At 47.8% G+C, this 144179-nt stretch overlaps 1 protein-coding gene across 1 annotated transcript; it reads right to left on the bottom strand.

Moving 5' to 3' along the window:
• Nucleotides 1-41166: 41166 nt before the first annotated feature.
• LOC147111163 (uncharacterized) lies at nt 41167-104129 on the bottom strand. Its single transcript, XM_086001781.1, has 5 exons — nt 103860-104129; nt 74501-74567; nt 57972-58087; nt 49738-49935; nt 41167-43651 (listed from the first exon to the last, which is right to left on the bottom strand). Exons 1-5 carry the CDS (start codon nt 103921-103923, stop codon nt 43548-43550), a joined length of 549 nt encoding a protein of 182 aa, XP_085857907.1. The 5' UTR covers nt 103924-104129; the 3' UTR covers nt 41167-43547.
• Between the last annotated feature and the right edge of the window lie 40050 nt (nt 104130-144179).

Here is a 144179-nt window from a genome sequence, read left to right as displayed (position 1 = left end):
AGAGACCAGGAGCTGGGGAGGAGTGAAGGGATTTAGGTGTCCATGTACACAAATCACTAAAGGCTAGTGCACAAGTACAAATAGTCTAATGCAGTGTTGGCCTTAATCTCAAGGGGTTGAAATATAAAAGTGAGGAAGTGATGCTTCAGTTGTACAGAACCGTGGTCCTTTCCAATCTGGAGTACTACATTCATCTTTGGGCACCGTACCTCAGGAAAGATATATTGGCCTTGCAGGGGGTACAGCACAGATTCATCAGAATGATACCAGGGCTGAAAGGGTTAAATTATGAGGACTAATTTCATAAACTTGGTTTGAATTCCCTGGAGTTCAGAAGGTTGAGGGGCAATCTAATTAAGGTGTTTAAAATAATAAAGGGATTTAATAGGGTAGATATAGATTGAGGTTAGTTATTTCCTCTGGTTGGAGAATCCAGAACCAGGGGGCATAATCTTAAAATTAGAGCTAGCTCAGTTAGGAGTAAAATCAGGAAGCATTTTTCACAGAACTGGTAGTGGAAATCTTGAACTCTCCCCCCACCCCTTGACCCCTCACCCCCGACCCCCTAAAAGACTGGATGCTGGGTTCATTGAAATGTTCAAAACTGAGATTGATAGATTTTTGTTAGGTAAGGGTATCAAGGGATATGGAACAAAAGTGAAAAAATGGAGTTAAAATACGGATCAGCCATGATCTAGTTGAATGGTGGAACTCGTTCGAGTGACTGAATGGCCTGCTCCTGTTCCCATGTTCCCTATGAAAGTGGCTTTCGGACACAGGTGGAAAGGATAGTATGGTGTAGAAGGATAGCATGGGCTGGGAGAAGGGATGGGATGTGATGGTAACAGAGAGAATAGAGGGGAGGAGTTCAGGGTCTGGAGTAGGGGAACTGAGGGAAGGAGAAAGGTGAAGAGGGGGACAGGGCAGGAAAGGTGGTGGAGAGGCAGGTGGCAGGGGAAGGCAGAGGCTGGAAAGCAGATTGTGGGCGAAGGGAAGGAAGGGACAGGGATGAGGGACAGGGCAGGGGATTTGGAGCAGGTAGCGGATGAAAGAAGGTCAGGGGATGGGGGTGAGGGGGAGGGGATGTGGAGTCAGTGGTGAGAAAATGGTGAGCAAAGGAAGAAGAGACGGAGAGGTAACTGGAACCGGGGGCAGAGGACAATGCAGAGTATGAGGAGGTAGTGAAGAGGGGAAGGGGGTGCAGGCACAGTGCAAGTGAGGAGTAGTGAGAAGGGGAGTTCATCATGCGGAAGGGATAGTGGAGGAAGCAAGACAGATATGGTGAGGGGAGAGGGGCTGGGAAGAGAGGCAGTAAGGCCTGCAAGCCTCATTTTCCCCACACCAGTGACGAGAAAATAAGTCCTGAAAACTAGCAACCCCCTTCTCTTCCCACCCAAAAGGATAGAAGAAAGGAAAAAGAGGGAAAGAAGCAGAAAAGCACCAAGCTAGAAGCAACAAATGAGAGAAGTACAGAGATGAACAGAAGAGAAGAAAAAGAGGAAACAGATAGAGAAACAGCACAGACAGGTAAAAGAAAGACTGCACTCCGACATACTGTAAGCAACACCACAGCAGATTCACTACTATGTGTGTGTGTGTATTAATCATATCCCTGCTGCCTTCCATTTTAAGCCTCTCCAACTGTGGCCTAAAAATAAAACTTGGGAACTGCAATAGTTTATTTTATTTATGATGTACTTCCTGTAAGTGGCTGTCCTGCTCAGTAGAATTTTGCCAGTCACAACTTGCATTATCTCACAAATCCATTTTTGCTTGGGGGTAATTTTAACCTAATTCGCCAGGTGGGAAACCCACGGAAACAGGTGGAACGACTATTTTCCACCCCGCTCCGTGTGACTTCAATGGAGCGTAAAACCAGCGTTGCACCTGATCCCGTCAGATTCCTGACTGACGGGTTAGGGCAAAATTGCCCCCGTTCTGCCTTCAATTAATTAGTGAGTGGCTAAGAAATTGAACTAAAATCTAGTGACTTCAACTGTAGAAAAGTGTGTGCATTAGAAGTGGAGGGGGGAGGTAAAAAAAAACATTAAATGGAACAAAGTACTGTAATTAGAATCAAAGATAACTTCAGGAAAGTAGTCATAGTGAGAAAGAGGTACTGAAAAATGGAAAGTTAAAAATAATCCAGATACTTGCAAGTGTCTTTACAGCAACATAAACAAATATATACCAACTTCATGGTTAACCACAAGAGGAATATTACTGATCATAAAACTTGTTACCGAGCTTGCGTAACTGCCGACAGACCCGACTGCGAACAATGTGGCCAGTCATTTTCTTTTCTCTGTGATTGAGTTCAGCAACAAACTAAAGCCAGAGCCTGCTAGCCACTCCTCCTGTTAGGCAACTGTAAGGGGAGGCAGGGTGATGTGCCTCAATAATTCCGAGACTCGAAGTTAGCAGAACAAAAACAAGGCTTTTATTAACTTAGAACATAACACGTAAGAGAGAGAGATGTCTTCCTTCTGGAGACTGAGGCCAGACTGAGCTAGCTTACAAACGGGGCCAGGTATGGGCGGAGCCCTACACACAGCACATTCCAGTATACAATACAGCACATTCCAGTACACAATACAATGAGGTCTGGGGGAAGGGAAATGACACTGAAACCGATCTCAGTCACAGGCAGTGATGAATGGAATATTTCATCACATTCACCCCTTCTATAGATTTAGTCTGTTCAGGGGTTTGATAGTCCTCTGCGACCGACGTGGCTGTTGCGGTGCCGCGGGTGTCAGCTGGGTGTCCCCGGTAGCCTCCTGGGTCTCTGCCGGGGGTGCCGCCAGGGTTGTTGAAGGGGTAGTTGGTGGGGGTGCCGTTGGTCGGTGTTCTTCCGGGGGTGATGAAAGAGTAGTGGGTGGGTAAGAGTTGCTGTGATCGTCGTTGCCGCTATTGCCGTGGTTGTTGTCGATGCCGGCTGGGGCGACGTCTTTTATGGACACGGTGTCCTCCCTTCCGTCGGCGTGCCGGACATATGCGTATTGGGGGTTGGCGTGGAGTAGGTGTACTGGCTCCACGAGAGGGTCCGTCTTGTGGCCCCTCACATGCCTTCGCACGAGTACCGGACCTGGGGTGGAGAGCCATGACAGCATGGATACGCCTGAGGTGGATTTCCGGGGAAAGACAAACATTCGTTCATGAGGCGTGGTATTAGTGGCCGTACACAATAGCGACCGTATCGAATGGAGCACATCCGAGAGGACTTCCTGCCAGCGGGAGATAGGGAGGCCCTTGGTCCTTAGAGCTAGAGTGACTGCTTTCCATACTGTCCCGTTCTCTCGCTCCACTTGGCCGTTACCCCGGGGGTTGTAGCTGGTGGTACGGCTCGTGGCGATCCCCTTGGACAGCATGTACTGGCGTAGCTCTTCATAAGAACATAAGAACATAAGAAATAGGAGCAGGAGTAGGCCAATCGGCCCCTCGAGCCTGCTCCACCATTCAATAAGATCATGGCTGATCTGATCCTAACCTCAAATCTTCTATCACTCTGCATCCACCCGAACCCATGTGATCTCCCGGGAGAGGCGAAAAACCAGATAAAGACCCAATGGCCAATTTGGGAGAAAAAAATCTGGGAAATTCCTCTCCGACCCATCTAGGCGATCGAAATTCTTCCAGGAGATCACTCTGTCCCTATATTTTCTACAGTACTTACCTTCTGTAAAGGCGATCTCCACCCCAGCCAGGAACAGGAATAAAACCATCTCCTGAAATCTAACAGAATTAGAACACAGTAGGAGCAGAACAAGGCTACACGGCCCCTGGGCCCGCTCCACTACCCACAGGGCCATGACCATTCCGAACCCAGACTCATGTCCAATTTCCTGCCCGCTCCCCGTAACCCTTAATTCCCTTTACTTCTAGGAAACTATCTATTTCTGTTTTAAATTTATTTAATGATGTAGCTTCCACAGCTTTCTGGGGCAGCAAATTCCACAAACCTACCACCCTCTGAGTGAAGAAGTTTCTCCTCATCTCAGTTTTGAATGAGCAGCCCCTTATTTTAAGATTATGCCCCCTAGTTCTAGTTTCACCCATCATTGGGAACATCCTCACCGCATCCACCCGATCAAGCCCCTTCACAATCTTATATGTTTCAATAAGATCGCCTCTCATTCTTCTGAACTCCAATGAGTAGAGTCCCAATCTACTCAACCTCTCCTCATATGACCACCCCCTCATCCCCGGGATTAACCGAGTGAACCTTCTTTGTACTGACTCGAGAGCAAGTATGTCTTTTCTTAAGTATGGACACCAAAACTGTATGCAGTATTCCAGGTGCGGCCTCACCAATACCTTGTACAACTGCAGCACTAGCTCCCTGTTTTTATATTCCAACCCCCTAGCAATAAAAGCCAACATTCCATTGGCCTTCTTAATCACTTGCTGCACCTGCATACTAACTTTTTGAGTTTCGTGCACCAAGACCCCCAGATCCCTTTGTACTACAGTACTTTCCAGTTTCTTGCCATTAAGATAATAACTTGCTCTATGATTTTTCCTGCCAAAGTGCATAACCTCACACTTTCCAGTATTGTATTCCATCTGCCAAATCTCTGCCCACTTACTTAGCCTGTCTATGTCCCTTTGCAGGTTTTTTATGTCCTCCTCACTCACTACTTTCCATCCCATCTTTGTATCATCTGCAAACTTTGATATGTTACACTCGGTCCCCTCCTCCAAATCGTTAATATAGATTGTAAAGAGTTGGGGACCCAGCACTGACCCCTGCGGAACACCACTAGTTACTGGTTGCCAATCTGAGAACGAACCATTTATCCCAACTCTCTGCTTTCTGTTAGAGAGCCAATCCTCCACCCACGCCAGAATATTACCCCCAATCCCGTGATTTTTTATCTTGAGCAATAATCTTTTGTGTAGCTCGGCATACCGAACAGGCAGAACAGGCTGTTAAGGCATTTAATGACCGTGGCGCTGGTCGTGTCTGGGCAGGGGAAGGCGAATGGGAACTGGGAGTATTCGTCCACAATGTTCAGGAAGTAAACATTGCGGTCGACGGACGGGAGGGGGCCCTTGAAATCTAAGCTGAGCCGCTCAAAGGGCCGTGTAGCTTTGATTAAGTGGGCTCTATCTGGGCGGTAGAACCGAGGCTTGCACTCAGCGCAAGTGCGGCAGTTCCTGGTCAGGGACCGAACTTCCTCAATCGAGTAGGGTAAGTTACGGGACTTTATGAAGTGGAACAGCCGCGTGACCCCTGGGTGGCAGAGGTCGTTGTGGAGGGTCTGTAGCCGATCCCCGGTGGCGCTGGCACACATCCCTCGTGAGAGGGCGTCAGGGGATTCGTTAAGGGCCCCTGGCCGGTAAATGATGTCGTACTCGAAGGTGGAGAGCTCGATCCGCCACCTAAGAATCTTATCATTTTTAATCTTCCCCCTCTGTTTATTATTGAACATAAACGCTACTGACCGCTGGTTGGTAAGTAGGGTGAAGCGTTTGCCGGCTAGGTAGTGGCGCCAGTGGCGCACTGCCTCCACAATGACTTGGGCCTCCTTTTCCACGGAGGAGTGTCTGATCTCGGGCCCTTGGAGGGTCCTCGAGAAGAAAGCTACGGGCCGCCCCGCCTGGTTGAGGGTGGCCGCCAAGGCGAAGTCAGACGCATCACTTTCCACTTGAAATGGAGTGTTCTCGTCCACTGCCTGTAGCGTGGCCCGCTCAATATCCTGCTTAATGCTTTTGAAGGCGGCGTGGGCCTCAGCAGAGAGCGGGAAAGAGGATGCTTTCAAGAGGGGGCGGGCTTTGTCGGAGTAGTTGGGGACCCATTGGGAATAATAAGAAAATAACCCCAGGCACCTTTTCAGGGCTTTGGGAGTGTTGGGCAGGGGCAGCTCCCGTAGGGGGCGCAATCGGTCGGGGTCTGGTCCGATTTCCCCATTCTCCACCACGCTGCCTAGTATGCAGAGGCGCGTGGTGTTGTAAACGCACTTGTCCTCGTTGTAGGTGAGGTTGAGTTTTTGTGCGGTTTTCAGGAACCTCTCGAGGTTCGAGTCGTGATCCTGCTGGTTGTGACCGCAGATGGTGACGTTGTCGAGGTAGGGGAAGGTTGCCTGCAAGTGGTGGTCATCGACCATGCGGTCCATCTCCCTCTGGAAGACCGAGACCCCATTCGTCACCCCAAAGGGGACTCTGAGGAATTGGTAGAGGCGTCCGTTCGCCTCGAAGGCGGTGTACGGGCGGTCCTCTGGTCTGATAGGGAGCTGGTGGTACGCTGACTTGAGGTCGATGGTGGAGAACACCCGGTATTGGGCGATTTGGTTCACCATTTCTGATATGCGGGGTAGCGGGTAGGCGTCTAGTAGGGTGTACCTGTTGATCGTTTGACTATAGCCGATCACCATCCGTTTCTTCTCGCTACCCCTTACCACTACCACTTGGGTGCGCCACGGGCTGTTGCTGCGTTCAATAATGCGCTCTTTCAGGAGCCTGTCTACCTTGGTCGCGATAAACCGCCTGTCCTCCCAGCTGTACCTCCTGCTTTTGGTCGCTATTGGCCGGCAGTTAGGGGTAAGATTCGCGAATAGCGAAGGCGGCTTTACCTTCAGGGTAGCCAGACCGCACACTGTGAGGGGCGGCTGGGACCCACCGTACTTGAGCGTGATGCTTTGGTGGTTGCACTGGAAATCCAGGCCCAAGATCACGCTCGCACATAGGTTCTTCATGATTAATACTTTAAAATTATCATATACAGTTCCGTTAACGCACAATTGCACCGTGCAGTAACCCAGAATGGTCGATGTCTGGGTTTTGTCAGCCATAGAGATGGTACCCTGAGTAGGGACCACCTTTAGGGAGAGTTGTTGTGCCAGTTCTGGGTGGATAAAGCTCTCCGTGCTTCCACTGTCAATTAAGCATTTAACCCGGCACCCGTTTACCTCGATGTCCACCATTGATCTGGATAGCGGGTGCGGCCTGGTCTGGTCCACTGTGACCGATGCCACTGTAGGGCCCTGATCGATACAAGATGGCGTCCACGCTGTCTGCTCACAAGATGGCGGACCCCACGAGGTCGGGCAAGATGGCGTCCAAGATGGCCGCTCCCACGGCGCACACGCGGCGGTGGCGGGTTTTCCGGCGGTTGGTTTTCCGGCGGGGTTCCCTCTGCACACCTTCCCGAAGTGCCCCTTCTTACCGCACTTAAAGCAGGTGGTGCCTTTCGCCAGGCACAGGTTTCTGGTGTGCTTTGGCTGCCCGCAGAAGTAGCAGTTGGGTCCCTGACGCGTCGCGGCTGTCGTAGGGCTTCTGGGGGGAGAGCGGGGCCCAGCTGGTGTCGGGCTGTCGGGCGGGGAAGATGCCTTCCAAGATGGCGGCGCCCTCGGTGCACACGTGGCGGCGTGGACGGCGCGGGCTGAAGAGTAGGCGTCCGAGTTTCTCTGGGCCACATCCAGGGATCGCGCGGTGTCCGCAGCCTGTTTCAGGTCCAACCCCGTTTTTTCCAGCAGTCTTTGCCGGATGTAAGTGGAGCTGAGGCCTGTGATGAAGGCATCGCGAACAAGCTCGTCAGTGTACACTGCGGCTTTTACATCTCGGCACTTGCAGTCTTTGCCAAGCATTTTCAGGGTGCTTAGGAACTCCTCCACCGATTCCCCAGGTCGCTGTGCGCGGGTAGCGAGCAGGTGCCTAGCATACACCTCATTCGTAGGCTGCTGGTAATGCGCCTTTAAGATGTCGCAGGCGGCCAGGTACGTCTCGGCGTCTTGGATGAGGGGGTAAACCCGGTGGCTTACCCAATTCCGCAGAATTCCGAGTCTCATCCTCGCAGCGTCCGTAGCGTCTTTGACGGCTGCGGAATTGTCCAGGAAGAATTCCATACACTCAAACCAGTGTCCGAAGCGTGCTGATGCGTCCGGAGCATGTTGATCCAAATCCAAACGTTCGGGTTTCAGGAGTTGATCCATAGTGTTGAAAAATAAGTTAATAAAATTGATGTGCCTCAATAATTCCGAGACTCGAAGTTAGCAGAACAAAAACAAGGCTTTTATTAACTTAGAACGTAACACATAAGAGAGAGAGATGTCTTCCTTCTGGAGACTGAGGCCAGACTGAGCTAGCTTACAAACGGGGCCAGGTATGGGCGGAGCCCTACACACAGCACATTCCAGCACATTCCAGTATACAATACAGCACATTCCAGTACACAATACAATGAGGTCTGGGGGAAGGGAAATGACACTGAAACCGATCTCAGTCACAGGCAGTGATGAATGGAATATTTCATCACATTCACCCCTTCTATAGATTTAGTCTGTTCAGGGGTTTGATAGTCCTCTGCGACCGACGTGGCTGTTGCGGTGCCGCGGGTGTCAGCTGGGTGTCCCCGGTAGCCTCCTGGGTCTCTGCCGGGGGTGCCGCCAGGGTTGTTGAAGGGGTAGTTGGTGGGGGTGCCGTTGGTCGGTGTTCTTCCGGGGGTGATGAAAGAGTAGTGGGTGGGTAAGAGTTGCTGTGATCGTCGTTGCCGCTATTGCCGTGGTTGTTGTCGATGCCGGCTGGGGCGACGTCTTTTATGGACACGGTGTCCTCCCTTCCGTCGGCGTGCCGGACATATGCGTATTGGGGGTTGGCGTGGAGTAGGTGTACTGGCTCCACGAGAGGGTCCGTCTTGTGGCCCCTCACATGCCTTCGCACGAGTACCGGACCTGGGGTGGAGAGCCATGACAGCATGGATACGCCTGAGGTGGATTTCCGGGGAAAGACAAACATTCGTTCATGAGGCGTGGTATTAGTGGCCGTACACAATAGCGACCGTATCGAATGGAGCACATCCGAGAGGACTTCCTGCCAGCGGGAGATAGGGAGGCCCTTGGTCCTTAGAGCTAGAGTGACTGCTTTCCATACTGTCCCGTTCTCTCGCTCCACTTGGCCGTTACCCCGGGGGTTGTAGCTGGTGGTACGGCTCGTGGCGATCCCCTTGGACAGCATGTACTGGCGTAGCTCTTCATAAGAACATAAGAACATAAGAAATAGGAGCAGGAGTAGGCCAATCGGCCCCTCGAGCCTGCTCCACCATTCAATAAGATCATGGCTGATCTGATCCTAACCTCAAATCTTCTATCACTCTGCATCCACCCGAACCCATGTGATCTCCCGGGAGAGGCGAAAAACCAGATAAAGACCCAATGGCCAATTTGGGAGAAAAAAATCTGGGAAATTCCTCTCCGACCCATCTAGGCGATCGAAATTCTTCCAGGAGATCACTCTGTCCCTATATTTTCTACAGTACTTACCTTCTGTAAAGGCGATCTCCACCCCAGCCAGGAACAGGAATAAAACCATCTCCTGAAATCTAACAGAATTAGAACACAGTAGGAGCAGAACAAGGCTACACGGCCCCTGGGCCCGCTCCACTACCCACAGGGCCATGACCATTCCGAACCCAGACTCATGTCCAATTTCCTGCCCGCTCCCCGTAACCCTTAATTCCCTTTACTTCTAGGAAACTATCTATTTCTGTTTTAAATTTATTTAATGATGTAGCTTCCACAGCTTTCTGGGGCAGCAAATTCCACAAACCTACCACCCTCTGAGTGAAGAAGTTTCTCCTCATCTCAGTTTTGAATGAGCAGCCCCTTATTTTAAGATTATGCCCCCTAGTTCTAGTTTCACCCATCATTGGGAACATCCTCACCGCATCCACCCGATCAAGCCCCTTCACAATCTTATATGTTTCAATAAGATCGCCTCTCATTCTTCTGAACTCCAATGAGTAGAGTCCCAATCTACTCAACCTCTCCTCATATGACCACCCCCTCATCCCCGGGATTAACCGAGTGAACCTTCTTTGTACTGACTCGAGAGCAAGTATGTCTTTTCTTAAGTATGGACACCAAAACTGTATGCAGTATTCCAGGTGCGGCCTCACCAATACCTTGTACAACTGCAGCACTACCTCCCTGTTTTTATATTCCAACCCCCTAGCAATAAAAGCCAACATTCCATTGGCCTTCTTAATCACTTGCTGCACCTGCATACTAACTTTTTGAGTTTCGTGCACCAAGACCCCCAGATCCCTTTGTACTACAGTACTTTCCAGTTTCTTGCCATTAAGATAATAACTTGCTCTATGATTTTTCCTGCCAAAGTGCATAACCTCACACTTTCCAGTATTGTATTCCATCTGCCAAATCTCTGCCCACTTACTTAGCCTGTCTATGTCCCTTTGCAGGTTTTTTATGTCCTCCTCACTCACTACTTTCCATCCCATCTTTGTATCATCTGCAAACTTTGATATGTTACACTCGGTCCCCTCCTCCAAATCGTTAATATAGATTGTAAAGAGTTGGGGACCCAGCACTGACCCCTGCGGAACACCACTAGTTACTGGTTGCCAATCTGAGAATGAACCATTTATCCCAACTCTCTGCTTTCTGTTAGAGAGCCAATCCTCCACCCACGCCAGAATATTACCCCCAATCCCGTGATTTTTTATCTTGAGCAATAATCTTTTGTGTAGCTCGGCATACCGAACAGGCAGAACAGGCTGTTGAGGCATTTAATGACCGTGGCGCTGGTCGTGTCTGGGCAGGGGAAGGCGAATGGGAACTGGGAGTATTCGTCCACAATGTTCAGGAAGTAAACATTGCGGTCGACGGACGGGAGGGGGCCCTTGAAATCTAAGCTGAGCCGCTCAAAGGGCCGTGTAGCTTTGATTAAGTGGGCTCTATCTGGGCGGTAGAACCGAGGCTTGCACTCAGCGCAAGTGCGGCAGTTCCTGGTCAGGGACCGAACTTCCTCAATCGAGTAGGGTAAGTTACGGGACTTTATGAAGTGGAACAGCCGCGTGACCCCTGGGTGGCAGAGGTCGTTGTGGAGGGTCTGTAGCCGATCCCCGGTGGCGCTGGCACACATCCCTCGTGAGAGGGCGTCAGGGGATTCGTTAAGGGCCCCTGGCCGGTAAATGATGTCGTACTCGAAGGTGGAGAGCTCGATCCGCCACCTAAGAATCTTATCATTTTTAATCTTCCCCCTCTGTTTATTATTGAACATAAACGCTACTGACCGCTGGTTGGTAAGTAGGGTGAAGCGTTTGCCGGCTAGGTAGTGGCGCCAGTGGCGCACTGCCTCCACAATGACTTGGGCCTCCTTTTCCACGGAGGAGTGTCTGATCTCGGGCCCTTGGAGGGTCCTCGAGAAGAAAGCTACGGGCCGCCCCGCCTGGTTGAGGGTGGCCGCCAAGGCGAAGTCAGACGCATCACTTTCCACTTGAAATGGAGTGTTCTCGTCCACTGCCTGTAGCGTGGCCCGCTCAATATCCTGCTTAATGCTTTTGAAGGCGGCGTGGGCCTCAGCAGAGAGCGGGAAAGAGGATGCTTTCAAGAGGGGGCGGGCTTTGTCGGAGTAGTTGGGGACCCATTGGGAATAATAAGAAAATAACCCCAGGCACCTTTTCAGGGCTTTGGGAGTGTTGGGCAGGGGCAGCTCCCGTAGGGGGCGCAATCGGTCGGGGTCTGGTCCGATTTCCCCATTCTCCACCACGCTGCCTAGTATGCAGAGGCGCGTGGTGTTGTAAACGCACTTGTCCTCGTTGTAGGTGAGGTTGAGTTTTTGTGCGGTTTTCAGGAACCTCTCGAGGTTCGAGTCGTGATCCTGCTGGTTGTGACCGCAGATGGTGACGTTGTCGAGGTAGGGGAAGGTTGCCTGCAAGTGGTGGTCATCGACCATGCGGTCCATCTCCCTCTGGAAGACCGAGACCCCATTCGTCACCCCAAAGGGGACTCTGAGGAATTGGTAGAGGCGTCCGTTCGCCTCGAAGGCGGTGTACGGGTGGTCCTCTGGTCTGATAGGGAGCTGGTGGTACGCTGACTTGAGGTCGATGGTGGAGAACACCCGGTATTGGGCGATTTGGTTCACCATTTCTGATATGCGGGGTAGCGGGTAGGCGTCTAGTAGGGTGTACCTGTTGATCGTTTGACTATAGCCGATCACCATCCGTTTCTTCTCGCTACCCCTTACCACTACCACTTGGGTGCGCCACGGGCTGTTGCTGCGTTCAATAATGCGCTCTTTCAGGAGCCTGTCTACCTTGGTCGCGATAAACCGCCTGTCCTCCCAGCTGTACCTCCTGCTTTTGGTCGCTATTGGCCGGCAGTTAGGGGTAAGATTCGCGAATAGCGAAGGCGGCTTTACCTTCAGGGTAGCCAGACCGCACACTGTGAGGGGCGGCTGGGACCCACCGTACTTGAGCGTGATGCTTTGGTGGTTGCACTGGAAATCCAGGCCCAAGATCACGCTCGCACATAGGTTCTTCATGATTAATACTTTAAAATTATCATATACAGTTCCGTTAACGCACAATTGCACCGTGCAGTAACCCAGAATGGTCGATGTCTGGGTTTTGTCAGCCATAGAGATGGTACCCTGAGTAGGGACCACCTTTAGGGAGAGTTGTTGTGCCAGTTCTGGGTGGATAAAGCTCTCCGTGCTTCCACTGTCAATTAAGCATTTAACCCGGCACCCGTTTACCTCGATGTCCACCATTGATCTGGATAGCGGGTGCGGCCTGGTCTGGTCCACTGTGACCGATGCCACTGTAGGGCCCTGATCGATACAAGATGGCGTCCACGCTGTCTGCTCACAAGATGGCGGACCCCACGAGGTCGGGCAAGATGGCGTCCAAGATGGCCGCTCCCACGGCGCACACGCGGCGGTGGCGGGTTTTCCGGCGGTTGGTTTTCCGGCGGGGTTCCCTCTGCACACCTTCCCGAAGTGCCCCTTCTTACCGCACTTAAAGCAGGTGGTGCCTTTCGCCAGGCACAGGTTTCTGGTGTGCTTTGGCTGCCCGCAGAAGTAGCAGTTGGGTCCCTGACGCGTCGCGGCTGTCGTAGGGCTTCTGGGGGGAGAGCGGGGCCCAGCTGGTGTCGGGCTGTCGGGCGGGGAAGATGCCTTCCAAGATGGCGGCGCCCTCGGTGCACACGTGGCGGCGTGGACGGCGCGGGCTGAAGAGTAGGCGTCCGAGTTTCTCTGGGCCACATCCAGGGATCGCGCGGTGTCCGCAGCCTGTTTCAGGTCCAACCCCGTTTTTTCCAGCAGTCTTTGCCGGATGTAAGTGGAGCTGAGGCCTGTGATGAAGGCATCGCGAACAAGCTCGTCAGTGTACACTGCGGCTTTTACATCTCGGCACTTGCAGTCTTTGCCAAGCATTTTCAGGGTGCTTAGGAACTCCTCCACCGATTCCCCAGGTCGCTGTGCGCGGGTAGCGAGCAGGTGCCTAGCATACACCTCATTCGTAGGCTGCTGGTAATGCGCCTTTAAGATGTCGCAGGCGGCCAGGTACGTCTCGGCGTCTTGGATGAGGGGGTAAACCCGGTGGCTTACCCAATTCCGCAGAATTCCGAGTCTCATCCTCGCAGCGTCCGTAGCGTCTTTGACGGCTGCGGAATTGTCCAGGAAGAATTCCATACACTCAAACCAGTGTCCGAAGCGTGCTGATGCGTCCGGAGCATGTTGATCCAAATCCAAACGTTCGGGTTTCAGGAGTTGATCCATAGTGTTGAAAAATAAGTTAATAAAATTGATGTGCCTCAATAATTCCGAGACTCGAAGTTAGCAGAACAAAAACAAGGCTTTTATTAACTTAGAACGTAACACATAAGAGAGAGAGATGTCTTCCTTCTGGAGACTGAGGCCAGACTGAGCTAGCTTACAAACGGGGCCAGGTATGGGCGGAGCCCTACACACAGCACATTCCAGCACATTCCAGTATACAATACAGCACATTCCAGTACACAATACAATGAGGTCTGGGGGAAGGGAAATAACACTGAAACCGATCTCAGTCACAGGCAGTGATGAATGGAATATTTCATCACACAGGGCTGCACGGTAAAAGCAGAGGCCTTCGAGCAGTATTCAAAGCTTGTCTGGAGTAACCAAGAACTGCAGCAAAGGTTGATGACGATGAACTGAACTGTGCAGCAAAGACAGTCATTAAGGAGATGAAGTGGAATTAATGGTGTTATATTTATTTGCAAAGGGCAGGCAGTTACATTAAAATGGTCATAAATCGTTCTTCCTTTGCCTGAGGCCTGTCATCAATCATGGTCTATAGGGTTCCTTTGATTACTTCCAACGACTGATAGGTCTGCTGTCTGTCAACGACTCCATGAGGGGATCCTCAGGTCATGGAGTGAGCAATATACAGGCATCTGACCCTACAGCTGAAGGAAGAACCCACCTGCATGACTGTCGGAAAAGTCAGCGAATTGTGCTTCACAAAAACTGAGGCCTTAATGAACTGGTTCTCTGGGAGGAAGTGGCCCCCACATTGTGTTTCCTGGCAGGGTGGCAGGTGTGGACAGTTTTTTTTTTTAATTCTGAAAGTTGCTTGGGGGAAGGAAGAGGATCCAGTAATGGTGTTGTAGACCAGTATAAGGAACCACCAACTCTGCCTGGTACTACATATCCGAGGCTGGAGAATAGAATTCTGTTTGATGGATCTTCCGTTTACACTCTTTCTCCAAGGTTTTAGCTGATCTGCCATTTAAATCACGGCGGCAGATTAGGAGAATCTCGTGGAAATTCTCCTCCTAAAAATGTAGTCACATCACATCGCAACATTTCCCAGAATGTTTAGATATAAGAAAGATATCCTGATATTAAACTATATAAAGCATTGATGTGCCACCATTTGAGGCATTTTGTTCATTTTTGTCACTGCACTTATGAAAAATAATAGCCGCATTGTAAAATGTTCAAAGAAAACCACAAAGAATATTTTGGGTGTCAAATCAACCAGCTATGAAGGATAAGAGAGCTAAGTTTGTTTTTAAAAGGAAAGCATGGTACCTAAATTAATTGAATATGAAAACTAATAAGGGCTTCAGCGGGGGGGTGGGACTGAGCCCGACTGCTCTTTCAAAGAGCCAGCACAGGCACGACGGGCCGAATGGCTTCCTGCTGTGCTGTAAGTTTTGATATGATAGCTGTCTGTACTGTACATTTCTTATTACCCTAGGATGTGAATTAACGAAACTGTTTCCGTTCCCAATGTAAACAACTAATGAACTTGGAAGCTACTGGTTTGCCTCCAAATTCATCAAATTATCAGTGACTCACAGGCACTATAAATTTTAGCCAGTTTCCTTGTTTCTGAGAATTGTCGATAAAGTCTGCTTGTGTGTCACTCCACTTAAGTTCTGCATCCTGTGAAGTGACTTAACAGCAATACCCATTTATGTAGCACCCCAAAAATTATGAAAGCTTAGCCAGAAGCTGCTAAATTATTGGCTTGGATTATGCATTATTATTATTCTGTGCTTTTACTTAGCACACACTGGGTAATACTGTGATTTTCATTTATATTATAACAGAGTATGTTTGAAAGAGTCCAAGTAAGTGCATTACTCAGAAAGTAACTCTCCTATACTTGGCCACGGTCTCCTTGGATTCTCTTAATGTTAATTAAAGACAGTGTTCTGTGCAGAAAGCTATAATTTGACAGAGGGGTCAGAACAGCAGTACTAGATTCTGGCAACAAAATCCCAACTAATTCCAGTAGATATAATCCAATACTGTGGTTCAGACTTTTAGAAAATTACCAATTAACGTGCAGTGTAAAAGGGTTTCTGCACATCTGTGTGCCAACAGTGACGTCGACTCCCCGCTCGCGTGTGTGCACAAAATTCTAGGCGAGGCTGTGCCGCACCTGACGAGCCGCCTCTTTTCAAGCTGCTGACACTACAGACCTTGGATTTCGGATTTATCCACCAGTAAGGGAACAGCACTAAGAACTAATACCTTTCCAAACCTTCAGGTCCATGAAGTTTAAACAGGACAAACCAGTGAGTAAGCAGCACAAGCACAAATGGAACTGAGGTACTGCGGCTTTTTAGGCCGATTGTCCGGGCTGAAGGGTCAGAAATGACCATTAGACATAGGATGGACTTTCTATTCCCGTCACTCTCCTGTGGGTTCCAGGAGTAAAATTACATTGGTAGGGCACACTTTCCCAAAACAGGATATTGACCTCCTGAAATGCAGTCCTACTAGGAATTCAGTCAAATTTTACACTTTTGAGTTTTGCTAGAGTATATTCCTAAACAGTGAGTCATAAAGAAAATTCAAGATGTAGCAATACATAAATAGTAATCATGTTTTAATTCCTGGAATCGGATCAGTTGCAGAAAGCCTGGAGAAGGTGAATGAGTAAAGTGGACAGTGAAAGACAAGACTCACATTCAAACACTTTTGCAAAAAGTGCACAAGTATGGGGGTGGCCTTAGATTTAATGGAAGTGTTATGGGAACACACACACACTGCCTGCCATCAGAAGTTTCTTCATCCTTCAGTCTAAATGAGAGACCACAAGCTGGAAGTTGAGGCTGACTTGTTAGATTTGTCATAGTCATCGTAAATATTGCTGGAGTTTGGCAGCTTTGTAGTTCAGTCCCTGGTATATCCGGACATCTTCCATTAGATGAAAGGTAATTCTACTCTATTCCCATAAATGGCATGGGTTAACCTTAACTATTAGACAGCATCTGAAGAGCTGCTACTTGGAACAATACACAGAACTTGAAAAATCAAAAACTTTACACTTATTGCCTGAGGATGATTTACCTTTTGGCAGGTACCTGATAAATGCGTGCCAACCATCAGCATTTGAAACTGTTATTGTTTCATCCCATGTTCCAGCTTGTTTGTGTTTCGCAAGAAAACTCTATTTTTCTTCATTGGCCTTGGAGTGCCCATATGAATCATCATTTTAGATAAGTTAGGAGGCTAGACTGGAGACTCTCAGAACCAGTCAGAACTTTTGGAGGGTGCAAGTTGAGCCTAATTAGATTGTTTGGAGGCGGAGATTGGGGGCTGTTCCATCAAATAATCAATAAGATGTTACTTTCTTCCTAGGTTAGTTGCATATAAAACGTGAGGCAGAAAAGATTTAAGATGAGCTGATGGTTTATGAGGGTTGTAGTCGCAAATGCAAAATGAGGAGCGATATCAATAAGAGTACCATCAGCTGCAAACCCCAGGCTGGAAGCAGCCAGGTTCACCTGAGAGCTGAAAATGCAGCTTCCCCATGCCTGTGCCTGCAAGTCCATAATTTTCTGCACTAAAGTTTCTTTTTAATAATTGCAGTGCGAAATAATTTTTGTTTCCGTAAAATAAAATAAACCTTTTTTTAAAAATAAGGTTAAAAGAGTGATATAGGCTCGAAATTACTGTTGGTGATAATAGCAGGCAAATGATTAATGAGCTTCCACTGTTTGCTATTTTATGGAGGCGCTAACCTATTTTACTTAAGTGGGTTAACATCTCTGTCAACACACGAATGCATTAAGCATCTGTCTGTTATTATCAATGGTCATTTCTGGCCTTACATTTTAAGGTTTTGAAAACTGAAGATGTTTGAGCTGTGTAGCATGTTGATCAAAAGAAGAAAAGACAGGTTGATGTTTTGGTGCGAGTCTTCATCAGGATTTAGTGCTGAGATTTTGTGTCAATGATATTTGATCTCACCTTTAATTACTTAAAAATTCCAATTGTTATATCATCTTACCCCTCAACGCATTTAATCCCTTGGAGTCTGGGACAGCGACCGGTTTAACAGTGAATCAGTGAATGTAGAATGCACTGCCAGTTGGGATTATTATAGATGTGCATTGTAAAAGATTTCAGTTCAAAAATTAACATGGATACGTGGTTAGATTTCCAATAAAGGTAACCTAACTCTTGTTAGGTTGTATTGAAGTTCCTATGACTACTTTTATTTTCAAACTTAAAACACCTTTAAGCCTTCTGTGAGTTGGAAGGCAGAATTACAGTAGACGCCAAGTAAAGTGTCAAAAATGTACATTTTATGGAGGGGAGGGGGTTGCCATTCCTCCTCGACCCTCCTGAAAAACAAATCTCAAGCCTTCTTCACTCTCAAACTCCTACAGTCATTTCTAAACCTACTTTCACCCTGAGTCAAAAAATTGGGGGTTCAAACCCCATTCCAGAACTTGAGCGTGCAATCAGGGCTGATGTTCAAATGTAGTACAGGTACTGAATTGTGGGAGATGTTAGCGTTTATGAAATGTTAAACCGAGGCCCCAGAGCTGGGGGAGGGAGATCAGAGAAAAAGAAACAATGCTGCACTTTAAAGCGTTGGAACTGTGACAAAAGTATTGATTGAGGTCAAGTTAGCCTCAACTGTTGTTTATTTTTTGACTGGCTTAATGGCTTAATGTTGTCTTACTGTTACGAACTTCTAACTTTGTTGATAGATGACCCTTCTCTGCTATGAGAATTCTTTTGATAAAGATTGTTAACTGTTGCAGCAGACATCACGATGATATTGGAGCACTGAGAATAATGTCCAGTTTATGCTGTAGCCCTCATTATAGATCACGTTCAATTGGAATTTGGGTTTAAACTTCCAGCTTCTTAAGTACAGCTCTTATACTTGGGAATATTACATAGAATTACATAGAAATTACAAAACAGAAACAGGCCATTTGGCCCAATCAGTCCATGTTAGTGTTTTATCCTCCACTGAGCAGTAGTCCTTATCCCATATGCCCACCCTGTTTCCATATTATAGAATCATAGAATGATACAGCACAGAACGAGGCCATTCAGCCCATCATGCTAGTGTCAGCTCTTTGAAGGAGCTATCCAATTAGTTCTACTCCCCTACCCTTTCCCCATAGCCCTATAAATGTTTTCCCTTCATGTATTTATCCAATTCCCTTTTGGAAGTTATTATTGAATCTGCTTCCACCACCCTTTCAGGCAGTGCATTCCAGACCACAACAACTCACTGCATTAAAAAAAAAACTCCTCATGTCGTCTCTGGTTCTTTTGCCAATCACCTTTTTAATCTGTGTCTTTCTGCCACTGGAAACAGTTTCTCTATATTTACTCTATCAAAGCCGTTCATGATTTTGAACACCTCTATCAAATCTCCTCTTAACCTTCTCTGCTCTAAGGAGAAAAACCCTAGCTATCCTGTCTCCCCACATAACAGAAGTCCCTCATCCCTGGTACCATTCTAATAAATCTCTTCTGCACCCTCTCTAAGGCCTTGAAGTGTGGTGCCCCGAATTGAACGCAATATTCCAGCTGAGGCCTAACTAGTGTTTTATTAAGGTTTAGCATAACTTTGTTGCATTTGTACTCCATGCCTTTTTAATAAAGCCAAGGATCCATATGCTTTTTTTTTAACGGCCTTCTCAAGTTGTCCTGCCATCTTCAAAGATTTGTGTACATACAGGTCTTTCTGTTCCTGTACCCAGTTTAAAATTGTACCATTTAGTTTATATTTATTCTTCCTACCAAAATATATCACTTCACACTTCACTGCATTAAATTTCATCTGCCATGTGTCTGCCCATTTCACCAGTCTGTCCCTGTCCTCCTGAATTCTGTTACTATCCTCCTCATTGTTTATTACATTTCCGAGTTTCATGTCATCTGGAAACTTTGAAATTATGCCCTGTATACCCAAGTCCAGGTCATTATTTATATCAAAAAAGCAGTGGTCCGACCCCTGGGGAACACCACTGCACACTTCCCTCTAGTCTGAGAAACAACCGTTCACCACTACTCTCTGTTTTCTATCCCTTAGCCAATTGTCTATCCACACTGTCACTGTCCCTTTAATCCCATGGGCCTTAATTTTGCTTACATGCCTATTATGTGGTACTTTATCAAACGCCTTTTGAAAATCCATATACACAACATCAACCGCACTACACTCATCAACCCTTTCCATTACTTCATCAAAGAACTCAACAAGTTAATCAAAGACAATTTGCCTTTAACAAATCCATGTTGGCTTTCATTTATTAGGCCATAATTTTACAAGTGCCAATTGATTTTATCCCGGATTATTGTCTCTAAAAGTTTCCCATCACCGACGTCAGACTGACTAGCCTGTAATTGCTGGGTTTGTCCCTCGCCCCTTTTTAAAACAGGGGTGTAACATTTGCAATCCTCCAGTCTTCTGGCACCACCCCCAGATCTAAGGAGGGTTGGAAGATTGTGGCCAGAGCCTCTGCAATTTCTACCCTTACTTCCCTCAGCAACCTAGGATGTATTCCATCTGGACGGATTACTTTGAGTCCTGCCAACCTTTTAAGTATTTCCTCTTTATCTATTTTTATTCTATCCCATATCGCTACAACCTCTTCCTTTAATGCTGCATTGGTAGCATTCTCTTCTCTAGTGAAGACAGATGCAAGGTACTCAATTAGTGCCTTAGCCATGCCCTCTGCCTCCATAAGAAGATCTCCTTTTTGGTTTGTAATTGGCCCCACCCTTCCTTTGACTACCTTTTTAATATTTATAAGTTTATAAAAGATTTTTCGGTTCCCTTTATGTTAGCCGCTAATCTATTCTCGTATCTTCTCTTTGCCCTTCCTATTCCCTTTTTTAGATCTCCTCTGTACTTTCTGTATTCAGCTTGGTTCTCTACTGTATTCTGAATCTTACATTTGTCATAAGCCTTCTTTTTTAGTTTCATTTTAACTTCTATGGGGGAAAAATTCGGTTGGGTAACGCCGCCCGCTAGCGCCTCCGAGGGGCACTAACAACTTACTGCCCATGTGCGGCGATTTTAGCGCCACCCGTGAAATTGAACTGGCGGTTTGCGGTGGCGCTAAACACTACCGCCGCGATCCCCTGCGCCCAGAGATCGTGACATCATCCAAGTATGCATCGCCCCAGTAGCACCCCGGACCACAAATTGATTCTCGCCCCTGCCTCAGTGCCTGCCGCTAGGAACGACAGGTAGAGGGGGACGGTTTTCAGTCGGCTGGGAGCTGGGGGAGTGCTATTTAAAGATGTGCGCTTCTTGTTTTTTCCTGTCGGCAATCAATTCTACATACGCAGGTTGAGAGAGAGAGAGAGAGAGAGAGAGGCGTCTGGAGACATTTAACGGTTTCCTACTTGAAGGAGTTTTGTTCATCAGCAAGGCTTATCAGGTTCCCATTTCTGTACCCTTTAGTACTACCACATTTAAAAGAGCTAATGGTGCGGGGCCTCGCCTATGTCATTGGTTTTTACATGACTTCTGGCAGTTCTCCTTTCTCCTCCAAATATTCTGCACCCTCTCACTGATGTCCTTTACCAGTGTCCTGCAAATCCATTGGCAGGATAGGCACACCAAAGTCAGTGTTCTTGCTCAGGCCAACATCCCCAGCATCGAAGCTTTGACCACGCTCGATCAGCTCCGATGGACGGGTCACATTGTCCGCATGCCCAATATGAGACTCCCAAAACAAGCGCTCTACTCTGAGCTCCGGCACGGCAAGAGAGCCCCAGGTGGGCAGAGGAAACGCTTCAAGGACACCCTCAAAGCCTCCTTGAAAAAGTGTAACATCCTCACCGACATCTGGGAATCCCTGGCCCAAGACCGCACAAAGTGGAGGAGAAGCATCCGGGAAGGTGCCGAACACCTCGAGTCTCTTCGCCGGGAGCAAGCGGAAGCCAAGCGCAGGCAGCGCAAGGAGCGCACGTCAACCCAAGCACCCCACCCACCCGCCCCTTCAACCACCGTCTGCCCCACCTGTGACAGAGACTGTAGGTCCCGCATTGGACTCATCAGTCACCTGCGAACTCATTTTTAATGTGGAAGCAAGTCATCCTCGATCCCGAGGGACTGCCTAAAAAGAAGGAGGGTACCAGTGGCAACACACCATGCGGGACTCACGTTGGTAGTTGCAGAAATGCCTGCCTATCCCCCTGACTATTGAATCCCCTATAACCATTGCGTTCTTACACTTTGCTGTGCCCCCCTGTGTAGTCCTTTACCTCACGGTGCCGTGCTGCACTCCACCTTCACTGGAATACTGAAAACTGCTTAGTGAACGCCACACTCCTGGAGGATTCCTGCACTGCCTGTCTCTTCCTACCCTGCCAGATGGCATCCCACTTACTGTCCTGGTGGCTGTGGGGTGACCACCTCCTGGAACATAAAATCCATGACATTTTCAGCCTCCAGTATATCCCTTTATTCTCTTTTCCTTTAACCACCTTCAAACTTATTTTAAATATTGACACGGACTCTGCTTCAATCACTAATTCTGGTAGTGCATTCCACAACCCTCTGTGTAAAAATAGTTTCTCCTGCTGTGCTGCCTTCTGTTGTGTATGTACCTTTAAGAGAAGAACTGATTCTATACTGCAGTACTGGCAGTGACCACCCCTGTCTATAAAGCCATAGCAGGTTCTGTACGTCAGTCTTGAATTACTCTCTGTTCAGTAAATACCTGTTTTATTGTTCTCCTGCAGTCTGAGTATTATTGATCCTCGGACACTACACTGGCGACGGGCAGGTTTGAACTCACCTGCAGTACTGCATCACCTCACGGGGATCTTTTCCCTGAAGAGAAGCTTCTTGGAGGTCGAAGTCAGAATGGCGGGCGTCGACCGCGGGCAACCGCCCAGGGATCCATCGGAGAGTTGCAGGTGAGGCTGTGGAGAGCTGGGCCTGGCTCCCCAGTCGAGGTGTTCCAGCAAGTCGTGCTGGTAGCAGGTAGTGCGCTGACCCTTCCGGACTTCGGCGGGCTCGGGCTCGATCGAGCGGCTCTGAAAAGGGGCCGTGCAGCGTCGTCGGGAGGAAGAGAGAGAGAGAGAGAGGGTGGAGCGCACAAGGCGCGGTCGGTGCTCAAGAACAGGGCAGCGTGGAGAGGATAGAACGCGGGGAAGGAAAAGTGAGACGCGCCGAAGCCGCGGGTCGCCGCCATTACCCTGTAGAATGCTAGGAGCAGCGTGGCAGCAAGGGGAAGAAGGAAAAGCGCGGGAGGCGCCATTTTATTCCATTGGGGAAGAAGGAAAAGCGCGGGAGGCGCCATTTTATTACATTGGGGAAGAAGAAAAAGCGCGGGAGGCGCCATTTTAAATCACCCAAGATGCCGAAGAGTGGCAGTATCACTGCTTTCGACAACGAGGTAGAAGACTGGACCACGTATGTGGAAAGAATTGAAGTGTACTGCAATGCCAATGAGGTGGCCAATGGAAAGAAGGCGTCGGTATTATTAAATTTGATGGGCGCGAGAACGTACGGCCTATTGCGGAATTTAACTACCCCAGCTAAACCAATGGAGAAAAGTTTTGAAGAGATTGTTAATATCTTACAGGAACACCTAAACCCTACACCGCTGCTGATAGCAAAAAGATTCAAGTTCCATAAAAGAAACCAGCACAAAGATGAGAAAAATGCTGACTACCTTACGGAACTACGCAAGTTATCGAAGCACTGCCAGTTCGGAGCAGGACTGGCAGACACCTTACGGGATAAGTTTGTCTGCGGGCTCCAGAGTGAAGGAACCCAGAAACGACTACTTTCGGAAAAGGACCTGATGCTAGAACAGGCTTTCAGCGTGGCAGTATCCTACGAAGCAGCAGCACGGGGAGCTGCGGAAATACAACAGAAACCACAAGAATACAGCGCTAACGAAATGGCGTATGGAGCAGAAAAGTGCAATCGCTGCGGCAGAACAACCCATGATCAGAAGGACTGCTGGTTTAAGGACAAAGTATGCAGGCAATGCGGGAAAATGGGACATATCAAGAGTCTGCAGGTCGGAAAAGAAAACCAACACTACAAGAACTACTAAGGAAAAGTACAAGAAAGTAAAAAAAATGACAGACAGTAGTTCGGAAGATCAGGAGAGTGATAATGACTCCGGGAGCAGCAGACTAAGTTGTCTAAAGTTACACAACGTGATCGCAAAGGAGGATCACCGAACCATTTGGGTCACCCTCATGATAGCAGGGTCCCAAGTAAAGATGGAATTGGACACAGGATCAGCCCTAACTGTCATGAATCGACGAGACTATGAGCGGCTATTCTCACACATACCCTTGAAGGACACGTCCATTGTATTGAAGACATACACGGGGCAAAAAGTCTACCCCAGAGGAAAAATAAGGGTGCCAGTTGAATACAACGGCAAGGAAACACAGAAACTGTATCTATATATACTACCGGATGGAGGACCACTACTATTGGGACGTGAATGGATCCGAAAAATACAATTGGATTGGCATTCCATTCAGGCGCTAACTGTGACTGATAAAAAGGATGATGACGTCACACCTGGACGACTGTCAAAAATTCTAACTGACGCGAAAGAGGTGTTCCAACAAGGACTTGGGACTCTAAAAGGAGTAACGGCAATGATAAAAATCGAAGATAACGCAAACCCAAAATTTTTTAAGGCCAGACCGGTACCTTACGCGATCCGCCCAGCCGTTGAAGCAGAGCTGGAGAGTCTGGAGCATTTGGGTGTGCTGTCCAAGGTGGGCTGGAGCGAGTGGGCCACACCCATCATTCCTGTAATGAAGAAATCATTGAGCAGCACGCCTGGAGAACCGTAGAAGGTTCACATCTGTGGGGACTTCAAGGTAACTGTGAACCCAGTCCTGCACACAGTACAATATCCACTTCCACAGATAGAAGATATTTTCGCCTCACTCTCTGGAGGGAAACGCTTTACAAAGATTGATCTGGCCCAAGCGTATCTACAAATGGAGGTGGAAGAAGCGTCCAGGAACTACCTCACGATAAACACTCACAAAGGCCTTTACCAGTACAATCGACTGGTATTCAGGGTAGCATCAGCCCCGGCTATTTGGCAGAGGGCGATGGAACAAGTCCTGCAAGGGATCCCGGGGACCCAGTGTTATTTGGACGACATCCTGGTTACGGGCGAAAATGACAGTGAACACCTTGCCAACCTGGAGCAGGTGCTCACGAGATTACAGGAATATGGGCTACGAGCCAACCGCCCCAAATGCGAGTTCTTCAGGAGACAAATCTCGTATTGTGGCCACATGATTGATGAGGAAGGGTTGCATAAGTCGCAGGGCAAGGTTGAGGCTGTAGTCCAGGCTCCAGCACCGGAAAATGTGTCACAACTGAGGTCGTTCCTCGGGTTGGTGAACTACTACCATAAGTTCTTGCTGAATTTATCTACAATTCTGCACCCACTGAATGCCCTACTGCAAACTGGAGTAACATGGAAATGGAGTGATGAGTGTAAGCGTGCCTTTCAGAAATGTAAATGCCTAATCACTTCAAAAGAAGTATTGGCCCACTACAATCCAACGCTACCGATTCGGTTAGCATGTGATGCGTCTCCCTACGGCATCGGAGCGGTGCTGTCACACAAATTCCCTGACGGTTCAGAGAGGCCAACAGCCTTTGCGTCGCGCTCGTTAACCTCAGCCGAGCGTAACTACGCCCAGATTAACAGGGAGGCCCTCAGCCTGGTGTGGGCGGTGAAGAAGTTCAATCACTATCTGCATGGGCAGAAATTCACCCTACTGACTGATCATCAGCCCCTGGTCTCCATTTTTAACCCAAAGAAGGGCGTTCCAGTGATGACGGCGCAATGGCTGCAAAGATGGTCACTTTTTCTAGCGGCACATCAGTACGACATAGAGTACAAGGGTACGAAACAGCATGGAAACGCTGATGGGCTGTCGCGCCTACCGTTGCCTACGGTAGTGGAAGCACCTGCAGTGGACCCTGTTGAGATATTCCATGTGACCATAGTCGAATGTCTGCCTGTTACAAACTCAAGTATAGAGAAGGAAACCCGAAATGACCCGACACTCTCTCGGGTCTATGATTTGAGGGTGAAGGGAGGGCCAGCACATGGTGACTCACTGTTGCCAGCATTCTCGCCAAGGAGAGAACAGCTGTCAGTGTGCCGGGGGACCTTGATGTGTGGATCCCGAGTGGTAATTCCACCCAAGTTGAGAGATGGAGTGCTCAATGAGCTTCATGAGGGTCATCTGGGAGGGGTAAAAATGAAGAACCTAGCCAGGGCGTTTGTGTGGTGGCCGGGAATTGATAAAGAAATCGAGGATATGACCAAGAGATGCACAGGATGCCAGAAGGTCCAAAACGCTCCACCACAGGCCCCGCTACATCCATGGGAGTGGCCCTCATCTCCATGGCAACGGGTACACATTGATTTTGCTGGTCCATTTATGGACTCAATGTTCCTAATCGCTGTGGACGCCCATTCGAAATGGCCAGAGGTCATCAAAATGTCCTCCACCACCACGGAGAAAACTATTGCAGTCCTACGGACCATCTTCGCCAGGAATGGCTTGCCAGAACAGATTTGCTCCAACAATGGGCCACAGTTTGTGTCAGAGGATTTCCGGAGGTTTCTGAGGAATAATGGGGTGAAGCATTACACATCTGCCCCATATCATCCAGCCACAAATGAATTGGCTGAGAGGTTTGTTCAGACCTTTAAAAAGGCCATAAAGGCAATGCATAATGACGACATACCACTACAACACAAGGTGGATAATTTCTTGTTTGCTTACCGGAATGCGACACATGCAGTCACCAACCAAGCTCCAGCCATAATGTTCTTCAACCGAAGGCTAAGATGTCGCCTGGATTTGCTCAAACCAAACATAAGACGAGATGTTGAGGATAAGCAATTCCAGCACATAAATGAGAAGCCAACCAGGAGCTTCAAGATAGGGCAACCAGTCTTGGCCCGCGACTACCGAACAGAAAAATGGCAGCCAGGAGCGATATGCACACAGCAGGGACCACTAATGTACACAGTGGACGTTGGAGAGAGCATCGTGAGACGCCATGCTGACCAGATTCTAGAGTCACAGGAACAAGCCAAACCCATACCATGAGCAGGTGCACCTGGTAATCAACCCGAAGTACAGATTGCGTCTACCTCAGAAGCAGTGTTATTGGAAGCTGACGAACCAACCAATGACAATGAGCCAGAATCAACTCCGCCGCAAGAACAGGATACTCGAGAAAGGCGTTATCCAGTCAGGATCAGGAAGCCTCCTCAAAGACTGAACTTATAAATGATTATTTCAGTTGATGTATATAGTACAGAGAAAATTGTAATTGTAATTAGTTATTATTTAGTTGTTAAATGAATGTTATGTACTGTTTATCTAAAAGGGGAGGAATTGTTGTGTATGTACCTTTAAGAGAAGAACTGATTCTATACTGCAGTACCAGCAGTGACCACCCCTGTATATAAAGCCATAGCAGGCTTCTGTACGTCAGTCTTGAATTACTCTCTGTTCAGTAAATACCTGTTTTATTGTTCTCCTGCAGTCTGAGTATTATTGATCCTCAGACACTACACCTTCCTTTTGGAATTTATGTTAGTTTTCCAGTTAATTCAGGGGTTTGAGTAATTTGGGTCGATTTCCATTGTGTGCCGCCACCTAGTGGATATTTGGTACCTAGCAAGTGCAGTAAAGCGCAGTAAAGTGCAGTAAAGCGCAGTAAAGTGCAGTAAAGCACAGTAAAGTGCAGTAAAGTAAGCTACTGTATATCACAGACCTGCAGCCACACATGGTCTGGGAAGTTATATTGTTGTCACGCTCCAGCCTTGGACACTATTTGTCTGTAAGTACTTGAGAATGTCATAGATGATTAGTGTACACTATATTTTGCAGAAAATGTTTAGTTTGTAACTTTTCTCTATAAGCAAACTTACACAGCTAGCCGCGAAGTGCTCGCTCTCTGTCTAGCTGGTTAACTTGTAGCTGTATTTTGATGCACTATGTACAGGGCTAATTTAAAGTGAATGTAAGAGAATGCCTTTCAGTTTGCTAAATGTATATTCACAGTAAGCTGTGTTTCCACGTGTTTTGGTAAGTTACATGCCAAATGTACTGTGTTGCTCAGGCGTACCTAAATTTGTGTATGCATATCAGTTATGTGCTTGTGTGCTTCCATTTCTGTATTGTATTTCAGTTTCACAATAAGAATCTTTCAGTAAAGTTTACAAGAAAAGTCAAGCCTTGTGATTTTTATGGGAAGATATCAAGTTGTTAGCTACCTGTCTAGCTCTGCATAGGAACGCGCTGCAAGGGCAGAATACCTGCTCTCCTAAATCTCTTACATTTAGTCTTATATATATTTTTTACATTCATGCTTGGGATATAGGCATCGTTGGCAAAGCTGGCATTTATTGTCCATCATTAGTTGCCCTTGAGAAGGTGATGGTGGGCCTTCTTTGTCAACCGTTTAAGACCTTATGGGGAAGGTAGTGCATGCTACATGTTCACAGACACACGCTGCTGAACTGAGCTCTTGGATGATGCACGTGTTCCCTTTCCGTCACCTTGCAGAAGCAATCCGCACGTAACCAGCACATGCAGACAGAAAGTCATCAAAGCTGCAACCCTTGACTCTTTGGAAGGAGAGGACCCTGGCCATGAAGGGGTTTCTGCCAAAGTTACAGTGGTGGAATGACAGTAGCTCCAAGGAAATTCCAAGGAAATTCCTGGTCATTGTATCCACATGCAAGTTTCTTCAGACATGTCCAGATAGGCTTTTGCCCACAAACATGGGTGGCATTGTAAGCATAGATCATAAGTAACGCCTTAAGGTGCCCAAATCACTTGCCTGAAATGCCTCTTCTGATCCTCCTCCTCTTTGGCAAACTTTAAGTACGAAAGGTTGCCCAGAAGTCCAGTCGCGAAGCGAGAAATGCACAGATTAAGGCTTCTGTGGTGGAAAGGAAAAGTAAAGGCAAAGGCAGGTGATGTTGTGGAAGTGAAAGAAAATGGTCTTAGTGACAGATCAAATGTGAGAAAAGAAGCTGAGCTTGGAGGTGAATAGGGCTCTGCATCACTGGGCTGAGCTTGAGGTGACAGACGAGGAAGGAAATGTTGTTGAGGCTGGAGGCACATAGGTGAATAGCTTTAGCTTTGCCTAGATTAAGCTGGAGGAGGTATTGGCTGGCACCAGCTCTCAGTGTTCGATAAGCAGTTGGAGATGGTGGCAACAACCATGGAGTTAATGCAGGAGTGGGTGTTATTAGCATACGTGTGAAAGCTGAACCCATGCTTCTGGATATCATTGCCAGAGGGAATGACATTAATTGTGAGGGGCGTAAATGCTGTGGAATGGAACCCTTCTCATTTCCGACAATGAGGCGGGGTGGGGGTGGGGTAGATGGGGTGGGTGGGTGGGGGGGGGCTGGTGGGGTCAATGGTGCTTGGGGGGCTGGTGGGGTTGGGTGGGGTGGGTGGGGGGGTGGATGGGGTCGATGGTGGGGTGGTGGGGTTGGGTGGGATGGGTGGGGGGTGATGGGGGTGGGTGGGGGGGTGGATGGGGTCGATGGTGGGTGGGGTCTGGTGGGTGGTGGGGTTGGGTGGGGTGGATGGGGGCTGGTGGGTGGGGTGGGTGGATCAGGTCGATGGTGGGTGGGTGGGTGGGGTGGGTGGATGGGGTCGATGGTGGGGGGTGGATGGGGTCGATGGTGGGTGGGTGGGGCTGGGGGGGCTGGTGGGGTGGGGGCGGGGCGGGTGGGGGGGCTGTGGGGCTGGGTGGGGGGGCTAGGGGGTGGTGGGGCTGGGTGGGGTGGGTGGGGGGGCAGTGGGGTGGGTGGGCTAGGGGGTGGTGGGGCTGGGTGGGTGGGGGGGCTAGGGGGTGTGGTGGGTGGGGGGGCTAGGGGTGGTGGGGTTGGGTGGGGTGAGTGGGGGGGCTGGGGGGGGTGGGTGGGGGCTAGGGGGTGAGGTGGGTGGGGGGGCTGGGGGGTGGGTGGGGGGGCTGGGGGGGGAGGGGTCAGCGGTGGGTGGCAGATTCTCTACTGAGTTGCGGGGTAAAAAGAACAGAATGAAGTTTTGGAGGCAACTGCCTCAAATCTGCCCCAAAAAATTGCACCAGCATTCGCCTCCCAAAAATTTGCCAGTAGCCTTAAGACCTCCCCCAGAATTGCTTAGCGCCCTTTGTAAAAATATCAAGGGGGCATGGCAGTCGCTCTAACCCTTTCTCCTCAACTGGCACCAAAAACATGGCCCAAATAATTAAGACCACTATAAATGTGGTGGTAGAGACTGCAGCAGGTATCCCCGAGGTGGACACAGCTTGGAAGTGACTATTTTGATTGCTCATACTGAAGTTGGTATTTGTTTACCTTCATAGCGTTCTTTAAAGTAATGTGGGAGTTGAGTCAAGACTTTTGCTGCTACTTTTACTCGGCACTGCTCAAAATACTGCTTGGCACTCTAGACAGGGATTTCTCCAGCGGGATAGATTTATTTTTATGTTGTAAATAGGAAGAGGATGAGGTCATTCAAGAGACTCAGATTAGAGGCTCTTGGAGTCAGGCAGCATAAAAAAGCATCTCTTCCCTATATGTTGACACTCAATCACCAAGGTCTACAGACCAAGCAGGTCTTAGGTAAGTTCTCCTGAACATCTGTGCCTCAGAAAGCTACACTTACCCACGGGGAAATATGTCAACTGCTGGCTGAAAACCTGCAGCCCATTTCCACAAGGAGAACAGCGTTGTCTGTACCAGTTCAGGTCATCTCTGCCTTGAACATCTTTTATTTGTAACCTTCCAGGCAACATCAGTGGACCTGTGCCACATTAGCCAGTTAGCAGCTCAACTCTACATCAAGAATGTCACTAATGCTCTCTTCAAGAGGGCTGCATTATCCATTTCCTTCCCAGTGGAACCATAGAAACAAAGCAATTCTATAGGCTGGTGAGCTTCATACAGGTGCTGGGAGTAACTGATGGAACTCATTGTTGGACATCCTGGAGAGTTGTATATTGGACACCTTGGAGAGTTCAGGATTAATAATCAAACTTCCTTGTATCTCGGAACAACAAGCTTTCCAATATAAACAGGATGGCTTTGAAGTGTCATGAGAAGAAAGCATAGCTTGTCTTCTGCTTTTAGTGTTGAGTGTCATACAGGAGCCGAGCTTGTGCAAAGAAGTACAGGAGCAAGGATGTCTTGCTGCAATTGTACAGGGCCTTGGTGAGACCACACCTTGAGTATTGTGTGAAGTTTTGGTCGCCTTATCTGAGGAAGGATGTTCTTGCCATGGAAGGAGTTCAGCGAAGATTCACCAGGCTGATACCTGGGATGGCAGGAATGACGTATGAGGAGAGATTGGGTCAATTGGGCTTATATTCACTGAAGTTTAGAAGAATGAGAGGGGATCTCACTGAAACTTATAAAATTCTAACAGGACTAGACAGACTAGATGCAGGAAGGATGTTCCCGATGGCGAGGGAGTCCAGAACCAAGGGTCACAGTCTAAGGATAAGGGGTAAGCCATTTAGAACTGAGATGAGGAGGAATTTCTTCACCCAGAGAGTGGTGAAGCTGTGGAATTCTCTACCACAGAAGGCAGTGGAGGCCAATTCATTAAATATATTCAAGAAGGTGTTGGATATATTTCTTAAGGCTAAAGGGATCAAGGGATATGGGGAGAAAGCAGGGACAGGGTGCTGAATTTGGATGATCAGCCATGATCTCATTGAATGGTGGAGCAGGCTTGAGGGGCCGAATGGCCTACTCCTGCTCCTATCTTCTATGTTTCTATGTTAATATGAAGTAAAGAATAGTAATGACATCGGCCACGAGTGATTAAGAACATAAGAAATATGAGCAGGAGTAGGCCATATGGTCCCTCGAGCCTACTCCACCATTCAATAAGATCATGGCTCATCTTCTACATCAACTCCACTTTCCCGCCCGATTCCCATAATCCCTTGATTCCCTTAGTGTCCAAAAATCTATCGCTCTCAGTCTTGAATATACTCAATGACTGGGTATCCAGAGCCCTCTGAGGTAGAGAATTCCAAAGATTCACAACTCTCTGAATGAAGAAATTTCTCCTCATCTCAGTCTTAAATGGCCAACCCCTTATCCTGAGACTGTGATCCCTAGTTCTAGACTCTCCAGCCAGGGGAAACATCCTCTCAGCATCTACCCTGTCAAGCCCTCTAAATATATTTTATTTATTTCAATGAGATCACCTCTCATTCTTCTAAACTCCAGGGAATGTAGGCCCATTCTACTCAATCTCTCCTCATAGGATAGCACTTTCATTCCAGGAATCAAGCTAGTGAACCTTTGCTGCACTCCTTCTAAGGCAAGTATATCCTTCCTTAGGTAAGGAGACCAGAATTGTACACAGTACTCCAGGTGTAGTCTCACCAAAGCCCTATGTAATTGCAGTGACTTAAGATTAAGGTGTAACCTTGGTGGCTAGGGTATTAAACATAGGTAGCGGGATCTATTAACTATTGTAGAAAGATAATAGTTAATAAAGCCTGCTCTTCAAAGGATTTGAAAACGGTTAAGTCAGGAAGACTTGTTTGGGAAAAGTATCTTTGAAGTAAAGAACTACAACTGTTTACGTGAATAGACTGTTTTCAAAGGATTCAGGAATAGATGCATCATGAGGTCTTATCTGTGACATGTACCTTTGCTGTAAGCAAAATATGGTGTATTAAGGAGTATGTTTTTCAACAGTTCTTCAAAGGTCTCAATGGATAGAACTAGAAACAGAAAGCGACTCTCTGTGTACAGTTAGGCCGTTCAATTATACTGGATATCAATAAAGTCTGTTCCATATACTCCACCAGGACACTGGGGAGACTCCCCTGCTCTTCTTCGAAATACAGCTTGATCATGTGTCATAAGTGTCTTGTGCTTACTCGAAGCGTGTCGTTGTGAACCAGAGAAGGAAGAAGGTTGACTAACAGTTGATCCTTAACACTCATGTGACATTCAAAGCCTCCTGTGAACTCCTGTAGGATTCGCAAAATTGGACTTTATATTAATAAGGGTCAAATGGCAGAAGAGGCCATGATTTTAAAGACTGTTTTAAAAGAAGCCCAGAAAAAGGGGCATACAAAATGGCCACCATACCATGTGACCAGCTTATTGGGACACTTTAAAATGGTTCCTGCGCAACCTCAGACAGCTTTGTGGATTCAACCCACAGTAAGTTCTGGAAGCCGTTCCTGAGAGAACGAAACCAGACCCACACGTATGCATATGGATTAGATGCAGATCCAGTCAAGATCGGCCTGGAGACAGAGGCCATCAAAATGTTGCCCCAGACAAAAGGGGACAATTTCATATTCATGAGAACAGCACCCAGGACTAGATAACGAGATCAGCAGGCCATTAAAAACAATGAAGGTAATTCCAGACCAGTGATGGGCCTGTTACCAGCCGTTTAAGACATTTTAAAATATAATGACTACCCCACTGTGCTCCCAGCACGCCAAAAATTAAAACAAAGACTAATCTGATTTTGGGCGGGAGACGGAGGTTTCTGGAAGAAAGTATATCTGGAAGACTTTTTGGCAGTTGGGGAGAGCGGAAAGCGAGTTGGAACACAGACAGTTGCAAGCTTGCAGCTTGAGCTCAGACACACAGCTTGAATCCGGACACCCAGAAGAAGAAGCAAGCAATCGCAGGAAGAAGAAGAAAGCCAACATCGAGAAGGCCGTCTCGAAGCTGGCGTTCCGCCCCGGGGAAGCACATCGGGAGATCATCGACCATCCCCGGGCCGTTGCCGGAACGAGAGGCCATCAACCCAACTTGGGAGAAGAGACCAAAAAATAAAGGTCCCAAGCGAAGAAACCTTCCAGCCACCCCGGCTCGGGAGAAGAGATAAAAAACTGAAGAAGCGATGGGAGCCAGCCCAAGGCTCCTCTAACCAGGGTCGAGCCGACGATCCTCGACCCCGCTGACATCCAGGCCCGCCGGTGTCCAGCTGCCCCCGACCCCCACCTCAGGAGAGAGGTGTGGCGCAGCTCGCAGGGGCTCCACGATCCACGTGGAGACAAAACGCCTGAAGGGATCAAAACACAGACTCGATTTCCAAACCTTGCACTTCCTAGTGGGATTGGTGAGCATGTTCCTGGCCCTTCACAATCAGATCTAGATAGGTTTAATAAGGGGGTGGATTTAAGGGTACAATTAACATGAGTTGTTGTCCCTCAATGTTCCGTGTGTTTCCTTATTTCATGATGATCTTTGTAGAGTATAAGATGCCTGTATTTGCTTTAGTTAGTACTGTGTCGTTATGATTTGTTTGTGTGTTTTTCCCTCCCATGTACTTCCTTATCTGCTTGCATTTGATTTGATATTTTTCCTTATGCAATAAAATTTCATTTTGTTTCATCAAACTTGGTCTACAAGAGTTTTCTCTACATTGTAGTTCCTGCGCCTAAGTCCAGAGTATAGAATCTAAGGGGCGAGTGGGTTGAACCACTCAAGGTTTTACTGTGCAAGAGAGAGAGGCCTCGAGAGAGAGAAACCTCAGGGAAATCTCTCGCGGAAAACCCCTTACACTCTTACCCTGCATTTGATTAACAGAAAGTGTGCTATGCTAATCATGTGGTCCTACACGTCAATGCCAGATACGTAGGGCATCCACCATGAATCTTTCATTATGCAACAATCCACCATTCCAGCTCTCCTGACTCAAGGCCACCTATAGCATGGCTAATTGCTGACCGGGGCTATTCCTTCGACTCGTGGCCAATGACTCCATTAAGGCTTCCACAGACAGATGGGAAGAACAGTCATAATGAGGCCCAAGCAGCCATAACAAGTATCATAGAGCAGACTATTGGCATTCTGAAGACTCATTGAGGGCCCTGGATAAATCTGCTGGAGTACAGCCCAGGCATAATGTCCAGGATCATCATAGCATGTTGAGTGCTTAATAACATAGGAACAAGGGTCATAGGAACAGGAGTAGGCCATTCAGCCCCTTGAGCCTGTTCCATTATTCAATTAGATCATGGCTGATCTGTATCTTAACTCCATCTACCCGCCCTGGTATGAAGAGACCTTGCTATGAAGAAAGGATTGCTGCTTCTGAAGGCAAATGGTATGTTGGCCTTCATATCAAGGGGGTTCGAGTATAGGAATAGGGATACCTTACTACAGCTGTACAAGGTGCTGGTGAGACCGCATCTGGAGTATTGTGTACAGTTTTGGTCGCCCCATCTGCGGAAGGATGTTCTTGCCATGGAAAGAGTGCAACGGCGATTCACCAGGCTGATACCTGGAATGGCGGGAATGACCTACGAAGAGAGATTAAATAGTTTGGGCTTGTACTCACTGGAGTTTAGAAGATTGAGAGGGGATCTCATCGAAACATATAAAATTATGGCAGGCCTGGACAGGCTGAATTCAGAGAGAATGTTTCCAATGGCCGGGGAGCACAGAACCAGGGGCCACAGTCTAAAAATAGCGGGCAAATCATTTAAAACAGAGATGAGGAAGAATTTCTTCACTCAAAGAGTGGTGAGCCTGTGGAATTCCCTGCCACAGAGGGCTGTGAAGGCTAATTCAATAAATATTTTCAAGAGAGAATTGGATATATTTCTGAAGGCTAAGGGGATTAAGGGTTACGGAGAAAAGGCGGGGACGGGGTACTGAACTGGTAAGATCAGCTATGATCTCAGACGAAGATCAGCCATGATCTCATTGAATGGCGGAGCAGGCTCGAAGGGCCGAATGGCCTACTCCTGTTCCTATCTCTATGTAACTATGTAACCTGAAGGTGTTGATGACGAGGGGGAGGAAGCACCTGCAGTCCCACAGAATGAGAAATGTGCACCAGAAGGAGAGAAAGTGAAACAGAAGCTGCCAGAGCAAAGAGAACACAATTAATAGACCAGTGCTTTCAGTAACTGAAGATTGACTCACTAAATTAAAGTCATTTTATATCTGCCTGTTCCCCCGACCCCCCACATTCTCACAAAATTCTTTACTGTCCAAGACTTCTGTCAAATTCCTTCATAAGACAGAAGTCTTCATTTGAAAGCATACATAGAAATGAACTCACAACTCTATGTGATCAAGCTGTATTTACTTTAAATAACAATATTCACCAGGAAATGAATGCATTTCAAAAATCCATTCTTCCAATCTGCAACTACTTCTTAACACCATGGGGGCCAAATTCGATAGCCCCAGAAAATGGGCGCGGGGATCGCGATGCACGATTAACCGACGTCCATTGCTTCCAATGCATGCAGCACATCAACTTCGTGCTGCCTGCTGATTAAAATGATTGCAGCATGCAGCCAGTGCTAACTGTGCTGTTGATTGGCTGCGGGCATCAGTGGGGGTCCAAAATTGTACCTTGCTAGCATTACTTAAAGCTAGCCTGCACTGCTTAAAGCTAGCCTGCACCTCTTAAACGGAAGGTGCGTTGTGGCTGGAGAAGGTGTTGGGAGTTGTTGTTGAAGAGATTCTGACCTGGGAAAGAGTGAGGAATGGCACACAGAGGAATGGCTCCAAGTTTTTCCGAGACTGCATTGGAGGCCTTGGTGGAGGAGATGGAAAGGAGGAGATCCATGGGGGGCTCCAGACACATGCTCAGAAGGCAATGGGAGCAGATAGCCGTGGTGGTCAATGCCAGGAGTCAAGCTCCGAGGACCTGGATGCAGTGCCGTAAGAAGTTTAATTACCTCACACACGTGGTCAAGGTCAGTGAGTGCATCTTCAAATGCCAAATCCTGACAACTGCCCCACTAGCCTCAGCCACTGCTCAATGCACCACACCCTCATCACTCACCTACCAACAATTATCATTCAGGACTCATACCTCACATTCATAGCTCTCCTCACCCTCACATACTTAGCACTGCTACAAGCCTCACACTCACATTTCACAGCTTGCACACACTGCCAGCTATTCAACCATGACAGCCATATTACGCAAACACATTGCACAACACTCACTGACACACTTCCCTCTCTGTTGTAGGTCAAGGTGGCTCTTAACTGCAGGCAGCAGGAGGTAACTGGCCGGGGACAGGCGTGCCTGCCTGTCCTTACCCCCATGGAGGAGACAGTGCTTGCCATTATTGGAGGGGCCATTGCTGAGGCCGTGGCCAGCGGCGGGGCTGAAACCATAGAAGATGATGGTATCATCATACCTAACACTCCTTCTTACATCCCACTTTCCCCTCATCCCACAATCTCTTGATTTACAAGCTGCAGATGGTGTAAGCATGCACCTTTTACTTACCCCCCACTCCCCTGACCAAAACCTTATCCTTGTGCCTTTCTCTTTTCAGATTCCCAAGAACTGCCACCTGACCAGGCAGTGGCGGAACAGCAACAGGTGGAAGAGCAACAAGACACTGATGATGAAGAAACACTGTAACTCGATTCACACTCGCAGCCACCAGCTCAGATATTGACACTGCGTGTAATTTAGAGGATAGCATAGAGGCGGGATATGCACGTACTGGGCACAAATGGCCTGCAGCCAGGGCAGGGGGCAAGGATAGTGCAGGTGCCAGCTCACCGGAGGGCGAGGTCACACACGAGTTCTGCTGCAGAGGATTCAGATCAGCACTTTGATGGGGCGGGCTGCAGAAGAAGGCAGATGGGCATGCACAATGAAATGCTTGGCGCATTAGTAGGCCTGCCAGAAAGCCTGCGTACAATGTCAAGGAGCATGGAGGAGTCTGGCACCAACTTTGCACAGGGCTTTGTGTTCTCCCACCACTGCCACTCTGCCAGTGTCCTTGCTGTTGCCTGCCAGCCAGACTGCTGCCGGCCATGACGAGATGGTGCAGTCTGAAGTCGGGCCTTCTGGGCCCAGAGCTGCTCGAGGTCATCTTCCAAGGCCATCTGCAGTCTCCCCCACTGAAAGTCAGCAGCGTTCCACCAGCCATGCTTCAGCCACCAGGGTAGCACTGCATAGGAGCACGGAAGACAGGCAGTAAGGGAATGCACAAGGGTTATTAGTTTACGTTTGTATGCAATATGGCATGCTTTGATTTATAAATTTGGTTTGGAATGTTTATTTTGTGTTGGCTTTTATTTTTGCATTGTGGCCATGGGACACTGTGATGGTCAGTGACAGAGGGAAGGGAAGGTGTGGGACTGTTGGTGAACGGGGAATTGGGGTTGCGTTCACTGCTATCGCAGTCAGATGAGTTGTTCATGGACAGCCCAGCCAGAAAGGGACTGTCCAAGTTGCCTTCTCCCTTCCTCTTTCCCTTCCTCCTCCTCCTCCTCCTACTCCTCCTCCTCCTTCTCCTCAGCTGCTCGCCGTATAGCTGGTGGCAAGGGCTGTGCCCTCATGATGGCGAGGTTGTGCAGCAGGCAGCAGACCACCACAAATCTTGACGCCCGCTCTGCCGAGTACTGCAGGGCTCCTCCAGAGCGGTCCAGGCAGGGGAAGTGCTGTTTCAGCAAGGCCAATGGTCTGCTCTATGATGATAGCAAAATACTGCAGATGCTGGAAATCTGAAATAACAACAGAAAATGCTGGAAAAACTCAGCAGGCCAGGCAACATCCGTGGAGAGAAATTAGAGTCAACATTTCGGGTCAAAATCCTTTGTCAAGACTAAAGAGGCACAGGAAATGAAATAGATTAAGAGGCCAGGCTGGGAGAGAACAAAAGAGAAGAGAAATTAAGAGGTTTCATGATGAGGCTCTATGATGTTTCATGTGGCAGCATGGCTCTCATTGTATGCATGCTGCCCACGTGGGCGTGGGTTGCACACCGGAGTCATGAGCCACGTTGTTAATGGATAGCTCTTGTCACCCAGTAGACACCCTTTGGTTTGTCGTGGTGGCTCAAATGCTGATGGCACTGCGGACTGCTGCAGAATGAAGGCATCGTGACTGCTGCCAGGATACCGGGCATTGACCTGCATGATTCACTGCCTATGGTCGCACACCAGCTGGACGTTGAGGGAGTGGAATCCGTTTCGGTTGTAGTACATTTCAGAGTTGACATGCGACACCTACAACATGACATGCATGCAGTTCTCGCCCTGCACTGAGGTTGCAGTTGTGGCTGCAGCAGGTGACAGATTTCAGTGAGGACGTCCTTGGTGAAGCACAGACGTCTCAAACATTGATCCTCGCCGAGGTTCAGGTAGGAGAATTGCTCCTTCAACACCCTGGGCGGATATGGCCTCCTGCTGAGAGGCCTTCTCACCCTCCTCCACCTCCCTCTTCTAGCAGCTTGCCCTGCTCTGTGTCGCCTCTGCTTATTCTCCCAGTCATGCTGTATTCCAAGGCGAATGCCTACTACTGCACCCATGTCTGGGAGAAACTGGTTTGTGCAGAAACCTTGAAGTCAAGACAAAGTCCGTCAGCATCTGCCACACCACTCCCTGTAGACTTTAGCAAGTTTAAAGAACTCTAGAAAGTGTCAAACACTTGTACAATCGTAGCAACAACCAGTAGAACTCAATCACCAACTAACCGGAAAGTTGTTGATGATCCCTTTAAATAGCGCTGGTTTGGGGGGTCCTTCCTGCTGCTGAATGCTTGTTCAGCTGTGCGAGCTTATGAGAGGGTGTTCGCTGGAGCGTTAAGCTCCAAAATGGCAGCGCTGGCGTCAAATCAGTATTACATGCTGATTGACGTCATGATCTGCCTACCCTGCATACTTCCAGTGGATGATCACTGCGGGCGCACTAACGCCCTCACCAATATGGCGTCGGGCGTGACTCACACCAAAAGTGTGCGCAAGTGCTGCAGACGCCATTTTGGACCATTAAGGGCACTCGTAGCACCTGAAAAATGGGCGCTACAGATCCAAATTTTGTGCCTCATGACGCCCCTTTATGCTAGCTAACCTATTTGTTCTAACTCCTAATCCACTATTCCTCTGCGACATTCCCTGAGCGAGCTGAGATTGAGCAGAGCATGGCTGGGATAATTCCCTTGGAGCCGTAGAGACCTGAGGTGACTCTCGTCTCAAAGTAGTAATGTTCCAGAGGGACCAGCTACTGAACAGCCTTTGTTTTGCAGTGGCAAGGGTGCCAGGCGCATGTCTGGAGTTCCTTCATGTGAAGACATTGAAGAGGATCTTAAAGAAGCTCACTGTAAATCTGGAGAGACAGTGATTTCTGTGCCTACTCTTTGCAACTCACTGGTGCGGGGCACAGGCTCGGAAATGCTACTGATCATTATAACTGAATAGTCCCACTCAGCTCTTGCAAGTCCTGTGACATTGTCCTGCTTCTATGGAAGCAGTGGTGCTGCCACTCCAGAAGCCACCAATGTTCTTAGAAGTTCTCCCTGGCATCTGTTGCCACAGTAATTTCCCAGGCTGTCACTATCTCCAGGGTGTTCTTAGGTGTCAGTCATGGTTCATTAATAGCCCCACTTCAGAGACTTGAGCACGAAATCTAGGCTGACACACCACTGCACTGTTGGAGGTGCTGTCCTTCAGATGAGACGTTAAAACCCATGAGGCCCCGCCTGCCCCATGAGTTGGCACTATTTCGAAAAAGAGCAGGGGAGTCCTCCCTGGTGTCCTGGCCAATATTTATCCTTCAAAATCACTAAAACAGATTATATGGTCATTTATCCCATTGCTGCTTGTGGGACCTTGCTCTGTGCAAATTGGCTGCCGTGTTTCCTACATTGCAACAGTGACTACACATTATTCGGGTCTCCACGGGTGAGTACGCACGGGGTACTCACCCGTAGGCCCGATGGAAGTGCTGGTTTCCTGCATGCGCGGGAAACCGGCACTTCCGTTCCTCTGAACGAAGAGGTTCAGAGGTTGAACGTGTGCGCGGGGGAGCCTGCGCGTATGCATCAAACTTACGTTTTTTTTACAGGTTTCTCCGGGATCATAAGCCTGCAGGATTTAGAAATGTAAAAAGCAGGCGTAAGGCCTGCTTTTTACAAGGTAAGTGGTCAATTAATTAAAATTAAAACATTTTTTCCACAGGTTTATTATTTTTAAATACTTTAAAGCAAGGTAAGTTTATTTTTAGCCCCGTTAGAATATAAAATGATTTTTTTCAAAAATTTAAATTATTGTTTAAAATAGTTATTTCATGTAATTTATAGTTTATTTAAAAAATGTGATGTTTTTTAAAAATTTATTTGAATGTTTAGTGCTATTTTGGGGCTGTAGTATTTATAAGTCTTGACAGCACTTCCTGTCAGACTTAGGAATGGAGCATTCCCTGCTCCGATTGGCTGCCCATGGCCCACATGATCCCAGGGGACGCATCGAACTAACTGTGCCCTTGGGATACACAAGCACTGCGCGCCGGCAGCTGGGCCAGGCCCCGGATTGGAATTTCATGGGGCCCTACAGCTCAACGGCCGGCGTGCAAGGTAAGTGCAGATCGAGGGCTTACACTCGCGGGAAGCCCCCGACCCGAATATCTGGGCCATAGTACTTTGTTGGCTGTGAAGCGCTTTGGGACAGCCTGAGGTTGTGAAAGGCGCTACATAAATGCAAATCTTTCTTTCTTTATTTCAGGTTTGGACAGCAGCTGGGTTGTGCATTCCTACAGCAGAGAAACTCTACACATTGCACAGAAATGCTGGGAAATAAAGCGTGTTTATTATATGTTTGCAAAGTTTTGAATAGTTCTTAAGATCATTACTTGCAACACAGAAAGATATTTGTTATGTATTTTAATTTCACTCACAAGCCAAGCAATTCTGTAAAAATTACAAAATCTGAAGTACATAACAAAATCTAATTAAAGATCAAAATAAGCAGTTTGTTAAAAACAGTACAGATCTTAAAAGTGCATTGCATATTATTTCCAAAACACACTGTAAATTTGCAACTACTGAATGAATATGTAATCACACAGTCTAAAGCAAAACTCATATGGCATCACCACTCCAACGCAGCTAAAGGTCACAGGTTGTGAATCCAGCTTATTTGTTTGCTGCACCTGAACTCCCTACATTTTTCTGGATATAACCTTTAACCTTGACATGTCAATAAGCTAGGAAATGACTGTAACAAGATTCAAACTGAAGTAAAAACGTCCAAACATAGTAAACTGATATGGAATGTAGCGAGCTCTATTAAACATTGTGGGAGGGGAAATTTCCTCACCATTTTTAGCGCGATAGCAGGGAAATCGAGTGAAAACTGTTTCCATCCATTTTGTGCCATTAAAACGCTCCTCCGCTCCGAGTTCCCTTGCGCTTTTAAAGTCTTCCCTTGATCAGTCTGCCAAGCCCAATTGGCTAGATTTGTATATGTTAGCGGAAGGGCCAGTGACATAGCAGCTGCAAGTTTCCTGGGTTCGCTTTGTCAATACGTGCTGGGTACATTAGGCTAAGATATATGAGGTACGGCAGCTGTGGGATTTTTGAGCACGAAGTGTCTGAAAAGTTTAAACAACAACAACTTGCATTTATATAGCGCCTTTAACATAGTAGAACGTCCCAAGGCACTTCACAGGAGCGTTGGCACTGAGCCACATAAGGAGATATTAGGACAGATGACCAAAAGCTTGGTCAAAGAGGTAGGTTTTAAGGAGCGTCTTAAAGGACGAGAGATGAATGGAGAGATTTAGGGAGGGAATTTCAGAGTTTAAGGCCTAGGCAGTTTAAGGCATAGCCACCAATGGTGGAGCAATTAAAATCGGGGAATCGCAAGAGGCCAGAATTGGAGGAGCACCGAGATCTCGGAGGTTTTGTAGGGCTGGAGGAGATTACAGAGATAGGGAGGGGCAAGGCCATGAAGGGATTTGAAAACAAGAATGAGAATTTTAAAATTGAGGCGTTGCCGGACCGAGAGCCAATGTAGGTCAGTGAGCAAATGGGTGATGGGTGAACAGGACTAGGATACAGGCAGCAGAGTTTGGATGAGCTCAAGTTTATGGAGGGAGGAAGCTGGGAGGCCGGCCCAGAGAGCATTGGAATAGTCAAGTCTAGAGGTAACAAAGGCATGAATGAGGGCTTCAGCAGCAGATGTGCTGAGGCAGGGGTGGAGACACGCGATGTTATAGAGGTGGAAATAGGCGGTCTTAGTACTGCATTGGATATGTGGTCGGAAGGGTCAAATACAACACCAAGGTTGCAAACAGTCTGGTTCAGCCTCAGACAGTGGCCAGGGAGAGGGTTGGAGTTGGTGGCGAGGATCGAACGGTCTTTCCAGTATTTAGTTGGAGGAAATTTCTGCTCATCCAGTACTGGATGTTTGACAAGCAGTGTGACAACACAGAGACACAAAGATTTGTACAACTGGGAAACACTTTTTAAAGTTTTTTTTTGGATTTCTGACTACAAAATCCTTTACTTGTTTCTGACTGTTTCTGGCAGGATCAGCACACTGGCATCTATTCAGATTTCCACCCCTCCCCCCACCCACTGTCAGAGCTTCTCAGGAGCTATTATGGTATTCTTTATGGGCCTACCAACTTATACTGTTAGCATTGAGGAGGAGGAGGAGGAACAGCACTGAATGGAGCCAAGGAGAGTCAGGCATCATTTAAGGAGGATGCAGTTCACCAGGTATTAACCCCTCTCATAGAACATACAGGCAGCACAGGTGTTATGATGACCTTTCTGAGGAGATGTGCCTAATCAGAGGGCACTTCAGCAAAGAAGCAACAGGGCGTCTCTGTGACTTACTGCACAAAGAGCTTAACCTGAGGCATCGTGAATGAGCACAAACTGCACTGGATTCATTTTGAGGCTGACTTTTATGCAAAATTAGCAGGCCTCCCTGTATTGTGACTGGAGGGCCTGAATTAGAATCATAGGATGATACAGCACAGAAGGAGGCCATTTGGCCCATCATGCCTGTACCGGCACTCCAGACACTGAGCATCCATTTCCAATGGGTAGTTGGGGTAGGCCCATATTGAAAAATAAAAATTTTGCTCCAGAGAGGAATTCTCCTTGCTGTAGCTTTAAAGGCCAATACTTAGTAGTGCGGTTGCTTGTTCTAAGTGCTGAAGAGATTTTGTGTACAATAGAATAATGAGATGAATGAAAGCAGGCCTAAGCATTTGAGGGCAGAGCTGGTCACATTTTCACATATATGGTTTCACTGGATCCACAAAGGCTGGATTGACCCCATGGTTTGCAGTAGGAGTGTACAAAGGCTGTTCCACAGGATTATATAGAGGTTGTCCATCTATAACAATAGAAGAAAAATGAGTGACCATTAGCATTGGGCAAATAGGCTTTAAGGTTGTAGCGTCCTGTGCTATTTATAGACTTCAATTTGTATGTAAAGGAAAGCGACTGCATTTCAATTTCTCCAATTTGTTCATTGTAAACTGAAATGGAATTTCAGTAATCTGCACAAATCGGATCCTGATTTTTAAATCATGTTGTTGTGTTTGTACCGCTATACACAACTACATAAAATAATAAAGTAGCAGAGACTGACAGTAACTTCAAGTGATCTTTACTGGTTAACTGGAACTTCGGCACTGACTATACAAATCGATACGCGTCTGTTATATACGCTCGCAACTAAGGATGTACATCCGCAAAACAAAGTAGTCCCTTCAATGTTGTATACGTTACACTTCCTCCCCCTTTAGTTTAATAGTATATTAACGCAAAATTTCTATAATTAACATACAGAGCCTGTCTTTACAGTAACCTTTTGGTTTTCTTAAAAGTAACAAAATTCAAATTCCAACATAACATTTTATTTTGTCAACAGCCCTTTTTACAAGTAAAGTCTCTGGGGAGGCCTCCTCTGCCTCTCTGGGTAACGTCTCTCCAGACTCTTTTGCTTTGGAGAATGAGACTGTACAGGTACAGGTGCATCAGGTGAGCTATCAGCACAGGTAGAGCTCTCAGCTGTGGATGAGTCTGGTGCTGATGCTGATGAATCAGGAGTGTCTGTTTCCATGTCAGGTGAGTTTGGGCGAGGTATAGGGGTGTTTTCCACCTGAACATCCAGAATTTGGTCCACATGACATCTCAAAACGTTCTCTCCCACATCCACTGTATACATCAGTGGTCCCTCTCTTGTGGATATTGTCCCTGGTTGCCACTTTTCTGTCTGGAAATCACGAGCAAGAACTGACTGTCCCACACTGAAGCTTCTTGTTGGCTTAGCATTCAAATGTTTGAACTGTTTGTTCTCTACATCACGACGTACATTCGGTTTAAGAAGGTCCATGCGAGATCTCAGGTTCCTGTTCAGAAACATCATCGCTGGAGTCTGATTAGTGGCTGCGTGTACTGCATTCTGATAAGCAAAGAGGAAATTGTCTATCTTGTGTTGCATGGTAGATTCTCGCTGTACATTGCTTTGATGGCCTTCTTGAAAGTCTGTATGAATCTTTCTGCCAAGCCATTTGTAGCTGGATGGTACAGGGCAGATGTGTAGTGCTTGATTCCATTTTTCCTCATGAAACCTTGGAATTCGTCAGAGACAAATTGTCGTCCATTGTCTGTGCAGATTTGTTCTGGTAGGCCATTTCTAGCGAACATGGTCCTCAGAACTGAAATGGTCTTTTCAGATGTAGTTAATTTCATTTTAATGACCTCGGGCCATTTGGAATGTGCATCGACTGCAATCAAGAACATGGAGTCCATGAACGGTCCAGCAAAGTCGATGTGCACACGTTGCCATGGTGATGAGACTGTACAGGTACAGGTGCATCAGGTGGATGGATGGAGAGGGGCTTGTGGTGGTGCGTTCTGGACCTTTTGACATCCTGAGCAGCTCTTTGTCAGGTCCTCGATCTGTTTGTCAATTCCCGGCCACCACACGTAACCATGGGCAAGGCTTTTCATCTTTACCGTACCTAAGTGGCCTTCATGCAGTTCATCTAGCACTCAGTTATGAAGCTTGGGAGGAATCACAACTCGTGAGCCGCATATCAGTGTTCCCCGACACACTGATAACTGCTCCCTCCTAGCTGAGAATGCTGGAAACAATGAGTCACCATGCGCTGGCCATCCCTTCACAGTGATGTCATAAACCTTTGACAATGTAGGGTCATTGTGTGTTTCATTTTCAATGAGGGAGTTTGTCACTGGTAGCTGCTCAACTATTGTTGTGTGAAATACCTCTGCTGAGTCAACTGTTGTAGTTCTCTGAGGTCGGCAGTGGTAAACGTGACAAACCATCAGCGTTGCCATGTTGCTTGGTCCCCTTGTATTCAATGTCATACAGGTGAGCCCCTAGGAAGAGTGACCATCGCTGTAGCCGGTGTGCCGTCATCACTGGAACGCCCTTCCTTGGGTTGAAGATTGAAACGAGAGGCTGGTGGTCAGTTAACAGAGTAAACTGTTGACCATACAAGCAGTGGTTGAATTTCTTGACTCCCCACACAAGGCTGAGAGCCTCTCGGTCAATCTGTGCATAATTGCGTTCAGCTGTAGTCAATGATCTTGAAGCAAAGGCTATTGGTCTTTCTGAGCCGTCTGGGAACTTATGTGACAACACGGCACCAATGCCATGGGGTGAAGCATCACATGCTAGTCGAATAGGTAGAAGTAATGAGTCTTTTACTCTCTTGAAAAGCTTGTTCACAGCTGTCACTCCACTTCCATTGTGACCCTGTCTGTAGCAGTGCATTTAGTGGATGTAACACTGTGAATAGGTTGGGCAAGAACTTGTGATAGTAGTTCACCAGTCCAAGATATGATCTCAACTGAGACACATTCTCAGGTGTTGGTGCATTAATCACAGCATCAATCTTGTCTGGAGACTTGTGTAAACCATCCTTGTCAATCACATGTCCACAGTATGAGATTTCCTTTTTGAAAAACTCACACTTGTCTCGGTTCGCTCGGAGCCCACACTCCCGTAACCTGATGAGCACCTGTTCAAGGTTGGAAAGGTGGTCGTTGTCATTCTTGCCAGTAATGATGATGTCATCAAGATAACACTGAGTACCTGGGATCCCCTGCAGGACTTGGTCCATTGCCCTTTGCCAGATTGCAGGAGCTGATGCTATTCCGAATACCAGCCGATTGTACTGGTAAAGGCCTTTGTGTATATTTATTGTCAGGTACTTCTTTGATGCATCATCAATTTCCATTTGGAGATAGGCCTGGGCCAAGTCCATCTTTGTGAAGCGTTCCCCTCTTGACAGGGAAGCAAAGATGTCCTCAATGCGAGGCAATGGGTACTGTACTGTGTGGAGGACTGGGTTAACAGTCACTTTACAGTCTCTGCGGATGCGCACTTTTCTTGGCTTTCCTGGTTTTGTGCTGGAGGTTTCCTTCATCACTGGAACTATAGGTGTGGCCCATTCACTCCAATCCACCTTGGACAGGACCCCTAGCTGCTCCAAGTTCTCCAGCTCTGCTTCTACTGAAGGGCGAATTGCATAAGGCACTGGTCTGGCCTTGTGGAACTTTGGATTTGCGTTCTCCTCAATCTTAATTTTTACTTTCATGCCCTTAAGTGTTCCTATTCCCTTCTTGAACACTTCCTGAGAGTCAGAGTATTTGTGACAGTCTCTCAGGAGTGGCGTTGCTGACACAAACAGTGCTTGGATGGTGTGCCAATCCAACTGTATTTTCCTGAGCCATTCGCGTCGCAACAATGCTGGTCCTCCATTTTTCAGTACATAGAGGTTCAATTGCGGTATTTTTTTTTCTTTGTATGTCACTGTCACTTTTATTTTACCTTTGGGGCACACTCTTTGTCCTATGTATGTCTTTAACAGTACTTTAGTTGGCCTTAGCGGTATGTGTGAAAACAGTCATTTGTAGTCATGTACAGAGATCACTGTTAAAGCTGAGCCTGTGTCCAACTCCATTTTCAGCCTAACTCCTGCCACTTCTGAAGTAACCCATATTATTCTGTGATTCCCTGTCTCTTTCACACTGTGTAGTTTTAGACAAGCCAGATCCTCTTCCTCTGAGTCTGTGTCACTTTTTTCTTTATCTGAACTGTCTCCAGTCACGTAGTGTACCTTCTTGTATCTATCTTTGAAAGGTTTCTTGTTTTCAGTCACTTGATGTACCTTTTTGTTACTCTGTATTGTATCAGTTTTCGGCTTCTTATTTGCTTTGCAGACTCTTTCAATGTGCCCTCGTCTGTCACATTGTCTGCAGTCTTTGTCTTTAAACCAACAGTCATTGTGGTCATGTGACATTTTGCCACAGCGATAGCACTTCTTTTCTTGTTTCAGTGACATTTTATTAGTTGAATATTCCAGGGATTTTTGTTGAATTTCTAAAGCGCCACGTGCTGCTGCTTCCATTGATATTGCAATACTTAGAGCCTTCTCCAATGTGAGGTCTTTTTCAGACAGGAGCTTCTTTTGTGTGCTTTCACTTTGCATGCCACACACAAATCTGTCCCTCAATGCGTCTGATAAGCCCACTTCAAATTGGCAATGTTCTGATAATTTGCGCAACTTTGCCAAATATTCAGAAATGCTTTCATTTTTGCTCTGGTTCCGTTTATGGAATTTAAATCTTTCGGCTATGAGCAGTGGTTTGGGGCTTAAATGGTCTTGGAGTGTGTCCACTATTTGTTTGAATGTTTTGTTTGCTGGCGTTTCAGGGGTTAATAAACTACGTAGCAGCCCGTATGTCTTTGCGCCCATAACACTCAGCAAAACAGTGGCTTTCTTTTCTACCTCCACTCCGTTAGCCTCACAGTACAACTCCACTCTTTCAATGTAAATTGCCCAGTCTTCAATGCTGCTATCAAATGCTGCAATCGTGCCAATCATCGCCATTTTATTTTCCAAACCCGTTTTTCTTTCTTTACTGGTTAGCTAGCGTCATGCAAGTCCTGTGCACTTTTCACTTGACTTATGTATCCCCTGCCTAGCTTAGCAAGCGTGCTCCATTTTCTCTACCTTCTCGCTCCTTCCAAGTTTCGGTGTCCTCTGGATGCGATGCCAGAATAGGAAGACATAGGTTCATAATTCTCATCGCCAATTTGTTGTGTTTGTACCGCTATACACAACTACATAAAATAATAAAGTAGCAGAGACTGAGAGTAACTTCAAGTGATCTTTACTGGGTAACTGGAACTTCGGCGCTGACTATACAAATCGATACGCGTCTGTTATATACACTCGCAACTAAGGATGTACATCCGCAAAACAAAGTAGTCCCTTCAATGTTGTATACATTACACATGTCTTCAAACAAAGCTACCTCATGGCACTTAAGGGGATACCTGGAAAATAACTACAATCGAAGACACAAAACTACTATCTACTTACTATCTGACGTAAGAAAACTACTAGGCACTTGGTCTAAGCGTTAAACAAAGCTTTAATCAACTGTTTTACAACATGGAGGTCTAGTTGTGTCCTTCACTAGTTCCTGTTAAGAATGTCCTGCGCAAGCTGGGCCCGTGCCCGAGTATTTATACTCTCCCTGGACAGCGTCACCCGTAGGCCACTCAGTATTATTTCATAAGTCTTTCTTTCATGAATGACTGATTCATGTCACTATCTACACCCATTGTGCTTAGTTGTCTTAATTGAACAATTGTTATAACTATTCATTAAATAAATGAGCCAAATACTGCCACATTCACAGCCTACATTGCACATTGAGGATCCTGGTGCTAAGATCCTCTTTCTTTTGCTGGGGCTGGGAGGAGTAGGAGTGCTCCTCCAGGCTCCACAAATCCAGACCGGGCCGTTGCCACTCCAGCTCCTTCTGTCTCCAAACATTGGGCCTCCCACCCACAATGGACCTACCTTCTTTGGCCAGGAGGCTGGCAAAGCCGCCCAATATTGCAGTGGCCCAGATTCCAGGGCACTCGAATTCCGGCCGCAGCCCACTGTCGCGATGCAAATGAGGCCCGGCTCTCAAAATAGACCAGGCCTCCAGCCACGATTACTGGGCAGCTGGCTGTCGCGTGCTGCCAGCCAGCCACTAGAAATCTGCTCAGGGATCAAATTCAGCCTTTTACTTTGTTGTGTAAATCTGTATTTCAAATTAGTATTCAGTGAAATACAAATTTCAGTGCAATTTTGACCATTTTCTTTTAATCAATGTGGTGAGGTTTGGTACAATGGTACCAGCAGTCCCTACCAACTTCCCCAATCCACGAGGAAAAGGAGTTATTTCACGTAAGATATACAGGACATCATAAAATATTGCTTGGAAGCAATACAGCTTTTCATTTACAGCAATGAACTAACAGCTGGGACGGCTTAAGATTTTCCGACTTGAAAAACACAACCTTTTATTAGTAAATGCTCTGCTTTACAGGAAAGCATTAAATCATCAATGTAGAACACATTATGCAACATTAAGTTTACTTACTTGAGTTAACTTCCTGGTACGCAGGCGGTTGTCCATGATTTGGAGCATACTGGTTAGAGTATGGAGCTGTAGGCATTGCTAGCTGTGCTGCAGAGAGTTGGAGAGGCACAGGTTGGTACCCCTGGCATACTGGATAAGCCGGCATTTGTTGTGGGTAGGACATTGGCACCACGGTGGTTGCAGCTGAGGCTACAACCGCTAAAAAAACAAGGAAAGAGAAAACTCATGTTAATTAAACCAAATACAATAAAATATCCGTAATGTAAAGTTTTATAACATTTTTGTTTAAAATACACAAGAGTAATCTTGATTTCTCTCCGAATTATTCATCCTGGAAGATTTCAAGTGCAACATATTTTTTTCCAAACACTCCCAGTATGCAACCCAGCTTGAAGGTGCATGACTGACTGGTTTCTCAACATATTTGGAATGGACAAAATACATCAGAATCTCCTTTTGTCTCTTTTCACTGCCTACAATTGTTACTTTCAAAAGGAAGGTGCATTTCTTTAATTCTCTGTTATATCGTTAGTGATCATGGAGAAATTCAAGATTGGAACAGGGTCTGTGTCTCTTGAAAGTGTCAATGGCTTGTAATGGGGCAGTCCTGCTGTATGATCTTTACTTTTCTCTCCAGTATGCAGGTTCTACATAGGAACAGGAGTTGGCCATTCAGCCCTCGAGCATCCACAGCCTTTGAGGTAGAGAGTTTGGAATATCTATTACCCTTTGAAAAGATACTTCCTGATATTGCTCTGTGCACCCCTTGGATGCCAGTTTTTGAGCGTGAATGAACTTTCCCCTCTTGTGTGTCGATTTTATCTATCAGAGCTATTTCTCATCTCTTGTTGACATAGCTCACAGCAATGGAAATCAGGTCAAATTACAATTCATCTTATCTGTGCGCAAAACCTGATCAAGAAATGTTTTCAAATCAAATTGACTCTGGTGTGAGTTCAGGTAACATAAAACAGTTTCAAGAAAAGACATGTCAATCACAAAAACTGTACACATCAGAAGTAATTTATTTATCTGATCTTTGGGGCACAGAGTCTATAAGCAGCTGTCCACCAGCTCAAACGGCTCATGTATGACATAAATTACTGAGCATAAAATGAGGAAGAAAACGTTTTGTGCAGGAATACATGCGAAATCCCTTCGCTCATAATGAGAGGCAATGGTCCTAGCAAGATATACAGATGAGGAAATCCATTATGCAACTGCAGCTCATCCATTCAAAAGGTCCCTACAGAACCCGACCACAGCATCCAATTGTTTCTTAAATGATTCCAGGATCTTCACTCTACCTAGAAGTCCGTCCCATGTATTGATCACTCTGTTTGTTTTATTATTCATTCTCGGGATGTGGGCATTGCTGGCAAGGCTGGCACTTGTTGCCCAGCCCGTGTTGCCCTTGAGAGGTGGTGGTGTGAAGAAGAACTTATGAATCAGTTCTTCATTTGTCTTGGGACGTTTTACTACATTAAAGGTGCTATATAAATGCAAATTGTTGTTGTTGCACTGTACTGCAGCCTGTAATTTCTCTCATCAGCATTTTTAAACACCAGTGCAACTACATACATCCTGGAGGTTGCAGCTAGTGAGCTAGAGAAGGCAGCACTGGCTGAGTCACAGGGTACAGGTGAGGAGGAGTAAGTGGTGGTAGCAGAGGAGGAGCAGGAAGCTGATTGCCAACGGCCATATGGCTCCCATGAATGATCCCCTGTAATTTCTCAAATAAAATTGGGCAGCTATATATCAGAATCCTGTTGCTTGTCAGTGGAAAAAAGATGAAAGTGCTGGCCATGGTGACTGATGCATTAGTCATCCATTTGATAGGTGTGTGGCCAACAAATCAACTCATACCACAGCTCTAGCTTGGAATCAGTGCAAAGCAGAGCAATTAAGACCATGGGGGTGATTTTGCCAATGGGGAGTGTGTTATGAATCTTATGATCCATGAAGAAAGACTCATGAAATAACACTGGACGGCCAGCTGGTGGCGCCGTCCAAGGAGTATAAATACTCGGGCGTGGGCCCAGCTTGCCCTGGACATTTTGTAAACAGGAACTACAGGAAACTTTTTTTATCCGGCACCGACGGGACCGACGTGGTGCCGGTTCATCAAAAATTCCGGATAACCGAAAGCTATAGTAAAAGATACGGAGCTGAGGGCTCCGTATAAAGCAACAAACCCTGTTGCTTTCAGGTTCAGAACAATGGCCACAAGTTCCAAGCGTCTCTGTAGCTTAGCAGCAGCTGCAGCCACACCCTTGCACAGCAACAGATCGAGGAAGGCAAGTAATAAAACTTACCTGAACCTACTCCTGAATTTTGCCAGTTAACCGAGATTTCCGGTTATTTAGGTGCCGGTAAATCGAAAGTTTCCTGTAGTGAAAGATAACTAGACCTCCATGTTCTGAAACAAGTTGATTAAAGCCTTGCTTTATACTCGAACCAAGCGCGTAGTGAGTTTTATTACGTCAGGGAGCTTTTGGAGGCGGGACTCCCACTTGTCGGGTTTCAGTCCTGCCTCCAACAACTTCTGGCCAACCCTCGCTATTTTCCCTTGATTGACCTTGTTAAGCCCGCCCGGCGCGAGACGGCTACCTGCCTCCTGGGAAGATGGCATGGAGGCGGGTTGGGCACCCGTCCCCAAATTCTGCCATTTTCCTGGCAGTCCCGCCTCCATACCTGCCTCCCCAGGGCTGGCAAGATCGCGCCCCTTGTTTGCCACTATGAGTGCCATGCCTATGTTGAAGTTAGGTTGGCAGCAACTGGTTTTCTGCATGAGGAGGCAGTTGTCTTCATTCGCTGGTAGATGGGTGGGACACGACTGGCAGAGATGGTTGGTGGCATAATGGCAGATCAGTTTAGCTGAGGTGCCTTCAGATCTCCCCGGCATGCCTTCTTTCATTTTTGCCACTTAACCATGAAATACTGTATTGTGATGCATCCAAACCAATCCCCATCATTAACTTTGCTTTCACTTGCCTCATGATAAGATACTCTGTGGTTTGCACCTTGACACCTTGTGGGCCCCCTGTGTTGGTATTGGAAGAACTCCTGATCATAAGTCCTCTTTTTTTTTACCTATTCCTGTTCTGCTGAAGTCCTGTAAATGCTTCACTTACAATCTACTTTCCAGTGACTAAGCGAGCAATATGGACTATTTTTAAAAACAAATTTACTATAATTAGTAAATAAAAATTGTCCCCCAAATTATTCCAAAATGATATATTCATAAAAAGTTCAGAAATATTGAAAAGATCTAATTAAAAGGTACACAGTACTGAAAATACACTGTAAAAATTGTAAGAAAAAACCATACAAAACCCTTTTTCCTTTAAGAAATCCATCACACATGGAGCTTCACTTTAAATGGGGTTTAAAAGCAAAAATATAATCATAGTGCATAAATTGGCAAATTGCACCAGATATTCATGAAGATATATTTTTGCTTGAATTCTGAGGCTTTAAAACATGTCTAAAGTCTGCTCATCCAATTTTCCAACTTTCGCTGCGCCCTTTCTACACTTGCACAAACAAAGTCTAGCCTCTGATTTTGACCAGTCGGTCTTCAGTGTTATGCCTTCAATATGCACAGTACACTGGGCTTCTCAAAGGTTTGCAATTTATAGAAAACTCTTCTTTCTGAATGGGTTGACTCCAGTAACATAAGTGTTAAACACACAGAGCATGGGCACTTTTTTCTGAATAGTTAAGTTTACCAATGGCATTTGGTGGCTATTACACCACCATGATGAGCATTGAACATTAACAGGGAAAGGTTTGTTAGCGACCATAGCGCCGGCGATTGCTAAATTCCGTTTTAGCACCCCAAGAGGGAGGTGGCGCGCTAGTTCAAGCGCTCCACTTCCTTCTTAGAGCGCTAACCCCGAATATCGGGGTGGTGCGTTCTGCAGCGCTACGCACTGGGCCACGTAGCGCTGCCACATGGAAGGGCTCCTCCCCTCATTAAAGGCCAAGCGCACAATTCTGCGGGGCCCTACCTGGAACACCGGGGGAGTGGGGTACCGTGCCAGCAGCCTGGCACACAAGAGGAGTGCCAGGCAGCCAGATCGCGGCACAGACCCCGTGTTCAAAGAGGCAATGAGCTGCGACAAGTAAGTCAGCCGATATTTTTCCCCCGCCCGCCACCTCCCCTTTACTCATCACCCCGCAAGGCTCCTGCCACTCTGTTCCTGCCCCCTGAATCGGTCGCTGTCATCGCTCGGCGCAGATTCAGGGGGCGCCGGTCAATTTTGCAGGTGGGGCGAAACGGGGCGCTGTGCCCGGTGATCACCTGAGCAGTGAAGCAGGGCGCTACCGGTTACCGCCACGGCTAAACTCCCGCTGAATTTAGCGAGAGTCATTAGTGGAGCCGCGCCCGGGCGAAAAGTCGTTTAGCGCCCCCCACAAGAGGCACAAATGCACCGAATGTCTAGCCCTAAATGTGTTAATGCTGAACCTATCACTGTCAGAACATTCAATTTTGGTTGATTTCATTGTCATTCATATATATGTTGTAGTTTTGTCGATCAATCAAGACAGATATATAACCACTCAATAGAGCTTCCAAACAGAACAGTTTGCCTACATAACAGCAATGACAAAGTAATTAAAGTGAGGCTCTTTAGGACATTTCTAAGAGACACTATATGGCACTACTGTATATAAATGCAAGTCTTTTTGTCCTTTCAGAGCTATCTGCACACCTGAAGTGTTTTAATTTGATGATCTAGCTGGGTGCCACCACTGGCACTACCCATGGGTGTGAACATAATTGGCATGGATTTTCCGGGGCCTATGACCTATGTGGCTGTAAGTACCCTGCGCTGTGCATGCAAAAAAAAGGGAACTTGCAATCTGTCAAGAATCTTCTTTTACCAGTGTAAGGGTGGAAATAAATATTAAAATAACATTTTTAAAGTCATTTTAACACTCAAAAACCTGTAAAATAAGTTTGTGTTATTTTTGGACCCTTGAAAAATGTTTACATTTAATTAATTTTAAACATGTAATGATTTTTTATTTATTTCAGTGCTGTAAAGATGTGTTTTTTGGGTGATTCCTATTTAAGCTTATGGGGATTCCGTACATAAATGGAATCCCCCTTTCTGATTGGTTGGGCCAGCCCACGTGATCCCAGGGATGCTTGCGAACCGCCTGCGCCTCTGGGATACATGGGCCTCTATGCAGGCCTACGGTGTAGAGGCTCAGGAGCGTGAGTCTCCGTGGATCCAGGGCTATCAGGTAGGTGCGTACTTTTATTGCGATTCGGCGGCATCCGCCCGTGGGACGCCTCTGACTGCAAATTCAGGCCCGATGTGATTGAAGCAGACAATGAAGAGCACAAGGTGCTGTAACCTCCTGTTGAGATTAAACTCATAATGTAGCCTCTACTCCAGTGGTGGTTTTTCTAACAGTGCGCAATTTGCATATGACGCAGATAAGCTTGTTGCTGCTCTTGGTTGCTAACAGAATTCCCCATCGTGCGTCTCTGCAGACTCTGTTGTAAGCTTAATGAGATCAAAGAAACAGCAGGTGACACGTCCTATATTCATTTGCGTATTTATGCATCTGATGTGTGGTAGCACTAACCACTTATTCATCTGGAACCGGGTATTCTAGATGCTGGGTGATGAGATTTAAGATGGCACTCAAGCATAAAATAATAGGAATGTTCCTCTAATGTTTGTCAAATCTCCATTTTTGTGCCAGAAGAATGTTACAGCTCATTTTCATTCATACGATAGCAGCTTAGAAGACTATATTGATCACAATAGACTGGTGTAAAGTTTAAATTGTTCCTTTCTGTTGTATTTCAGCAATCAGCTAAAATGCCATTGATCCTCGAGCTTTGTTGGTTTTCTACCAGGTCAATGCCTTCTGCACTTTGAGTTCTACATTTGTGCCTGAATTTTTGAATGGTTCACTCATTGCTCCCGCCCCCACCCGTTGACTTATTTTCAGGAGCAGCTGGATATAATCAACACTGCACACAAGCTTGTTGTAACAGTATGACGCTCTCATTAGTGTCATGTCAGGTGGTGACAATAAAGTCAGGGACTGACAGGGAGCATAAGTTTTCCATTTGCTCTGAGGTCACGTGCAAGAGTTGAGAGTTTTGGGATGGGGCTGACTGGGAACAAGAATTCAGGGCTGAAACCTCCATAAGTTGTGAAAAAGATCGAGACTCAACTAAAGGCTGAGAATTGATCTAAGTCAGAACTGGAACATCAGGAGTTCCCAGCTGGAGGTTACTCTTAGTACTGCCCATTGGTGCTTCATATTAATTGTTTTGAAGTGCAGTCATTGTTATTATGTAGGGAACATGGCGTATTGAAAGAAGAATTGGACCCTTACTGGTCTTTGAATAGGAGGTGCATGGCTTTGAATTGAACAGTTGGTGTCGATGTCTCGACTGTATATCAGTTATCTCATTGTCTTACGCGGGGTTTAGCACGTCAAACATGATGAGGGCCTGGTACTCAGTGATTCCGATTGGCTTAATATAGTTTAACCTGAACTGAACTAAGGCATTGGCGGTAATTTTCAGGTGACAAATTCCATTGGGCGGTGCGAGCCCATTGCTCGACCGATGAAATTGGTCCGAGGTCCAGCCAGTGAATGCATCTTCAAAAGCCGTCTCCTACCAACTGCACCACTAGCCTCCCACATTGCTCAATGCATGACTAACCCCCCCCCCCCATCACTTACTACCAACAATCTGTACCAATCACGAGGCACATCTCCCATTCCTAGCCTCACCTCATCCCCTTGGAGGAGATGGTGCAGGCCATTCTTGGCAGGGGCATGGCTCGGCCCTTGGCCAGCGGCAGGGCTGAAAGGATACAGAATGCTGATATCCACATACGTTATCCTCCTTCTGGCATGCACCTCTTACTTTCCCGCCCTCCCCTCACCACAACTCCACCCTTGTGCCATCCTCATTTCACGCACTTAAGAAATGCAGCCTGCCCAGCCAGTGGTTGAAGAAGAAGATGAAAAAGAAGAAGAAGAAACACCATCATTCGATTTGACACTCCCAGCCACCAGCTCCTCATGGTCGACCAGCAAGGCCATCTGCAGTGTCCCCTACTGAAAGTCAGCAGCCTTCTACCAGCCATGCTGCAGCCACAGGGTTAGCTCTGCGTGACATCACTAGGATAGGCAAAGAAACATGCAAGACAGTTACTAAGGGAATGCATACGAAGGATGAGTTGATTTATTGATGTCATATTGGATGGATAGATGTATAAAGTTGGCTTGGAAGGTTTGCTTTGTGGTGCCTTTTCTTTCAGCATTATGGCCAAGAGGACGCTGTGATGCTCAGTAACAAAGGGAAGGTAAGGTGTGGGACTAATGTTGAACGGAGAATTGGGGTTGTGTTCACTGGGACCGCAGATGGTTGATTCCATCCTGGATAAACCGGACAGAAAGGGGCTGTCTGGGTTGCATCCTTCCTTCTGCTTCCTCCTCTTTGGCTTTTTCCTCTTCTGTTTCTTCCTCATCTGCATCTTCCTCTTCCCTTTGTGAGTGGATGCTGTAAATCTGAAATAAAAGCAGAAAATGCTGGAAATGCTCAGTGGGTCAGGCAGCATCTTGACTTGAGATGTGAGCTCTGTTTTTCTCTCCATGAATGTTGCTTGACCCGCCAAGTATTTGCAGCATTTTCCGTCTTCTCACAGGCCTTTCTTTACCATCCGAGGCTTTGCAAGCATCCAGCAGCACTCCCTAGACACTTAAAAAAAACTTTTAACATCTATTGGAGCAAGCTACTACTTCAGCAAAATTTTAAAAGAGTCAAAAAGCTTAAAAGTAAACTTACCTGAAAGATGTGTGTGTCCCTTTAAGAGGTGCTGACAGCTTGTGAGTCTGCTTGCACTCGGCGCAAAGGTCCAAGTTTGCCATGGTGACTACGCCAACTGACGTCACCTCTCCCTCATTTTAATTTGCTTACTGACAGCCCTGCTGGGCCTGGGGAAAATGGAGGACGCCGCAGAACCTGCCACCAGCTGGCCGCCTTCTTTTCGCCATTTTTTGTTGTTGCCGGTAACGGGTGGCGTAAAGCCCCCCCCCCAGAAATTTTTAGCCCTTTGTTCCTAAATTCTCATCTGTCGGCTGCCTCAGCTTCCGGCAGGGCGGTGGACAGATTAAAAATTGTCCCCATTGAATTTTGGGTTCCTTTACTCACAGGAAATGTTCTTTTAAATCCAACAGTTACTTACTTGAAGACCGGGGTTCCGAACGGCAACATGCGCAGCAACCACAACAGCAGCACGACAGGATGGCACCAACCACAATGATAAAAAGGACCACGCCAACTCCGATTAATATTTTTTGACTGACGAAAAAGAAAACAGAAAAGTTATTAAAATGTGAAACAAGAGAAACGCGTGGAGACAGTGGGGCTAATATATATCACACAGTGGTCTGGTTTCCACTGGGGAGGCCTGGAATATGGGGTGGAACCCGGTTCCGCTGTTATTCCACCTCAGAATCTTAGAATTCCAGATCAATGGCAATGGGCGGATGTTCCTTCAGTAGAAAAAGTACCTCCCCCAGCAGTAGAATGGCTTCACTGGGAGTTGAAGAATGAAAAACAAATGATTTTTTGTTTTGCCCAATTGGAACAGTTTTTGGCTCCTGATATTATTCAATGGATGGCTTAAATTAAACTTAAAGATGGTTCCGAGCCAAGAATTTAAGCCGTGGTTAAACATGATTCTGTGGTACTTTTGCAACCATTTCCAGGAATCTCCCCAAACTTTCATCCTGTGGTAAGGCAGTTGTAAGACTATATTTTGTTTATGTAGTCAGTAAAATTGACTTCCTTCCTCCTTCAAGACAATGTACCACTCCACTGGAATCGGATACACCTTAATACCTCACTCAAGTGGCTATTCTTAAGATGTGAACCAAAGAGTGTTGGAAGGCTACCTGATCAAGGGGAAGGCATTTTGGGTGAACCAATGCCGTTTCTCCCAATTTTCACACGCGTGCTCACACACACACACACACACACACACACACACACACACATGCGTGCACATTGGCCTGGATTTTAACCCGGAGGCACATTCCATGCACGGGGGGGGGCGTTGCTGTTTTGAGGTCGAGAAACCCGGAAGAATGGGTTTCCCGAATGTCCTGCAGTTTTTAACTGCAGGACTCCTTTAATTCTTTTTCTGTCTGTTTCCCACCCACAGGTAGCCTGAATGACAGGCCTGTCGAGCGAGGAAGCCTGCAGCATAAGGCCGCAGCTGAGGAGACCAGGTAGGCCTAGTTGGGGTTCCCGATCGGCGGGTTGGTCCTGAGGTTGGGGGGAGTGACGGGGGGGGGGGCGGTGGTTTCTGATGGTGGTTGGTGTAGTGATCAATAGCATGTCATTCTATAGTGGACACTAGGTGGAGCCGTAGAGCTGTATATAGCTGTATGTATAAGACTACACTACCCAGCTATATATTATATTAAGACTACATTACCCATGAGGCTAGGCTACCCACAAGGCAGCAGTCAAGATGGAAGCCTCTACAAGATGCTGTACAAGTCCACATGTGCTCAATAAAAGTAGCTAGCAAAAGCTAGCTGTGTTCATAATAAGAATGTCTATTTATTAATGAACATAACAGTCGGGAGGGAGCAGATGGTGGTCGGGGGGGGGGGGCGGGTTCTGATGGTTGATGGGGGGAACCAGACAGATCGCGCTGGGGGGGTGTGGGGTTTACTGGGTAGTTTTTTGGGCTGGGAGGAAACACTTATGCTCCTCCTGGCACTTCATGGATTCAGCCCTCCTTGCCTCCTTTCACCTGCTGGGTTTTCTGAGGCCTGGGAAACCTGGCCGACATGAGTTAAAAATAGAATGATTGTTAAAATGAAAGCAGACAGCCTCGTTATAATGTTTAAATGACTACCCCGCCTCCAACGAGCGGATTGGTTGCCTACCCCTCATCCCGCCTCTGTTAAAACCGGAAGTGGGTGGGTTGGGTTCCTGTTTTTTGCATTTTATCCTCTGACCCGACCTCAACCCACCCATTTTTGGGAGTTAAAACTCAGCCCATAAACTTCCCAGTAGGATCACTAGAGACATACACGCACATTTCCTGCAATTGTGCTGGTTCAAAACGGGTGTAAAATTAAAGCCAGAATTTTTGGCGCAGCAGGAAACAGAGTCATTTTTCTGGTGTTTTATTGCTATGTTTTGAGCTATTTTTAACATTTACCCTCACTGAGACCCACTCTGTATTTTCTGTTTCTTTGAATGTATTTCTCCTGGCATCAGTACAAGTCACATTAAAAACTGAAAGCTTGATTGCATGTTCTTAAACTTGCTGTGCCTAATGTGCCTCAGTTAGATGGCTTGAAACTTCAATTTTCACAGTTAAAGAAAGAATATATGGTGTGAGTTTGCGCTTTCTTCAGGTCCTGATTGTTTACGCTGATTTCCGCTTGTTTATGCCCATTTTTACATTCTGCATATGTTAGTGAGATTGGCAGGAAATTTGGGTGTAAATAGTCATCAGCAAAATGGGTGAACAAATGGGGATAATTTTGAGTGTAACTTACCGATTAAGCCCCCACGGGAAATTCCACCCAAGCGTTAATAGGTATGGTAGATTATAATTTCTAGATTTACAACTTAATGTTAAGTTGAGTTATGCATGGAAAGGCCACACTGGGGAGACCAAATGCAGATTGGGTGACTGCTCAGCCCATAAGCGTGGCCCCGAGCTTCCAGTCGCCTGTCACTTTAATTCTCCGCTCCACTCCCACTCTGATCTCCCTGTCCTCGGCCTCTTACACTGTTCCAAGGAAGCTCAACATAAGCTCGAGGAACAGCACCTCATCATTCGATTAGGCACTTTACAGCCTTCTGGACTCAGCATCGAGTTCAACAATTTCAGATCATAACCTCGGTCCCCTTTTTTTTTCTTAAATTTTTTTTTCTCTCACGTTCCAGGGAGCAGCGGCAGCAGAGAGGAGGTGAGCCCGGTATAAAAACCGGCGCGAAGACCGAGGCCTGACCAGTTCCAGGGAGCAGCGGCAGCAGAGAGGAGGTGAGCCCGGTATAAAAACCGGCGCGAAGACCGAGGCCCGACCAGTTCCAGGGAGCAGCGGCAGCAGAGAGGAGGTGAGCCCGGTATAAAAACCGGCGCGAAGACCGAGGCCCAACCAGTTCTAGGGAGCAGCGGCAGCAGAGAGGAGGTGAGCCCGGTATAAAAACCGGCGCGAAGACCGAGGCCCAACCAGTTCTAGGGAGCAGCGGCAGCAAAGAGGAGGTGAGCCCGGTATAAAAACCGGCGCGAAGACCGAGGCCCGACCAGTTCCAGGGAGCAGCGGCAGCAGAGAGGAGGTGAGCCCGGTATAAAAACCGGCGCGAAGACCGAGGCCCGACCAGTTCCAGGGAGCAGCGGCAGCAGAGAGGAGGTGAGCCCGGTATAAAAACCGGCGCGAAGACCGAGGTCCGACCAGTTCCAGGGAGCAGCGGCAGCAAAGAGGAGGTGAGCCCGGTATAAAAACCGGCGCGAAGACCGAGGCCCGACCAGTTCCAGGGAGCAGCGGCAGCAGAGAGGAGGTGAGCCCGGTATAAAAACCGGCGCGAAGACCAAGGCCCGACCAGTTCCAGGGAGCAGCGGCAGCAAAGAGGAGGTGAGCCCGGTATAAAAACCGGCGCGAAGACCGAGGCCCGACCAGTTCCAGGGAGCAGCGGCAGCAGAGAGGAGGTGAGCCCGGTATAAAAACCGGCGCGAAGACCGAGGCCCGACCAGTTCCAGGGAGCAGCGGCAGCAGAGAGGAGGTGAGCCCGGTATAAAAACCGGCGCGAAGACCGAGGCCCGACCAGTTCCAGGGAGCAGCGGCAGCAGAGAGGAGGCGAGCCCGGTATAAAAACCGGCGTGAAGACCGAGGCCCGACCAGTTCCAGGGAGCAGCGGCAGCAGAGAGGAGGTGAGCCCGGTATAAAAACCGGCGTGAAGACCGAGGCCCGACCAGTTCCAGGGAGCAGCGGCAGCAGAGAGGAGGTGAGCCCGGTATAAAAACCGGCGCGAAGACCGAGGCCCGACCAGTTCCAGGGAGCAGCGGCAGCAGAGAGGAGGTGAGCCCGGTATAAAAACCGGCGCGAAGACCGAGGCCCGACCAGTTCCAGGGAGCAGCGGCAGCAGAGAGGAGGTGAGACCGGTATAAAAACCGGCGCGAAGACCGAGGCCCGACCAGTTCCAGGGAGCAGCGGCAGCAGAGAGGAGGTGAGCCCGGTATAAAAACCGGCGCGAAGACCGAGGCCCGACCAGTTCCAGGGAGCAGCGGCAGCAGAGAGGAGGCGAGCCCGGTATAAAAACCGGCGTGAAGACCGAGGCCCGACCAGTTCCAGGGAGCAGCGGCAGCAGAGAGGAGGTGAGCCCGGTATAAAAACCGGCGTGAAGACCGAGGCCCGACCAGTTCCAGGGAGCAGCGGCAGCAGAGAGGAGGTGAGCCCGGTATAAAAACCGGCGCGAAGACCGAGGCCCGACCAGTTCCAGGGAGCAGCGGCAGCAGAGAGGAGGTGAGCCCGGTATAAAAACCGGCGCGAAGACCGAGGCCCGACCAGTTCCAGGGAGCAGCGGCAGCAGAGAGGAGGTGAGCCCGGTATAAAAACCGGCGCGAAGACCGAGGCCCGACCAGTTCCAGGGAGCAGCGGCAGCAGAGAGGAGGTGAGCCTGGTATAAAAACCGGCGCGAAGACCGAGGCCCGACCAGTTCCAGGGAGCAGCGGCAGCAGAGAGGAGGCGAGCCCGGTATAAAAACCGGCGTGAAGACCGAGGCCCGACCAGTTCCAGGGAGCAGCGGCAGCAGAGAGGAGGTGAGCCCGGTATAAAAACCGGCGTGAAGACCGAGGCCCGACCAGTTCCAGGGAGCAGCGGCAGCAGAGAGGAGGCGAGCCCGGTATAAAAACCGGCGTGAAGACCGAGGCCCGACCAGTTCCAGGGAGCAGCGGCAGCAGAGAGGAGGTGAGCCCGGTATAAAAACCGGCGTGAAGACCGAGGCCCGACCAGTTCCAGGGAGCAGCGGCAGCAGAGAGGAGGTGAGCCCGGTATAAAAACCGGCGCGAAGACCGAGGCCCGACCAGTTCCAGGGAGCAGCGGCAGCAGAGAGGAGGTGAGCCCGGTATAAAAACCGGCGCGAAGACCGAGGCCCGACCAGTTCCAGGGAGCAGCGGCAGCAGAGAGGAGGTGAGCCCGGTATAAAAACCGGCGCGAAGACCGAGGCCCGACCAAATCAACAGCAGAGGAGAGAGGTAAAAAGTAATCAGAGTGTGACGTCACCAGGGAGCAGGTAAGTGATTGGTTGGTGAGTATTCCTCTTTTTTAAACTTAAACTCTGTAGTTTATAGTTACTAGGGTCTTTTCTGGTGTAGCAGGGACTGTTGGTAGACTATACAAGCGCCTTAGAGATATTTTTAATTGGTGATAGTAAATTAATTTAAATTAAGTAAAGGGAAGGTCATGCCAGGTGAGCACAGCCCCGTGATATGCTCCTCTTGCTCTATGTGGGAATTCAGGGACACTGCCGGTGCCCCTGAAGACCACGTGTGCCAGAGATGCATCCATCTGCAGCTACTAGCAAACCGCATTGAGGCGCTGGAGCTGCGGGTGGATGGGTTGTTGAGCATTCACGATGCTGAGAGGTTCGTGGATAACACGTTTAGTGAGTTGGTCACACCGCAGGGAAGGGCTGCACAGGAAGATAGGAAATGGGTGACCACCAGGAGGAGCAATAGAAGCAGGCAGGTAGTGCAGGAGACCCCTGTGACCATTCCCCTCTCAAACAGGTATGCCGCTTTGGATACTGTTGAGGGGGATGACTCACCAGGGGAAGGCAGCAGCAGCCAACTTCCTGGCACTGGGGGTGCTCCTGCTGCCCAGGAAGGGGGGAAAAAGAGTGGGAGAGCAATAGTGGTAGGGGATTCTATAGTAAGGGGAACAGATAGGCGTTTCTGTGGCCGTAGACGTGAATCCAGGATGGTTTGTTGCCTCCCTGGTGCCAGGGTCAAGGATATCACTGAGCGGCTGCAGGGCATTCTGGAGGGGGAGGGTGAACAGCCAGAGGTCATGGTCCACATTGGTACCAACGACATAGGTAAAAAGAGGGATGAGGTCCTGCAGCAAGAATTTAGGGAGCTAGGTGAAGGATTAAAGAGCAGGACCTCAAAGGTTGTAATCTCTGGATTACTCCCGGTGCCACGTGCTAGTGAGTATAGGAATGGGAAGATAGAACAGATGAATGCGTGGCTAAAGGGATGGTGCAGGGGGGAGGGCTTTAGTTTCCTGGATCACTGGGTCTGCTTCTGGGAAAGGTGTGACTTGTACAAGTCGGACGGTTTACACCTGAACCAGAGGGGAACCAATATCCTTGCGGGGAGGTTTGCTAGCACTGCTGGGGGGGGGTTTAAACTAACTTGGCAGGGGGATGGGGTACAGAGTGGAGCTATAGCAGGGGGTGATTTACAGCCAAATACAGAGAAAAAAACAAGGCAGAGCAAATATGTGAAGGCAAAAGGGAATATGGCAGGGCTGGAAGGCATTTATTTTAATGCAAGGAGTCTTGCAAATAAGGTGGATGAACTGAAGTTGTTGTTGAACTGAAGTTGTTGTTGAACACATGGGAGTACGATATTGTTGCTATCACGGAGACATGGTTGAGGGAGGGTCAGGACTGGCAGCTCAATATTCCGGGGTATAGAATCTTCAGGCGAGACAGGGGGGGGTGTAAAAGGGGAGGGGGTGTTGCAATATTAATTAAGGAGTCAATTACTGCTGTAAGGAGGGATGATATATTAGCGGGTTCCTCTAATGAGGCCATATGGGTAGAACTTAAAAACAAAAAGGGGGCAAGCACTTTGCTGGGAGTGTACTATAGGCCCCCAAACAGTCAGGGGGAGATAGAGGAACAGATATGTAGGCAAATCTCAGAAAAGTGCGAAAATAATAGGGTAATAATAGTGGGGGATTTCAACTTCCCCAATATTAATTGGGATAGTCAGAGTGTGAAAGGTTTAGAGGGTGCAGAATTCTTAAAGTGCATCCAGGAGAGCTTTTTGAGCCAACATGTAGAAAGTCCTACAAGAGAGGGGGCGATACTGGACATAATTCTGGGGAATGTAGCCGGGCAAGTGGTGGAAGTGTCAGTAGGAGAGCATTTTGGCGACAGTGACCATAATTCAGTGAGATTTAAGGTGGTCATGGAAAAAGACAAAGATGGCCCAGAAATAAGGGTTCTAAATTGGGGGGAAGGCCGATTTTAATATGATAAGGCAGGATCTGGCCAAAGTGGACTGGGAGCAGCTACTTATAGGAAAATCCACATCAAGACAGTGGGAGACTTTCAGAAGGGAAATAGAGAGAGTATAACGCCAACATGTTCCAACATGTCAAGGGTGGGACCAACAAGCAAAGGGAACCTTGGATGACAAGGGATATACAAAAATGCATTAGAAATAAAAGGGGGGCTTTTGGCAGTTACAAAAGACTAAAGACGGAAGAAGCCCTAGAGGAGTATAAAAAGTGCAGGGGCATATTTAAAAAAGAAATTAGGAGGGCGAGGAGGGGCCATGAAATAACACTGGCGAGCAAAATAAAGGAAAATCCTAAGATGTTTTATAAGTATATTAAGGGCAAGAGGATAACCAGGGAAAGGGTAGGGCCCATTAGGGACCAAAGTGGCAATCTGTGTGCAGAGCCAGATGATGTAGGCGGGGTTTTAAATGAATTTTTTGCATCTGTGTTCACTATGGAGAGAGACGATGCAGACATAGAAATCGGGCAAGGGGACTGTGGCATACTTGAACATATTAGCATCGAGAGGGAGGAGGTGCTAGCGGTTTTAGCAGGCCAAAAAGTGGATAAATCCCCAGGCCCGGACGAGATGTATCCCAGGCTGCTGTGGGAGGCAAAGGAGGAGATTGCAGGGGCTCTGACACAAATTTTCAGAACCTCTCTGGCCACAGGGGATGTACCAGAGGACTGGAGAACAGCTAATGTAGTACCATTATACAAGAAGGGTAGCAGGGATAAACCAGGGAATTACAGGCCAGTGAGCCTAACATCTGTGGTAGGGAAATTATTGGAAAAAATTCTGCGGGACAAAATTAGTCTCCACTTGGAGAGGCAAGGATTAATCGGGGATAGTCAGCATGGCTTTGTCAAGGGTAAATCATGTCTGACAAATCTGATTGAATTTTTCGAGGGGGTGACTAGGGGGGTGGATGAGGGAAATGCTGTGGATGTGGTTTACATGGACTTCAGTAAAGCTTTTGACAAAGTCCCGCATAGGAGACTGGTCAAGAAGGTAAGAGCCCATGGGATCCAGGGTGCCTTGGCGCGTTGGATCCTAAACTGGCTGAGTGGCAGGAGGCAGAGGGTGATGGTCGAAGGATGCTTTTATGACTGGAAGCCTGTGTCCAGTGGGGTACCTCAGGGATTGGTGCTGGGTCCCTTGTTGTTTGTGATCTACATAAATGATTTGGATGAGAATGTAAAAGGTATGATCAGTAAGTTCGCAGATGACACGAAAATTGGTGGGGTGGTAAATTGCGAGGAGGAAAGCCTCAGGCTACAGGACGATATAAACGGGTTGGTCAGATGGGCGGAAAAGTGGCAAATGGAATTTAACCCTGAGAAGTGCGAGGTGATGCATTTTGGACGGACAAATAAGGCAAGGGAATACACAATGAGTGGTAGGACCCTAGGAAGTACAGAGGGTCAGAGGGACCTTGGTGTACATGTACATAGATCTCTGAAGGCAGCGGAACAGGTAGATAAGGTGGTTAAAAAGGCATATGGGATACTTGCCTTCATTAGCCGAGGCATAGAATATAAGAGCAGGGAGGTTATGATGGAGCTGTACAAAACGCTGGTGAGGCCACAGCTGGAGTACTGTGTGCAGTTCTGGCCGCCTCACTATAGGAAGGATGTGATTGCTTTGGAGAGGGTGCAGAGAAGATTCACCAGGATGTTACCTGGGATGGAGCGCCTCAGCTATGAAGAAAGACTGAACAGGCTGGGGTTGTTTTCCTTGGAGCAAAGAAGGCTGAGGGGGGACCTAATTGAGGTGTACAAAATGATGAGGGGCATAGATAGGGTAGATAAAGAGGAACTTTTCCCCTTAGTAGGGGGGTCAATAACAAGGGGGCATAGATTCAGGGTAAGGGGCAGGAGATTTAGAGGGGATTTGAGGAGGAACTTTTTCACCCAGAGGGTGGTTGGAATCTGGAACTCACTGCCTGAAAGGGTGGTAGAGGCAGGAACCCTCACAACATTCAAGAAGCATTTGGATGAGCACTTGAAATGCCATTGCATACAAGGCTATGGACCAAATGCTGGAAAATGGGATTAGACTGGACAGGGATGGATGGGCGGCGCAGACACGATGGGCCGAAGGGCCTCTTTCTGTGCTGTAAAACTCTATGACTCTATGACTCTATGTGGCAGCTGTTGATGATTCTGCCATTGCCATTTACACTTCATCTAGAGTCATCTTTTGTTTCTTAATGTGTCCTATTACCATCTCCTTTTGCCTTGCACCATCATCCCTTTTGTCTTTTAATCTCTCCTGCCTTCCATCCTATCACAGACCTTCCCTTTTGTTCTTTCCTCCCCTCCCCCCTCTCCCTGCCCCTACACTTGCTTAAAAACCTGTTCCATCTCCAACTTTTTCATTTCTGACGAAGGGTCTTCGACCTGAAACGTTAACTCTGTTTCTCTCTCTGCAGATGCTGCCTGACCGGCTGAGTATTTCCAGCATTTTCTGTTTTTATTACTGAGATGACATTATTGTTTCATATACAGGCAAAATATTTAATAAGTTCCAGGTTTAGTGGCTACCTCAGGACTCTTCACCCCCACAACATAACAGTTTAAAGGGATTGAAATGGATATTTAAAAAACCCCACAAATACTAGCAATCAAAAGTAAAAGCACAAAATGTTGGAAATGCATAGCAAGTCAGTCAGCAAGATAGGTTAACGTTTTGGTGAGGCCCTTCATCAGAACTGCAGAACATCAGTTTTCATAAGGGTTCCCACCCATATTATTAACCTGACTTCCTCTCTCAGATGCTAACTCGCTGTCTGTACCGTTTCCAGTTTTTCCTTGCTTAATATTTTCCACAGTTTCTGTGCTGCTTCCCATACCGATGGTTATTACATGTCTCAACTTTGTACTTCTACGCTATAAAGATATTTTGTAAAGAATACTACAGGAAATTTCTTGCTCTATCTCATTTCTGCTCCAGTCAAACCACTTTATAAAATGACAACAAAGACTACCACAGTGACTTACAACGAAGCTAAGGATGCAGTTATATTGATATTTATGCGTTGGTGCAAAGCAGCTTCTGCCTCACAACAAAAAAGTGATAATCTAACTCCGGAGTCAGGTCCTAGACTGACTACAATACAATGTTGTGAGATTCCTTTGGGTGGGGCGTCTCACACCAATTGGGCTTGACACCCCCAGTATACTGCAGTGTAGCATCAGGCTGCTCAAGAGAGATAGGAGCCATTCCTCATTCTCAAAACATTTAACACTTATTAGCTGGGAAAAGAGCTGTTACTGCAAAAACATATGCAAAGCTCTCTCCTGGCTGTTAGAATGTTACTCACAGCCTGCAGAAAAATCTCAAGTGTTATCAGCTGTGAACTGCAGCGAGTGAAAAGCCACTCGTCTTTTATCAGTAGTACATAACTTACAAAATTTCTTATTTAGCAGGGTACATAAATGCTGAATGTGAGTCATAAGAACATATGAACATAAGAAGTAGGAGCAGGAGTAGGCCATACGGCCCCTCGGGCCTGCGCCGCCATTCAATAGGATCATGGCTGATCCGAACTTAGACTCACGTCCACTTCCCTGCCCTCTCCCCGTAACCCCTTATTCCCTTGTCAGCTAGGAAACTGCCTATCTCCGTTTTAAATTTATTTAATGTCGCAGTTTCCACAACTCTGAGGTAGCAAATTCCATAGATTTACTACCCTCTGAGTGAAGAAGTTTCTCCTCATCTCAGTTTTGAAAGGGCAGCCCCTTATTTTAAAATTATGCCCCCTAGTTCTAGTCTCACCCATCAGTGGAAACATCCTCACCGCATCCACCCGATCAAGCCCCCTCATAATCTTATATGTTTCGATAAGATCGCCTCTCATTCTTCTGAACTCCAATGAGTAGAGTCCCAACCTACTCAACCTTTCCTCATAAGTCAACCCCCTCATCCCTGGAATCAACCAAGTGAACCTTCTCTGAACTGCCTCGAGAGCAAGTATATCTTTTCTTAAATATGGAAACCAAAACTGTATGCAGTATTCCAGGTGTGGCCTCACCAGTACCCTGTATAACTGCAGCAAGACTTCCCTGCTTTTATACTCCATCCCCCTTGCAATAAAAGCCAAGATTCCATTGGCCTTCCTGATCACCTGCTGTACCTGCATACTAACCTTCTGTGTTTCATGCACCAGGACCCCCAGATCCCTTTGTACTGTAACACTTTGCAGTTTCTCTCCATTTAGATAATAACTTGCTCTTTGATTTTTTCTGCCAAAGTGCATAACCTCACACTTTCCAACATTATATTCCATCTGCCAAATTTTTGCCCACTCACTTAGCCTGTCTATGTCCTTTTGCAGGTTTTTTATGTCCTCCTCACTCACTGCTTTCCCTCCTATCTTTGTATCGTCGGCAAACTTGGATACGTTGCACTCGGTCCCTTCCTCCAAATCGTTAATATAGATTGTAAAGAGTTGGGGTCCCAGCACTGACCCCTGCGGAACACCACTAGTTACTGATTGCCAACCAGAGAATGAACCATTTATCCCAACTCTCTGTTTTCTGTTAGATAGCCAATCTTCCACCCATGCCAATATATTGCCCCCAATCCCGTGATATGTTATCTTGTGCAGTAATCTTTTGTGTGGCACCTTGTCAAATCCAGGTTTGGATCTCCAGTTCTTCATGTTCAAATCGCCGAAAGTTGAAGTGGGGTCTGGTGCATACTCATCTTTGATCAACTTATTAATGGACACTAAATAGCCACTAGAACCCGCTTCACTTTTCATAATTGTGTAGTGCGAGTCATAGCCCCAAATTCACACCTGATTTTCAGTGAGTTCCAGGTGTAATTTGAATTTGCCAGCATTTTTTCGGGGGGGTTCATTGCCGCTGGGTTTCCATCTTGTGATGATTGCACTGGCAGTTCGGTCATGGTCTGGGGCCTCCGATGTTTGCACTCAGCATTGTTACTGGGAACTCATTAGAATACATTGTGAAGTAAGATTTAAAAATGAGCGTAACAGGGCACGTTTAGTAGAACGCAATTGCGGCAGCAAAATGTGTAAAGACGAAATGTACTAATTATTCTATGTTTAATTGCAGAAATGACCATACCAGTTTAGAAAGATGAAACTTACAAAAAGAGGCACTGACATAACCCTTTTCTGGAAAAACGAAACTTAGTAGTGGTCAAGAGAGAGAGGGTCTCGTTTCTCAGAAATCACATGTCCTGATGACTCATTTCCAAGAAATCAGAGGGTCCACAGGCCCCTGCAGTGAAAAGTGAAACTTATGTTATAGGCTACTTTGTATAAGTTAGACACACCTAGTTAGTGATTAATGTATAGACTTTTAAATCGATTGGACCTCTGGAGTAGGAGGTCTCGGAAAATGTGTATAACTGTGTGAACCTCAAGAGGTTCGGTGGAGTCGGAGCCTTGTGTTGGGACGCAAGAGCCATAGCTCCCCAGGCCTGAATAAACCGTTTTGACTTCAATTATTGGGTCTGTCTTTCTTACAACAAGCCAGTGACGTCGACCATGTATATCACTTGGTCCGCACTTTGGGGGCTTACATCAATTGTAATGAGGAGGAGTGCTTTACTTTAGAGCCTGCAGCCTGGAGAATCTTTGAGGAGTGATTACAAGAGTTGCGAAAGAGATTTTGGAGCCGTTCTATTTTTTTACTTTTCAGCTGCATAGAGCTGACCGTGTCCCTGACTGCTTGAGGGAATTCTTTCCATCCCAACAAAGTAAGAGGTTTCAAGTACCCAGGTATGGGATTCCCAATGGGCATTTCCTTGTTTGTGAGGAGGAAGAGGAGTAATACAGGAAGGATGAAAGGAGGGTGAAGCAGCATTTGAGGACATTATGTCCTGCAAAATATAGGCCCGTATTTTCCGGTGCCTACGGGTGTGTACAAGGGACCTCGCAAGTGCTGGTTTCAGGCACGCGAAGCGCATGCGCTGAAAACCAGCATTTCCGATCTGTCAAGAATCCTCTTGACAGATCAGACGCCTGCCCTGGAGAAGGGCCTCTGCGGTGGAGAGTTCCACTCTGCAGAACCTCCGCCCACTGAAATCACTTAAAAATCTTACGCTTGGTAAAAGCAGGTGTAAGGTCTGCTTTTACCAGCATAAGTGTTTAAAAAAAAAATTAAACATTTTTCACTCATTTATAATTTAAAAATACTTTTAAAAAAGGAAAGTTTATTTTTAGCCCTGTAAAAAAACTTATTTAAAAAAAAATTAAATTTTTGTTTAAAATACTTAATTTAATGTAACTTTAACTCATTTTAAAAACGTGATGGTTTTTTAAAAATTCATTTAAGGTTTTACTGTGTTTTTAGGGTGATCTCTATTTATACTTTTGACAGGTCTATCTGTCAAAAGTATGAAGGGGGTTTCCCTTCTCCTATTGGCTCGCCTGGCCCACGTGATCCCAGGGACGCTTGCAAACCACCTGCGCCCCTGGGATACGTGGGCCCTGTGCATTTCGACTGTGGACAGGCCCAGGATCAGAAATGGCCGCACTTCGGGAGCCCTCAGGTAAGGGCGTAGATTTTTTTTCCCGATAGGAGGCGTCCACACGCAGGAAGCCTCCGACCAGAAAATACAGGCCATTACTTCCCTCTGAAAGGATTCACAAATTTCATGTTTCCCCCCCGAAGGTTTACTTTTGGTTTATTAAAGAAACCCTGGTTGGACTGAGTTTAAAATCCAGGGCTCAACAAGATGGCTGCGGTCAGTCTCATGGCCAAGGCCTGTAAGTTTCAGTTTGGACTCACAAACTTGGATTCCGATGACTGTGAGAAGGAACTTTCCAGAAAATTCGAATGCAGACAGACCTTCTTCATTTATGCATGAGAAGCAAACCCAGTGGCATTCGGGCCTCTGATTAAAACCCATCAAGGTTGTTTGCACAGACAATCAAGAGCAGGCTAGGCCTATTCAATATGTAATAGCTGCATTCAGACCTTCGTTAGAGAACATCAACACTGTTTGCAAACGATCAACGGGACATTCAAACTGGAATGGCCCCATCACGAAACCAGTTGGACAAAGGGGAACATTGATGAGACGTTTAAAACCGATTAACTGGCCATTCAGGTCGATGGGCCCAGATCGGTACCCTTTGTATGAGCTTCAACACGTCCAGGTCAGACAAAAGAAATGAGCTGATCTGGCGGGAGATAAGGGCTACCGGGAAGGGTATAACTAGTCCCTCGGGAGGCCATCTCTCTCTCTCTCTCTCGCCTCGCCTCCAGTGCCCTGCCGTATCATCAACCCAGCGAGAGGATCGTCAACGAAGAGCCCGTCCAGGGAAGTAGGACACCCGCAGTTATGTTTGAATTACTGGGGTATCTCTGCTCTGGGGCGGTGAAAACCTAAAAACATCGACAGGCAACAGGGCACGGAGCAAGCGTTTCAACATCCTAGACTGGTGAGCATCAATTTTCTGGCCCATCACAAGACAACCTAGATAGGTGTAAAAGGGTGGGAGTTAAGGGGAATTGCTAAAGTGTCATTTTAGTCATTTTCCCTCAATGTGTCTGTTTCTCCTCCCCCGTTAAGTGTAATTGTGTTGCATCCATAGTGATTTTTCTCTGTATAGTAACTGTTTCTCTATTTTAATAAACATTGGTTTTCTTTGCACCGAACCACTGGTCTCGTTTGTCTATATCGCTACTTGTAAATAAGTCCAGTGGTCAGAACCAAAGGGGAAGCGATTCGAACTGTACGGTGCTGGAGCAGCTCAGATACGACTGACTGGCCAGACACAAAACCCCAAACCAAAACCCCCTACACCTCCAAAGAATTTACAGGTCACGCTAGTTCTTACGAAGAGCTTAGTGAGGAACTCTGTGCAAGAACAGTGCACTTCATCAAAGAGACAATAGGACAGTGGCAACACAAGCAGAACGAGGTGCTTTCCCACAGATAAGAAAATCTTATAATTGCACTCACAGTTTCTGAACAACTGTGAATGCAATGGACATCACACATGAGCGGTTATCTATTGTTGGTGAACTACCCATAGCATGATTTGAGCCTGCCAGGGTCACAGCATTGGAGAAGTGGCAGGTTGGCTCATAGTTGGTACCTCGGGGACTACTGACTGTTATCCATCAAAGGTTACAATTGTTTTATGATTTATGATTCATTATTTGAAAGATTAACTGAGTTATATGAGTCTGGTGTCTTTATCAGTAATAATCCTAAATCTCACGAGTCAGTAAGATTTTGTTGCATTAAGACTTCCTTTGTTAAACATTACTGCAATACATCAAGATTCTTGCTGCTAGCTATGTGCTTAACAGTAGTCAAGAAAGCTATGGACAAATCAAGTGTTTTGTGGTCATTGTTTTTAATAAATAGGATCTCTTTAACAAAACATTCATTCGAGGATTCTTCCACACTGCATACATTGGAAAATCACAGCGAATTAAAAGACGTGTCAGTATTACTTCCACTATAACTAAATATGCCGTAATATAAACCGTTAAGATCTTTGGTGTACCAGCCTAACTATGATTAAAAGTTTTGCACCCAACATGCACTTCCTGTTGTCACTTTTACTTCCTGTGTTAAGATTTTATCATTCCTCAGAGTCAAGATTTTGTAACGGGTGTCACACCTCAGTGGTACTTTTAAACAGTTACTTTAAACTTACTTTAAACTCACTACTTTGACTTTACTCTGATTGGCTGATTCTTCCCATATGACTGCTGATCTTCCCAGTTTCATTGTTTTGCATTCTACCTCCCCTGGTGCTGTTCTCACTCTCCTGCGGCCAAAGTATTTCAAATGACTCTAAGTTTGGTTTGCTTTTAATTCCTATCCACCTTTTTATTTAATTAATTCATTTAGTGCCGAGTTGCTGCCATTTCTCCTGATTCAGTGTAATGTTATTTTCAATTCATGAAGCCCACATCTTTATTTAGTTAATTTTGTTGTTTGTCCTCAATTTACTTAATGCCTTGCCCCCTGCCATTGCTGACTTTCTTTAATTACGGTGCCATTTCTACTAATTCTGTGTAAAACCACTTTGAATTCATGAAGCCTCTGTCTTTATTTAATTAATTTTGCTGAGCTCCATCTTACTTTTACTAATTTAATAATTGCCAACTTTATTTAATTTGTTTCTCCCAGTTCTGCATTTTCGTATGTCATTTCAATATTTCTTTCGTATGTATATGGCTGTTTCATCCCAATCTCTCTAAAGCTACTCTTAATTCCTGAAGCCTTCATGTTTATTTGATTAATTTAGAGTTTCATGCCTTACTTTTTTTTTTACTTCAGTTCACTCGATTTGCCGGTGAAGCCATTTTATAATTACCCACTTCCTTACCTCAATTTTGTTCAGATTTCATCTGGTTCTCTGATATGATCACTTTTAAAGCACAAAGCATGAGGAAAAATCCAAAAGCAGGAGATGACTCAAACGAGTGGAAGTTATTAAGTACTTACGTGGTGTTGTTCTCTCGGCAGGACACCCCATCAAAACCGAGACTGCATTCTATGTCGTAAGCTGCAACTAACAAAGTAAGATAAAGTTGAAGAGAGATCTCATTCTAAACAATTGTGCTCAAGCAACAGTCACAGATGTAATACAAACACCTATTAGCGGTATAATAAATACGAGGCTCCATTTACTCATTGAAAATATTTTTAGCAAAGTTTTGTAGATGAAAACTGTCATGTAGGTGTAATCACGGGGCAGTAATATACAGGAAGGTAAGTTTTTATCACCACAAGCGAAAGTCAAGTTATAATCCCATTTCTGGGTGACTGAAGCGAATGATAAACCTGGGCCCTCAAGTCGCTTTCTGTCATTAGTTTATGGGGCCAATTTTAACCTTACCCTGAACGTAAGCTCGAGGAACAGCTCCTCATCTTTTGATTAAGCACTTTACAGCCTTCTGGACTCAGCATCGAGTTCAACAATTTCAGACCATAACCTCTGCCCCTATTTTTTCAGGCGGCAGCTGTTGATGATTCTGCCATCCCCATTTGCAACATTTAATCACTCCTGCCTTCCACCCTATCACAGGCTGTTCCTTTTGTTCTTTCCTCCCCTCCCTCCCCCCGCCTTTCCCTGCCCCTGTGCCTGGTTAAAACCTGTTACATCTCCAACTTTATCCAGTCCTGACCAAGGGTCACAGACTTGAAACGTTGACTCTGTTTCTCTCTCCATGGACGCTGCCTGGCCTGCTGAGTGTTTCCAGTATCTCGCTATTTAACCTTACCCTCCCAGTGGAAATCGGGCAGCTGAAGAGGACCTGACCTTCCGCGCTTTTCACCTGCTCAACTTAGCAGACAGCGAGGAAACCCGGCCAAAGCCAGCGGGGTCCCTTTTAACATATGCATGTCGGGTTCCAGTGACCTCATCGGGGCCCGTCTGCAAATTTTTACTAGTCAGCCTGAATGGGAAGCGACAGTGAGTTTCCTACCAGGCCAACCCAGCGAGGAAGCGGCTTGGGTTCTGGAGAGGCCAAAAAAAAGTATGTTTTTACATTTTTCTTTTACTTACCTTCTGGGGCCAGGAGGAGCATTTCTGCTCCCGCAGGCCTCACCAGGAAAGCTTAGACCTCTGCTGCGACAATCGCCCTCCCCCAGTCATGGTGCTCCCGCAGCGCTGTCCGGCCCGGCCCGGCAGCCAATCCTGACACTTGCTGTCAGCGGGCAGCCTCTGGGTGTGCAATTTTCCACAGCTTCCCGTCTAGGCTGGGTGAGAAGTCGGCTGGGGGAATTTAAATAAGGCCCGGGAGTTAAAATACACTGGGCCTAATTTTTGGAGCAGCTCCTGGAATGAACACTTTGGCCGCGATTTCCCCAACCTTGGCGGGTCCATGGTGGGTGACATTGGTGGTGGGCTGCGGCAACGTCAGTGGTGGGTTGCGGCGAAGTCGGTGGTGGGTTGCGGCGGCGTCGGTGGTGGGTTGCGACCCCGCTGCTGGCTCCAGTCCGCTGTCCAAAGTGATTTTACATTGATTGGGCTTGTTAAGCCCGCCCAGTGCATTTGCCAGCCAATTGAATGAAGCGGGCTGATGACATCACTTAATGACGTGTCATCAGCCGGTTTCCATAAAGGGACCATATGCAAATTTATTTTGACAGTTGTGCTGTCAGTGTTCTACAGCACTGAGGTGCTGCAAACACTGACAAGCACTGCACAGAGGCACAGGGCTGCACCCAGGCTCTCCCATGACTCCCTCCGTATGCTTACGGAGGTAGTCACAGCACACAGGGAGGTTCTCTTCCCTTCCAATGGGTGGAAGAGACCTCCCCAGGAGACCAACGCAGCCTGGTTGCACATTGCACAGGAGGGCAGAAGCAGGGCTGTCATCAGGAGGACCAGGCTGCAGTGGCGCAAACCTTTCAATGATCTCAGTAGATCATGAAACGTTACTGCAAAGCCACACTCAACCTCATCCTGCTGTGCCACTCATCACATCCCCATCACTCTGCCTTCCCTACCCTACTCCTGCACATCCTTACTCACACCAACTTACCTTGCACCTCCACCCATCCCTCTCTATCTACATTATCACTTCCACATCTCACTAGCCACCCCTCACACTCACCCTCATCCTAGTCCAATCATATCAACTAACAACACACAAGGGTAGGCACTTGTGTGTTTTAGCCAATGTTCATGTAAAGTTTTTGTTAATGTGCACAAATATTGGGGTAGTTGAAATCCCCTACTATTACTGCCCTATAGTTTTTGCACTTCTCAGAAATTTGTCTACATATTTGCTCTTCTATCTCCCTCTGACTACTTGAGGGTCTGTAGTACACTCCCAGCAGTGTGATTGCCCCTTTTTTGTTTTTCAATTTGACCCATATGGCCTCATTTGATGATCCCTCCAACATATCATCCCTCCTCACAGCTGTAATAGTTGGACGGAGTATCAATCAGGAAATAGTTGAGGCTTGTAATAAGGGAACATCAAAAATTATGGGGGATTTTAACTATCATATTAATTGGACAAATTAAATTGGGCAGGGCTGCCTTGAGGATGAGTTCATTGAGTGTATTAGGGATGGGTTTCTTGAGCAGTATGTAACTGAACCGACCAGGGGGCAAGCAACCTTAGATCTGGTCCTGTGTAACGAGACAGGATTAATTAAAAATGTCCTAGTAAAGGATCCCCTTGGAATGAGTGACCATAACATGGTTGAATTCCATATTCAATTAGAGGGTGAGAAGGTTGGATCTCAAACAAGCGTGCTAAGCTTGAATAAAGGAGACTATGAAGGTATGAGAGCGGAATTGAGTAGAGTGGATTGGGAAAATAGATTAAAGGGTAAGACAATACATGATCAGTGGTGTACATTTAAGGAGTTATTTTACAACTTCCAAAAGAAATATATTCCACTGAGAAGAAAAGGGTGTAAAAGAAAAGACAGCCATCCGTGGCTAAGTAAAGAAATTAAGGATAGTATTCGACTAAAAACAAGGGCATATAAGGTAACCAAATCTAGTGGGAGGATAGAGGATTGGGAAAACTTTAAAAGACAGCAAAAAATAACAAAAACATTGATTAAAAAAGGGAAGGTAGATTATGAAAGTAAGTTAGCAAAAAATATAAAAACAGATAGTAAGAGTTTTTATAGTTATATAAAAAGAAAAAGGGTGGCTAAAGTAAATGTTGGTCCCTTAGAGGATGAGACCGGGAAATTAATGGTGGGAAATATGGAGATGGCAAAAACACTGAATGAATATTTTGTATCAGTCTTTACAGTAGAGGACACTAAGAATATCCCAACATTGGACAAACAGGGGGCTATGGGGGGGAGGAGCTAAACACGATCAAAATCACTAAGGAAGTGGTACTCGGTAAAATAATGGGACTCAAGGCGGATAAATCAGCTGGACCTGATGGCTTACATCCTAGCGTCTTGAGGGAAGTGGCGGTAGGGATTGTGGATGCATTGGTAATAATTTTCCAAAACTCCCTGGACTCGGCAAAGGTCCCGGCAGACTGGAAAACTGCTAATGTAACACCCTTATTTAAAAAGGGCAGTAGACAGAAGGCTGGAAACTATAGACCGGTTAGCCTAACATCTGTGGTAGGTAAAATGTTGGAGTCCATTATTAAGGAGACAGTAACAGGACATTTGGATAATCATAATTTAATAGGACAAAGTCAGCATGGCTTTATGAAGGGGAAGTCATGTTTGACAAATTTGCTGGAGTTCTTTGAGGAAGTAACATATAGGGTGGATAAAGGGGAACCAGTGGGCGTAGTGTATTTAGACTTCCAAAAGGCATTTGATAAGGTGCCACACAAAAGATTATTGCTTAAGATAAAAAATCACGGGATTGGGGGTGATATTCTGGCATGGATAGAGGATTGGCTATCTAACAGAAGGCAGAGAGTTGGGATAAATGGTTCATTCTCAGACTGGCAATCAGTAACTAGTGGTGTTCCGCAGGGGTCAGTGCTGGGTCCCCAACTCTTTACAATCTATATTAACGATTTGGAGGAGGGGACCGAGTGTAACATATCAAAGTTTGCAGATGATACTAAGATGGGAGGGAAAGTAGTGAGTGAGGAGGACATAAAAAACCTGCAAGGGGACATAGACAGGCTAAGTAAGTGGGCAGAGATTTGGCAGATGGAATACAATACTGGAAAGTGTGAGGTTATGCACTTTGGCAGGAAAATCGTAGAGCAAGTTATTATCTTAATGGCAAGAAACTGGAAAGTACTTAAGTACAAAGGGATCTGGGGGTCCTGGTGCACGAAACTCAAAAGGTTTGTATGCAGTTGCAGCAAGTGATTAAGAAGCCCAATGGAATGTTGGCTTTCATTGCTAGGGGGATAGAATATAAAAATAGGGAGGTATTGCTTCAGTTGTACAAGGTATTGGTGAGACCGCACCTGGAATACTGCATACAGTTTTGGTGTCCATACTTAAGAAAAGACATACTTGCTCTCGAGTCAGTACAAAGAAGGTTCACTCGGTTAATCCCGGGGATGAGGGGATGGACATATGAGGAGAGGTTGAGTAGATTGGGACTCTACTCATTGGAGTTCAGAAGAGTGAGAGGCGATCTTATTGAAACATATAAGATTGTGAAGGGGTTGGATCGGGTGGATGCGGGGAGGATGTTCCCGATGATGGGTGAAACTAGAACTAGGGGGCATAGTCTTAGAATAAGGGGCTGCTCTTTCAAAACTGAGATGAGGAGGAACTACTTCACTCAGAGGGTGGTAGGTCCATGGAATATGCTGCCCCAAAAAGCTGTAGAAGCTACATCATTACATAAATTTAAAACAGAAATAGACAGTTTCCTAGAAGTAAAGGGAATTAAGGGTTATGGGGAGCGGGCAGGAATTTAGACATGAGTCTAGGTTCGGATCGGACATGGCCCTGTGGGTAGCGGAGCGGGCCCAGGGGCCGTGTAGCCTGATCCTGCTCCTATTTTGTGTGCCTAATTCTGTTAGATTCAGGAGATGGTTCTGTGATAGTAGATTGGCGGTTAGGATCAGATCAGCCATGATCTTATTGAATGGCGGAGTAGGCTCGAGGGGCCGATTGGCCTACTCCTGCTCCTATTTCTTATGTTCTTATGTTCTTATGTATGGCGATTTATGTGTTAAGAAACAAAGGATGGCTCTGGATGAAGTGTAAATTGCGCTGGCAGAATGAAAGACAGCTGCCATGTGGGGGAGAAAGAAAAACACACAGACAAAAAGTGTGGATAAAAAAAATATATATATATATATGATAGGGGCCGAGGTTATGATCTGAAATTGTTGAACTCTATGTTGAGTCCAGAAGGCTGTAAAGTGCCTAATCAAATGATGAGATGCTGTTCCTCGAGCTTACGCTGGGTTTCCGTGGAACAATGCAAGAGGCCGAGGACGGTGAGGTCTGAGTGGGGGTGGAGCGGTGAATTAAAGTGACAGGCGACCGGAAGCTCGGGGTCACCCTTACGGACTGAATGGAGGTGTTCCGTAAAGCGGTCGCCCAATCTGCGTTTGGTCTCCCCAATGTAGAGGAGACCACATCATGAGCAGTGAATACAGTATATTAAATTGCGAGAAGTACAAGTAAACCGCTGTTTCACCTGGAAGGGGTGTTTTGGGCCCTGGACAGTGGGAAGGGGGGAGGTATAAGGGCATGTGTTGCATCTCCTGCGCTTGCACGGGAAGGTGCCGGGCGAAGGGGAAGGGGTGTTGGGGGTGATAGAGGAGTGGACAAGGGTGTCGCGGAGGGAGCGGTCCCTACGGAATGCTGAAAGGGGAGGTGAGGGGAAGATGCGTTTGGTGGTGGGATCACGCTGGAGGTGACAGAAATGGCAGAGGATGATCCATTGAATGTGAAGGCTGGTGGGGTGAAAGGTGAGGACAAGGGGAACTCTATCGTGGTTCCGGGAGGGAGGGGCAGGGGTGAGGGCAGAAGTGCGGGAGATAGAACGGACATGGTCAAGGGCGGTGTCAACCACTGTAGAGGGGAATCCTCGGTTGAGGAAAGAGGAAGACATGTCAGAAGCAGTGGTATGGAAGGTGGCATCGTCAGAGCAGATGCGGCGGAGACGGAGAAACTGGGAGAATGGAATAGAGTCCTTACAGGAGGCGGGGTGGGAGGAAGTGTAGTCCAGGTCGCTGTGGGAGTCAGTGGGCTTGTAGTGAATGTTTGTCAATAACCTATCCCCAGAGATGGAGATGGAGAAGTCAAGGAAGGGAAGGAAAGAGTCGGAGATGGACCATGTGAAGGTCTATGGGGGGGGAGGAGCTAAACACGATCAAAATCACTAAGGAAGTGGTACTCAGTAAAATAATGGGACTCAAGGCGGATAAATCACCTGGACCTGATGGCTTACATCCTAGGGTCTTGAGGGAAGTGGCGGTAGGGATTGTGGATGCATTGGTAATAATTTTCCAAATCTCCCTGGACTCAGCAAAGGTCCCGGCAGACTGGAAAACTGCTAATGTAACACCCTTATTTAAAAAGGGCAGTAGACAGAAGGCTGGAAACTATAGGCCGGTTAGCCTAACATCTATGGTAGGTAAAATGTTGGAGTCCATTATTAAGGAGACAGTAACAGGACATTTGGATAATCATAATTTAATAGGACAAAGTCAGCATGGTTTTATGAAGGGGAAGTCATGTTTGACAAATTTGCTGGAGTTCTTTGAGGAAGTAACATATAGGGTGGATAAAGGGGAACCAGTGGGCGTAGTGTATTTAGTCTTCCAAAAGGCATTTGACAAGGTGCCACACAAAAGATTATTGCTTAAGATAAAAAATCACGGGATTGCGGGTAATATTCTGGCATGGATAGAGGATTGGCTATCTAACAGAAGGCAGAGAGTTGGGATAAATGGTTCATTCTCAGACTGGCAATCAGTAACTAGTGGTGTTCCGCAGGGTTCAGTGCTGGGTCCCCAATGCTTTACAATCTATATTAACGATTTGGAGGAGGGGACCGAGTGTAACATATCAAAGGTTGCAGATGATACTAAGATGGGAGGGAAAGTAGTGAGTGAGGAGGACATAATAAACCTGCAAGGGGACATAGACAGGCTAAGTAAGTGGGCAGAGATTTGGCAGATGGAAGACAATACTGGAAAGTGTGAGGTTATGCACTTTGGCAGGAAAAATCGTAGAGCAAATTATTATCTTAATGGCAAGAAACTGGAAAGTACTGAAGTACAAAGGGATCTGGGGGTCCTGGTGCACGAAACTCAAAAGGTTAGTATGCAGGTGCAGCAAGTGATTAAGAAGGCCAATGGAATGTTGGCTTTCATTGCTAGGGGGATAGAATATAAAAATAGGGAGGTATTGCTTCAGTTGTACAAGGTATTGGTGAGACCGCACCTGGAATACTGCATACAGTTTTGGTGTCCATACTTAAGAAAAGACATACTTGCTCTCGAGTCAGTACAAAGAAGGTTCACTAGGTTAATCCCGGGGATGAGGGGATGGACATATGAGGAGAGGTTGAGTAGATTGGGACTCTACTCATTGGAGTTCAGAAGAATGAGAGGCGATCTTATTGAAACATATAAGATTGTGAAGGGGTTGGATCGGGTGGATGCGGGGAGGATGTTCCCGATGATGGGTGAAACTAGAACTAGGGAGCATAGTCTTAGAATAAGGGGCTGCTCTTTCAAAACTGAGATGAGGAGGAACTACTTCACTCAGAGGGTGGTAGGTCCATGGAATATGCTGCCCCAAAAAGCTGTAGAAGGTACATCATTACATAAATTTAAAACAGAAATAGACAGTTTCCTAGAAGTAAAGGGAATTAACGGTTACGGGGAGCGGGCAGGAATTTGGACATGAGTCTAGGTTCGAATCGGTCATGGCCCTGTGGGTAGCGGAGCGGGCCCAGGGGCCGTGTAGCCTGATCCTGCTCCTATTTCATGTGTCTAATTCTGTTAGATTCAGGAGATAGTTCTGTGATAGTAGATTGGCGGTTAGGATCAGATCAGCCATGATCTTATTGAATGGCGGAGCAGGCTCGAGGGGCCGATTGGCCTACTCCTGCTCCTATTTCTTATGTTCTTATGTTCTAAGGTGAGGGAAGGGTGGAAATTGGAAGCAAAATGAATGAAATTTTCTCGTTCAGGGCGAGAGCAGGAGACGGCACCGATACAGTCATCAATGTACTGGAAAAAGAGGTGAGGGTGGGGACCTGAGTAGGACTGAAACAAAGAGTGTTCCACATATCCCACGAAAAGGCAGGCATGGCTAGGACTCATGCAGGTTCCCATAGCAGCACCTTTGATTTGGAGGAAGTGAGTGGAGTCAACGGAGAAGTTGTTCAATGTGAGAACAAGTTCAGCCAGGCGGAGGAGGATGGTGGTGGATGGGGACTGGTTGGGCCTCTGTTCAAGGAAGAAGTGGAGCGCCCTCAGGCCATCCTGGTGGGGGATGGAGGTGTAGAGGGATTATACTTCCATAGTGAAAAGGAGGTGGTTGGGGCCAGGAAACTGGAAACTGTTAAAAGTGGCGGAGGGCATTGTTAGATCTGTGATTCTGAGAGTATGGCGTTTTTCAATAACCACACGGATGCTGTAACTTAACAATAAACACATATTTACTGGAGGAGGGTAGTCTCAAGACTGGGGGTACAGAGGCATGCGCAAGGCTTATACACAGGTGTGGTCACTGCCGGTACTACAGCATACAGGAGCTGTAAAAGTAGTTCTGTCTTAAAGGTACATACACTACAATTCCTCCCCTTTTAGATTAGTAGTACCCCTAATATTCAAATAACAATTAACACTTTAACATGTACATTAAACAACAATAGTCCATTTATAGATTCAGTCTTTGGGGCGGCTTCCTGACCCTTTCGGGATAGCGCCTTTCCTGAGGTTCTTGTTCTTGGTGCAGAGGCGATTCTGGCCCCTTTTCATCGGGTAGTTCATCGGTTTCCACTGCTACTGGTTCTGAGATAAATGCTACCGGTGTGTCGGGTTCATCCCCAGGTACTCGAGACATGGGGTTGACTCGTTCCTGTGACGCTAAGATCTGATCGACGTGGCATCTCACAATGTTCTCCCCGACATCCACTGTGTACATTAATGGCCCCTGCCTTGTGCATATCGTTCCGGGTTGCCATTTCTCTGTTCGGTAGTCACGGGCCAAGACTGGTTGTCCTACATTGAAACTCCTTGTCGGCTTCTCATTGATGTGCTGGAATTGTTTGTCCTCAACATTTCTTCGCACATTTGGTCTGAGCAAGTCCAGACGAGATCTCAACCTTCGGTTAAAGAACATCATGGCCGGGGTCTGGTTGGTAACTGCATGTGTCGCGTTTCGGTAGGCTAATAAGAAATTGTCCACCTTATGCTGTAGTGGAATTTCATCGTCGCACATGGCCTTTATCGCCTTCTTAAAGGTTTGTACGAACCTCTCAGCCAATCCATTTGTGGCTGGATGATACGGGGCGGATGTGTAATGCCTTACCCCATTCCTTCTCATAAATTTTCAAAACTCTTCGGACACACACTGTGGTCCATTATCAGAGCAAATCTGCTCTGGCAAGCCGTTTCTGGCAAATATGGTCCGTAGGACTGCAATCGTTTTCTCTGTAGTGGTTGAGGACATTTTTATCACCTCAGGCCACTTCGAATGAGCATCCACTGCTATTAAGAACATTGAGTCCATGAATGGACCAGCGAAATCAATATGCACCCGTTGCCATGGAGAGGAGGGCCACTCCCATGGGTGTAGAGGGGCATGTGGTGGTGCATTTTGGACCTTCTGGCATCCTGAGCAGCTCTTGGTTAGGTCTTCGATTTGTTGATCGATTCCCGGCCACCACACATAAGCCCTAGCAAGGCTTTTCATTTTCACTCCCCCCAGATGACCTTCATGTAGCTCATTTAGCACTCTCTCCCTTAACTTGGGTGGAATCACCACTCTGGATCCACACATCACTGTCCCCTGGCATACTGACAGCTGCTCTCTTCTGGATGAGAATGCTGGCAACAGTGAGTCGCCATGTGTTGGCCATCCCCTCACCGTCAAATCATATACCCGAGAGAGCGTCAGATCATTGCGGGTCTCCTTCTCTATATCCGTGTTTGTTACTGGCAATCGTTCAATTATTGACGAATAAAATATCTCGATAGGGTCCACTGCTGGTGCTTCCTCCACAATAGGCAGTGGCAGGCGTGATAGCCCATCAGCGTTTCCATGCTGTTTCGTGCCTTTATATTCTATTTCATATTGATTCGCCCCTAGAAACAGGGCCCATCTTTGTAACCGTTGTGCAGTCATCACTGGAACGCCCTTCTTAGGATTAAAGATGGAGACAAGTGGTTGGAGGTCAGTCAGCAAGGTGAACTTCTGCCCATGCAGATAGTGGTTGAATTTTTTTACTCCCCATACTAGGCTGAGGGCCTCCCTGTCAATCTGGGCGTAGTTGCGCTCGGCTGAGGTTAGTGACCGAGACGCAAATGCTACTGGCCTCTCCAACCCGTCTGGGAATTTGTGCGACAGCACCGCTCCAATACCATAGGGTGATGCATCACATGCCAAACAAATTGGTAGTGCTGGGTTGAAATGGGCCAACACCTCTTTTGATGTGATCAATTCTTTACACTTCTGGAAAGCTCGTCTACGTTCGTCATTCCACTTCCATGGTACCCCTGTTTGCAGTAGGGTGTTCAGTGGGTCTAATACCGTGGACAAATTTGGTAAGAACTTGTGGTAGTAGTTTACCAGCCTGAGGAACGACCTCAGTTGTGACACATTTTCCGGTGCTGGAGCCTTGACTACTGCCTCAATCTTTTCAGGGGACTTATGTAACCCCTCTTCATCGATGACGTGGCCACAATACGAGATCTGTTTCTGGAAAAACTTGCACTAGTGGCGATTAGCTCGTAGCCCATACTCCTTTAATCTGGTGAGCACCTTCTCCAAGTTGGCGAGGTGATCACTGTCATTTACGCCCATGACCAGGATGTCGTCCAAATAACACTGGGTCCCTGGAATGCCTTGCAGGACTTGATCCATTGCCCTTTGCCAGATAGCCGGAGCCGATGCTACCCCGAACACCAGCCGGTTGTATTGATAGAGACCTTTATGAGTGTTAATCGTAAGGTATTGTTTCGAAGCTTCTTCTACCTCCATTTGCAGGTACGCCTGGGCTAGATCAATTTTGGTGAAGCGTTTACCTCCAGATAGCAAGGCGAAAATATCCTCAATTCGTGGAAGCGGATATTGTACCATGTGAAGGACTGGGTTCACTGTCACCTTAAAATCCCCACAGATGCGGACATTCTTTGGTTCCCCAGGTGTATTACTCAACGACCTCTTTATTACAGGAACGATGGGTGTAGCCCACTTGCTCCAGTCCACTTTGGACAGTACTCCTGAACGTTCCAACCCTTCCAGCTCTGCTTCGACAGCTGGTCTGATCGCATAAGGCACTTGTCTGGCCTTAAGAAACTTTGGGCTTGCATTTTCCTCTATTTTAATCATTGCTGTTATGCCTTTCAGTGTTCCGAGTCCCTCCTGGAACACTTCTTTTGCGTCAGTTAGCATTTTTGACAGTCGTCCAGGTGTGACGTCGTCATCCTTTTTGGCCTCAACCTTCAGTGCCTGTATGGAATGCCAATCTAATTGTATCTTCCGGATCCATTCACGTCCTAGCAGTGGTGGTCCTCCATCTGGCAATACATATATATCCATTTTAGGTATTTCCTGGCCTTTATATATCACTTTCACCCTTATTTTTACTTTGGGGTAGACTTTTTGCCTCGTGTACGTCTTCAAGACAATCTCTGTAGCTTTCAAGGGTATATGTGATAATAGCCGCTTGTAGTCCCTTTGGTTTATGACTGTTAGGGCTGATCCTGTATCCAATTCCATTTTCACTTGGACTCCATCTCTATTGAGTGTAACCCAGATAGTCTGGTGATCCTCCATTTTGGTTACCTTATGTCGTTTCAGACAACCCAGCTCCTTGCTTCCGGAGTCTGTGTCACTTTTCTGTTCGTCTGAACTACTGGTGTACCTTTTTATACTTCTCCTGTGGAGATTTCTTACTGTTGGTTTTCTTCCCAGACCTGCAGACTCTTGCTATGTGTCCTGCTTTTCCACACTGTCTGCACACTTGGTCCTTGAACCAACAATCCTTCTGGTCACATGTTGTTCTGCCGCAGCGATAGCACTTCCCTGTTCCATAGGACATTTCATTGGTGCCATATTCTTGCGGTCTCCGTTGTATCTCTGCAGCGACCCTTGCGGCTGCTTCGTGTGATACTGCCATACTGAAAGCCTTGTCCAGCGTAAGATCCTTTTCTGATAGAAGCCGTTTCTGGGTTCCTTCACTTTGTAGCCCACACACAAACTTGTCCCTTAACGTACCTGCTAGTCCCGCTCCAAACTGGCAGTGTTTCGATAGCTTGCGCAGTTCCGTCAGGTACTCAGCATTGCTTTCGTCTTTGTGTTGGTTCCTTTTATGGAACTTAAATCGTTCTGCTATCAGCAGCGGTGTGGGGTTTAAGTGGTCCTGTAGGATTTCTACTATGCTTTCTGTTGTGTATGTACCTTTAAGGGAATAACTGGTCTTAGACTGCAGTACCGGCAGTGACCACCCCTGTATAAAAGGCCCTAGCAGGCTTCTGTAGTTTCAGTTTCAAGCTGCCTCTTGTTCAGTAAAGTACCTGTTAAACTGTTCTCCTGAAGTCCGTGTATTATTGAGGCGCGGACTTTACAGTGGCGACGAGTAAGTTCGAACTCACCTGCAGTGTGGCATCATCTCACAGGGATCTTGCCTGAAAGGAAGGTCCTGGAAGGTCGTAGTCTGAGCAACGGGCGTCGACCGAGGGCAACCGCCCAAAGAATCCATCGGTGTTTGGAGAATTGCGGGAGAGATTGTGGTTCCAGCGAATCGTGCTGGTAGCAGGTAGCGCGCTGACCCTTCCGGACTGCGGCGGGCTCAAGCTCGATCGAGCGGCTCTACAAATCGGGCCGCGCAGCGTCGTCGGGAAAAGAAAACAAGAGAGAGAGGGTCGAGCGCACAGGGCGCGGTCGGTGCTCGAGAACAGGACAGCGGAGAGAAACTAAACGGGGGGGAAGGAAAGCGAGACGCGCCGAAGCTGCGGGTCGCCGCCATTACCCCGTAGAACGCTAGGAGCAGCGTGGCAGTAAGGGGAAGAAGGAAAAGCGTGGGAGGCGCCATTTTATCCCATTGGGGAAGAAGCAAAAGCGCAGGAGGCGCCATTTTATTCCATTGGGGAAGAAGCAAAAGCGCAGGAGGCGCCATTTTAAATCGCCCAAGATCCCGAAAAGTGGCAGTATCACTGCTTTCGACAACGAGGTAGAAGACTGGACCACGTATGAGGAAAGAATTGAAGTGTACTGCAAGGCAAATGAGGTGGCTGATGGAAAGAGGGCGTCGGTATTATTAAATCTGATGGGTGCGAGTACGTACGGCCTATTGCGGAATTTAATTACCCCAGCTAAACCAATGGAGAAAAGTTTTGAGGAGCTTGTTCATATCTTACAGGAACATATAAGCCCTACACCACTGCTGATAGCAGAAAGATTCAAGTTCCATAAAAGAAACCAGCACAAAGATGAGAGCAATGCTGACTATCTTACGGAACTACGCAAGTTATCGAAGCACTGCCAGTTCGGAGCAGGACTGGCAGACACCTTACGGGATAAGTTTGTCTGCGGGCTCCAGAGTGAAGGAACCCAGAAACGACTACTTTCAAAAAAGGACCTGACGCTAGAACAGGCTTTCAGCGTGGCAGTATCCTACGAAGCAGCAGCACGGGGAGCTGCGGAAATACAACAGAAACCACAAGAATACAGCGCTAACGAAATGGCGTATGGAGCCGAAAAGTGCTATCGCTGCGGCAGAACAACCCATGAGCAGAAGGACTGCTGGTTTAAAGACAAAATATGCAGGCAATGCGGGAAAATGGGACATATAGCAAGAGTCTGCAGGTCGGGAAAGAAGACCAACACGACAAGAACTACTAAGGAACAATACAGGAAAGTAAAGAAACTGACAGATAGTAGTTCAGAAGATCAGGAGAGTGATAAGGACTCTGGGAGCAGGCGACTAAGTTGTTTAATGTTACACAACGTGATCGCAAAAGAAGATCACCGAACCATTTGGGTCACCCTTATGCTAGCAGGGTCCCCAGTGAAGATGGAATTGGACACAGGATCAGCCCTAACTGTCATGAATCGACGAGACTATGAGCGGCTATTCTCACACATACCCTTAAAGGACACGTCCATTGTATTGAAGACATACACAGGGCAAAAGGTCTACCCCAGAGGAAAAATAAGGGTGCCAGTTGAATATAACGGAAAGGAAACACAGAAACTATACATGTATATACTACGAGATGGAGGACCACCATTATTGGGACCTGAATGGATCCGAAGACTACAATTGGATTGGCATTCCATTCTGGCACTAACTGTGACTGACAAAAAAGATGATGACGTCGCACCTGGACGTCTGTCACAAATTCTATCTGACGCAGAAGAGGTGTTCCAACAAGGACTTGGGACTCTAAAAGGAGTAAAGGCAACCATAAAGATTGAGGATAACGCAATCCCAAAATTTTTCAAGGCCAGACCGGTGCCATACGCGATACGCCCAGCTGTGGAAGCTGAACTGGAGAGTCTGGAGCGTTCGGGGGTGCTGTCTAAGGTGGACTGGAGCGAGTGGGCCACACCCATCGTTCCTGCAATGAAGAAAGCATTGAGCAGCATGCCTGGGGAGCCAAGGAAGGTTCGCATCTGTGGGGACTTCAAGGTGACTGTGAACCCAGTCCTGCACACAGTACAGTATCCGCTTCCGCGGATAGAAGATATTTTTGCCTCACTATCTGGAGGGAAGCATTTACAAAGATTGACCTGGCTCAAGCGTATCTACAAATGGAGGTAGAAGAAGCATCTAGGAAATACCTCACGATAAACACTCACAAAGGCCTTTACCAGTACAATCGACTGGTATTTGGGGTAGCATCGGCCCCAGCTATGTGGCAGAGGGCAATGGAACAAGTCCTGCAAGGGATCCCGGGGACCCAGTGTTATTTGGACGACATCCTGGTTATGGGCGAAAATGACAATGAACACCTTGCCAACCTGGAACAGGTGCTCACGAGATTGCAGGAATATGGGCTACGAGCCAACCGTCCCAAATGCGAGTTCTTCAGGAGACAAATCTCGTATTGTGGCCACATGATTGATGAGGAAGGGTTGCATAAGTCGCTGGACAAGATTGAGGCTGTAGTCAAGGCTCCAGCACCAGAAAATGTGTCGCAACTGAGGTAGTTCCTCGGGTTGGTGAACTACTACCATAAGTTCTTGCCGAATTTATCTACAATTCTGCACCCACTGAACGCCCTCCTTCAAACTGGTGTAACATGGAAATGGAGTGATGAGTGTAAGCGTGCCTTTCAGGAATGTAAATGCCAAATCACTTCAAAAGAAGTATTGGCCCACTACAACCCAACACTACCGATTCGGTTGGCATGTGATGCGTCACCTTACGGCATTGGAGCGGTGCTGTCACAGAAATTCTGTGACGGTTCAGAGAGGCCAATAGCCTTTGCATCGCGCTCGCTAACCTCAGCCGAACGCAAGTATTGAGAAGGAAACCCGAAATGACCCGACACTCTCTCGGGTCTATGATTTGACGGTGAAGGGATGGCCAGCATATGGCGACTCACTGTTGCCAGCATTCTCGCCAAGGCGAGAACAGCACATCAGTATGACATAGAGTACAAAGGTACGAAACAACATGGAAACGCTGATGGGCTGTCGCGCCTACCGTTGCCTACAGCGGAAGAAGCACCTGCAGTGGACCCGGTGGAGATATTCCATGCGACCATAGTCGAATGTTTGCCTGTTACAAACGCAAGTATTGAGAAGGAAACCCGAAATGACCCGACACTCTCTCGGGTCTATGATTTGACGGTGAAGGGATGGCCAGCATATGGTGACTCACTGTTGCCAGCATTCTCGCCACAGAGGGAACAGCTGTCAGTGTGCCGGGGAACCTTGATGTGTGGATCCCGAGTGGTAATTCCACCCAAGTTGAGAGATAGAGTACTCAATGAGCTTCACGAGGGTCATCTGGGAGGGGTAAAAATGAAGAGCCTAGCCAGGGCATTTGTGTGGTGGCCGGGAATCGATAAAGAAATCGAGGATATGACCAAGAGATGCACAGGATGCCAGAAGGTCCAAAACACTCCACCACAGGCCCCGCTACATCCATGGGAGTGGCCCTCATCTCCATGGCAACGGGTACACATTGATTTCGCTGGTCCATTTATGGACTCAATGGCCTAGAAATTGAGTGGGCTTTGCGCCCATTTTGCGGCGCTAGAGGTCATTGCGCTGGACTTACAGCCGGTTCAGAAATTCCCTGGGGCCCTACCATCGGCGGTAGACCGGTTGCGCTGCGCCGGCACCGATGACGTCATCGGTGTGCGCAGCGTCCCGGTTGCCGTGGTGACGGGCCCCAGCGCCGAAATTGAGTTGCGGCCGCCTCGCGCGTGGCAGCCGCAACTAAGACTCTGGCAAACGAGTCTTACAGGAGTTTGCGCCGGCGCATTAAGGTCGCGCGGCGGCCGGCCGCTTTCCCGCCGGCCGCCTGCCCGCACCTCCCTCCCCGGACTCCTCCACCACCCCCCGTGGAACAGATGCTTCTGGGCTGCGAGCCCGGCACTTCCCCGAGGTGCCGGGCTCATTTTTGTGAAGATTTTACCGGCCAGCGGGCGGGTGCAGGCAGCTCCTCCTTAACTGAAGGAGGAGGCCTGCACTTCCCGAGCCTGCCGCACCGCATCGGGCGCCGCAGCGCCGGAATAGCGCCGCAATGCGGCAGGTAGCGCCCATTTTCAGGCGCAAACACCCTTCAGTAGCGCCGGCAGCCGTTTGGGCGCGGCGCTACTGAATTTTTGGCGCGCACAGGGGGACTTAGCGCCGGCGCTAACTTTCCAGCGCTAAAGCCCTGGCGCGGCGCCAACTGAATTTCTAGGCCAATGTTTCTAATCGCTGTGGACGCCCATTCAAAATGGCCAGAGGTCATTAAAATGTCCTCCACCACCATGGAGAAAACTATTGCAGTCCTAAGGACCATCTTCGCCAGGAATGGGTTGCCAGAACAGATCTGTTCCGACAATGGCCCACAGTTTGTGTCTGAGGATTTCCGGAGGTTCCTGAAGAATAATGGGGTGAAACATTACACATCTGCCCCATATCATCCAGCCACAAATGGATTGGCTGAGAGGTTTGTTCAGACCTTTATAAAGGCAATGTATAATGACGACATACCACTGCAACACAAGGTGGATAACTTCCTGTTTGCTTACCGGAATGCAACACATGCAGTAACCAACCAAACTCCAGCCGTACTGTTTTTTAACCGGAGACTAAGATGTCGCTTGGATTTGCTCAAACCAAACATAAGACGAGATGTTGAGGATAAGCAGTTCCAGCACATAAATGAGAAGCCAACCAGGAGCTTCAAGATAGGGCAACCAGTCTTGGCCCGCGACTACCGAACAGAAAAATGGCAGCCAGGCACGATATGCACACAGCAGGGACCACTAATGTACACAGTGGACGTTGGAGAGAGCATCGTGAGACGCCATGCTGACCAGATTCTAGAGTCACAGGAACAAGCCAAACCTGTACCACAAGCATGTGCACCTGGTAATGAGCCCGAAGTACAGATTGCATCTATCTCAGAAGCAGGGTATTGGAAGCTGACGAACCAACCAATGACAATGAGCCAGAATTTACTCCACCGCCAGAACAGGATACTCGAGAAAGGCGCTATCCAGTCCGGATCAGGAAGCCTCCTCAAAGACTGAACTTATAAATGATTATTTCAGTTGATGTATATATTACTGAGAAAATTGTAATTAGTTATTATTTAGTTGTTAAATGAATGTTATGTACTGTTTATCTAAAAGGGGAGGAATTGTTGTGTATGTACCTTTAAGGGAATAACTGGTCTTAGACTGCAGTACCGGCAGTGACCACCCCTGTATAAAAGGCCCTAGCAGGCTTCGGTAGTTTCAGTTTCAAGTTGCCTCTTGTTCAGTAAAGTACCTGTTAAACTGTTCTCCCGAAGTCCGTGTATTATTGAGGCACGGACTTTACACTTTCGAAATTCTTGTTCACCGGCTTCTCTGGGGTTATTAGATTTCGCAGTAACCCATAAGTTTTAGCACTCATGGAATTTAACAAAACCAGTGCTTTACTAGCATCTGGCACTTCATTTGCCCTGCAGTATACCTCAATACATTCCACATATGTCTCCCAATCTTCGACTTCATTGTCAAACGTAGAGATACTGCCACTCTTCGGCATCCCTGGGTGTGATTTAACTGTCAAAAATGGTGTCTCCCGCACTTCCCCTTCTTCTCCGCTGGCACAAAATGGCGTCTCCCGCGCTTTCCTTCCTTCCCACGCTCGCCCTTCTTCTCCGCTGCGGCTTCTAAAAATGGCATCTCCCGCGCTCTTCCTTCTTCTCCGTGGCTCAATGGCGTCTCCCGCGCTCTCCCTTCTTCTCCCCGCGGACACTGTTCAGCCCTTGAGCCCTGGCTGTGCTCTGCGCGTTCTTTTTTTTTTCCGTTTCCGCCACTCGGTCCTGAACCCGGCTGTTGCTTTACCCTCTCTCCATTTTTATTTTTTTTCTCGACGCCGCTCGGTTTTCAATTCCCGGCTGCGCCCTGTGTGCTTCACCCTCTGTCTTACCCCGTCGACGCTGCTCGGCTGTCTCTCCGCCGTCGGTCGGCTCCAACCGCCGCTGTCCAGGAAGGGTCTGTGCTGTACCTGTCGTCAGTCTCTTGCTGATCGTCGTGGCTGGGGAACCAAGCCCGGCTCTCCACAGCCTCCCCTGCGATGTTCACTCTCTGCCGGACGACTGGGTGGTTGCTCGTGGTCGACGCCCGTGTTCCTGGCCTCGACTTTCTTACACCGCCCTCCTGGAGCGAATCCTTGAAGGGAAATGCAGAGTTGCAGGTAGATTCGAATCGACACTCGTCGCCACTGTTAGATCCGTGATTCTGAGAGTATGATGTTTTTCAATAACCACACGGATGCTGTAACTTAACAATAAACAGGTATTTACTGGAGGAGGGTAGTCTCAAGACTGGGGTACAGAGGCATGCGCAAGGCTTATATACAGGTGTGGTCACTGCCAGTACTACAGTATACAGGAGCTGTAAAAGTAGTTCTGTCTTAAAGGTACATACACTACAGGCGTCGGAAGAGTCACGGATGTAGGTGGGAAGAGACTGGACAAAGGGAGAAAAAATAGAGTCGAGCTAGGAAGAGATAAGTTCCGTGGGGCAAGAACAGGCTGAAACAATGGGTCTACCAGGGCAGTCCTGTTTGTGGATCTTGGGAAGGAGGTAGAAGTGGGCTGTGCAGGGTTGAGGAACTATGAGGTTGGCAGCTATGGAGGGAAGATCTCCAGGGGAGATGAGGTCAGCGACAGTCTTGGAAACGTCTTAAAAATTCTAAATTGGGGAAAAACAAATTTTGCTAAGCTGAGAGGGGATTTAGCCATAGTGGACTGGAAACAGCTACTTGAAGGTAAATCAGTGTCAGAGCAGTGGGAGGCATTCAAGGAGGAGATCCGGAGGGTTCAGACCAAATATGTGCCCTTAAAGAAAAATGGTGGAACTAACAAATCTAAAGGCCCCTGGATGTCTAGAGACATAAAGGGTAGGATAGAGAAAAAAAGGGAGGCGTATGACAGATACCGAGGGCTAAATACTCCAGAATCTTTAGAGGAGTACAGAAAATGCAGGGGTGCAATTAAAAAGGATATTAGGAAAGCAAAGAGAGAGCATGAAAAATTCTTGCCAAGTAAAATCAAGGAAAACCCAAAGATGTTTTATAAATATATTAAGAGTAAGAGGATAACTAAAGAAAGTGTAGGGCCTATTAGAGATCATGAGGGTAATCTGTGTGTGGAGGCGGGAGACGTCGGTAGGGTTCTTAATGAATACTTTGCATCTGTTTTCACAAAGGAGAGGGGCGAAGCAGACATTGCTATCAGGGAGGAGGAGTGAGAAATATTAGATGAAATAAACAGTGAGAGAGGAAGTATTAAGGGGTTTAGCAGCTTTAAAAGTGGATAAACCCCCAGGCCTGGATGAAATGTATCCCAGGCTGTTAAGCGAAGCAAAAGAGGAAATAGCAGAGGCCCTGACCATCATTTTCCAATCCTCTCTGGCTTCAGGTGTGGTGCCGGAGGACTGGAGGACTGCTAATGTGGTACCCTTGTTTAAAAAGGGAGAAAAGGATAGACCGAGTAATTACAGGCCAGTCAGCCTAACCTCGGTGGTGGGAAAATTATTGGAAAGGATTCTGAAGGACAGGATAAATCTTCATTTAGAAAGACACGGATTAATCAAGGATAGTCAGCACGGATTTGTTAAGGGACGGTCATGTCTGACAAACTTGATTACATTTTTTGAGGAGGTAACAAGGAGGGTAGATGAGGGTAGTGCGTTTGATGTAGTGTTTATGGACTTTAGCAAGGCTTTTGATAAGGTTCCACATGGCGGACTGGTCACGAAGTTAAAAGCCCATGGGATCCAGGGCAAAGTGTCAAGTTGGATTCAAAATGGGCTTGGAGACAGGAAGCTGATGGTAATGGTTGATGGGTGTTTTTGTGACTGGAAGGCTGTTTCCAGTGGGGTTCCACAGGGCCCTTGCTTTTTGTGGTATATATCAATGATCTTGACTTGAATATAGGGGGTATGATTAAGAAGTTTGCAGATGATACTAAATTAGCTGTGTGGTTGATACTGAAGGAGAAAGCTGTAGACTGCAGGAAGATATCAATAAATTGGTTAGGTGGGCAGAACAGTGGCAAATGGAATTTAATCCAGAGAAGTGTGAGGTAATGCATTTGCGGAGGGCTAACAAGGAAAGGGAATACACATTAAATGGTAGGACACTGAGTAGCGTAGAGGAACAAAGGGACCTTGGAGTGCATGTCCACAGATCCCTGAAGGTAGCAGGCCAAGTAGATAAGGTGGTTAAGAAGGCATACGGAATGCTTGCCTTTATTAGCCGTGGCATAGAATACAAGAGCAGGGGGGTTATGCTTCTACTGTATAAAACACTAGTTAGGCCTCAGCTAGAGTACTGCGTGCAGTTCTGGTCACCACATTACAGGAAAGATGTGATTGCACTAGAGAAGGTACAGAGATTTACAAGGATGTTGCCGGGAGTAGAGAATCTTAGCTATGAGGAAAGACTGGATAAGCTGGGTCTGTTTTCCTTGGAACAGAGGAGGCTGAGGGGAGACCTCATTGAGGTGTATAAAGTAATGAGGGGCATAGATAAAGTGGATAGAGAGGACCTATCTCCCTTAGTAGAGGGGTCAAAAACCAGGGGGCACAGATTTAACGTAATTGGGGGAAGGTTTAGAGGGGATTTGAGGGGAAATTTCTTCACCCAGAGGGTTGTGGGGGTCTGGAACTCACTGCCTGAAAGGGTGGTAGAGGCAGGAACCCTAACCACATTTAAAAAGTACTTGGATGTGTACTTGGGATGCTCTAACCTGCAGGGCTACGGACCAAGAGCTGGGAAGTGGGATTAGGCTGGATAGCTCTTTCTTGGCAGGCGCGGACACGGTGGGCCGAAATGGCCTCCTTCTGTGCTGTAACTTTCTATGATTCTACCCGTCCAGCCACCAAATGCGCCCGCTGACCCCCCGAAATATTGCCCCCATAATTTCAGCTGACACATTGGTGCAGCACTGAGGGAATGCTGCAGTATTGGAGGTGCTGCCCTTGCTGCACGCAAATTGGCTGCCGCGTTTCTTACACTACAATTGCGAATACACCTCAAAAATACTTAATTGGTTGTAAAGCGCTTTGAGACGTCCTGAGGTCGTGAAAGGCGCTGTATAAATGCAAGAGATGATAAACTGAGGCCCAGTCCACTGGTTCAGGTGGATGTGGCACGATTTAAAGTTGTCCTGGCCATCATTTATACCTCATCCAATACCAAAAGGCAGATATACTGCTCATTCATCGTAATGCTGTTTCTTGGGCCTTATTGTGATACCAACAAAACAATAGTCACTCCACTGCAAAAGCAGATATGCACTGGTTGTGACATACTTTGGGCTATCCAGGCAAATGAAATAAGGGGGGAAAAATTCGGTTGCTTTGCGCCTCCTGTTAGCGCCCTAAAGGCAACTAGTGCCCGGGCGCGGGGCCACCAATGCCTCCCGTGAAATTCAGCGGGAGGTTAGCGGCGGCGGTAACCGTTAGTGCCCCGTGGCATTGCGCTGCCGGCGATTACGTCATCTTTGTGCGCAGCGCCCCGCCGGACGCTATGTTCAACAGGGTCAGGGGGGGCCTACCTGTGGCTGGGGCGGCGCTAATTAAAGGCGAGGTGCCGGGCGGCCATTTTTGTTGCTGGCCGCCTGCCGGCACCTGCCCCTGTTGCCGTCCCCGGCCTCCTCTTCAGGCCCCCCCCCGCGGAGTGCCGGCTGCGCTCCGTGAGCCCAGCACTCCTCTTGAGTGCCGGGCTCCTTTGCCGGCACGCCAATCCCTGGTGGCCCAGCTGGGCCCCGGGTCGCGCTGTGCAAACCCCCCCCCCTTTAATAAGGACAGGAAGGCCTGCAGTACCGTGGCACTGAAGGATTTGAAAATTTCATACATCTTCCCCCCACCCCCGAAGATTTATTTGGTTTTTAAAAGAAACCCTGGTCAGACTGAGTTTTAAAATCCAGGGCACAACAAAATGGCTGCGGTCAGACCTCGTGACCGAAAGCCTGTCAGTTTCAATTCGGACCCTGGCAAGCTAACAGCTTGTGCATTTCAATGTCTGCAGCAAGGAGATCATGAAACCAGACAAGACTTTTGCATATGCATTGGGGACAAACCCAATTACAATCAGACCTACGCATAAAGGCCATCAAGGTGTTTGCTCAAACAATCAAAATAATCAGCGGGGCCATCGAGACTGGGCTGGCCCCCATCAAAGAACCTGTTGGACAAAGGAGAGCAGTTGCAGAACCGGCAGGAACCAATTACCGGCCATCCAAGTCGATGGGCCAAGATCGATACCTTTTGTTTAATTCCAGCCCGCTCAAATCAGGCAAAAGAATGAGCTGATTGAGCGTAGAGATGAGGGCTACCGAGGGGGGTATAACTAACCTCTCGAGAAGCCATTCGCTCTCTTGCCTCGCCTCCTGCGCCCTGCCTTGCCATCAACCAAGGAAGAAGACCATCGAAGGAGAGCCCGTCCAGAGAGGTAGGATGCCCTGTCAGAGACCTTTTAATTACTGGGGTATCTCTACCTGGACGGTGAAGTCTGTGCAACAGCGGGACCACGTGGCATCGGCAGGCAACAGGGCAAAGGGGCAAGGCTTTTCTTTCAACATCTCAGACCAGTGAGCATTATACTTCTGACCCATCGCAAGATAATCTAGCTAGGTGTAGAGGGTGGGAATTAAGGGGATTGCTGAATTGTCATTTTAGCCATTTTCCCTCGATGTGCCGTTTCTCCTCCCCTGTTAAGTGTAAGTGTACTGCATTCATATCATCCTTTTGTATAGTATTGTTATCTTATTTTCCCTGTTAATAAATTTTGGTTTACTTTGCAGCGCGGTGGCATAGTGGTTAGCACTGTTGCCTCACAGCGCCAGAGACCCGGGTTCGAATCCAGCCTCGGGCAACTGTCTGTGTGGAGTTTGCACATTCTCCCCGTGTTTGTGTGGGTTTTCTCCGGGTGCTCTGGTTTCCTCCCACAGTCCAAAGATGTGCGGGTTAGGTTGATTGGCTATGATAAATTGACCCTTAGTGTTAGGGGGATTAAATACGTGGGGTTACAGGGATAGGGTGGGATATGTGTTGGTGTAGGAGTTACGGGGATCGGGTGGCATATGTGTCAGTGCAGGCTCGATGGGCCGAAATGGCCTCTATCTGCATTGTGGGGTTTCTGTGATTCTGTGATTCTGTGAAACCACTGGTCTGCTCATTTGTCTATATCGCTATCTGCCAATAAGTCCGGGGATCAGAACTAAGGGGTGAGCGACCTGAACTGCTCAGAGATAAGGCAGCTGGCTGGCCAAAGCAAGTAGCAAAACCCCCTACACACGTAGCACCGCGATATACCCTTGCAGTGCCCCAAGAGGGAGGCGGGGTGCTTCCAGTAGAGCCCCGCTTCCCTCTTGGGCCGCTACCGATGAATTTCGGCTGTGGGGGAGTTAAATTTTTCAGGGCACTAAAAGTAGCGCCCTGGCGAAGTTAATGCCCCAAAGGGGGCGCGACTCAATTTTTCCCCCAAGGTATTATATGAATACAACAACAACTACAGCATCAACAAAAACAACAACAATGTACATTTATATACAACAACAGCAACTTGTATTTATATAGCACCTTTAACGTAGTAAAATGTCCCAAAGTGCTTCACAGGAGCGTAATCAGACAAAAAAATTGATGCCGAGCCAAAGAAGGAGACATTAGGACAGGTGAACAAAAGCTTAGTCAAAGAGGTAGGTTTAAAGGCACAGACTTGATGGGCCAAATGGCCTCCTTCTGTGCTGCACTATTATATTTGATTTTATGAAAAGAGCGCCTTAAATGAGGAGAGAGAGGTGGAGAGGTTTAGGGAGATAATTCCAGACCATAGGGCCTAGACGGCTGAAGGCATGACTGTCAATGGTGGGGCGAAGGAAATCGGTGATACACAAGAGGCCAGAACTGGAGGGGCACAGAGATCTCAGAGAGTTGTAGGGCTGGAGGAAGTTACTGAGATAGGGAGGGGCGAGGCCATGGAGGGAATTGAACACAAGGATGAGAATTTTAAATTCGAGGCATTGCCGGACCTGGAGTCAAAATAGGTAAGCAAGCACAGGGGTGATGGGCGAACGGGGCTTGGTGTGAGTTAGGGTGCAGGCAGCAAAAACAAGCATGTAGAAAGCACCTTTAATGTATAAAACTATCCCAAGGTGCTTTACAGAGGAGTGTCAGAATAAATGGATGTTGAGCCAAAGAAAGAAATATACAGGAGTGGCGACCAAACTTTATTTGGCTATCAATGGTGGAGCAAAGGGAGGGGAGCACATAAAAGGCCAGAGTCAGAGGAATGGAGAGTTCAGGGGGTTGTTTGTAGGGCTGCAGCAGGTTACAGAGATTGGAAGGGGAAAGGCATGAATGGATTTAAATACAAGGAGGTGAATTCTAAATTTGAGGCGTTGGAGGACCAGGAGCCAATATAGCTGAGTGAGGACAGAGGTGAGGGATGAGTTGTACTTGGGTTGGGATAGGATACAGGTAGCAGAGTTTTGGTTGAACTAAAACATACAGGTCTGGGAATTTAAGCTTGAGCACGCCCAAAAACGGGCAAGCAGGGGGCGCAGGGAATGATCCCTGCCCTGGAATGAATAGGCCCGAGACACACGTAATATTAGGCCTTGGGCCTCATTATCATCGAACCAAGAGAAGGGGACTTGAAGATCCGGCCATTGCAATGACAGAAGCGGCCCTCATGTAAGTTCTTAATGGGGACCAGGATAGAGGGCGATCAGGAAGTGGGGTGGGGGGGTGGAGGGGGGCGAGTGGGAGGGTGGGTAGTGGTGGTGATTGGGGAGGCTGATGGTGGCAACCAGGAGTGGTGGTGGCGATCAGGGGCCGTCAAGGTCGTGATCGCGGGTAGGGGCTGCGGTGGCCAGCAGCGGCCCACGTGGTTTAACTGTGGGGTAGGGTGGAGCATTCCTGCTTCTCCCGACTCCGCATTCAGGTAAGTATATTTTAAACACTTACCTTGTTGGTGGCAGCCTGCAACAGTCCCTTTAGGGGCCACCTGTCGGCCGCAGGTAGGCCTGATTTTCCTGAATGCGGTTTGTCCAGCGCAATTTCTAGGCCACAGAGGGCATAGGGTGGGAAGCCATCCAAGAAAACATTGGAATAATCGAGCCTGGAGGTGACCCTGTGTGAGGGTTTCAGTGTCAGGTGGACTGAGACAGGGATGTAGGCAGGCAATGTATGGGAAGTGGAAGTAGACAGTCATTGTGATAAAGAGAATGTGGGCTTGGAAGTTAAGATAGGGGTTGAAAAGGATGTGGAAATTGTGGTTAGTATGAATCAGCCTCAGATAATGGCAGAGAGGGAGATGGAGTGAGTAAGAGGGTATTATAGAGGGGGGTGAAGATAATGGAACAAAATCATAAATGCGTTCTTTTAGAAAGTTTTATGATTTTACTGTAAATAGGAATTGCCAGATTTCACTGATGTCATTTCTATAGGCTCCATTCCTCAGCCTAATATATTATTGAAACATTATTTTAAAATAAATATTGAATACTCTTTGGGAGGGTAAGCTGGGAAGCACAATGCTTTCATGCCCTGATTGATTATGCAATGCAATGGCAGGATCTGGGTCTCTGCATAAGTTTCCCATCAATAGGATTTGCCGAATGGAGGTACTTCTCAGCTGTTCCAGCACTCGCCTGAGCAGTCAGCTCAAGAGCAGCATTGGCAGAGGCTTGGGAGCAAGTTGGCTGCCTGACTGGAAAATAGTGTATGGTTACGGGGAAGATTCACATGAAAGGAGGGGAGAATTAAAAAAATTTAACAAAATAGTAAAAAAAAAAATGTAACAAATAATTCTCCTCACGGCACTGCCAGGTGGGTCTCCTGAGTCGCCTCTTTTTATAGATACCAGCTTTTTTGATTTATTAATCAAGCGGCACCTATAACCTGCATTGCTTTCCTGGCTTGGGCTGGGTTGGAAACACAATACTCGCCATTGCGGTTCAGCGATTACTTGCGGAACAAATTGATACCTTATGGGGATTTTGGTGGATAGGTTTGAACCTGTTCTTTTTCTTCTGGGAAGTGGATTTTGAAACTAGCCCAAGATGAGGGAACAAACTCTTCTCCTCCTGCTGGCTGTGGGAACCTAAGAACATGCCGGACTGGAAAAGATCATTGTGGTCCATCTGACCAGTTGTACGGGTGATTCCCAATTCCTAACAATTCCAGAACTGGCCAAAAACTCAACTGAAAATTGACAGAGAAGCTATGAGTATAACTCAAGTGAAGGATGGAAAAAGCATATTTGCGTAAGAAGTAGGATCAAGACACATTGTTGGGCCAATGCGGGGGGATCATTTTCTTACATTGAGCTCATAGAGGAGTCTTGGTTAGCGGCTGTGCTCTTCCCCACTCGTTTGCTCTAAGGCTATCCCATTGAAGTGGATTTCAAGCAATTGTGAGTTCAGGATACTGGATTAAATAAATCAGCAAACAGATGCCAAGTTCCAAAGTTCTTTTGAATATGAACTCAGTTTCATTTAGAGGTTTTATCATTTCCCCCCAGTGATTTGTTAGTCATTCATTTTGGAAATATTCGTGAGCCACAAGGCTGATTCAAGTAATAAAATGTCGGTGAGTGAACTTGTGGCAAGTTTAATACTTACACAGTTCACACAGCTTTTTTCAAATGAAGAGTATTATGTGTTTCTATGACTCTGTGCGAGTAACAAGCATTAGAACGCAAAGAGTTTCTGATAGCACCGAAATTTTTTTACTGCAGATTTTTATTTGTGCAGACTACAAAGGGAAACCAAAGGTCATTATCTGACATTTACAAAATCAGCGTCTGTATGATGAGCGGTTTATCTTGGCGAGTAGAGAAAAACAGAAGGTGGTGTCGGCCAATTTTCCTTTTTGGAACCTCAATTTCGAAAAATTCAAATGCATGTTATACCCCTCGGGTCTCAGGAGGGAGGGAGATTGGGAGTCGGGCCGGGGAGCTTGGAGATGGAGGGTCGGGGGAATATTAGGGCCGGAGTGGGGGGGGGGGTGAGGGAGATCGGGGATCATGGCCAGGGAGCCTGGGGGTTGGGGATCTCAGGGCTGGGGGAGGCTGCGAGTGGCAGTGATTGGTAGGGCGGTTTATGTTGGGTCGGGAGGAGCTCTCCTGCTCCTCCCAGCTCCACACTGGGAGGTAAGAAACTTACTTTTTTGTTGCAGGCGTTCTGTAGGGTTGGTTTCCCTGAGTGCAGCCCACGATGGCGCTGGCTGCCTCGGGGGAAATCAATCTTGCAGCAGGGACCGCAAGCAGCCATTTAGCCCTTTATTTGCATATGCAAAGGAGCCACGCTTCAGGCGTGGTTAAAGGATGTCTCTTGGTTGTTCTTGGCCAATATGGTGGGTGACGCACTTCTGGTCAGAAGGGTGCGTGTGTTTCCTGCCCACCAATTTGGGGACTTAGGAGGCCGCGTAGCGCCTGAAAAATGGGTGCTGCACGGCCCAATTTCTAGCCCCGGGAGTGTAAATTGGTGCAATGTTTCAATTTTATTACATTTATTGATGTTCAAAAATACCTGGCTACCAAACTGAAATCTGAATTTAATTGGAACAAAACAGAATGTTTGATCTCATTAAGCAATATTCTAACAGTTTGTGTATTTAATATTTAAAAAATGAATTTGAAGTAAGAGTTAGTGTTAAAAACAAACAAAAAATTGCCAATTACATCCATATTTTTGGCTGCCTGAGAAAAGTGGGAACATTCCTGTAACTTTAATTCTAACCAAGTGTGGAAAATGCAAATCAGTTTAATGTAACATATGCAGACCTGGCACTTCGAAAAGGTCTTTTTGTGTTTCAGATCATGTAATGAGGCTAAACACATTTCAACACCCACTCCTTAGTGCAGACTTTATGTGGTTAAAGCCAACTGATTTCTGTACAAACTGCGAGCGTATCAGAAGAATAAATATTCACAAAGAGGAGGGGATTCTGATCGACAGTGTGATAATAATACAAGCTACATCGAACAAAATAATCCCTATTTGGGATAAAATTATACTGAACAATTCAATCTCTTACAATCACCGCAGAAAATGAAAAGCAACATTTTTTGTAAAATGTTTGTATCTTCTTGACAACAAGTCAACGCAGAATTTACCAATGAATTCAATAACTGAAGTAGCGCCAAGTTACTACCTGGCAATATCCAGTTTTATTCTCAGTTGCAGCTTTCATTTTGAAAATTACAGGGAAAAGTAGTTTGTTTTTCTAGCAAATTTTGTTGAACACACTCCAGAACGATTGCTAATTGGTTTGTATTAACTCTGAGCATATAGACTCTACACTTTGCACAAGAAATGCTATGACTTTTACTATGAATTTGGATGGAGTGTTTACACCCAAAACACTAACACATCTTTTCTCATTACAGATGCTGGTAGACTTGCTATCTATTTTCTGGTTTTATTTAAGATTCCACCATTTGCAGTCATTTTCTTATCTGCAATGAATCCCTTAAGAGTTAACTTGTAAAAATATATCAAACTTATTTCCAAACTTACCAGAAGGCAGAATTGCCAGAAAAACCATCAGCAAACACGCAATGCGCAAGCCCATCTTCTCCATTAGGATTCAAGGTATTTTCTCTTGCAAGCTTTATAGTTGTCTAATTTCTAAAGGACCGATTAAATCACACTCCTTTCTCTGTGCAAAGCATGTGCTTTTGATCTCAATTAAAACGTGTCCCTGCAGTCTACTCAAAATAGCGGAATGAGGAAGTAACTGTGAACGATGTGCACTGCTGGGAGTTACAGTTTGGTAGGGAGAGTATTTGAAGTCTTCTTACACAATCATGTTTCAAAACTAGTGCAGTGCCCTCCAATGCTTAATGATGAAAATGCCAGACATAGAACAGCTTTTGTTCCCTCTGCTGGATAAGGAGACGGCCTGAATTGACATTTGGACTAGAGTGGGAATAGTTAGTAAAGCTTTAATTGATGCGCTATTAAATGAATAGTTCCAGGGAACCCTTAGAAAACTTGTACTTGTGATAAACTTAGCAACAAGTTACCGAGGCATTATCAAAGCAAGTGGCAAGGCTCAGAAGAGAAGAACTCAGTGATGAGTTGTAGTCTTATGCCCCTTGCAGCAGTCCCAGAGGAGTCCTCTGAGTGCAGGTCATCATAATGCTCTCCTCCATGTAGTTCTTCCTCTGAAATCGCTAGCATCACCTCGCCAGCAATGCCCAAGTCCACAGTTTTTGTTTGGTGAAGTTGTGCAGGACACAGAGGCTACAACTGCACTTGACACACGATCGGCAGCATACGACAGAGTCCCTCCTGACTGTTTTCGGCAGTGAAAGTATCCTTTTAACACTCCAATGGTCCTTTCAGTGAGCACTCTTGAACAGACATGTGCCTTGCTGTAGCGGTTCTCTGCTGGTGTTCGAGCCTCTATTACTGGGGCCATTATCCATGGGAGCAGGGCGTAAGCATGGTCACCCACAGGCCATCTGTTGACCTGGATTCCTTTACCTGAAGAGGCCAGGGAGGGTTGAGGTTTGAAGGATGCATGCAATGTGGCACTGTCCAGCATGTCCCGTGTTGATGTGCAGGATCCTTTTGTCATATACAATCTGTACATTGAGGGTGTAGAAGCCCTTCCTGTCAAGATATGAGAGGGTTTTCTGCATTAAAAAAAAGAAAGACTTGCATTTATATAGCACCTTTCACAACCTCAGGATATCCCAAAGCGTTGTACAGCCAATTAAGTACTTTTCAGCTATAGTCACTGTTGTAATGTAGGAAATGCAGCAGCCAAATTGCACACAGCAAGGTCCCAAAGCAGCATGGGTGCCCTTGATTGCACATTGGATCTTTGGAAAGCCAGTGAAGGGGTTAAAAGTTAGATTAGCGGCTTAACTGACTAACTGGCTGATGTAATAAAGGAGAAGTCTGGCAGAACAAAGACAGTTGGAAAAAGCATATTACATGATGATTGGGGGAGTAAAAGAATCAAGGAGGCCATACATTGAACAATGGGCCGCCAAGATGTGATTTGCGAAGATGAGGTTAAGCGTACGTAAATTGGATAGAACAATGGCAGATGTGGAAACAGGGCAAATGAGATAAACAAGATGTGTTTTGTGGAGATGTGATAAAGTGTACGTGACTTGGACAATTAATTGGCCAAGTCCCGAAGATGTGAAGGAAACAAGATGTAAGATTGTATATAAGCCAACTGCTCGAATGTAAAAATTAGATGGAGAGGGCCTCTCCCTGCATGTGCTTGAATAAAGATCGCTTGGAACCAGTACACGCTCATCTCCGCCTGCTTTGGGGCAGACAGAAATCCCACAACAACTTGGCATAGTCGGCAGGCTTCCCAGGACGCAGTCAAGCGACCAACCATAATGGGCGATCAAGTCAGGTGAGTACTTTACATTACCTCCCATATTTAGGTGCGGAACCTCAGAAGGCTGGACGTGAGACTGTAGGGAATCCAAACAGGAGACTAGCGGGTACTGGAGTGATCTCTGCGCAGTAGAACCGCGAGCCGCCGTAGGTAACCAGAACCGCGTTGTAGCAGGAAGGTCCGAGTTACCGTTTACGCAGGACAGAGGAATAAAAGAAAAATGGCCACAGGAGGGGAAGATTGGGGACTGGAAGGGTCCATAACCAAATTTATAGCAGGAAAAAATAAGAAACTAATTGAGAAAATGAAAAAGAAAGGCTGGAGTCCGATCGACAGTCCGGGCAGGCAAAGGAAATGGTGGAGTGCCCAGTGTAAGGGTAAGGAAGAGAAGGGAATACTTATAATTATTAGTAGCTACTTAGGACTCAGTAAACATGTACAAAGTTATATAGAAAAGGAAAAGGTTAAGGTCAGTGCGGTACAGGCACCGGGACCAAGGTTTAGAGTGACAGACGATAATGACGACATTGTCTGGGGAGAATTAGAGAAGGAAACCGCAGATTATGACAGACAGGACGATGATGGGGGTTGGGAGCCCCCAGCTAAATATGACGCAGAGAGACCATCGGCCCCGCCACTGCCCGAAACCGGGACGAAGGGCGTAAAGGCCACGGCCCCTATTACGACAGAGATTAGATAAGTGGGAAATGGGCAGGCTCAGACTAAGTATGACATGTCCTGTTCACCCCAGCCGAGAAACAGATGATGACGAGGGACCTCCCGACCCCTAAAACAAACCATGCAAACACTGACTTTTGGAATAAGTTAGAGGAGATGATAGATGTACCCTCACTTCACCCGGAAGATATACACGTCCTCGTAAAATCTAAGGTACCCCGGCAAACCTGGCTAGGGATGCCCAACTTAATCCTTAATGGAAATTGGAAGGATGCACGGGGATTGAATCAGCTAGGAAGATACAACCGTTTCAAGCGATTGGTAAAGGGAGGACTAACTGGTCAGCGGTGGTGGGACTAACCCAGGATAAAGGCGAAAGGGCCCATGAGTACACGGAGCGAAAATACACCACATATTGTGACTTCTCGGGAACAGATAACCCAGGCAGACACAACCCAGTGTTTCTAAAAATGTTGAAGGAAGGACATAGAAACATAGAAGATAGGAGCAGGAGTAGGCCATTCGGCCCCTCAAGCCTGCTCCACCATTCAATGAGATCATGGCTGATCATCCAAATTCAGTGCCCTGTCCCTGCCTTCTCCCTTGATCCCTTGATCCCTTTGGCCTTAAGAAATATATCCAACTCCTTCTTGAATATATTTAATGAATTGGCCTCCACTGCATTCTATGGTAGAGAATTCCACAGGTTCACCACTCTCTGGGTGAAGAAATTCCTCCTCATCTCTGTCTTAAATGGCTTACCCCTTATCCTTAGACTGTGACCACTGGTTCTGGACACCCCGGCCATCGGGAACATCCTTCCTGCATCCAGTCTGTCCAGTCCTGTTAGAATTTTATAAGTTTCAATGAGATCCCCTCTCATTCTCCTAAACTCCAGCGAGTATAAGCCCAATCGACCCAATCTCTCCTTATACGTCATTCCTGCCATCCCAGCTATCAGTCTGGTGAATCTTCGCTGCACTCCCTCCATGGCAAGAACATCCTTCCTCAGATAAGGCGACCAAAACTGCACACAATACTCAAGGCAGTCCAAAGATGTGCGGGTTAGGTTGATTTGGCTATGATAAATTGACCCTTAGTGTTAGGGGATTAAATACGTGGGGTTACGGGGATAGGGTGGGATATGTGTCGGTGCAGGCTCGATGGGCCGAAATGGCCTCTATCTGCACTGTGGGGATTCTGTATTCTGTGTGTGTGTGGTCTCACCAAGGCCCTGTACAACTGCAGCAAGACATCCTTGTTCTTGTACTCGAACCCTCTCACTACGAAGGCCAACATACCATTTGCCTTCTTAACCGCCTGCTGCACCTGCATGCTTACTTCAGCGACTGGTGCACAAGGACACCCAGGTCTCGTTGCACTTCCCCTTCTCCCAATCTATTGCCGTTCAGATAATAATCTGCCTTCCTGTTTTGCCACCAAAGTGGATAACCTCGCAATTATCCACATTATACTGCATCTGCTATGCTTCTGCCCAATCACCCAACCTGTCCAAATCATACTGGAGTTTCTCAGCATCCTCCTCACAGCACACACGCCCACCCAGCTTTGTGTCATCTGCGAACTTGGAGATATTACATCTAGTTCCCTTGTCTAGATCATTTATATATATTGTGAATAGCTGGGGTCCTAGGACTGATCCCTGCGGTACCCCACTAGTCACTGCCTGCCACTCGGAAAAATAGCCGTTTATTCCAACTCATTGCTTCCTGTCTGCCAACCAGTTCTTTATCCAAGTCAGTACCTTGCCCCCAATCCCATGTGCCTTAACTTTACACGCTAATCTCTTATGTGGGACCTTATCGAAAGCCTTCTGAAAGTCCAAATACACCACATCCACTGGTTCTCCCTTATCTATTCTACCAGTTACATCCTCAAAAAATTCCAGTAGATTAGTCAAGCACGATTTACCTTTTGTAAATCCATGTTGACTTTGTCCGATCCTGTCACTGTTTTCCAAGTGCTCTGTTATTACATCTTTTCTAATCGATTCTAGCATTTTCCCCACTACCGATGTCAGGCTTACCGGTCTATAATTCCCCGTTTTCTCTCTACCACCTTTTTTGAATAGTGGGGTAACATTAGCTACCCTCCACTCCATGGGAACTGTTCCAGAGTCTATAGAATTTTGGAAGATGACCAGCAATGCATCTACTATTTCTAGGGCCACTTCCTTAAGTACCCTAGGATGTGGATTATCAGGCCCTGGGGATTTATCGGCCTTCAATCCAGTCAATTTCCCTAACACCATTTCCCTACAAATACTGATTTCTTTCAGTTCCTCCCTTTCATTAGACCCTATGTTCCCCGACATCTCTGGGAGGTTATTTGTGTCCTCCTTTATGAAGACAGAGCCAAAGTATGTATTTAATTGGTCTGCCATTTCTTTGTTCCCCATTATAAATTCCCCTGATTCTGACTGCAAGGGACCTACGCTTGACTTCACCAATCTTTTTCTCTTCACATATCTATAAAAGCTTTTACAGTCAGTTTTTATGTTCCCTGAAAGCTTACCCTCATATTCTATTTTCCCCCTCTTAATTAATCCCTTTGTCCTCCTTTGTTGAATCCTAAACTGCTCCCAATCCTCAGGTTTACTACTTTTTCTGGCCAATTTATATCTCTTCTCCTTGGATCTTATGCTATCCCTAATTTCCCTTGTTAGCCACGGTTGAGTCACCTTTTTTGATTTATTTTTATGCCAAACAGGGATGAACAAATTCTGTAGTTCATCCATGCGATTTTTGAATGTTTGCCATTGCCTATCCACCGTCAACCCTTTGAGTAACATTCCCCAATCAATCCTACCCAACTCGCATCTCATACCATTGTAGTTTCCTTTATTTAAATTCAGGACCCTAGTCTCTGAGTCAACTACTTCACTCTCCATCTTAATGAAGAATTCTATCATATTATGATCATTCCGATCCAAGGGGCCTCGCACAACAAGATTGCTAATTAATCCTTTCTCATTACATAATACCCAGTCTAAGATGGCCTGATCTCTAGTTGGTTCCTCGACATATTGGTCCAGGAAACCATCTCGTATACACTCCAGGAATTCCTCCTCCACAGTATTGTTACTAATTTGGTTAGCCCAATCTATATGTAGATTAAAGTCACCCATGATAACTGCTGTGCCCTTATTGCACGCGTCTCTAATTTCCCATTTAATGCCATCCCCAACCTCCACATTACTGTTTAGAGGTCTGTATACCACTCCCACTAATGTTTTCTGCCCCTTGGTATTTCTCAGTTCTACCCATACAGATTCCACATCATCAGAGCTAATATCCTTCCTTTCAATTGTGTTAATCCCCTCTTTAACCAGCAATGCTACCCCACCTCCTTTTCCTTTTGCCTATCCTTCCTGAATATTGAATACCCCTGGTTGGGGTATTCCCAGCCTTGGTCACCCTGGAGCCATGTTTCCGTAATCCCAATCATATCATATCCATTTACCTCTATTTGCGCAGCTAATTCATCCACCTTATTACGAATGCTCCTCGCATTAAGACACAAGGCCTTCAGGCTTGGTTTTTTTAACACTCTTACACCTTTTAGAATTATTATTTACTGTGGCCATGTTTGATTTAAACCCTTGATTTCTCTGACTGCCACCTTTGTTTTTCTCCTTCCTTTCTTTTGCTTCTATCCTGGTTTCCCTTTCTTCTGTCTCCCTGCTCAGGTTCCCAAACCCCTGCCATTTAGTTTAAACCCTCCCCCAGAGCACTAGCAAACACTCTCCCTAGGACATCGGTCCTGGTCCTGCCCAAGTGCAAACCATCCAGTCTGTACTGGTCCCACCTCCCCCAGCACCAGTTCCAATGTCCCAGGAATTTGAATCCCTCCCCCTTGCACCATTCCTCTAGCCACATAGTCATCTGAAATATCCTTCTATTTCTACTCTGACTAGCACGTGGCACGGGTAGCAATCCTGAGATTACTACCTTTGAGGTCCTATTTTTTAATTTACCTCCTAACTCCCTATATTCAGCTTTTAGGACCTCATCCCGTTTTTTACCTATATCTTTGGTACCTATATGCACCATGACAACTGGCTGTTCACCCTCCCACTCCAAAATGTTCTGCAGCCTTTCTGAGACATCCTTGACCTTTGCACCAGGGAGGCACCATACCATCCTGGAGTCTCATTTGCGGCCGCAGAAACGCCTATCTATTCCCCTTACAATAGAATCCCCTATTACTATAGCTCTCCCAATCTTTTTCCTCCCATCCTGTGCAGCAGAACCACCCACGGTGCCAGGAAGTTGGCTGCTGCTGCCTTCCTCTGATAAGCCATCTCCCTCACCAATATCCAAAGCGGTATATCTGTTTGAGAGGGGGATAGCCACAGGGGACCACTGCACTACCTACCTGCGCCTACTACTCTGCCTGACTCAGTGCAGAACACCAGAAGATCCTTGAATTTGGAATACCGGTAGAAACTTACTTTGAGGAAGTTGTGGAGTGGGCCACCGAGGTAGATACAAGGAGCAGAAAGGGTAAGGAAGCACACGGCGGGAGGGTAGCGATGGTGACCTGTTCTGGGAATTGTTACAACTGCGGCAAACCCGGACATAGGGCCCGCGAATGTAGAATGGAGAAAGGGAACAAGGACCAGAGGTGTGGTAACTGCCGTAAAACGGGTCACAGCCGAGCAGATTGCTGGGCCAAAGGAGGGGACAAAGAGGGCCATGGACCTAGACAGGGGATAGTACAGTCTAGCACCCCCGACCAGAGAAGAAGTCAGGGAAATGATAAAATTAGCCGCATAGGTCGAACCGGCCCCCGGAACGACTGGAGTGGGGGACCCCCGGATGTTTATTGACGCACTGTTAGGGGGCTGGTGATGCAGAATGTTAATAGACACCAGAGCCTCCGTATCCATAACCGACTTACCCCTCCCCACTACCCGACACCACATAGTTATAGCAGGAATAGGTGGAAGACCTCTCCCAGCCCAATGGAGTGAGACCATATTGCTGGAGGTAGACGAGTTGATGATCCCGACCCACCTATGGGTCTGCACAACCACCGAGGGCACGGTCCTGGGAACTGATATACTCCAGGAGTTAGGTGCCCTAATAGACCCAAAAGGGGGGCGAGTAGTTTGGTCAAATCATACGAGCACTCGAATACACAGCTACCCAACTGGGGCCATCGCTGCAGGAATGGCCTGCCTAGGGATGGCCTGCCTTATTGAAATAGACTGGAAGGAAAAGGGAGCCTGTGGTTTGATCTGTCAACAGGTCCCGGAGGTATGGGCAAAGTCATCAAGCAGACATGCACCCTATTAGGAGTAAAACAAAGGTTTCACAAACCATACCACCCACAGAGCTCGGGAATGGGAGAGAGAATGAATAGAACCTTAAAGGCATCACTCGCAAGGCCATTGCCGAGACCGACAGGGGATGGGCGGACCTATTACCTAGCAACCTAATGAGGTTGAGGGCTACGCCCAATCGCACAACCGGACTAACCCCGTTTGAACTAATGACTGGGCGGGCCATGAGACTGCCCGAGGGCACGATCACAGGTAGTGAAGATGTGGGACTAGCCCAGGGCAGGATTAGGCGGTTTATTAAGGAACTATGCAAGTAACTGCATGATCTGAGACAGGAAGTCAGGGACCAACAAATAGTCAGGGATACGGAATTGGAGGAAACGGAGGAAGAACAAAATATACCAGTAGTATGGTAAGAGTCTTACCCGCCAGACCAGGATGGGCACTTCACTGGCAGGGACCCTACGAGGTCCTAATGACCAGCGACACTTGCGCATGCGTAAATATGAAAGGAAAAGGTCGGTGGAAACACTGGACACAACTTAAGAAATTCGAAAGCACAGTAAATAATAAGGCGTCCACTGTTTATCTCCCTCTACAGGACTCAGATATGGATGACCTTACTGATATGCCTGGCCACGGCGACCACAGAAGGAGCCACATTGGTCGACTGAAGGGAGCAACGAGGCCTGTATTACAAGAACTCGAGCAACGTCAGTTGCGATCGGGAACGTGGGGCGTTAACTGTCACAGTTGATAAAACAGTGTATTTAAATTGTAGCTCCGGATTAACGGGCATAAGCATATTTGACAACAAGCCAGGCGATACAGGGGATAGGGGTAACACGGGGATGGCTGTTAAATGGACAAACATGAGCACGGTATGCTTCGGGAAGCAGAGTGATGATACATTAACATGCATACAGGGAGGAACTACACAAGTAAGATGTGGGAGGGATTTCACTCAGATGTCTGGGGTACCCTGACAGGAAGAAGGAGGGTGGGAACTATGCCCAACCTCCAAGTGCACCAACTCTGATGATTGGTGTTGGAAGCTGAACCCCCGGGATACTCCCACCACAACCACACCGACCACCCCAGTAACAGGAGCCCTGAAGCCCACCACTTTGACTACGGAGGAACCCTTGAGGTGTCCGCAGCCTAGCTCGGGACCCAAAGGGGGGCTCGTGATCCGGGATTCTGATAGGCGCTTATTTGAGAATGTACACTATGAGATAGTTTCGGTTGTCCTCAATATTAGCCAGATGGGGTTACCCAAATGGTGTGAGTGGCGTACAAGGTCGTTTTACCATCGGTTCCTCGACATGACAGTTACTGATGCCCTCCGGGCCTCTGCGGGACGCATGCGGTCGAGCCTATCTCACCGCAAGAGGAACCTGGTACGTGACTTGGACAATTAATTGGCCAAGTCCCGAAGATGTGAAGGAAACAAGATGCAAGATTGTATATAAGCCAACTGCTCGAATGTAAAAATTAGACTCCCATCCCAGCTCAGACTGAGAGGGCGGCCTCTCCCTGCACGTGCTTGAATAAAGATCGCTTGGAACCAGTACACGCCCGCCTCCGTCTGCTTTGGGGCAGAGTGAAATCCCACAACAGCCAGCTACCCGTAAAACTGGGTGACCCCACCCCACCACTGCTTTGCTGTGATGCTAAATATGATGAATTCACCAACCATCTTGTAAAGTGTGTCAGTCACCTGATGAGTGCCTGTACTGCAGCCTGGCTGATATTACACAGATCCCCTGTTGCTACCTGAAATGAGCCCGTGCGATAAAAGTTTAGTGTGGTCATCATCTTCATAACCACAGAGAGAGCAGTGCAGGTAGATGAAAGCGACTTCAGGTCCTCTGAAGTAGGTGGCAGGGTTGCCCTGTTGCCTCTTTGGTGAAGTGCACTCTTGTTACACACGTCTCTTTAGTAAGACCCTCCTCTGACCTATGCGACCTGTATATTCTATGGGCGGGGTTGGGGTTGGGGGGCAGTTAATATCTGGTGGACTGCATCCTCCTTGACTGCTGCCTGAGTCTCCTTAGCTCCATCCTGTGCCACTCCTCTTCCCTTACCCATGATCATGGTATGCCCATAGGGACTGCCATATCTGCTCCTGAGAAACCCTCACTGTGGGTGGAAGGTGGCGGTGTTTTTTTTTAAATTCATTTTTATGGGATCTGGGCGTCGCTGGCAAGGCCAGCATTTATTGCCCATCCCTGAGTGCCCTTGAGAAGGTGGTGGTGAGCCGCCTTCTTGAACTGCTGCAGTCCGTGTGGTGAAGGTTCTCCCACAGTGCTGTTAGATAGGGAGTTCCAGGATTTTGACCCAGCGACGATGAAGGATCGGCAATATATTTCTAAGTCAGGATGGTGTGTGACTTGGAGGGGAACTTGGAGGTGAAGGTGTTCCCATGCGCCTGCTACCCTTGTCCTTCTAGGTGGTAGAGGTCGTGGGTTTGGAAGGTGCTGCCGAAGAAGCCTTGGCGAGTTGCTGCAGTGCGTCTTGTGATGGTACACAGCAGCCACGGTATGCCGGTGGTGGAGGGAGTGAACGTTTAAGGTGGTGGATGGGGTGCCAATCAAGCGGGCTGCTTTGTCTTGGATGGTGTCGAGCTTCTTGAGTGTTGTTGGAGCTGCACTCATCCAGGCAAGTGGAGAGTATTCCATCACACTCCTTACTTGTGCCTTGTAGATGGTGGAAAGGCTTTGGGGAGTCAGGAGGTGAGACACTCGCCACAGAATACCCAGCCTCTGACCTGCTCTTGTTGCCACAGTATTTATGTGGCTGGTCCAGTTAACTTTCTGGTCAATGGTGACCCCCAGGATGTTGATGGTCGGGGATTCGGCGATGGTAATGCCATTGAATGTCATGGGGCGGTGGTTAGACTCTCGCTTGTTGGAGATAGTCATTGCCTGGCACTTCTGTGGCGCGAATGTTATCTGCTACTTATCAGCCCAAGCCTGAACGTCGTCCAGGTCTTGTTGCATGCGGGCATGGACTGCTTCATTATCTGAGGAGTTGTGAATGGCACTGAACACTGTGCAGTCATCAGCGAACTTCGCCACTTCTGACCTTATGTTGGAGGGAAGGTTGGCAAAATGGCAGAAGAATCATTGCAAGGAGTCATTCACAGATGCAGAAATGAATACTGAAACTCGCCACACCCTTCAGGCTCAGACACTTCTCACTTCTGTCTGTCTCGGACAATCTGAGTTAACAGCTGAGGCATTTAATTCTAACTTATCCCAAGTGTTTTTCGAGTGTGAAAGCAAGAAATTGGGAAGTGCAGTGCCACTGACCAACCCCCACTATAATATAGCGACTTGAGGTCACTCTGGACTCGGCAGGCAGATCGCAGGAAGTGGTCAAAAAGCACGAGGGAATTTGGGATGGGCTGATTTTGGGGCGGAAAATGGGTGTATATGGCTCTCGTCCCATTTTGCTACCAAAAAAAGTTACTCGCCCCAATTTAGTTAGATTTTTGGACTCCAGAGGAATCAAGGGCTATGGGGATCGGGCAGGAAAGTGGAGTTGAGGTTGATGATCAGCCATGATCTTATTGAATGGTGGAGCAGGCACGAGGGGCCGTTTGGCCGACTCCTGCTCCTATTTTTTAAGTTGTTATGTTATTATACGCTGAAAATAACATGGAGATTCTAAGCCAATCTACTTTACAATTATCCTGTGGATGAATTGGCCCTGAAATTGCTGCAATGGCTGGTTTGCAGTCAAACGCCGTTATTTGGACTTTTATGCTCACCATTGACATCGCTCTATATTTGCGTTGCAAATTGCTGGAACGTCGATCCAATAACAGCACAGTGGTGTCAATGTCCAATCAGCGACCTCGAGGACAGTGTACCCAATGGCTTAACTCCCCCATCAACCGCAGGACACTATAAAAAGCTGAGAACTGATGCCATAACTCAGATTGAGGTATGGCACCAAGAACTGAGCGACCTGCAACTTCTGAAAAGACCTTACAACAACTTTAAAAAGTTATTAAAAAAACGCCAAAAAAACTTTTTACAATGCACCTTTCCACAGAAGTGGCTCAAGAGGAATCCAAAAACAGTTCCCAGAACTTTGGCGAGGAGGAACCTGTTGTGTCTGTGTATAATAAGACACAGACTGCAGGAGAACGGTACAACAGGTGTTTACTCAACCTGGCTCACACTGGAACTGATCTGTACAGATTACTACTCAGTGTTATATACAGGTGTGGCCACTGCCGGTACTGCAGTATACATGAGCTGTAAAAGATAGTTCCCCCCTTAAATGTATATACATTACAATTCCTCCCCTTTTAGATTAACAGTACCATAACACTCATTTAACAATTAAATATCAAACTAATTACAATTAACACTTTTAACATGCAACATTAGCTGAAAATAGTCTATTTATATATTCAGTCTTTGGGGAGGCTTCCTGATCCTTTCTGGATAACGCCTTTCCCGAGTGTCTTGCTCTTGGTGCGGAGGCGATTCTGGCCCCCTGTCGTCGGTTGGTTCATCAGCTTCCGATGCTACTGTTTCTGGGGTAGATGCGACCTGTACGTCGGGTTCATCACCAGGTACGTATGGGCGAGGCATGGGGTTGACTTGTTCCTGTGACTCTAGGATCTGGTCAGCATGGCGTCTCACAATGCTCTCCCCAACGTCCACTGTGTACATTAGTGGGCCCTGCTGTGTGCATATCGTTCCTGGCTGCCATTTTTCTGTTCGGTAGTCGCGGGCCAAGACTAGTTGCCCTACATTGAAGCTCCTTGTTGGCTTCTCATGGATGTGCTGGAATTGCTTACTCTCAACATCTCTTCGTACATTTGGTCTGAGCAAATCCAGGTGAGATCTTAACCTTCGGTTAAAGAACATCATGGCTGGGGCCTGGTTGGTGACTGCATGCGTCGCATTCCGGTAGGCGAACAGGAAATTGTCCACCTTGTGCTGCAGCGGAATGTTGTCATTGTACATAGCCTTTATTGCCTTCTTAAAGGTTTGTATGAACCTCTCAGCCAATCCATTTGTGGCTGGATGATACGGGGCGGATGTGTGATGCCTTACCCCATTCTTTTTCAAGAACCTCCGGAACTCTTCGGACACAAACTGTGGTCCGTTGTCGGAGCAAATCTGTTCTGGCAAGCCATTCCTGGCAAAAATGGTCCGTAGGACTGCAATAGTTTTCTCCGTGGTGGTGGAGGACATTTTGATGACCTCAGGCCATTTCGAGTGCGCATCCACGGCTATTAAAAACATTGAGTCCATGAATGGACCAGCAAAATCAATATGCACCCATTGCCATGGAGATGAGGGCCACTCCCATGGGTGTAGAGGGGCATGTGGTGGTGCATTTTGGACTTTCTGGCATCCTGAGCAGCTCTTGGCCAGGTCCTCGATTTGTTTATCGATTCCCGGCCACCACACATAAGCCCTGGCTAGGCTTTTCATTTTTATCCCTCCCAGATGACCCTCATGAAGCTCATTGAGCACTCTATCCCTTAACTTGGGTGGAATTACCACTCGGGATCCACACATCAAGGTCCCCCGGCACACTGACAGCTGTTCTCTCCTTGTCGAGAATGCTGGCAACAGTGAGTCGCCATGTGCTGGCCATCCCTTCACCGTCAAATCATATACCCGAGACAGTGTCGGGTCATTTCGGGTTTCCTTTTCGATACAAGCGTTAGTTACCGGTAGGTATTCAACTATAGTCGAATGGAATATTTCGACAGGGTCCACTGCTGGTGCTTCCTCCGCAGTAGGCAGTGGCAGGCGTGATAGCCCATCAGCATTTCCATGCTGTTTCGTGCCCTTATATTCAATCTCATAGTGGTGCGCCCCTAGAAAAAGTGACCATTTTTGTAGTCGTTGCGCAGTCATCACCGGAACGCCCTTCTTCGGATTAAAAATGGAGAAAAGAGGCTGGTGATCAGTCAGCAAGGTGAATTTCTGCCCGTGCAGATAGTGGTTGAACCTTTTCACTCCCCACACTAGGCTGAGGGCCTCCCTGTCAGTCTGGGCATAGTTACGCTCGGCTGAGGTTAGTGATCATGACGCAAAGGCTATTGGCCTCTCTGAGCCGTCCGAGAATTTGTGCGACAGCACCGCTCCAATGCCGTAGGGTGACGCATCACATGCCAACCGAATTGGTAATGCCGGGTTGTAATGGGCCAATACCTCTTTCGATGTGATTAGTGTTTTGCTCTTCTGGAAAGCTCGTCTACATTCGTCACTCCACTTCCATGGCACCCCAGTTTGCAGTAGGGTGTTCAGTGGGTGTAGTATTGTAGACAAATTTGGCAAGAACTTATGGTAGTAGTTTACCAGCCCGAGGAACGACCTCAGTTGTGACACATTTTCCGGTGCTGGAGCCTTGACTACTGCCTCAATCTTCTCTGGGGACTTACGTAACCCCTCTTTATCGATAACGTGGCCACAATACGAGATCTGTTTTCTAAAAAACTCGCATTTGGAGCGATTAGCACGGAGCCCATATTCCTGCAATCGAGTGAGCACCTGCTCCAGGTTGGCAAGGTGATCACTGTCATTTTCGCCCGTGACCAGGATGTCGTCCAAATAACACTGGGTCCCTGGGATCCCTTGCAGGACTTGTTCCATTGCCCTCTGCCAAATAGCCGGAGCTGATGCTACCCCGAATACCAGCCGGTTGTATTGGTAGAGACCTTTATGGGTGTTGATTGTGAGGTATTTTTTTGATGCTTCTTCTACCTCCATTTGCAGATACGCCTGGGCCAGATCAATCTTAGTGAAGCGTTTCCCGCCAGATAGCGAGGCGAAAATATCTTCAATCCGCGGAAGTGGATATTGTACGGTGTGAAGGACCGGGTTCACTGTTACCTTAAAGCCCCCACAGATGCGAACCTTCCTTGGTTCCCCAGGCGTGCTGCTCAACGACTTTTTCATCACAGGGATGATGGGTGTAGCCCATTCGCTCCAGCCTACCTTGGACAGTACACCTGAACATTCCAGACTTTCCAGCTCTGCTTCGGCGGCTGGGCGGATCGCATAAGGTACCAGTCTGGCCTTAAAAAATTTTGGGCTTGCGTTTTCTTCAATTTTAATCGTTGCTGTCATGCCTTTTAGTGTTCTGAGTCCTTGCTGGAACACTTCTTTCACATCAGTTAGGATCTTTGACAGTCGCCCAGGTGTGACGTCATCATCCTTTTTGTCAGCCACAGTCAGTGCCTGTATGGAATGCCAATCCAGTTGTATTTTCCGGATCCATTCATGTCCCAGTAATGGGGGTCCTCCATCTTGCAATACATACAGGTCTAGTTTTGGTGTTTCCTTACCGTTATATATAACGGTCACCCTTATTTTTCCTTTGGGGTAGATTTTTTGCCCCGTGTACGTCTTCAAAATAATTTTTGTGTCTCTCAAGGGTATGTGTGAAAATAGCCACTCGTAGTCCTGTCGGTTTATGACTGTTAGGCTGATCCTGTGTCCAATTCCATCTTTACCTGGACTCCTGCTATCTTGAGAGTGACCCAAATGGTTCGGTGATCCTCCGTTGTGATCACATTATGTAGTTTCAGACAACTCAGTTCCCTGCTTTCGGAGTCGTTATCACTCTTTTGTTCGTCTGAACTATTCTCCGTCATCTTATGTACCTTCTTGTACTTTTCTTTGGTAGGTTTCTTATTGCTGGTTTTCTTTCCCGACCTGCAGACTCGTGCTATGTGTCCTACTTTTCCACACTGTCTGCACATTTTGTCTTTGAACCAGCAATCATTCTGGTCGTGTGTTGTTCTGCCGCAGCGATAGCACTTCTCTGTTCTATATGACATTTCATTTATGCCATATTCTTGCGGTCTCTGTTGTATCTCTGCAGCGCCCCGTGCTGCTGCTTCATATGATACCGCAATGCTGAAAGCCTTTTCCAGCGTAAGGCCCTTTTCAGATAAAAGCCGTTTCTGGGTTCCTTCACTTTGAAGCCCACACACAAACTTGTCCCTTAAGGTATCTGCCAGTCCTGCTCCAAACTGGCAGTGTTTCGATAGTTTGCGCAGTTCTGTTAAATAATCAGCATTGCTTTCATCCTTATGCTGGCTCCGTTTGTGAAACTTGAATCTTTCTGCTATCAGCAGTGGTGTGGGGTTTAAATGTTCCTGTAGTATCGTTACTATGTCTTCAAAACTCTTTTCCATTGGCTTCGTTGGGGTTACTAGATTTCGTAATAAACCATACGTCTTTGCACCCATTAAATTTAACAATACCGACGCTTTCTTGTCATCTGACACGTCATTTGCCTTGCAGTATACCTCTATTCGTTCGACATATGTAGTCCAATCTTCGACTTCATTGTCAAATGCAGTGATACTGCCACTCTTCAGCATTTTGGGTGTGGTTTAAAATGGCGTCTCCCAATGGCTTAAAATGGCATCTCCCGCGCTTTCCTTCCTCCCCCGCTGCTGCCAACGCCGCTCCCAGTGGTTCTCGTGGCAATGGCAGCGCCCTGTAGGTTTCGCGCGCTTCTCCTGCGTTGCTGCCAACGCCGCTCTCGGCGGTCCTCGTGGCAATGGCGGCGCCTCGGGGGTTTCTGCGCGTCTCTCTCTCCCTCTCTTCGATGCTGCTCGGCCCCTGAACACCGGCTGCGCCCTGTGCGCTCTGCCCTCTCTCTCTCTCTCCCCCGTCAACGCTGCTCGGCCCTTTGCTGTGCCGCTCGGTTGGGCTCTAGCCCGCCGCTGTCCGGGAAGGGTCTGCGCACTACCTGTTGCCAGCCCGTTTCGCTGGACCACCTCGACTGGAAAGCCAAGCCTGGCTCTCGACAGCCTCCCCCACAATTCTCGAGTCTCTGCTGGATGACTGGGTGGTTGCCCGTGGTCGACGCCCGAGTCTCTGGCCTTGACCTCCAATCCACTGATCTCCAGGAACCAATCCCCGGGCGGTGATGCAGAGTTGCAGGTAGGTTCGAACTTGCCTTGTCGCCAATGTTGTGTCTGTGTATAATAAGACACAGACTGCAGGAGAACGGTACAACAGGTGTTTACTCAACCTGGCTCACACTGGAACTGATCTGTACAGATTACTACTCAGCGTTATATACAGGTGTGGTCACTGCCGGTACTGCAGTATACATGAGCTGTAAAAGATAGTTCCCCCCTTAAAGGTATATACATTACAGAACCCTCCTGGACGAAGTGGAGAGGAGGCATGAGCGGTGGCTGGGGACTACGAGGACTAGGGCTCCCCGCAACTTTATTATGGTGGTGTGGATGGAGCTGGCAGAGATCCTCACCGTCACCTCCACGGTCCCACAGATAGGGGCCCAATCCAAAAAAATGTACTCCTGCGAGGAGTTGGCAGCACCGGAGACAGAGAATAAAGAGAGCGGGACCCGAGGACTGCATGGACCTGGAAGGAGTCGGCAGCACCGAGGCAGTGCAAATCTGGCGAATTCCAAAAGAACAGCAAAAAACAAGGAGTGACATCACAGGACAGCAGGTAGCTGATAGATGGGTGAGTATTAACGTGTTGTTTTCTCTAGCTTAATTAGATAAACTAATTAATGTAACTAAAAATAAGCGTTTGAATAAAGACTTTAACTAAGAGAGCGAGCGAAGCGACTGGAGATAAAGGTAGGCCCGACTTTTAAGACTCTTAGGGCTAGAAATTCATTTCCTTACCGACATTCCATAGCACCATGAAATTACGATAAAATGGCACCCACTGCTCTTTTGCCAGCTGGTGGTGGGTTCCGCGGCGGCTGCCATATTGCTCTCCCCGTTTGTGCTGCTGGTAGCTGACAGCGCCCTGGAAAATTAATGGCGGTGTGGCGATGTCAATTGCCGTGCAACGCCGACTTAACGCCACCAACACGAACTTCGACACTAACGCTGAATTCAGCACTGGGCCCTAAGCACGCCAGGTTAACTTGGTGTGCAAGCAGGCTGACAGTGGCAATGTCTGCAGCTCTTAAAGGGACACACACACATCATTCAGGTATGTTTGAATTTAAGGGTTTGGACTAGTTTTTTTTGATGTTATTGAAATGGTGGCTTGCTCCAATAGATGTGAAAAGTTTTTTAAGTGTGTAGGGAGTGTTGCTGGATGCTCGCAAGGGCTCGGATGGTAAATGAAGGACTGCCTTTGAGAAGACAGAAGATGTTGCAAATACTCAGCAGGTCATGCAACATCTGTGGAGAGAAAAACAGAGTTCACGTTTCAGGTCGACATGCTGCCGGACCAGTTGAGTATTTCCAGCATTTTATGCTGTCATTTAACATTTACAGCATCTGCTTACAGAGGGAAGAGTAAGACACAGAAGAGGAAGATGCAGAAGAGGAGGAAGCTGAAGAGAAGGAATCAGACGGAAGAATGCTTCCCAGACAGCCCCTTTGTGGCAGGGATATCCGGGATGGAATCATCCGCCTGCAGTCCCACTGGCTGGGCAGGCTGCCTCTTCCTGTTGACCCACTGGCTGGGCAGGCTGCCTCTTCCTGTTGACCCACTGGCTGGGCAGGCTGCCTCTTCTTGTTGACGCACTGGCTGGGCAGGCTGCATTTCTTGGATGTGTGAAACGAGGAAGGCACAAGGGTGGAGTTGTGCTGACGGGAGGGCAGGAAACAAAGAGATGCATGCCAGAAGGAGGATAACGTAGCAGGATACCAGCATCTTGTATCCTTTCAGCCCTGCCCCTGGCCAAGGGCTCAACCATGCCCGTGCCAAGAATGGTCTGCACGTCTCCTCCAAGGGGGTGAGGTGAGGCTCGGAATGGGAGATGTGCCTCGTCTTTTGGTGCAGATTGTTGGTAGGTAAGTGATTGGGGGTCATGCATTGAGCAGTGTGTGATGCTAATGGTGCAGTTGGCAGGAGACGGCTTTTGAAGATGCATTCACTGACCTTGACCACTGGTCTGAGCTCATGAAGCTTCTTTGGGCACTGGAGCCAGGTGGTGGGGGTGACACTGCTGGCAGTGATGGCCTTGGTAATGTACTCCCACATCGTTCTCTCTGGAGGGCCTCCTGGCCCCTGTGGGTAGAGGGCCGCTCTTACAGTGTTGACCCCCTGCACAAAGCTGGAGTGCCATGTGTGAGACCCTGGGTGCCCCTTCCTGGTTTGCTGAACCATTTGTGTTAGTGCTGAGGCAGTTTTCCCATTTGTTGAGGTTAGGAAGGTAATTCAGCTTTAACAGCTGAATATTCACATTTGGAACTTCTTTTAAATGTTGAATATTTTTTAAAAGATCAACATCTTGGCTTTTCCCCGTTAATGAGCAATCGGTGTTGGAACACAGGAACAGAATAATGCAAGTTAATGGGCAATACTCTGACAGCAGCCACAATGCCTTCACTTTGTGCCAGTCCACTGTGCCATCATTATTTGAAAGAGCTGGCTGCTAGGGTACCAGAAATATCTACTGCAGCTCTGGCTAATGCCCACATTGAGTAAACTCCAAACAGAATGTTGATACAATGACCTCATACCACCCTGGTGCTTGTCCCTGCAAGAATATATGGTGTGTGGCGTCTCCAACCTTCTACTCCTTTTAAGTGCTGCCTCAGTGGGAGGATTAAGAGTGGTCAAGTCTGCTGCTCCTTAATGGTATCCTCTTGACATAGCTGCGACACTGTACCTATTCATGCTGGACAATGAGTTGACCCTGGAACTATTGGCAGGACTTCACTGGTTGGTTGTTCCTGTTCCTTATTCGCCACTTCTCAGTCCTCTGAAGGGACCAGCTTAGTTGGGCAGATGTGACATTGCCCTTGGAGGTAGCTGCCATCATCTTTCCATGTTTCATGCACTGTGGGGCATAGAGGAGGGTTCCTCAGTAAGCATGGCAGCTGGAGGCACACTACGCTTATCTGTTGTACTTCTTTCAGCAGAATATCCAAACTCTCCTCATCAAAGGAGCAGGTTTCGTTTTTCTGACCTACCATGGCTGCTCTTCTGTGCAGGCAAAGCAACCAGCTAGGTTAAAATGGATGATCCCCTGCCCCCTTCCATTCCCTGTGCTCAGTGCAGTTATGAAAAATAGCATTCAGCCATATAATAGGCTTTCCAGCAAAGTTAAAGCCCATGGAATAAAAGGGACAGTGGCAGCATGGATACGAAATTGGCTAAGTGACAGGAAACAGAGAGTAGTGGTGAATGGTTGTTTTTTGGACTGGAGGAAGGTATACAGTGGTGTTCCCCAGGGGTCAGTACTAGGACCACTGCTTTTCTTGATATATATTAATGACTTGGACTTGGGTGTACAGGGCACAATTTCAAAATTTGCAGATGACACAAAACTTGGAAGTATAGTGAACAGTGAGGAAGATAGGGATAGACTTCAAGACGACATAGACAGGCTGGTGAAATGGGCGGACACGTGGCAGATGAACTTTAACGCAGAAAAGTGCAAAGCGATACATTTTGGTAGGAAGAATGAGGAGAGACAATATCAACTGACCAAAGCAGGCAAGGTAAGCATTCTCAGAGCCTCCATCAGAACTCTCTATTGAAAGTACAAAAGTTGTCTGCTTTTCTAGTCTGGGGATAAGTTAGTTGGCTATTGTTTGTCTGTTCACGCAGAGCCCAAAGGCAAGTAAGTTGTAAAAGTCAGTTGCTATGGAAGACAGCTTTTCCACAGTGATGAATTTGACAACTTTTTTTCTGTTGAAGAGAAGATTCCAATGCCTGACAAAAACACCTCCCACACTAAGCAACCCATGTGATGTGCTATCTGTTTCCTCCCCACAGGACAAGTTGGCGCACAATGTGCGTGAGACTGGACGCAGCCCAGAGGGCGTGATCCCTTTCCTTAATTAGCTCTTATAGCACGAGGTTAGGGCTCTGCTGCTCCAAGGCTTTCATAGTGCAGCAACTGTGGTTCGTGTGGAGGTTCGAGCCATATTGGCAAGGTGAGTGTCAAAGCCTCTTGCTTTGTCTTCTGGCCAGGAGCCACCCTAGGATGAGCCTGAGAGGAAGGACAGTTGAGATTTGTGAAATGCAGGTGTTCCATGGCCTGCATGTTGAAAACCTGTTTTGTGGCTGCAGGGTGGGAAAAGGAAGTAGAGTGTGAGCACTGGCATAGACCGCTTGGGGCAAGTTACTTTTTCCATGTTGCGCATTGAATGTGAAGGTACCTATTATGTGGTGTGACAAATGAACATGCTGCACCACTGTAACATTTTGTTCTTCCGTCCCACAGGCCCACAACAGCCGAGGAGACAGGGGGCAGCACAGGACACTGAGGCAGGGAGACTGAGCGGGAGGAGGAGGAAGTATAGTGGGGGGGGGGGGGCAGGCGAAGTGGGAACTGTACTCGTGTCCCCACTCTGCTGGTGTGGGGTGGGGTGGGACGCTTGACCACAGCTGACTTCTCCGCACCCCTCCTGGGACCCCAGTCTCCTCTCTAACTCCCGGCCCTTCCGGCTTTCCACAAGGCGCACCCACAACCCCTCTCACAGGTTTCAATGGGTACACCTTGTCCCCTAAAATTCATCCACCTCCTTGTCCCTCCATGCTGATCAAGTCATGGATGTTGGAGTGACGAAGAATGAAGGTATCATGGCCACTTCCCGGGTGCTCTGCATTAACGTGCAACGTGCAGGATGTGCTGTTGGGCATCGCAGACTATCATAACATTCAAGGGCTGGCAAACTTTTTTAATAATGAAATGACAGGCTCATCAAGTGGAGCCTTCAGCAGCACATGGGTTCCATCGATGGCCCCCTGAACTCTGGAGAAGCGAACCATTCTATGGAAGCTGTTGGACTTCTCCCTTTGCTGCCCTGGGGCATGGCATCCATGATGAAGTCAGATGGCCTGTGGAGTAAGGCATCTGTGACCTGGTGAATGTGGCAGAGGAACTGCATGCGTAGAAATTGAGGGCTGTCATTAGCTTCATGGCCAGTGACAAGGCCCTGCGGGATGTAGGCCGCGGCTTCAGGTCCTCATTTAGCATTTCACAGAGGTGGCCAATTGCCTCCTTGTTGACACACAGTCTGTACACACAGAGCTCCTCCGACATTGTCTCAAAGGACATTCTCTCCCAGTAGACTCTCTGCGGAGGTGGGTAGTAGTTACATCTGCGCAGCATCCGGTCATGGTGCCTCACTCGATGGGCTTGCTCTCTCTGCTCATCTTCCAGGTTGCCCATCATGATCAGGAACAATAGAACACCCAATGTGTAGGCCATTGCATTGCTTTCACCCTCTTTTTGAGTGTTGAAACAGCTTTGCCTCCTGAAAATGATTGCCTTCCGACACTACCAGGAGCGTGGTTGGCAATACTGGCATGAAATAACTGCCAAGACAGATATAAACATTGTGAAAATCTCTAGGAACAATTCACTATCTTCTGGAGTGAGACTCCACAGCTACACCAGTCCCCTAACGTTGAATGTCATGTGAGGACCATGAATCACATCATTACCAGGGTCATCTACGACATTGATTTCCAACCCTAAATGGCTGTGCCGAGATTAGTTTCTAATAATGCCGTAAATCCACCAATTTCAGGATTGCCATTAAGTTCAATGGGGAACCTTGCAGTGAGAACGGATATTTATTGGCTTCAGAGAGACTAACGGCGGAGCGGCACATAGCCTCCAGCAATTAGTGGAGGATCGGAACTCATGCCTGTAGAAATTAACGGGGATGGGGTTATAACTGGGGTTATTATCTCTGGCCAGTCAGAAGTATCTGAGCTGCTCCAGAGCCCTGTGCGGTTTCGAATCGCTCCCCTTTTCTTGGTTCTGACCGCCGGACTTATTCAGTAGCGATGTAGACAAAACGAGACTCGTGGTTGGGTGCAAAGAAGACCAGTATTTATTGAAATAAAAGGAAATAAATTGAAAATAATCAATACAGCACACCTATGCTTAATACAATACTCTTTTACTTAATACAGCACTTTTACCTCTATTTTGCTTAATAGGGTACACTTTTGCTTACTACAGCACTCTTTTGCTTAGTACAACACTCTATTACTTAATAGGGGAGAGGAAACGGACTCATCGAGGGAAAATTGACTAAAATTACAATTTTAACAAAATTCCCCTTAATTCCCACCCCTAATACCTATCTAAGTTGCCTTGTAATGGGCCAGAAAATCTATGCTCACCAGTGAAATGCCTGCTCCGTGCCCCTGCAGTCTGTATTCTTCACCGCCCCGAAGTAGAGATACCCCAGTATTTAAAAGTAACTGCTGGTATTCCACTTCTTTTGGGCAGGCTTGCTCAGCTGTTCTTCTGTAGGCAGAGCACAGAGGCGAGGTGGCAGAGAGAGAGCGATGGCTTCCTGAGAGGCTATTTTTATACCCATTGGGAGGCATAATCTTCGCGCCCAAATCCGGATGTATCTGGGCTATACAAAAGGGAATTGATCTGTCCCCATTGACTGTGATGGGTTGAATGTATCCCCATTCATTGACTGGTTTGAATAAAGCTGTCTTAGTTTGAAAAAACATGTCTGTTTCCTTAAGTGCTGAGGAAACAGCCCTTGGATGTTAGTTTAAACAAATCCATTGTCCTGCGGTCACCGCCCAACCGCAATTGATTGACAGTCTCAAGTACTTAATCTCTTGAGTCAACATTGTAGAGAGTTCGTGTAAACTTCCTAAACTGCAGTTGATTGACAGTTTAAATACCTCATTACTTCAGAGGCTGGGTTTTTTTCAAATCCTTTATCAGCCATCTTTGATTTTCCTTCCACATACACACAGGCTGTGTTGTGTCTTTTGCCACGAGGCCGGACAGTCATCTTTGATTTTCCTTTCACATACACACAGGCTGTGTTGTGTCTTTTGCCACGAGGCCGGACAGCCATCTTTGATTTTCCTTTCACATACACACAGGCTGCCTTGTGTCTTTTGCCATGAGGCCGGACAGCCATCTTTGATTTTCCTTTTCACATACACACAGGCTGCCTTTTTTTTTCTTCTTCTGCCACGAGGCCTGACAGCCATTTTTTGATGCCCTGGATTTTTAAGGTATATTCTACCCAGGTTTTCTTCAATCAAAAATATAATCTTCGGGGCTGTAGAAATTTTGGAAATTCTTGCGAAACCTTACATTCCGTATCTCAATTACCCCGCAAATTGCTGGATTTTTAAAACAAATTAACAATGACGTATGAGGTTAATGCGTCATTCTAATGGCATGACTTCCCAGCAATTTCTGGCCTAATTGTGTTGTCAGCAGACGTTGACCTATGCAATTTGGTACCTGACAATACAAAAATCTGGGGAAAGGTGAGGGTGTTTGGCAACAGTCACAGTTTGATGTCAGTGTGGTTATGTTAACCTCAATAGTCACTAAAAGTGGGATAGGAGTCACGCAATGTTGGGCACTCTTGAAACTGAACTACTTCTTCCATCTTCTGCTATCCTTTGTTCCAGTTCTATGAGAATGATCTTCAGTGAGTGACACTAACAAAAAAGTGAAAGACACATCACATATATCTAAAGAGTTAGACAGCGATTCCCCAATCAGACAGCATTACTATTGAGAGTAGCTGAATCAAAGAGAGAATCCGAGAGTTTTTTTTAATAGCGGACCATATTTTTCTTTTACCTTCCGCTGTCTTACTTTTCTGTGTGCGGGCATTAATACTGGGAGGAGGGGTGACATCACCTGCAGTCACAATACTTGTTACAGGAATGATGTGAGGAAGACGGCGTGTATTGTGTTGAATGAAATGATAACAGGCATCCTAGCAGTACAGTAGCTTCTGGATGAGATGCTGGCAACAGTAAGTAGGTTTGGACTTTCCCTTTTCAGTACTGGAGTAGTATCAGGCGTTAGATAGAAGCAAGGGGTGTCAATAGTGCATTTCCCCTCAATACAGAAACTATGAAAAATGGTATAGATTTAAGATTCAGCAGCGTTCACTTCAATATCTTCAATGTCACCTATTTTCAAATCGAATAGAAACCCATCCTCCATTTGTACCTCCTCTTCACGAACAATTCTATGATGCTTCTTCCTCCTTTTTGTGAGAATTTATATTGTGGTCTAACCCTCAGACTGATGGTGAGCCATATACACAAATACCCAGTGCAGTGTAGAGTGCTGACTGCAAAATCCCTCCTTGCCTGCCTTTCCTGTCTCGTATATATCAAACCAACAACAGCTTCAAAGAAGCTGACACTGCCCACAAAAAGCAGATTGCTCTGAGTTTAGGACATATAACGCATGAAAACCAGAGCCTTAAACTTCTGGACCATTTTCGGCATCCAATCTGGGCAGGGGATGAGAGGAGGAATTTGGGAAAAGAACTTGATTTCACCAGGTTGCCACTAGCTACCTTGAGAAATTCAAATGGCGGATGAACCAGCACTTTGTCCACCTGCCCTCACCCCATCCTGACGCCATAGTTGGACACAGGATGGTGGGGATGCCAGGCTCCCTGGGAAATTGCACCAGTCCTCCTGCGCATACAGCCAACAGGAATTGATGCAGGCATACTCGCCATACAATGGCTATAAGTGGAAACCACAATGCCATTTCCCAACAGCAATTGATCTCAGAAAGTTTGATTGCCGTTAGGAGAAGCATCACAATAACCATGGAGCAGATAGAAGGTAAAATGGTTCACTCGGGAGACTATGGCCAGACTGAATGGTCACCCCCTCACCCCGGATGAATCGCGAGGTACTGTTCCAAAATCCTGGTGCCCGTGTGTGGCTGCTGCCTCAGTTGTGCTCTAAATGGTGTGGACACCCATCCCTTTTAAGCAACTGACTCTGACCACACAATTTGGTCATCATCACTGGGGCAGACTGAGCAGGTAGAAGTCCAGCACAATCGCACTTATCGTGGCACAGGTGCTATTATGAGCTATGTCTGGGAGTTACACTGGAAGTGAAATGGAACACCACATTGTCAAGACTGAAGCTACAGGGATACCCAACGTTCTGCCAGTTTATTGCAGAGGGAAAATCCTAAAATACACAAAACCACAGTTTGAAGCATTGATGGTTGTAGAAGTTATTGGCAGGGGATATGAATGCTGAAGGTACAAGAATTATTTTCTGGGGGAGAGTCAGGGGAGATGCCCCACCCTCCCCCAGAAAATGTTGATTTTTTAACATTCCAACTAATGTATTTCCAAGCATTTTGGAGCCCTCTGTAATTTTACCTATTAAGACAATACGAATTACTCCTAGGAAGCGGATATATTAAAAATAAAAGTAATTATAGGGACCCCAGACACAGCATGTTAATTTTGAACTGAAACCATTTACATCACACATCGACTACAATCCCTGTGCATCTACATTCACACAATGAATCTGGACTGGCTGACTAGTGCATCTGTCCTTATCCTGGACCCTCCAGCAGCTCAGGTGTTGAGGGGGATTACCAGGATTGAGGGTATGCTGACTTAACTTGAAACAGAAAATCTTTTCGCTGGGCGGCTTTTTTTGGGTGTTCTCAGCAGAACTTCGGCTGAGTTCTGATAAAGAGTCACACCCAAGTATTAACTTGTCTTTTCCTCTTTTAGATATTGATCAACTTGCTGTTTAAAAACATTAAAGCACTTGTAAGGTATTCAGTTCCCTTGTGCCTTACAAGGATTATTGGACTCTGCATTTACAGGAACAAAATATACACGGCACAAAGGTTTAGGCTCAACCCAAAACTGTTAGTTTATTAAAACCAGCAAACCACAGACAAAAACCCCTTAGAGATTGGGCTGAAACTTACAATTACCCATGCGGCTGGTCATTACCAATGTTGATTGTAGGCCTGGATCTGGAGGTGACCGGTCCCCGTCCTTCGTCACCTGACTGCAGCAGTATCCACGGGTCGATGTCGCTCCTCCTTATAGTTCTTCAGTCACCTGGCCCCATAGCTGGGCCTCCCCCGACCAGTTTTGGTTGTCGGTTTGCTGAACTGCCTGACATTCATACCTCGTCAACCTGTAATTCAATCACCGGAGGTATACAGAGTTGTGAGATCGAAGATAACTCCTTATCTCCTTTCCCGCTCTCTGTAACGCATACACAATGTGATTTCTATTACTGTTGATGGGCGGTTAGCTGATTGTCTGCTCAGGACTAGTGTGTCTTCCATTCATGTCAGGATGTCGATTGTGACCCCATTGTTTCAGTTAAACTCAGAGCATTGTCCAGATGTTAATTTTTCTCATCGAAACCAATCATGATTCAAGGCCTCACAGTTCAATGTCAATGTCCTTTTCAGAGTTAATGAGTCAAAGCTTTCATTGTCCAGTATCAATGTGTTCTCCAAGAACTGCAAACTTTAGATGACTGGCACCTTTTCTGTGCCTTGAAGTTTAACCATTTCATGCCCTTCAGTGCTGGGGCCAAACTGTTCCATGAAACTTACACACTTTATCAATAACATATGACATTTCTCTGACAACTATTTGAAGTGAGCTATTAACCCATTTAAAACAAATGGCTGATAAGCCTTGCCCGCCAACTGATCTAATTGACTGACAACCTCCAATTCTGGTAAAAAAAAGAAGCTGATTCTTCTTGTGAAATGTTGATAGGCTGGCTGATAGTTGAATGTGTGATTTTCCTCCTGATCTTTTTGCCCTCTTTGTTACAACATCCCCTCTTCCTAGTCTTTTCCAATTGCTAACTTCTAGTTTTTCCCATATGCTGCCCTGAAACTTTGCAACTTGCCCCCACTTCCTCTCATAGCAGGACACTGAGAAAATGCTGCTGTGTTCAGGGTTTGCTGTTCTGTGAAATTATCATTTTCTCACTAAGGCCTTCTGCAAAATGCTTTCTGTTGCCTAGCCTTTGGGCCTCCATTTGCCACAATCCTTCTGCAGCCATCAATCTGCTGAACCCTCCCTCACCTCCTCCTTTGATGCCTTTGCCCCCAGAAAAGCCTTTACTCTCTCACATCCTAGTCGATCCCCCTGACATGGCCCCCATCTTTGCTCAATCAAGTCCAAGGGGTGCAGACATAAGCGTATCTGGCACACGACTGGTTTGGCCATCCGCCACCAGATCTGGTTGAACCGTATAAAGCACTGTCAGGCCTCACTTCGCCATGACCAACCATCTCCTTAAACTCCTCTTCCATTGCACTCTTCACTCTGACCTCCAACAACAAGTGTAAGGAGCTAATGGACATTTTTGTCACTAAGATTGAGACCAATATTTATTCAATTGCCTCTGCTGCTTTACACACCCCTTGCCCTTGCTGACCGAGCGAAAGAGAAAGATGAGGCTTTCATCTGTCTAAGTTCGACTTAAGCTGGTAAATCATCAACAGCACCATGCAGTACCGTGAACCTTCCTGGCTCAGGTATTGGATTACAGATTCTGCCACAGAGGCATTACTCAGTTTCAATCACCAGCTGTATCATTTTGGAGGTAATCCGGCCCCAAAGAGGCTTTGCCCTCACCCCCACTCCTCTGGCCGAGATTATCCATTATCAGTCAGTTAGTAGAACCAGACAAGTGCAGAGTTTAACCCTGGCTAGACAACCGATAACAAAACTTCCTCCTCACCATTCCCTTGACCACATCTTTGACACACACCATACCCCATCGAACAGCGGTCCCACCAGTCAGAGGCACAGGACTTGCACAGCAGCAGCTTGCCTCTCTGCAGCTTGATCATAGTATGCACTGAACCTTGGATATATGAGCAGTTGGCCCCACACCCAGCCTCCAGTTAATTTATTTTATACAGCTAATTAAATTATTTTTAACTTAATAGAGCTTAAGGATAACAGGTATGTGTGGGGTGCTTTATTCCAAAAGGGAACTTGTAAAATGTTTTTTTTGTGAGAAGCAGACAGACACAGAGAGATAAAATCAGGCCTTCGTCATATTACTGCTAACATTCTTTTGTGGTTGCTTGCAAAACATAGCAATATTGAGCAAACAACATTTTAACCAAATCCTTCCTGTTTGAGAGTAAAAGTATTTTTTACTTTAATAGGCACATCTGGTCTAATCAATGGGGGCGATTTTGTCAATGGGGGCGCGTTGGAGGCGGGACTGCTGCTTGTCGGGTCATTGTCCCGCCTCCATTGACTTGTGGCCAACCCACACTATTTTCCCTTGATTGAACTTGTTAAGCCCGTCCAGCAGGCTTAGCAGGCCAATTAAGGGGAAGCCGGTTACAGAGAAGGTCAGCGTATGATGTTTCATCTGTCAAAATTTTTTGACAAATGAATTGTCATCATTTGACAGCTCTGTGAAGCTGTTAAACACTGACATTCTATGTTGTTTGATGAGTCCTTGTATTCAAGACTAATCAAACCTCTTTCTTTAGCAGAAATTAGATGGATGTTGCATCGGAGAATGCAGCAGCCATCTATCATCTCTGCCGGTGAGATGCGAGACTCTCCGCATCCCCAACTGTTGAAGCCTGCAGGAAGAAACAAAGGTAAGTAAACATTTTCTGTCACTTTCCACTCACCTCACATACTTACACCCATCACTTACCTTCACAGCGCACTTTTGCACCCCTCCGCCCCTGCAGACTCACTGCTCGCCTCAGTGGCCCTGGCGGGGTTTCCCGATGTCGGAAAGCCCGCACCTCTGTTGGAAAAATAGGGATAATCCTCTTAACTGCCTGTTAACTACCTGTTAACAGGCAGTTAAGTGGCTGTAATCCCATTCCTGCCTCGAGGAGACGGGACCCGGCGCGGGTCGGCCATCCGCCTCCTGGGAAGTTGGCACGGAGGTGGGTTGGGGGCGGGATGGGCACCCGCCCCCAGATTCAGCCATTTTCCTGGCAGTCCCACCTCCATACCTGCCTCCCCAGGGCTGGCAAGATCAAGCCCATAGTCTATAACCCAGAAAAAAAGATTGATTCATCTGGTTGACATTAAAATAATTTGGGGGAAAAATTCATCCCCTTAGCACCTCCTGTTATAATGGGGCGCTAGAGCAGTATTGATGGGGCAAGGTGAATCCTGTGCCACACACTAAATCCTGCCCCCCCAACCCCCACCATAGCTCCACCGGTAAGAGGTATCGCCGGGAACGTCAACGTCAGGTGGATCATGATGTCAGTGAGTGTGTAATGCTCACTGACCACCTGATCTGCTAAATTGATTCTCACCACTTACCTTAGCGCCTGGAGTAAACACCGACAGAGAGAGCTGGAGTGCAGCACCAGGAAGCCGGCTCGAGGGATGTTATTTAAAGGGATCATCAGTAATCACTTGCAGCTGTCAGGTTAGTGTAGTTTCAGTGATTTCTTGTCAGTTTCACCTACTGCAAGAGTTTCATTCAGTAATTTGAAAGTTTTTTGTATCAGGAGTCTTGTGGCAACTAAAAAGTAGCTACATTATTTCTTCAAAGAATCAAACTGTTACACTTGGTAACATTAATGGGCGCTGTACTGGCATACCACCTCGCCCTCCAGGGTCTACGGCGGAGGGAGCGTAGGCAGCGAAAAAGATGGGAACATGTGCGCAGAGAGATGAGGAAGGACATCAGAGCTCTCACCAGGAGGCCTTAACCTCTGAGGGTATTCCAAGAGCACTTCTTCTACCTTCAATTAAGTGAAGAGCAGTATATTAGATGGCTCCACCTCACCAAGGAGGTGGTCACAGAACTCTGCCACCTCCTCCAGACAGACATCCAGCCTCACGCCAGGATGACTTAAAGTCCAGATCCCCTTTGCTCACCACATCCCCATCATTCCATCCCTCTCACAGGCCATATCACACCGCAAAGCTGAAATGACAGACACCAGAAAAGAATGGTAAGTGAATTAATAGATTTATCAAGAATCAGTGAACACATATTTACAACAACAATATTAACTATTCACCCTTGTGCAATCTCTTAGTGCCTGTTGTTACTGTGCCTTTGCCTACTCTAGTGCTCCTATGAAGTGTTGGCACAGCGGCTGCAGCAGGGCTGGTGGAAGGCTGCTGAGTGTCCATGCGGGAAACTTCAGATGGCCTTGCAGGACGCCCTTGACCAGCTCTGGGCCTGGAAGGCCCGGCTGTGGACTGCACCACCTCAGCATCGGCGGTAGCAGTCTGGGCTGGCGGGATGACAGGAGTTACAATAAATCACTTGGCATTGGTTTTGTTGCCCTCTCCCCAACAGCCAGTGCAATCTAACCATCTTACCATTGAAAACCAAGGATGTCTGCTTGTTCGATAGGGGCTGCTTTAGCAATAAAGGGTAGAAATTACTGTAGCAAGGATAGCAAACGAAAACTTAACAAATGACACTCCTCTGTCCACTATTTCAACACAGGTTGGGTTAACATTTTTTGCTAAAACAGTAGACAGAATAAATTATATATAAATGTGTCAAACATTTTCTGCTAATATTACCAACAGTAATTTCTAGATTTAAAGCAGAATGATACCAGGGATGAGTGACTTCATTATGTGGAAAGACTAGAGAAGCTGGGATTGTTCTCCAGAAGGTTGAATGGTGATTTAATAGAGGTGTTCAAAATTATGCTTTGCTAGAGTAAATAAGGAGAAACTGTTTCCACTGGGAGGACTGATACCCAGAGGACACAGACTTAAAATAATTGGCAAAAGAACCAGAGATGAGATTAGGTGAAATTTTACTATGCAGTGAGTTATGATGATCTGGAATGCAGGGCTAAAAATTGGTGGCGCCCCATTTGAGGCGCCAGTCTCGCCTGGGTGCCGGAAGTCCCACCCCGGACGGAGCCGCTTGCGCCAGCCTGATATTCAGTTTCAACGCCCCAAACGGAAGCGGGGCGCTGCTCGAGGTGCCCCGCATCCCTCTTGGGGCACTGCAACTGAATATCGCAGCGCGCGCTGCGGTACTGCAGGCCCTCCTCCCCTTCTTAAAGGGGAGGGGCCTGCACCAGCGCGATCAGAGATCACGAGTGCCGGCAAAAGAGCCCGGCACCGAGGAGAAGTGCCGGGCTCTTGGGACACAGCCGGCACTGCCCGGGGGGGGGGGGGGTGCTCAGGAGCCCGGGGACGGCGGCGCGAGGAGGTGCTGGCAGGCGGCCAGCAAAAAAAATGGCCGCCCCGCACCTCCCCTTTAATTAGCGCCACTACCGCTGCAGGTACGCCCCCCTGAACCGGTCGCAATTCGTTACAGCGGGGGGCGCGACCAAATATCGTGATCGGGGCGGTAGCGGGGCGCTGCGCACACCGATGACATCATCGGTGGCGGCGCAGCGCTACAGGCTAACGCCGCCATTAGCGCCCCGCTAAATTTCGCGGGAGGCATGGCCAGTGGCGCTAAAACCACTAAGTGCCCTTTTTGGGCGCTAACTGGTGGCGCAGCCCACTGAATTTCTAGGCCGCAATCTCTGAAAGGGTAGTGGAAGCAGATTCATAGTAACTTTGAAAGGAAATTGGATATATAATTGAAAAGGAAACATTTGCAGGGTTATGGGAAAAGAGCAAGGCAGCAGGATTAATTTAACTGCTCTTTCAAAGAGCCGGCACAGACACGATGGGTCGAATGGCCTCCTTCTGTGCTGTACGATACTATAGCCTGGAATTTGCGGTCAGTGGCAAAGCAAAGGCGTTCGCCGCTGACCCGAAGAAAGCTACCCACAGAGCTCTCACGAAATTTGAAACTCCACAAAATTAAAATTAGTTTTTCAGGGCCATACTGTTTGTTTAGTGTTGTGTATGTGCCTTTAAGAGAAGAACTGATTCTATACCCAGTCCTGCACACAGTGCATCAGCCCCGGCTATTTGGCAGAGGGCGATGGAACAAGTCCTACAAGGGATCCCGGGGACCCAGGGTTATTTGGACGACATCCTGGTTACGGGCGAAAATGACAGTGAACACCTTGCCAACCTGGAGCAGGTGCTCACGAGATTACAGGAATATGGGCTACGAGCCAACCGCCCCAAATGCGAGTTCTTCAGGAGGCAAATCTCGTATTGTGGCCACATGATTGATGAGGAAGGGTTGCATAAGTCGCAGGACAAGATTGAGGCTGTAGTCAAGGCTCCAGCACCGGAAAATGTGTCGCAACTGAGGTCGTTCCTCGGGTTGGTGAACTACTACCATAAGTTCTTGCCAAATTTATCTACAATTCTGCACCCACTGAACGCCCTACTGCAAACTGGAGTAACATGGAAATGGAGTGATGAGTGTAAGCGTGCCTTTCAGAAATGTAAATGCCTAATCACTTCAAAAGAAGTATTGGCCCACTACAATCCAACACTACCGATTTGGTTAGCATGTGATGCGTCTCCCTACGGCATCGGAGCGGTGCTGTCACACAAATTCCCTGACGGTTCAGAGAGGCCAATAGTCTTTGCGTCGCGCTCGTTAACCTCAGCCGAGCGTAACTACGCCCAGATTGACAGGGAGGCCCTCAGCCGGGTGTGGGGGGTGAAGAAGTTCAATCACTATCTACACGGGCAGAAATTCACCCTACTGAGTGATCATCAGCCCCTGGTCTCCATTTTTAACCCAAAGAAGGGCGTTCCGGTGATGACGGCGCAACGGCTGCAAAGATGGTCACTTTTTCTAGGGGCACATCAGTACGACATAGAGTACAAGGGTACGAAACAGCATGGAAACGCTGATGGGCTGTCGCGCCTACCGTTGCCTACGGTAGAGGAAGCACCTGCAGTGGACCCTTTTGAGATATTCCATGCGACCATAGTCGAATGTCTACCTGTTACAAACTCAAGTATAGAGAAGGAAACCCAAAATGACCCGACACTCTCTCGGGTCTATGATTTGACGGTGAAGGGATGGCCAGCACATGGTGACTCACTGTTGCCAGCATTCTCGCCAAGGAGAGAACAGCTGTCAGTGTGCCAGGGGACCTTGATGTGTGGATCCCGAGTGGTAATTCCACCCAAGTTGAGAGATAGAGTGCTCAATGAGCTTCATGAGGGTCATCTGGGAGGGGTAAAAATGAAGAGCCTAGCCAGGGCGTTTGTGTGGTGGCCGGGAATCGATAAAGAAATCGAGGATATGACCAAGAGATGCACAGGATGCCAGAAGGTCCAAAACGCTCCACCACAGGCCCCGTTACATCCATGGGAGTGGCCCTCATCTCCATAGCAACGGGTACACATTGATTTTGCTGGTCCATTTATGGACTCAATGTTCCTAATCGCTGTGGACACCCATTCGAAATGGCCAGAGGTCATCAAAATATCCTCCACCACCACGGAGAAAACTATTGCAGTCCTACGGACCATCTTCGCCAGGAATGGCTTGCCAGAACAGATTTGCTCCGACAATGGGCCACAGTTTGTGTCAGAGGATTTCCGGAGGTTTCTGAGGAATAATGGGGTGAAACATTACACATCTTCCCCATATCATCCAGCCACAAATGGATTGGCTGAGAGGTTTGTTCAGACCTTTAAAAAGGCCATAAAGGCAATGCACAATGACGACATACCACTACAACACAAGGTGGATAATTTCTTGCTTGCTTACCGGAATGCGACACATGCAGTCACCAACCAAGCTCCAGCCATAATGTTCTTCAACCGAAGGCTAAGATGTCGCCTGGATTTTCACAAACCAAACATAAGACGAGATGTTGAGGATAAGCAATTCCAGCACATAAATGAGAAGCCAACCAGGAGCTTCAAGATAGGGCAACCAGTCTTGGCCCGCGACTACCGAACAGAAAAATGGCAGCCAGGAACGATATGCACACAGCAGGGACCACTAATGTACACAGTGGACATTGGAGAGAGCATCGTGAGATGCCATGCTGACCAGATTCTAGAGTCACAGGAACAAGCCAAACCCATACCACGAGCAGGTGCACCTGGTAATCAACCCGAAGTACAGATTGCGTCTACCTCAGAAGCAGTGGTATTGGAAGCTGACGAACCAACCAATGACAATGAGCCAGAATCAACTCCGCTGCAAGAACAGGATACTCAAGAAAGGCGCTATCCAGTCAGGATCAGGAAGCCTCCTCAAAGACTGAACCTATAAATGATTATTTCAGTTGATGTATATAGTACAGAGAAAATTGTAATTGTAATTCGTTATTATTATTTGTTAAATGAATGTTATGTACTGTTTATCTAAAAGGGGAGGAATTGTTGTGTATGTGCCTTTAAGAGAAGAACTGATTCTATACTGCAGTACCAGCAGTGACCACCCCTGTATATAAAGCCATAGCAGGCTTCTGTATTTCAGTCTTAAGTGACCCTCTGTTCAGTACCTCATTCACAGTATTGCTGGCTGTGCAGCTGCAAGCAGAAGGAGAAGGAGCAGCCAGACTAGGAGAGTGGACTAAAGTGGTGGTCCCCTGACCAGGCAGAGGAGGAGAACGCTGGACCACCACCACCTCCACCATCACCATCATCATAAAATCAACTGAGGTGCCTGGAGAGAGAGGACAGAGGAGGAGAAGGAGAAGGGAGGCCAGCAACAACACCAACCAGGGGAGAGGCCTTTCCTATCACTGCCTCCCCAAATTGGCCTCCATTCCAGGAGAGAGGGGAGAGAAACAACCAACAACCACCAACTGTTTGGAAGGAGGGAAGAACAATATCATCTTTCAGGTAGGTGTTATTTGGTGCACTCTCCCAAAGACTTTGTATTTTAGGTGGGGGGAGAAAAGAAGAAACAAGGCCAGATCATCAAGGGGTGTCTGTCTGTGTGTGTGTGTGTGTGGCTCTTGTTAAAAGCTAGGCCACGCACACCACTAATAAGCACCCCTTCTATTGCCTGGCCTGGGACAGCTGGAGCTGCCTAGGTGAAGTCACTAATTCCATTAATTGCATTGTTAAGACCTGGTGCAGGACTGAGCCTGGGCATCTCCAGCTTTCCCAGGTGAAGACATCTTCTCCCCCTGCCAGAAGACCACCACCATCAAGGACTTTTAAATCCCATCGGAGAGTGCACCCCTGCCAACACCCACCCACCATCCTGATTGGCAACCCTGCCTTTGCAGCCTCCCTCCTTCCCACCCCGCCTCTCTCTCTCTTTGTCTTTCTCTGCCTTTCTCTCTGAGGCACCTCATTTCATCATTATTTGGTATTGCCCATTGAGCAGAGGGGAGAAGGCCCCTCTCCCAATTTCAATAAATAAGGGGGAGAGGTGTGCCTTCAATTTAAACAGCTCCCTCTGCTCAATAGAGGACCAAAAAGAAAAAAAAAACTGAGGCCATTAACACTTTCAGGCCTGTGACTTGGGGTGAGTGTAGCCCTTATAAAAACACCCCATAATGGCGACTGCATCTTCGCCGGTGGCGGGGCCAGCCAGGACTTATGCGGGAGTGGCAGCCACAGCCACAGCTGCTCCCGCTACTTCTGCTGCCCCGTCACCCTTTAAACTTATAACAAAAAAGCTTGGGGTGAAGAGCTACACACACCCCACTATGACCATTGAGGCCTGCGTTAAAGCCATGGCTGGGGTTGTCGGCCCCTCAGCCATCGTCGCGGCCTCAAAAATGTATGGGAAGGCTGTGTTCTTCCTGGGGTCGGAGCGGGCGGTGTCCCTGGCCGTCGCCAAGGGGCTCACCGTGGGCGGGACCTTCCTGCCGGTGGATCCTCTCGAGGCCACCGCGCAGAGGATCGCCATCTTGAACGTCCCGCCCTATGTTCCTGGTGAGCTCCTCCTCCCCCATCTATGCCAACTTGGGGAGGTCGGGGATTATGCCCATCCCGCTCGGCTTCCGGGAAGCCAGCCTTCGCCACGTCTTCTCCTTCCGGCGCCAGCTGTTTATCCAGCTGGCGCGGGAGGAGGACACCGACGGGGCGTTCGTCGTCCACCACGAGGGGACCGCCTATCGCGTCTTCTGGATGTCGGACGGTGTGCGGTGCCACGCCTGCAAGGAGGTGGGGCACATCCGGAAAAACTGCCCCGCCTCCAAGGCCGCCGGATCATCTCGTGCGGCCGAGGCTGGCGCCGCCGCCACTCCTCCCCCCGGATCTGCCTGCGCGTCGGGAACGTCTGATGCACGGTCGACGTCGGGGGCCGATGCCACCAATGCCTCCGGCGGGGGGGAGGGAGCGCGTCCGGCCGTAAAGAAGGCGTGGCGGAAAAATAAGCACCTTAGGGCGGGTCCCCCCGTGGATGGCCAGCCCTTGCCCCTTGCGCCCCTTACACCCGCACTCCTCGCGGAGTTAATTGGGGCAGGCGCGAGTGGGAGGGGCCTCATGCCCGAGCCTGTGGCCGCAACCGCCGCAGCGGTAACGCCGATACCTGTGGCCGGGCTCGGGCCCGAGGAACCCGACAAACCTGCTCTGCCGGAGGGAGCTGAGGAGGAGGCCTCTGCAGACATGGAGGCCTCCCTCGCTCCCTCCGCGCTAAAAAGAAGGCGCGACCCCCTGGAAGAGGAGGAGGACCGGGAGGAGGAAGGTCCCTCCGAGCAGGGAGAGTCGTCGCCCGCCGCAGGTACTGCGCCCCCCCCCCGCTGTCGTCATCACCAGCGATCGGCAGGGGTCGCCTGTCCCTCGGGAGGCTGAGGCAGATGTGTCTGTCTGGCGCGTGCCTCCCGGGGATGGGGACGGGACCCTGCCCATGGGGGGGGTCGCGGAACAACCTGCAGCGGAAATTGACGTTCTATCGGTGCCGTTACCCCTCGCCGGGTCGGGCGGCCTGGGGTCTGGGTCGGGCGAGCTCAAGGATAATGAACTCGCCCAATGCGACCCGGACATCTCCCAGGGGCTGCTCGTCCTGGTAGAGCTTTTAATTCAAAACACGCCATCCGCTGGGTCAGAGGTTGGTGGCGGGGAGGAGGATGGCCCCCTGGCTGCGTCTCTGGTGCCGGACGTGCTGGAGGAGCTGGGAATTGTTCTCTCCCCGGTTTCTCTGGTCGTTCCGGCGTCTGGGGCGGAGGGGAGCTCTGAACCACCGCCGTCTTCTGGCCCAGCACCCCTAGAGGAGCCCAGGGAGGAATCCTCTGCCGCCGATCCTGGGGGTGGGATCCGGGCGGAGGCGGGGCTGGCTGGTGCGGCCGAGCCGTTCGCTGCGCACTGCGCGGCGGACGGGTCAGCCGCTGGTGACGACCCCCTGGAGGAGGATGGGGACTCGGTCATGGGCACGGAGGACGATTCGGACTCCAGCGCCGACGAGGCAATGGATGACCTCGTGCCCCTTGCCGAGTCTCCCCTCATTCCCGTAAGGGAACTCCGGGATTTTATGGCCACGTGCCTGGGTCGGCGCAATAAGGTCCGGCTGCCCCTCGACAGGTGGTCAGAGCTGGCGCTGCTCATCGTATCCGTCCGCGCCGCCGTTAAGATCATGGGCGCGGACGAGGGTGTGAACCCGCTCGAGCTGCGTTGGCTTAGAACATTTCTCACTGGGCTGCTGAGGAAGTGGCGGCTGACCAGTGGCTGCGCTTCCTCCCCCCGTTAGGTGTAGGTAGAGGTTGCACTATGCTTCTGACATGAAGATAACCATAGCCAGCCTCAACATCAACGGCAGCAGGGAGGCGCGCCGCAGATTCAATAACTTCTCGGTCCTTCGGGACGGGATGTATGCGGTGTGCTTCCTGCAAGAAACCCACACTGTTCCAGGAGACGAAGCCACGTGGCTCCTGGAGTGGCAAGGAGGGGTCAGCATGAGCCACCTCTCCAACAATTCCAGCGGGGTGGCTATCTTGCTGGCCCCGCATTTTCAGCCGGAGATCTTGGGGGTCAAGGAGCACGTGCCGGGCCGTTTGCTCCAGGTCACTGTTCACCTGGGGGGGCGTGCCGCTCCATCTAGAGAACGTGTACGCCCCTCAGACCAGTGCGCAGCAAGTGCGCTTCTTCGAAGAAGTGTCCGCTCTTTTGGGCTCCGTCGACGTGGGCGAGTGCGTCATCCTCGGGGGGGATTTTAACTGCACCCTCGAGGCGAGGGACCGTTCGGGTCCCCCGCGAAGCCCGGCGGCGATGGAGAAGTTGAGGGACCTGGTTGGGTCCTTCGACTTGGTGGACGTCTGGCGAAATCTCCACCCCGACTCCAGCGCCTTCACTAGCGTGAGGTCTGGGGGAGGAAGGTCCAGAATCGACCGCCTTTACATTTCCCGGGCATACGTCTCCTGCGTTCCGGCGGCTTCCATGCGGCCGGTGCCGTCCACGGACCACCACCTGGTGTGGGCGGAGCTTGCTCCGCTGTGCACGCAGGGGTGGTCCGCGTACTGGCATTTTAACAACCTGCTGCTGGAGGACGCGCGGTTCCGGGATTCATTTTGTCGGTTCTGGGCTGACTGGAGAAGGAAGCGGGGGGGCTTCCCCTCCTTGAGGCTATGGTGGGATGTGGGCAAGGCTCACATCCGTCTCTTCTGTCAGGAGTACGCGAAGGGGTCGACCAAGAGGCGGGAGGCCCGGGTCGGGCGGTTGGAGAAGGAGGTGCTCGACCTGGAGTCCCATCTCGGTCAGGTCGTCGAGGACCCGGCCCTGCGGATGGTGTACGAAGAGAAGAAGGGCGCGCTGAAGGACCTGCAGCTCGTCGGGTCCCGAGGCGCGTACGTGAGGTCGCGGATCCAGCTCCTGCGGGACCTGGACCGTGGCTCCCCCTTCTTCTACTCGCTGGAAAAAAGACGGGGGGTCCGTAAGCAGCTCTTGGGGCTGCTGGCCGACGACGGATCTCTGGTCTCGGATCCGGAGGGAATCAGCGCGGAGACCCGCGCCTAGTACGAGGCTCTTTTCTCTCCGGATCCGTCCAGCAAGGATGCGCGCAGAGTTTTGTGGGAGGACCTGCCGAAGGTCAGCCCGGAGGGCGCCGAAAAATTGGACGCTCCGCTAAGCCTGGCGGAGTTGATCGGCGCCCTCCGCCAGCTCTCTAGGGGAAAGTCCCCGGGGCTGGATGGGCTGACCGTGGAGTTCCACAGGATGTTCTGGGACGTCTTGGGGGGCGACTACGTGCGGGTCCTGGGGGAAAGTTTGGCGACCGGGGAGATTCCCCTCTCTTGGCGCAGGGCGGTCATTGTCCTGCTGCCTAAGAAGGGCGATCTCCGCCTCCTTAAGAACTGGCGCCCGGTCTCCCTCCTCAGCACGGACTATAAAATCTTTGCCAGGGCCATGTCTGCTCACCTTGGCACTGTGCTGGCCCACATGATCCACCCTGACCAGTCCTACACGGTCCCGGGCCGGACCATCCACGATAACATCCATCTGCTCCGGGACCTGGTCCACCACTCCCAGAGGGCTGGTCTGTCGGTCGCCTTCCTTTCCCTGGATCAGGAGAAGGCGTTCGACAGGGTGGATCACGAGTATCTCTTCGGGACTCTGCGCGCATTCGGGTTTGGGACGCATTTCGTCACCCGGATCCAACTTCTGTACGCCGCCGCGGGGTGTCTGATTAAAGTTAACGGGTCCTTGACAGCGCCCCTTCGCTTCGGGAGGGGGTTGCGTCTGGGATGCCCCATGTGATATACCTATCAATTCAGTTCATGAAAAGTGACGAGTTAAGTTAGTAACTATAGGTTTTTATTGGCTAAATAACAGAGCCCACCCTCGTGGGTGATCGGATCCAACAAGGAGGAATACCAGCCAGTCGACCACCTTTATACCTGGGCAAGCAGGCGGAGCCATGGGCGGAGTCAGCTGTGGTCAGCCCAGGTATAACTGTGTGACAAGAGGTGACCTTGTGTAGTCATAGAGTCATAGAGTCATAGAGTAATA

Source organism: Somniosus microcephalus, chromosome 11, assembly GCF_052327205.1.
Source record: "Somniosus microcephalus isolate GS21.2 chromosome 11, FLI_Smic_1.0, whole genome shotgun sequence".
NCBI classification, from domain to species: Eukaryota; Metazoa; Chordata; class Chondrichthyes; order Squaliformes; family Somniosidae; genus Somniosus; species Somniosus microcephalus.
The sequence above is the reverse complement of the archived record's forward strand: the minus strand, read 5'-3'. Positions and strand labels throughout refer to the sequence as shown.

What these genes read in the sequence shown, in the direction of transcription:
- LOC147111163 (XM_086001781.1), bottom strand. Translation starts at nt 103,923, where the DNA reads ATGGAGAAGATGGGCTTGCGCATTGCGTGTTTGCTGATGGTTTTTCTG. An exon ending in TTCGGAACCCCGGTCTTCAA is followed by an intron (nt 49,936 to 57,971) that starts GTAAGTAACTGT and finishes TTGTTTTTTTAG; the next exon opens with CGGTTGTAGCCTCAGCTGCA. An exon ending in GTACCAGGAAGTTAACTCAA is followed by an intron (nt 43,652 to 49,737) that starts GTAAGTAAACTT and finishes CTATTGTTATAG; the next exon opens with ATGGACAACCTCTATATAAT.